The sequence below is a fragment of the Urocitellus parryii genome, chromosome 14, assembly GCF_045843805.1.
Source record: "Urocitellus parryii isolate mUroPar1 chromosome 14, mUroPar1.hap1, whole genome shotgun sequence".
NCBI lineage: Eukaryota > Metazoa > Chordata > Mammalia > Rodentia > Sciuridae > Urocitellus > Urocitellus parryii.
This window is the reverse complement of record NC_135544.1, coordinates 9,367,093-9,489,063: the sequence shown is the minus strand read 5'-3', so window position 1 is coordinate 9,489,063 and position 121,971 is coordinate 9,367,093. Positions and strand designations below refer to the sequence as shown.

The 121,971-nt window shown below is 38.9% G+C and overlaps 4 protein-coding genes and 2 pseudogenes across 5 annotated transcripts; 3 read left to right on the top strand and 3 right to left on the bottom strand.

Moving 5' to 3' along the window:
- Window positions 1-9,292: 9,292 nt before the first annotated feature.
- Window positions 9,293-41,608, bottom strand: Bag4 (BAG cochaperone 4). The gene is made up of 5 exons (XM_026404691.2): window positions 41,006-41,608; window positions 29,924-30,031; window positions 20,577-20,831; window positions 17,893-18,150; window positions 9,293-12,751 (listed from the first exon to the last, which is right to left on the bottom strand). The coding sequence occupies exons 1-5, from the start codon at window positions 41,276-41,278 to the stop codon at window positions 12,269-12,271; spliced, it is 1,377 nt and encodes a 458-aa protein (XP_026260476.2). The 5' UTR covers window positions 41,279-41,608; the 3' UTR covers window positions 9,293-12,268.
- Window positions 41,609-41,661: 53 nt separating this feature from the next.
- Window positions 41,662-53,221, top strand: Lsm1 (LSM1 homolog, mRNA degradation associated). Its single transcript, XM_026404692.2, has 4 exons — window positions 41,662-41,874; window positions 44,803-44,871; window positions 46,905-47,020; window positions 52,803-53,221. The coding sequence occupies exons 1-4, from the start codon at window positions 41,829-41,831 to the stop codon at window positions 52,971-52,973; spliced, it is 402 nt and encodes a 133-aa protein (XP_026260477.1). The 5' UTR covers window positions 41,662-41,828; the 3' UTR covers window positions 52,974-53,221.
- Window positions 53,222-63,376: 10,155 nt separating this feature from the next.
- Window positions 63,377-69,655, top strand: Star (steroidogenic acute regulatory protein). The gene is made up of 7 exons (XM_026404709.1): window positions 63,377-63,440; window positions 65,112-65,222; window positions 65,503-65,624; window positions 67,619-67,777; window positions 67,921-68,105; window positions 68,830-68,923; window positions 69,542-69,655. The coding sequence occupies exons 1-7, from the start codon at window positions 63,377-63,379 to the stop codon at window positions 69,653-69,655; spliced, it is 849 nt and encodes a 282-aa protein (XP_026260494.1).
- A 3,218-nt stretch (window positions 69,656-72,873) lies between these two features.
- Window positions 72,874-103,322, bottom strand: Ash2l (ASH2 like, histone lysine methyltransferase complex subunit). 2 transcript variants are annotated; one of them, XM_026404695.2, is made up of 17 exons: window positions 103,125-103,322; window positions 102,191-102,257; window positions 101,854-101,999; window positions 97,927-98,015; window positions 97,553-97,647; window positions 93,656-93,751; window positions 92,934-93,029; window positions 91,059-91,134; window positions 90,313-90,330; window positions 88,029-88,122; window positions 86,745-86,962; window positions 82,592-82,759; window positions 82,128-82,321; window positions 76,670-76,762; window positions 75,449-75,547; window positions 74,201-74,260; window positions 72,874-74,108 (listed from the first exon to the last, which is right to left on the bottom strand). In XM_026404695.2, the coding sequence occupies exons 1-17, from the start codon at window positions 103,310-103,312 to the stop codon at window positions 74,001-74,003; spliced, it is 1,905 nt and encodes a 634-aa protein (XP_026260480.2). In that variant the 5' UTR covers window positions 103,313-103,322; the 3' UTR covers window positions 72,874-74,000. The 2 variants fall into 2 exon arrangements, with proteins under 2 accessions (XP_026260480.2, XP_026260481.2); XM_026404696.2 differs by lacking the exon at window positions 90,313-90,330.
- Window positions 103,323-108,735: 5,413 nt separating this feature from the next.
- Window positions 108,736-109,261, bottom strand: LOC113193902 (small ribosomal subunit protein eS10 pseudogene; annotated as a pseudogene).
- A 6,292-nt stretch (window positions 109,262-115,553) lies between these two features.
- LOC113193898 (zinc finger protein 706 pseudogene) lies at window positions 115,554-116,073 on the top strand (annotated as a pseudogene).
- The last annotated feature ends 5,898 nt before the right edge of the window (window positions 116,074-121,971 follow it).

Sequence of the window (121,971 nt, the reverse complement as noted above, 5' to 3'; positions counted from 1 at the left end):
TCAGAAGTTCAAAGCTAGCATCAGCAATTTAGCAAGACTCTAAGCAACTCAGGGAAACCCTGCCTCTAAATAAAATATAAAGGGGGGAGGACTGCTGGGGATATGGCTCAGTGGTTAAGTGCCCTAGGCTCAATCCCTGGTACCAAAAAACAAATAACAGAAAAAGGGCTGAGATGTGGCTCAGTGGTTGAGCACCACTGGATTCAATCCATGATGCCAAAAAAAGCTGGAGAAGTAGCTTAACACTATTGTACTTGTCTAGTTTGAGAAGGCCCTGGATTCATTACTGCAAAAAGTGAGTTAGACACCTATAATCTCAACTACTCAGGAGGCAGAAGCTAAGGGAAAGGTTCATTAAGACCAGCCTGCCCCTCTCCATCTCAAAACTAAAACAAAAGAATGAGTTGCACTGTGAAATCTGAAAATACATCAATAAATTTTTCGTATTCTGATACCATTAAAATCTATTGGTCTAGCTAGTGGTGGTCACTTGTAACCCCAATGAATTGGAAGACTGACACAGAAGAATTGCAAGTTCAGCAATTTAACAAGACCCTGTCTCAAAACAAAACAGGACTGGGGATGTAGCTCACTGGTTAAGTGTCTCTGGGTTCAACCTCCAGTACTAAAACAAACAAATAAAATTCACTGGCCTATCATTTTATACTTTGAATGGATCTTTTACTGATACATGATTTATGACAGTATATATTGGTCATTTGGAAAAAATCAATTCACTAAACCATGCAAATCTTCCAAATTCCAAACACATTTAATTATACAATTTTAAAAATCATAATAGCTGGATGTCATCAGAAAAGTCTTTAAGTATTGGGACACTGTCAAGCTCACAGTAGCAGATAAAAGTTTCTTAAAATTCTGTTTTCTTGAAAGGTCAAATTTTATCATTGGAAACAAATAATAACAGTTGTTTTCCATGAAGTGAAAAGATTTCTTTTAAAAAAACTTTTGTTAAACCAGGCATGGTGGTGCACACCTGTAATCCCAGCAACTCTGAAGCTGAGGTAGGAGGGTCTCAGTTTAAGACCAACCTCAGCTTCTTAACAAGGTCCTACGCAACTCAGCCAGACCCTGTCTCTTAAAAAAAGGGGGGCGGGGGTGCTGAGGATGTAGCTCAGTGGTTGAGCACTCCAGTTCAAACCATGCTACCAAAGAAAAAAAGAAAACTTTTGCTAAATACTTAAATCCAAACAGGCATAATTTGTCAAGGTTTTTTGTTATTTTGTTTGTTTTTTTGTGGTACTAGGGATTGAATGCAGAGGTGCTCTACCATTTAACTATGTCTCAAATAATTTTATTCCTCATTTTGAGACAGGGTCTCACTAAATTGCTGAGACTAGCCTTTAACTCGAAATCCTCCTTCTTTCAGCCTCCTGAGTCACTAGAATTACAAGCATGCAGCAGCACAGCACCCCACTTTAGTTTTGTGAATTAAAAATGTTTCATGAAGCTGGGCACAGTGGAATGTGCCTGTAATCCCAGTAACTTGAGAGCCTGAGGCAGGAGGATTGCAAATCTGAGGCAAACATATCAAGAATCTGTCTCAAATTTTAAATAAAACGACTAATACAGCACCCCTGGGTTCTAACCCAGTAAACCATATATATATATATATATATATATATATATATATATATATATATATATATGCAAACCACATATCCATCAAAGAACTAGTGTCTGCAAAACATAACAAACTTAAAACTAGCCAGCGTGGTGGCACACACCTATAATCCCAGTGGCTCGGGAGCCTGAGGCCAGAGGATCGCATGTTCAAAGCCAGCCTCAGCAACTTTAGAAAGGCCCTGAGTAACTCAGTGAGACCCTGTCTCTAAATAAAATACAAAATAGGGCTGGGGATGTGGCTCAGTGATTAAGTGCTCCTGGATTCATTCCCCAGTACAACAAACAAACAAAACCCCTCAAAACTAAATAATGAAAAGGCAAAATATGGAGCCTAAATCTTGGTTTCTAATACTATTCTTCAATAAAAGAAACCAGGACTCTTTGGAGAAATATACAATTTGGACACTAGAAAACAAAACATACAAGATGATGAGCCTGGAGCATCTTGTAGTTCCAGAAAGTGAAAAATAAACTGGGCATGGTGGTGCACACCTATAATCCCAGCAGCTCAGAAGGCTGAGGCAGGAGAATGGTGATTCAAGAATCTGTCTCGGGGCTGGGGATGTAGCTCAAGCGGTAGAGCGCTCGCCTGGCATGCGTGCGGCCCGGGTTCGATCCTCAGCACCACATACCAACAAAGATGTTGTGTCCGCCGAGAACTAAAAAATAAATATTTAAAAAAAAATTCTCTCTCTCTCTCTCTCTCTCTCTGTCTCCTCTCTCTCTCTTAAAAAAAAAAAGAATCTGTCTCAAAATTTAAATAAACAGACTAATACAACACCCCTGGGTTCTAACCCCTATATATATATATATATATATATATACTATATTTCATATATATATATATATATATAAATACATGCACACACCACATATCCATCATATATATATATATATATATATATATATATAAAAATACATGCACACACCACATATCCATCAAAGAGCTAGTATCTGCAAAACATAACAAGCCAGCTTCAGCAACTTAATGAGACACAAGCAACTTAATGAGACCTTGTCTCTATATAAAAAAGAAAAAGGGCTAGGGTGTGGCTCAGTGGTTAAGCACTGCTGGGTTCAATTCCTGGTAAATACCATCCCCTCCATAAAAAAAGAAAGTAAAAAATAAGAAGCAGACAATGTGGGAGTATAGCTCGAGCTCCCTATCTATTCTACATCTGCAGATTCGACCAACTGCAAATTTAAAAGAAAAACAAACAAAAAAAACCCTATGTACTGAACTTATATAGACTTTTTCTTAACATTACTTGACTATGTATGTCATAAGGATATAGGAGCAACTAAAAGAGCTTCCAATGACAAAGCACAAAATAAATAAGGTAGGATTGTGTTATAATTCAAAGTATAAAATAAATACCCATGAGTCCATGTGTACATAAAACATATATATATATAACAAATACTCTTGCAGGGAAATTCCAAGTAATTTATGTATTCTACCTTCAATAAAGCAAAACATAACTTTCTACTCCTTAGGTGTGAGGCTGCATTCAGTGACTTTTCTCCAAAGAATATAGTCCTCAACCTATAATGGTTTGACTTTCAATTTTTCAACTTTGCAATGAAGTGATGTGAAATGCATTCATTAGAAAACCATACTTTTTTTTTTTAAAGAGAGAGTGAGAGTGAGAGAGAGAATTTTTTAATATTTATTTTTTAGTTTTCGGCAGACACAACATCTTTGTTTGTATGTGGTGCTGAGGATTGAACCTGGGCCGCATGCATGCCAGGCGAGCGCGCTACCGCTTGAGCCACATCCCCAGCCCAGAAAACCATACTTTGAATTCTGATCTTTTCCCAGGGTAGTGACATGGTGCACTCTCACGATGCTGGACAGTATTAGAACCTTAGCTGGGTCAGTGGTGGAATGCTTACCTAGCAGCATAAGGCGCTGTTTTGATCCCCAACACTACAAAAAAAGAGTGCCACAGCTCTCAGTAAGTCACATTTCTCCAAGGAGAAACAACTAATACACTACAGTATTTAGTAGGTTAGATATGTATGTATTGTGGGCTTTACACTATTTTCAATTTATGATGGATTTTTCAGGACATGATACCACTGTAAGTCAAGAAGCATCTGTAGTATGAAAAGGGAAGAAAAGTGTAATTTATAGTGGAGAAATATGACAAACACTACCTTAATCAGATGATAATGGTTAACAATAGTCTAACTCATGTTGACAGCATATATCCCTTGAAATGACTGATGAGAAAGGCAAATCAACTCTCTAATCATCCTCTCTGAAACCCAAAGTTCTAGTTTAATAATGAGAAAAATATCAGAAAAATCCCAACAGAGGGACAGTCTACTAATAAATACCTGACTAGTATTCCTCAAAAATGTCAAATGTCATGTTTAAAAAATTAAACATGCAACTTCCAAGCTACCCAAAAACAAGAAAAGCCAGAGAAACTGTCACAGCAAAAATGCCCTAAGGGTCTATGGTGATCAAATGCAATGTATCCTAGAAGGAATCTTGGAAGGAAAAAAAAGGATAGGGGAAAATTAAGGAAATCTAAATAAAGCATAAACTTTAATAAGAGGATGAGGAGTGTATGCAAAACTCTCTGCAATATAGCAATTTTTTTTATAAATATGAACTACTCCAAAACTAAGTTTAGCCAGACATGGTGGCACACCCTTGTAATCCTAAGGACTCAGGAAGCTGAGGCGTGGCTGGAGGACTGCAAGCCTCAGCAACTTGAGACCCTATATAAAAAATAGAAAGGGTTAAGGGGGACAGTTCAGTGGTAGAGCACATATGGGTTCAATCCCCAATACCAAAAAAATAATTAAAAGTTTATTAAAATAAATCCTGTTAGAAAATTGGAAAAGACTTCCACATAGTTCACAGAAGAGAATATGTTGAAGGCAAATGAGCATGTGAAAAGATGTTCAACACCATTAAGGAAATGCAAACTAAATTTCAATGAGCTAGTACTATATGCCTATCAGAATGGCTAAAATAAAAAATAGTGATGCCACCAAATACTGTCAAGGATTTAGAGAAAAACTCATGCATTGCTAGTGGGAATGTAAGATAGTACAGCTAATCTGAAAAAAAATAGCAGTTTTTAAAAAATTAAACATGCAGCTATCATGCTACCCTAAATTGCATTCTTAGCCACTATTTCATTCCATAAGAAAAGGAAGTAACTGGGTATAGAGGCCCACAACTGTAAGCCCAGCATGTCAGGAGGCTGAGGCAGGAGGGTCACAAGTTCGAGGCTAACCTTAGTTACTTAAAAAGATCCTGTTTCTAAATAAAAAATAACAAGAACAAGGTCTGAGGGCTGGGGTTGTGACTCAGTGGTAGAGTGCTCACCTAGCACACGTGAGGCAAAGGATTTGATCCTTAGCAGCACATAAAAATAAACTACAACTAAAAAAAGACATTTTTTAAAAAGAACGAGTTCAGTGGTAGAGCACCCCTAGGTTCAATCCCCAGGTACTACCAAAAAAAAAAAAAAGAGAGAGAAAAAAAGAAAACTTATGTTCACACAAAAACCTGTATGTAAATATACATAGCAGTTTCACTCATAATAGCCCCAAACTAGAAACAACCCAGACACCCTTCAACAGGTGAATGTTTAAACAAACTGTGGTATAATCATTGTTATACACAACTACTATTTAACAATAAAGAATTGACAAAGGAAACAACTTAGACAAATCTCAAGAGAATTATGCTGAGTGAAAAAAAGTCTCTAAATCAATATACTATATGATTCTACTTAGATAACATCCCTGAAATGACAAAATTTAAAGATGGAGAATAGGTTAGTATTTTCCAGAATCTTAGAATTAGAGGGCGGATGGGCAAAGCATGGCTATAAAATGTCAACAGAATGGATAATTGTGGTCACACAATTATCCACATCAGACTCCTGATTGTGACTTTGCAACAAAGTTTTACCACATATTACCAATGGAGAAAACTGGGTAAAGGGTACATAAAAATCTTAGTATTATTTCTTAAAATTACATGAAGTATTTCTAAAAGGTTTTTTTTAAAATAGTTTTTTTAGTTGTAGATGGACACAATTTATTTATTTGGTGCTGAGGATTGAACCCAGTGCCTTACACATGTGAGGCAAGTGCCTACCACTGAGTTACAGCCCCAGCCCTAAATAAAAGTCTTAATTAAAAACAACTACAGTGCTCTTAGTTAAATTTGGATTTTAAAAAACAAGAAAATGATCTTTTAGTACAAATATGTCCCAAACATTGCCTGAGTCATACTAATACTAGAAAACAATTCATTATTTATCTGAAACTCAAATTTTAACTAGAAATCCTGTACTTTGGCAACACTACTCTTGATTTTACCCAACAAGATAAAGTAATTACAAAATAAAGGACATTTAACATAGGTTGAAAGAAATTATATAGCCCCTTAAATTCACACTCTCAGCAGTTTACACTACCACTGAGTCACATCCCAAGCCCTTTTCATGCTTTTTTATATTTTAGTTTAAGATAGGGTCTCTCTAAATTGCTGAGGCTGGCCTGGAATTTTTGATCTTCCTGCCTCAGTCTCCCAATTAGCTGGGATTTCAGGCATTACCACCAGGTGTGGCTGTGCCTCACATTTGATCATGAAAAACATGTACACTATCTCAAATAGAAAAGTCACATAGAATATAAAAGCTTCCTGTTTTCACACAAGTGAAAATCATTCAGGTAATCTCCGCTTCTCTATTTCAGAATTAAAATATCTATCCATCCCTCCCCTACCAATACCCAGGAAAGATTTTTTAAAAATAAAATAATAAGGATGGGGGATGGAGCTCAGTGGTAGACTTCTTGCCTAGCACACATGAAGTCCTGAGTGTGATCCCCAGCACTGCAAAACAATGGAGAAATAAAAAGAAAATGGAAGCCAGGCACAGGGTGCATGCCTGTAATCCCCGCAGCTCAGGAGGCTGAAGCAGGAGGATCGTGAGTTCAAAGCCAGCCTCAGCTACTTAACAAGGCCCTAAGCAACTCAGTGAGACCCTGTCTCTAAATAAAATATTTCAAAAGGGCTGGGGATATGGATCAGTGGTTAAGCACCTCTGGGTTCAATCCTCGATACCCTCCCCCTAAAAAAGGAAAGAAAAATTAATTATACAGAATCTCCCAGAAACAATTTTGGATCTCTAGTGAAATAAAAATCACACTGTTAAAAAATCTAAAAACTAACAGACATCTGAGAAATACTTCTAATATGATAGAGACCTTAAAGTAAAAGGAACTACAGAGGAAATTTGTTACTCAGGAAGAAGAAACATCAAGAAATTATCATTAATATCCTCATAACTATAAAATGCTACTCCACAAACAGGAATAAAATCCCACAAAGGAAAAGAAAAACAAAACTCTCAGGAGTTAAAAATACAATGGAAGAAACTTTAAATTCAATGAAAAACTGGAAGAAAAAAATTGTGAATCTTCTAAAAAGTAAATGGGAGAAAAAAGAAAGGAAGTCTAAGAACCAGTTTTCTATGGTCCACAGTCAAAATAATAGTGAATCTAGAAATGTTAACAGAGAAGATTGGGAAGAAGGGGAGGGGAGGGAAAATTAAAAACAAAATCAAGAAAATGTCATAGAATTTAAGGCATGGATTTCCAGAATGAAACATGCCCAACCAAAATGGATAAAAATAGACCTACACCAAAGCAACATTTTTAGAAATTTCAGAACAGAAGGGACAAAAAGTATGGTACAGGGCTGGAGATGTGGCTCAGCGGTAGCGCGCTCGCCTGGCATGCGTGCGGCCCGGGTTCGATCCTCAGCACCACATACCAACAAAGATGTTGTGTCCGCCGAGAACTAAAAAATAAATATTAAAAAAAAAGTATGGTACAAATTTCCAGACAAAAATTGGGTTTCATAACTGAGCTATATCCCCAGCCCGCTATTTTGTATTTTATTTAGAGACAGGGTCTCACTGAGTTGCTTAGCGCCTCAAGGTTGCTGAGACTGGCTTTAAACTTGCGATCTTCCTGCCTCAGACTCCCCAGCCTCTGGAATTACAGGTGAACACCACCATGCCCATCTTGGGTTTTAAGAGTCTTAACCCAATCAGTATATTAATTCCTGATGGGATTAATTGAAGTGGAAAGGGTGTGGCTATAGGGTATATATTTTGTATATTTATATTTTGTATCTGGAAAGCGGTGATCTGCTTCTTGATCACCATAATGTGAGCTGCTTCCCTCCACACCCTAATCTGCCATGATGTTCAGCCTCACCTCAAGTCCTGAGAAATGGAGCAAGCCTTCTATGGACTAAGACTAAACCATAAGCCCTCAAATAAACTTTTCCTCCTCTAAAATTGTTCTAGTTAGATCCTTTAGTCACAGTGGCAAAAAAGCTGACTAAAAACCCTTCTCAACAGCAATTGTAGAAATCACAAGATATTAGATAATGTCTTTAAAATCCTTAAAATAATCATTTCCTATAATTTTATACCTAGCAGAAATATTAATCCAGGGGCAGGTTAGAACAGAAATCTTCAATTATGTAAGATCTAAAAAAAAAAATTACTTCCCATGCACGCTTTTCCAGAAAGCTACTAGAGAATATGTTCTACCAAAATAAGGAATAAAATAAGAGAGAGAGAGAGAGAGACAAGGGATACAGGAAACCAAAAGAGATGACAAAGAAAATAAGTGAAGATTCCAAGATATCTATATACACCAGGAACATACCAATCCTCCAATCAGAATGCTCCAGGATAGACTTCTTTAGGAATTTAAAATTGCTAAAATGTTTGAGCATCTTGAGAGAAGATTTAGACAACTGATGTAGAATCTGAGGTCAGATCAATCGTAAATACATAAGCAAACAAAATAAAGACGACTAATAAATACAAGGAAAACGAGGAGTTGATCAGGAAAAGAAATCACGGTTTATTATATGAATAAGTTCTGGTTAGCATTTACATAGAAATAGTCAAACTATATTGAGAAGTGGGGAAGACGGAACTAACGTGTGTGTAATAGAGGCAGATACATGAACCTAAATCCTCACCCTCTAAAACAGAAAAATCAGTAGAAAAGACCTAAATTGGTAAAACACAAAAAAAAAGCAATACAATTGTGTTATTTAAAAATATGAACATACATTTTGAAAATGTATTTACATTTTGCATTTGAAAGTGGTTGGTTATTTGAATTGGGCGTGGTGGCACATATCTGTAATCCCAGGGGTTTGGGAGGTTGAGGCAGGATGATTGCTAATTCAAAGCCAGCCTTAACAACATAGTGAGGCCCTTAGGAACTTAGCAAGACCCTGTCTCAAAAAATAAGAGCCAGGGATGTGGCTCATCCCTCGGTTCAATCCCCAGTATTGAAAAAGAAAAAAAAAGTGGTTTTCTTTAGAGAAGGAAAAATAGGGATGCGATCAGGAGAATGATCCTTTTCACAGAAGAACTGACTCATCAAAATCTCAACGTCTATGAACTAAGATAAACTCATAATTAAAAAAAATTTAAAAAGCAAAAGCTCCAACCTTTTTTTAATGCCAATTTTATCTGCATTCTTCAATTTTTAAAAATATTTTTGCTTACCTTTAACAGTATTATTTACAATAACCCACTAAGGAATTACTTTCAAACCCCATTTTTTAAAGCACTTTTAAAAATTCTAAGCAACATACAGAGACAAACATAAACCATGTCCTAGATTCTTCATTTGGCTGATTTGTTTAAATGTTTACATTAACATCTATATTTGGAACAACTGTGGCTTATAATAAAGAAAACAGCTGTGTTTATCATGCCAGCTCTGGGTAACTTTACTCAAGATTTTGACAAAAATGATCCCCAAAGTAATATAAATTTTGACACTTTTAAAAGTCTGAGCATGAAATTAAATAAAAAGATTTCAGTTTGAAGTCAATATTAAAAAAGTTGAACAAATTCTACGAATCATAAATACTATTTTCATCTTAAGTTCACTGTATTTTCTGTGACAGGTAATCAACTTAGTTTTCTTTGATATTGGTATTTATAATCATTTTAACTTGGTTTATATCTTTTAAGTTTGTACCTATCCTGAATATCTTAATTATAATTAAAAATATAAATCCAAAAGTGACAGCTCTTCCTTAAGAATAATTCCAATTATTAAATGTAGAAGAAATAAGTGAAATAGAAAAGCACTGTTAGAACACCACAGTAGTAACTGCCACAAGCAAGATCTGCCAATGAATAGTAAAAGAAGTAGGCAAAAGTTTATGCAGACACAGGTCATTTGCATAGTCTGAAGTATCTCTAGCAAATATTTAGTAATTAAAAAGGAAAATATAGTATACAGTAGGGAATTCTAGCAGACATCACCTTAGCATAGTGATTGAAGTTAACACCACCAGAAATACATTACATCAGGTATCCTGTTAATGTACATTGTCACAGACTGGAAGACACTATGGAGACATGACAATTAAATGCAAGATGGGATCCTGGAATCAATCCTAGAATAAAGGGGCATTAGTAAAAAGACTAATAAAAGTTACTTTTAACTCTCTATTTAATACCATGTAGCAAGGTTAATTTCTTAATTTTGACAAATATTCTATGGTTTTTTAAGATGTCAACATAAGAAGAAGGTGGGTGAAGGGTATACAGGACCTGTAGTATTTTTACAACTCTTCTATAGTCTAAAATCCCATCTCAAAAGTTTAAAAAATAACTTGAAAAGATACACATGCATATGTGTATATTTGTGCATAATGTATGTGTATATATATGTAAAAATCAAGACTTTGTGGAAATTATCATCTTGGGCACTCAGTAATTAAATAGCAATAGCAAAGTTCCCTTTAGAATTAGTCACTGTACCGTTGGTAACTTGGCTTTAAGTTTCTCCACTTTCTAAAGTCTTAAGTAAAATTTTCTAATTTTCACAAAAAAAGTCTGTTTTAAAACATTCCTGTATAAGGCCAAATATAAAAATCCTAGGATATAATTATCATCATATTATCCTGTAGAATCACTCATCCCAATCATAAGCCCCAGCCAATATTCAATATTTTTACTACATTTCATATCATCATTTAACATGTTTTTATTAGTTTACTTAGTTATGAATAGAGGAGTTGGGTGACAGATTTAATATCATTAATAGGCTTGGCAGTCTAGGAAAAATATTATCACTTGGATATCTTATTAAGAAACAGCTGGGGTTGTAGTTCATTGGTAGAGCACTTATCTAGCATGTGCAAGGCCCTACACCCCCTAACACCCACCAAAAAAAAAAAGAAAAAGAAAAAGCTATTTTCCTAAAAGCACTTATAGTATACTAGAACTCAGATGTAAAAGTTACTTACCTAAATCTCTTCTATACAATAGCACATAGGTACCCAAACAAGGCCAGTTGAGACCCTTTCCATATGCTTTCTCTTAAATTGGGCTCTAAAATCAGTTAATAGTTACATCTTTTATGAAACAAACAAACAAAAATCTATGAAATTTATCTAAGAAACAAAAAGAAAATAATTTCCCACTGTATACATGATTTACTCCCTGAGCATCTCCTTTTCCCATCATTATTTTAAATATAAACTGAGCTGAAATCTGCCCACAGGGATCTTATATAGCGAAACTGATAGCTTAGATGGAAAACAATATTATCAAAGGGCCTTGTGTCAAATAATATTTATTACTTTTTGGAGTCATTATTTATATTCATTATGGCATTGATTTTTCATCTGTATCTATCACAGGCTTTCTGTAGAAGCAGCAATAGTAAAAAGATAATTATACTTTTTTTTTTAAAGTAATTTTAAGTGGATCTTTATCCAAATACAATAAAAAAGAAAAATGTCCATAAACATTTAATTCTTGTACCAATGTCATTTCCAAATTCACCTTCCACTACTACTATGAAAAGTAGAAGTGTTAAGAACTCTAACTAAACGTGCTATACAAAAAAGGATGACAATTTACCTCAAGAATTCACTACACATTGCAATATATTCAAGTGATGAAAAGACATAAATCCATTCAGAATTGCCATATTATCTGGCTGTCAATATAGTCTTTTGAATAATTATATTAAACATATTACTACAAAACGTACCAAGTAGAGAATAATACTATATTCGTGAACTGCAAATAATAAAACAGAAGTCCAAGAAGGCTAAAGTCTAAGCTGTAATTTACAATGAAGTGTCTACACTGAAACAGTCACAATGTACAAAAATGTTGACAAGTAATCCAGATGTTTACAAAAACAGATTCTGTTTGTCTCAGATTATATCCAGTTTCATCTGGTAGGTTTCTGATAGCCTGTTACATGAAATGCATTTCTCTCCTGCTGATAAGAAGCTGCTTAAAAATGTCCCCAAATTTCTTAAGAAGTGAGTCTACTTGGCAATATTAGTAATTCCAGTTTCCTATTACATTCATTCGTCTGAGAACTGAAAATCTCATAACTAAAGTGTTCTTCCATTCCTTTACCAACTTTTTAAGTTTTAAATTAAATCAAAGGAAATTTGGAATGTATTGCTTCTTGTCATCAACAGGCATTTCAAAAAGACAGTAACTAACCAAAATCAAGAGTTCTTTGGCCAAGTTATTAACAGGCTTCCACTTTGTTCTAAATCCTTTCATAATCCTTTTTTTTCTAATTTTTCCAGTATGGCCTGGATCTTACAAACAGCCTCTTTCCTGGCCTGCCGGACAGAGTCCTGTCCCCCAGTTTCAACAGAATCCAGTTCCAAAAGTTCCTTTGTTAGCATTTCTTCCAGAAGCCAGTATGCTTTGTCTGTCTTTTTTCCTACAAACTCTTCTACTTCTTGCTCAAGATACTGGACCTTCTCCAATACATGTATGATTTTTTTAATACTTGGAGGAGTACCTTCATCTGAAGATAAACATTCTTCAGGAAGATTATTACTCTGATCTTGATTGCCAGGATGCTCATTGGTGGCATTACCATACAATTGAGGCTCAGCACTATATTGGACTTGGGAATCCAAAAGGTCTGAATTATCAGTGTTCATTGTCCCGGAGGATTCATACTGACGGACACTGCAAGGAAAGTTGTGCCGGTTCATGCCTTGATCTTGGCTATAGGAGTATGAGGAATCCTTAGGATGGGAGAATAAAAAGAGGAAAAAAGCTATTTTAATAAGAATCCATCAATGGTACAATTTTTTAGTGCACATCTTTCACCTGACCCAAAAGTACATTAAAAGAATTCCCTCCAATAAAACTGGACCACCTTTTTCAATCATTTGAGAAAAACACCATTTTAAGAAGATAAAAGGGAATGTCCTGTCACCTAAAAAAAGAATTCCTGAATATAACAGAACAACCTTCCCTGAGGCACATTATCATTATGAACACCTTACAATATATTTTACCACTTCACAATCCATCCAGTGACTTACTAAATAAGAATTAGACAGTTTTTCCCTTTAAGATTTAAAACCTCAAGATCTTAAAAAGGAAGCAGACATAAACATATAATGTTCAAATCTATGGTTTAATTTAAAAGTATTAAACCATAGAAACTAATACTATAGGTATTTCACGTCGGTTTTTATCTTCTATCTATAGATTATTTGTGGTTACAAAATGCAATCTGATTGTATTTAACATTTGGAAAGAATTACAACAAAGAGAAAATGAGCACTTTTATGTCTTTTAAAAATAGGATGTGAGCCTAAAATGTCTTTAAAAAATAAAAGTCTTTGGAAGGCTAAAACAGCAGGATCAACCTTGGCAACTTAGTAAGGCCCTCAGCAACTATTGAGACCCTGTCTTAAAAAATAAGAAAGGTTGTGGCTCAGTGGTAGAGCACTTGCCTAGCTTCAATTCTCAGCACCGCATATAAATAAATGAATAAACTAAAGGTTCATCAACATCTAAATTTTTTTTTAAATAAATAATAAAAAAGGCTGGGATGTGGCTCAGTGGTAAAGCACCTCTGGGTTTAATCCCCAGTACAAAATAAATAAATAAAGTCTTTGAGAGTATAAAAGAGAAAAGAAGAAAGAATAGGCTGCTCAAGGGAACCATACACCAACAAGACATAACAATCATAAATATATATGCCCCAAACAATGGTGCAGCTATGTTCATCAAGCAAACTCTTCTCAAGTTCAAGAGTCTAATAGACCACCATACAATAATCATGGGAGACTTCAACACACCTCTCTCACCACTGGACAGATCTTCCAAACAAAAGTTGAATAAGGAAACTATAGAACTCAATAACACAATTAATAACCTAGATTTAATTGACATATATAGAATATACCACCCAACATCAAGCAGTTACACTTTTTTCTCAGCAGCACATGGATCCTTCTCAAAAATAGATCATATATTATGTCACAGGGCAACTCTTAGACAATATAAAGGAGTAGAGATAATACCATGCATCTTATCTGATCATAATGGAATGAAACTGAAAATCAATGATAAAAGAAGGAAGGAAAAATCATGCATCACTTGGAGAATGAACAATAGGTTACTGAATGATCAATGGGTTTTAGAAGACATCAAGGAGGAAATTAAAAAATTCTTAGAGATAAATGAAAACACAGACACAACATATCGGAATCTATGGGACACATTGAAAGCAGTTCTAAGACGAAAATTCATTGCTTGGAGTTCATTCCTTAAAAAAAAAAAACCAACAAATAAATGATCTCATACTTCATCTCAAAATCCTAGAAAAAGAAGAGCAAAACAACAGCAAAAGAAATAGAAGGCAAGAAATAATTAAAATCAGAGCAGAAATTAATGAAATTGAAACAAAAGAAACAATTGAAAAAATTGACAAAACTAAAAGTTGGTTCTTTGAAAAAATAAATAAAATCAACAGACCCTTAGCCATGCTAACGAAGAGAAGAAGAGAGAGAACTCAAATTACTAGCATACAGGATGAAAAAGGCAACATCACAACAGACACTTCAGAAATACAGAAGATAATCAGAAATTATTTTGAATCCTTATACTCCAATAAAATAGAAGATAGTGAAGGCATCGATAAATTTCTTAAGTCATATGATCTGCCCAGATTGAGTCAGGAGGATATAGACAACCTAAACAGACCAATATCAATTGAGGAAATAGAAGAAACCATCAAAAGACTATCAACTAAGAAAAGCCCAGGTCCGGATGGGTATACAGCAGAGTTTTACAAAACCTTTAAAGAGGAACTAATACTTTTCAAGCTATTTCAGGAAATAGAAAAAGAGGGAGAACTTCCAAATTCATTCTACGAGGCCAACATCACCCTGATTCCTAAACCAGACAAAGACACTTCAAAGAAAGAAAACTACAGACCAATATTTCTAATGAACCTAGATGCAAAAATCCTCAATAAAATTCTGGCGAATCGGATTCAAAAACATATCAAAAAAATTGTACACCATGATCAAGTCGGATTCATCCCTGGGATGCAAGGCTGGTTCAATATACGGAAATCAATAAATGTTATTCACCACATCAATAGACTTAAAAATAAGAACCATATGATCATCTCGATAGATGCAGAAAAAGCATTCGACAAAGTACAGCATCCTTTATGTTCAAAACTCTAGAAAAATTAGAGATAACAGGAACATACCTCAACATTGTAAAAGCAATCTATGCTAAGCCTCAGGCTAGCATCATTCTGAATGGAGAAAAATTGAAGGCATTCCCTCTAAAATCTGGAACAAGACAGGGATGCCCTCTCTCACCACTTCTGTTCAACATAGTTCTCGAAATACTGGCCAGAGCAATTAGACAGACGAAAGAAATTAAAGGCATAAAAATAGGAAAAGAAGAACTTAAATTATCACTATTTGCAGATGACATGATTCTATACCTAGCAGACCCAAAAGGGTCTACAAAGAAACTATTAGAGCTAATAAATGAATTCAAAGTGGCAGGATATAAAATCAACAGCATAAATCAAAGGCATTCCTGTATATCAGCGACAAATCCTCTGAAATGGAAATGAGGACAACTACTCCATTCACAATATCCTCAAAAAAAAAAAAATAAAATACTTGGGAATCAACCTAACAAAAGAGGTGAAAGACTTATACAATGAAAACTACAGAACCCTAAAGAGAGAAATTGAAGAAGATCTTAGAAGATGGAAAAATATACCCTGTTCATGGATAGGCAGAACTAACATCATCAAAATGGCGATGTATTACCAAAAGTTCTCTATAGGTTCAATGCAATACCAATCAAAATCCCAACGGCATTTCTTGTAGAAATAAATAAAGCAATCATGAAATTCATATGGAAAAATAAAAGACCCAGAATAGCAAAAGCAATTCTAAGCAGGAAGTGTGAATCAGGCGGTATAGCGATACCAGACTTCAAACTATACTACAGAGCAATAGTAACAAAAACAGCATGGTACTGGTACCAAAACAGGTGGGTGGACCAATGGTACAGAATAGAGGACACAGAAACCAATCCATAAAACTACAACTATCTTATATTTGATAAAGGGGCTAAAAGCATGCAATGGAGGAAGGATAGCATCTTCAACAAATGGTGCTGGGAAAACTGGAAATCCATTTGCATCAAAATGAAACTGAATCCCTTTCTCTCGCCATGCACAAAAGTTAACTCAAAATGGATCAAGGAGCTTGATATCAAATCAGAGACACGGCGTCTGATAGAAGAAAAAGTTGGCTATGATCTACATACTGTGGGGTCGGCCTCCAAATTCCTCAATAGGACACCCATAGCACAAGAGTTAATAACTAGAATCAACAAATGGGACTTACTCAAACTAAAAAGTTTTTTCTCAGCAAAAGAAACAATAAGAGAGGTAAATAGGGAGCCTACATCCTGGGAACAAATCTTTACTCCTCACACTTCAGATAGAGCCCTAATATCCAGAGTATACAAAGAACTCAAAAAATTAGACAATAAGATAACAAATAACCCAATCAACAAATGGGCCAAGGACCTGAACAGACACTTCTCAGAGGAGGACATATACTTAATCAACAAGTACATGAAAAAATGCTCACCATCGCTAGCAGACAGAGAAATGCAAATCAAAACCACCCTAAGATACCATCTCACTCCAGTAAGAATGGCAGCCATTATGAAGTCAAACAACAACAAGTGCTGGCGAGGATGTGGGGAAAAGGGTACACTTGTTCACTGTTCGTGGGACTGCAAATTTGTGCAGCCAATTTGGAAAGCAGTATGGAGATTTCTTGGAAAGCTGGGAATAGAACCACCATTTGACCCAGCTATTCCCCTTCTCCGTCTATTCCCTAAAGACCTAAAAAGAGCATGCTACAGGGACACTGCTACATCGATGTTCATAGCAGCACAATTCACGATAGCAACACTGTGGAACCAACCTAGATGCCCTTCAATAGACGAATGGATAAAAAAAATGTGGCATTTATACACAATGGAGTATTACTCTGCATTAAAAAATGACAAAATCATAGAATTTGGAGGGAAATGGATGGCATTAGAGCAGATTATGCTAAGTGAAGCTAGCCAATCCCTAAAAAACAAATGCCAAATGTCTTCTTTGATATTAGGGGAGTAACTAAGGACAGAGTAGGGACAAAGAGCATGAGAAGAAGATTAACATTAAACAGGGATGAGAGGTGGGAGGGAAAGGAAGAGAGAAGGGAAATTGCATGGAAATGGAAGGAGACCCTCAGGGTTATACAAAATTACATACAAGAGGGGAAAGGGAAAATAATACAAGGGGGAGAAATGAATTACAGTAGAGGGGGTAGAGAGAGAAGAGGGGAGGGGAGGGGAGGGGAGGGGGGATAGTAGAGGATAGGAAAGGCAGCAGAATACAACAGACACTAGAATGGCAATATGTGAAACAGTGGATGTGTAACTGATGTGATTCTGCAATCTGTATATGGGGTAAAAATGGGAGTTCATAACCCACTTGAATCAAACTGTGAAATATGATGTATCAAGAACTATGTAATGTTTTGAACAACCAACAAAAGCTACAGGAAGTAGTCACCAAATTTTCATAATTAGTCCCCATTTAACACACACCAATGGAGAAAAGTTAAATCTTGAGCTTTTTTTTAAATTTTTTTTAGTCATAGATGGACACAATACCTTCATTTTATTTGTTTATTTTTATGTGGTGCCTGGGATCGAACCCAGTGCCTCACACATGCTAAGCAAGCACTCACCACTGAGCCACAACCTTGGCCCCTTGAGCTTTCTTCATTACCCAGAGAGCAAAAAGAACAACACTTAGGTCTCCTACCTTGGACTGCTGGGGTGGTGGTGAAGGAGGTGGCTGAGGAGAGCCACTGCTAGGCCATGATGAAGTTGATTCAGTCATGTAGAGATTCCCAGGTGGTACTGAGGGCGCAGCTGAAGGCCAGGGGTAGCGGGTGCCTATCCCATAAGCACCAGGAGAAGCAGCCCATGCATCCTCTTGTGGTCGTACAGTTGGTCCTGACTGCTGAACACTACGATTACCATCCCCATAAGGATAATGGGGCAGGGTCATTCCGGGGTTCTAGATTGAGAGGAAAAAATATGCTGGTCATTCTAAAAAAACTAAAAGTAATGAAAATATTATTGGCAAATTCTAGGATGCTAGGAACTCTAATTAGTTGCCATAATTACTACAAGCCTGAAAAAAACCTGTTCCAGTTATACCGAGGAAAGATTTGGTGATGATCAAACTAGAAAGAATAAGGCCTAAAATTCAATTACTGAAGTATAGTATAAATCTGTCCATAGACACTATAATCAAATGATCCCATGTTATAAGGAAGCACAAATAAAGATATATTAGAAATCCTCTTAAACTGAACAGAGAAATAAACATGGTATCATTTTTTTTTAAAGAGAGAGAGAAAGGGAGGGAGAGAGAGAGAGAGAATTGTTTAATATTTATTTATTTTTTACTTTTTAGTTCTCGGCGCACACAACATCCTTGTTTGTATGTGGTGCTGAGGATCGAACCCAGGCCGCACACATGCATGCCAGGCAAGCGCGCTACCGCCTGAGCCACATCCCCAGCCCTAAACATGGTATCATTCATAAAATAAATAAAAATATAAATCTAATAGCACACCAAAAAAAGGTTAAAACTAGGAAACTTTTAAACAATTCTCTAAAAATTTATTTTGCCAGGCACAATGGCACACCTAGAATTCCAGCAACTTGGGAAACTGAAGCAAGAGGGTCACAAATTCGAGGACAGCCTCAGCAATTTACCAAAAGCATGTCTCAAAATTAAAAATAAAGCCGGGTGCGGTGGCACACACATGTATTCTCAGCAACTCAGGAGGCTGAGGCAGGAGGATCTCAAGTTTAAAGTCAGCCTCACCAGATTAGTGAGGCAGTTAGCAACTCCGTGAGATTATGTCTCTAAATTAAAAAAAGGGGGGACTGGGGTTGTGGCTCAGTGGTAAGAGCGCTCGCCTAGCAAGCATAAGGCACTGGGTTCGATCCTCAGCACCACATAAATGTAAAATAAAGATACTGTAGACATTTCTCTCAGAAGAGGATATACAATCAATCAACAAATACACAAAAAAATGCTCACCATCCCTAGCAATCAGAGAAATGCAAATTAAAACTACTCTAAGATACCATCTCACTCCAGTAAGACCAGCAGCCATTACGAAGTCAAACAACAAGGATGGCAAGGATGTGGGGGAAAAAGGTACACTCATACATTGCTGGTGGGACTGCAAACTGGTGCAGCCAATTTGGAAAGCAGTATGGAGATTCCTTGGAAAACTGGGAATGGAACCACCATTTGACCCAGCTATTTCTCTTCTCGGACTATACTCAAAAGACCTAAAAATGGCATAGGGACACAGCCACATCAATGTTTATAGCAGCACAATTCACAGTAGCTGGACTGTGGAGCCAACCTAGATGCCCTTCAATGGATGAATGGATAAAAAAATGTGGCATTTATACACAATGGAATATTACTCAGCACTAAAAAAATAACAAGATCATGGCATTTGCAGGGAAATGAATGGCATTAGAGCAGATTATGCCAAGTGAAGTTAGCCAATCCCAAAAAAACAAATGCCAAATGTCTTCTCTGATATAAGGGAGGTGACTCGAAATGGGGTAGGGAAGAAGAGCATGAGAAGAAAATTACCTCTAGATAGGGAAGAGAGGAATGGGAATTGCATGGAAGAGGGAAGAAGACCCCTTTCATTATACAGAATACAGGTATGAAGATGTGAAGGGGAAAAAAAAGAAGTGGGTCACATTAGATTGGGTAGAGAGAAGTGATGGGAGGAGAAGGGAGGGGGAGGGGGAAATGGAAGGACAGCAGAATAAAATAGACATTATTATTGCTGTGGGTATATACGTGACTGCATGACCAATGTAATTCTACAACCTGTACACTCAGAAAATTGAGAAATTATATCCCATCTGATTCAAATGATGATATGTCCAGATCATTGTACTGTCATGTGTAACTAATTAAAACAATTTTTTAAAAAAAGATACTGTGTCCACCTAAAACTAAAAAATAAATATTTTTAAGTAAATAAAATAAAAAAGGACTGAGGACATGGCTCAGTGGTTGAGCATCCTTGGGTTCAATTCCTGGTACCAAAAAAAATTAATAAGTAAAAAGGGCTGGGGATGTAGCTCAGTGGTAAAGTACCCCTGGGTTCAATACCAGTACCACACCATCACAAAAAAAAAAAAAAAAAAAAATTCTTTCACTTTAAAAATTTTCTGATTATGACATCTTTAAGGTACCTTCAACTATTTATTGAAATAGTTACTACAAGAAAGAAAGGCATCCAATATAAAAGAAGTCCCTGCCTTCACCTCTGGAAAACTTCTGACCACCTTCAGCGTTTTCTTAAATAAGCACTAATATAAATAAACACCCTTCCACTGTTTACAATTCAAGAAGCAAAGACTTTGAAATTTTTCCTACAGAAAACTGCTCACCTGTGAAGCAGGATATCCTGGAACCTGCCCTCTAAGAGGGGGCGCTTCAGTCTGACAGTCCTGTTGGGGATACATCCAACGAGAGGCTGGGGTTGGGCTGTTGCCAGGTGATCGATAAGTGCTTGGAACTTCTGTAGAGTAACTGGTCTGAGAATAGCCAGGTGCATAATAAGCCCCTGAATATGAGGCAGTATTTGCCCCAGGGCCTGGGGGATATGGTGGACCATATGCTCCATTTGTATAAGAATTCAAACTCTGAAAAAAAAGCAAAATTGAGAGAAAAAAGATAAAATGGGTAGAAGAGCTGAAGAACTGAAATGCCCTAACTGAATGCCCAATGTTGAAAATTTTAGGAAGAAATCAATAACTAATGAAAATACAAACTCCCTAACCAATCTGTAACATATTCTTTCTCTCTTCTATTAAAATAATATTCCATAGACTGAACTGTAGAGCCCATGTAACAATGGAATGATACATGTATATTGTGATGACCTTAGAGCAGTGCTTCTTAAACATTGCCTTAAGTATACCTGACAATAACATAACAGCAGAGGAGAACTGACTGACTGACTGAGGAGGGAATTGTGGGAAACTTGAGAGAATTCCAGAGAGAGAAGGAAGACCATGATGTAAGAGGAAGAGAGACTATAGAGAAAGACCCAGCTATACCACAGACTTTATATTTAACTGCTCTTAGTTTCAGTTTCTCCAATAGGAAAAATGAAGACCATAAACTTTTCTTGCAGGGTTAATATGAAAATTAAATGACATGACATAAATTAAGACTTAGTATCTGATACAAAGTATGCTCAATAAATGGAAAATTATTTATCTTATTGTTGTTAGTATTATTATGGCAAGATAAAGAAATAAACCAAATCTGACTCCAAAGTCCATGTTCTTTGATACCATACCATTACTCTATTACCCAGATAATATCAATAACAGATAACAGAGATACATTCCTCATACACTGCTTACTGCCATGGTTTTTGATTTTGTTTGCAGAGCTGGGATTTGAATCTAATGTCATGTGCAAGCACTCTACCACTAAGCTTCATTCCCAGCCTTCCTTAACTGTAGTTTTAAATCACTTATCTAGACTATTACTAGTACAAGAACCCTCAGTTTATAATTCAAATGAGAGTAAAGCTAAAATCTAAATTTAAATGATCACCTTAATGTTTTCTACTAATTTCTACTTTACCTTTTAAAAACAGTAAAAACCCAGAATCAAGTTTTGCTGTGTTCACCTCTGTCTCTAAGACTAATCATTCTTTCTTTAGGTTTGAGAACAGACAAGGAATTTCAAAGAATTCCTCGCAGGGTCAGGAACAAGGGAAGAGCCAGCAATACATTCCCTGACCAGAAGGGCAATGAACCACCTCTTTGTTAAAGCTACTAAGAAGCTCTTAAGCTTTCAGTCTAAACAAAGAACTCCTTAATACACAATATACCTGATTGGATAGGTAAATCGAATCAGGTCAGATCAAGTTAGGCCAATTTTGAGTGAGTCCCCAGAAGTTGGAGACTGCCCCAGAAGAATTAAATGTTAATTTCTTTGGAGTCCTTCCCTCCACCCTTATCTAGAACTTGCCCCTGCTCCAAAATGTTGCTAAGGTAACCTGTCCCAGGAATTGCCCCTCCCTACAGGGAGCTATAAAGAGTGTCCTGGGCTGTACCATCCGGCCCTTCTCCCTTTCACCATACCTGTTTCCCATCTTTAGGCCCTCCCACCAAGTATTGGGGGGCAGGGGGCGGGTAGTCCTGTAACAGGAAGGAGAAAGATAAGGGGGAAAAGGCAGAAAAACAAAGGAGGCCTAAGACATATAAAAAGCACAGAACACCTCACTTCTTGGGATACCAGGATACCAGCCATGGCCCCCTTCACCTTCCTGGGAGAAGTCTCTGTTACCCTTTTTAAATAAACCCTGCTTTATATGCTTGCCTCAGCATGCTTAACTAATGTTCAATCTTCAGCATTTGAGAGAGCAGAACTTGTCACAGGTAACTGGTGGTATTAGCATTGTGGTTATGTTTTCAAAATGTCCTTGGCTGGGGTTGTGGCTCAGCTGCAAAGCATTTGCCTAGCATGTGTGTGGCATTGGGTTCAACTCTCAGCACCACATATAAAGGTCCACTGACAACTTAAAAAAAAATTTAAAAAGTCCTTGCTGGGTGCTGCGGTGCACACCTATAATCCCAGCGACTCAGGAGGCTGAGGCAGAAGGATTCAGAGTTCAAAGCCAGCCTCAGCAAAAATGAAGCGCAAAGAAACTCAGTGAGACCCTGTCTCTAAATAAAATACAAAAAAGGGCTGGGGCTCAGTGGTTGAGTGCCCCTGAATTCGATCCCCAATACCCACCCCAAAAGTCCTTATATTTTAAATAAACATACTTAAGTTTATTTACAAGTTATACAGTTTGACATCTGGAATTTCTTCAAAGTACTCTAAAGAAATGCTCCAAAGATAAATACATGATAGTCAAGGATTAATAATCAAAGCTGAAAGATGGACACACAGGCATTTTTATGCTATTCTTACTACTTCTGTTTGAAAATTACATTAATATTAAAAAGAGAGGGGTTGGGGTTGTGGCTTAATGGTAGAGCACTTGCCTAGCATGTGTGAGGCACTGGGTTGGATTCTCGGCACCACATATAAATATATAAATAAAATAAAGGTCTATCAACGTCTAAAATTTTTTTTTAAATATTAAAAAGAATGTTCTTGATATTGCGCCCTATTATTAACATGGCAAGTGCACAGGGCAACTAAAGTGCTAAATGAAAAAGTGTATAATCATTTAAAGCTGTGTAAACATGATAGGGAAAAAAAGAAATTTTTCAAAATATGAATATATTAAGATGGCACAAGCAGTATTTTTTCTCCTCTCCCTAGTTTCCAATTTTTTTGTTCTTCTTCTTTGTTAAATCCAGGGCCTAATGCTTGGTAGGCATGTGATTTACCACTGAGGTAGATTCCCAGTCCTCTCCTACTTTTTTCCTTTTTCTTTTTTTTTTTTTTTTTTTTTGTGGTAGTGGGGATTGGACTCAGGAGTACTCAACCATTGAGCCACATCCCCAGCCCTTTTTTGTATTTTGTTTAGAGACAGGGTCTGAGTTGCTTGGTGGCGTCTGGCTCCTTCTTTTTTTTTTTTTTTTTTTTTAAAGATTCATTAAATTGCTGGGGATGTGGCTCAAGTGGTAGCGTACTCGCCTGGCATGCGTGCGGCCCGGATTCAATCCTCAGCACCACATACAAACAAAAGATGTTCTGTCCGCCGAAAACTAAAAAAAAATAAATAAATATTGAAAAATTCTCTCTCTCTTTAAAAAAAAAAAAAAGAATCATTAAATTGCTTACTAAACTGCTGAGGCTGTCTTAACTTGTGATCCTCCTACCTCAGCCTCCCAAATTGCTGGGATTACAGGCATGAACCATCATTCCTGGCTTCCAATCATTTTTTAAATTTTAGTGTGAGACAGGGTCTTGCTAATTTGCCAAGGCTGGCCTAAAACTTTTCATCCTCCTGCCTCAGCCTACCAAGGATCTGGGTGGGATGGCACACATGTGCCACCATGCCCAGCCCCAAATTTTAATAATAAAGCTACATTACTTTTTAGAGTAAACAAAGTTTACACTTAAAAATATTATATAAAATCTCAGATATGGCTAAAATCCAGTTGGCTGCTACGACCCTAGCTATTTCCTTGATATCCAAGTAGATTATTTTAATGAAGGCAGTCTGTGTATAAGGACAGAAAGTTTTTTGTTTGTTTTTGTACTGGCACTGAACCCAGAGACATTCACTGAGTTACATTCCCAGAACTTTTCATTTTTAATTTTGAGGCAGGGTCTCACTAAGTTGCTGAGGCTAGCTGCAAACTTGCAATTCTCCTGACTCAGCCTACCGAGTTGCTGGGATTTTAGGCATGTGTCACTCATCCAGCAAGACAATTTTTAATTGGAAACTTGTCAGTTGATATGGTAATATGCAATCTAAAACTGAGCAAATCACAAGAATTAAATAAAATCTTCTTTGATAATTGCCACTCCTGACCCACGGGGACAGCTGAATTTAAGGTCGCTCATGTGAATTTCCAGGAACACCAAATAAAACACAGACACTTTACCTTTAAACAAACTTCAGGACTGCTCCTCTGCTTTCAGCCTCAAGCCCCCCAAAGCGGAGATCGAGGGATAGTCATGACAGTGTGGCGAGAGAGCGCACAAGCACATTTGGAAATGGGCTTTTACTGAGAGGACCCTCATTCTTTTTTTTTTTTTTTTTTTTTTAAGAGAGAACTTTAATATTTATTTTTTAATTTTCGGCAGACATAGCATCTTTGTTTGTATGTGGTGCTGAGGATCGAACCCGGGCCACACGCATGCCAGGCGAGCGCGCTACCACTTGAGCCACATCCCCAGCCCCAACCCTCATTCTTATAAGAAGGGGCGGAGTTACAAAGAGCATGTGAATGTAATTCGACCCAAGGGCTGTAGGGCGACGCCTATGTCTGAACTTGTCCTCAAACTTCCAGGACCAGAGAGGTAGTGATGGTCAAAGCCTCTCTGCTCCAAGATGGAAGACCCGGATCATTCAGAGTGGCTCCCCACAGATAGTTTACTTTGAAGTACCATTCTGGATTCCAAAAGAAATCAAAATCAGCACTCTCAAAATTCTGATAAATTACAACTAATGCTCTTACTCTAGGACAAAATGCAAGACATAATTTTAAGGAAGAGGTAGAAGATCTAGGCAAGACAGTAAGTGAGGAGGTCAGGGCAAGGCCAGAACAAAGGAGCATGGAGAGGGTCTTCTGATGAGGTCAACTTCCTGCTTGACAAAAGTGCTTGTAGACACAAGCAGGGAATCCAATCAGACACTTTGGTACTTGTGCTTTTAAATAGGGGACCCAAGAGAAAAACTAAAAGAGATGCATGGACACAGGAGGCACCAATCAATAATAATGAAGAGCCCATGGACAGGAGAGTAGATAAGGAAAGGAGGAAATTTCATGGACTATAAAAAGAACAGGCCAAAACTCCTCCACCAGATTCCCAGGGTTAGGGCCCCTTCTTTTCAGAGAAGTCTATGGCTGTATCTCTGTCACTTTTGCAATAAACCTACTTCTTGTTTGCTATCTGAAACCTGTTCTTCAATTCTTTACTGAAAGGAGACAAGGAACCCAGACAACAAACCAAGCAACCCCAAATGGTAACAATTTAACAGCCAAAAGACATCTCACTATTTGCCATCTCAATGCAAGCTAAAGATTGTCTGATATAAAATACTTTTTACTAAAGTTGGTTTCCCAGTTGATGGATTATTGTGTAAATATGGAAGAAAAATGGTCAAGTTTCTTGCCCAGAAAAAGGCTGTTGAGATTCCCTTGCTATTTGGTATATGACTATAAAAGTGCAGACAGATGTGAGCTAAGCAAAAAATGATTTCCCCTAGCAGTATCACAATTCTTCCTGTTGTGCTTATCGTGAAAAATACGGAAAATTTTACCACAAAAGTATTCCAAGACTTCATAATTATCAGCAGTTAACATCACCTTGAATTTTCACTAACACTTGTTTTTGGAACTGCCAAATCTACCATCATCCACTGGTTGCTCTCTCAAGTAATATCTCAATTTAAAGAGCTATTCCAATTTTTGTCTTATGGAGCTCCTAACTACAGTACTTAATTTTTTTTTTTTTTTTTTTTTTTTTTTGGCACTGAGGATTGAACCCAGGGATGCTTAACCATTGAGCCATATCCCCAGCCCTTTTTTATATTTTATTTAGAGACAGGATCTCACTGAGTTGCCAAGTGTTGAGGCTGGCTTTGAACTCAAAATCCTCCTGCCACAGCCTCCAGAGTGGCTGGGATTACAGATGCATGCAACCATGCCCAGCCCTTTATGTTCATTATAAAAATTACTTCCTGGTTTTGATCTCTTTGTGAGTTTATAACTACTTTCTCCAAATAACTACTGTGTCCAGGGATCACTACTTGCAACATGCATGTTTAATAACAATACGGAGTCAGAATACCACCTATCAACTTTGCAGTTAACATGTTTGCTAAGGATGAGACAATGACCAATTTCAGAATGTCTCAAAGACAACTCAAAAAACACAAACAAGAAATTATGCATTCTTTTTTTGTAAAGTATATTTATTATTATTAGTAGTAGTTGTTCAAAACATTACAAAGCTCTTGACATATCATATTTCATACATTTGATTCAAGTGGATTATGAACTCCCATTTTCAGCCCGTATACAGATTGCAGAATCACATCGGTTACACATCTACTTTTTTACATACTGCCATACTAGTGTATGTTGTATTCTGCTGCCCTTCCTATCCTCTACTATCCCCCCTCCCCTCCCATCTTCTCTCTCTACCCCATCTATGTAATTCATTTCTCTCTTTTTTTTCCCTTTCCCCTCACTTCCTCTTATATGTAATTTTGTATAACAATGAGGGTCTCCTTCCCTTTCCATGCAATTTCCCTTCTCTCTCCCTTTCCCTCCCCCCTCTCATCCCTGTTTAATGTTGATCTTCTTCTCATGCTCTTCCTCCCTGTTTTGTTCTTAGTTGCCCTCCTTATATCAAAGAAGACATATGGCATTTGTTTTTGAGGGATTGGCTGGCTTCACTTAGCATAATCTGCTCTAATGCCATCCATTTCCCTGCAAATGTCATGATTTTATCATTTTTTAATGCTGATTAATACTCCATTGTGTATAAACGCCACATTTTTTTTATCCATTCATCTATTGAAGGGCATCTAGGTTGGTTCCACAGTCTAGCTATTGTGAATTGTGCTGCTATGAACATCAATGTAGCTGTATTCCTATAATAGGCTCTTTTAAGGTCTTTGGGAAATAGACTAAGAAGGGGGATAGCTGGGTCAAATGGTGGTTCCATTCCCAGCTTTCTGAGGTATCTAAATTATGCATTCTTCTCTAGCAATCAGAGAAATGCAAATCAAAACTACTCTAAGATATCATCTCACTCCAGTCAGAATGGCAGCTATTATGAAGATAAACAACAAGTGTTGACCAGGATGTGAGGAAAAAGGTACACTCATACATTGCTGGTGGGACTACAAATTGGTACAGCCAATTCGGAAAGCAGTATGGAGATTCCTTGGAAATCTGGGAATGGAACCACCATTTGACCCAGCTATTCCTCTTCTAGGACTATACCCAAAGGACTTAAAAACAGCATACTACAGGGACACAGCCACATCAATGTTTATAGCAGCACAATTCACAATAGCTAAACTGTGGAGCCAATCTAGATGTCCTTCAGTGGATGAATGGATAAAAAAAAATGTGGCATTTATACATAATGGAATATTACTCAGCATTAAAAAAGAACAAAATCATGGCATTTGCAGGTAAATGGATGGCGTTGGAGAAGATAATGCTAAGTAAAGTCAGCCAATCCCAAAAAATAAATGCCGAATATTTTCTCTGATATAAGGGGGGTGACTCATAGTGGGGTAGGGAGGGAGAGCATGGGAGGATTAGATTAATTCTAGATAGGGAAGAGGTATGGGAAAGAGGTGGAAGGGGATTAGCAAGGATGGTGGAATGTGATGGTCATCATTATACAAAGTACATGTACGAAGACTTGAACTGGGTATCGACATACCTTATATACAAACAGAAATATGAAAAATTGTGAGATATATATACATATGTGTATTAAGATTGAATGCAAAAAAAAGAGTACATGTATAATGGCATAAATTGACGTGAACATACTTTATATACAGAGATATGAAAAATCGTGCTCTATATGTGTAATAAGGATTGTAATGCATTCTACTGTTGTCGTGTATTTAAAAAAAATAATAAAATCAATAAAAAAATTATACATTCTTGGTTTATTAAAACTATTTTTAATTAGAGATTTTAAGATTTATAAAACACACCAAAAAGAATGATTGTGAGGCAAGATTAATATGAGGAGGCAACCAGAAGGAAAATGAGTGATATGATTTTTCTTTTCTTTTTTTTTTTTTTTTTCTTTTTTGAGGTACCAGTTACCAGGGCCTCATTATACTAGGGGTGTATTCTACCAGATACTAGGGCCTCATCATACTAGGGGTGTGAGCTACATCCCCAGACTTCTTAAATTTTACTTTGAGACAGGGCCTTACTAAGTTGTCCAGGCTGGCCTTGAACGTGGAATTCTCCTGCAGGTTTTTTAAAACTGAATTAATTATTCAGCCCTTTAAAGAAAATGTATTTCCACTATTTCAGCTTCCACTAGTAAATTTAAAGAGACAAACATATATTTGACTACCTAAAAACCCATCAGAAGACTAATTCTGCAGAGAAAGTCAGTTTATAGACAATTCTAATCTGGATCTAAAGTTCTAGGTACTCATTTGAAGGCTGCTTAAATGCAGCTGCTTTAAAACTACATATTGCAATTATATTCCTTAAAAATTACTTACATACAGAAATACGGTATCTAGATAGAAAAAAAACTGACAATTATTGTTAGGACAGCAAGATTATGGATGATACTTAAATTTTTTTCACTGGTACAAACACTATGAAAAGTAATTTGCTATACCTAATAAAGATATACACACCAAAACCCAACAATTCCACACCCTAGAGAAATTCTTGTCTCATATATGTACAATAGAAAAATAAAAATCTGAGCAAAAAGAAGGAAGCTGCAAAAGGTTAATGTGAAACTACTCAAAGTTTAAAAACATGTTAAATAATACTACATAAAGTTTATGGATATAAATACAAGTATAAAAGCATAAAAACAGAAAGAGGATAATAAATATAATTTAAGGAAATGGGAAGAGTGTCATAAGGAGCTTTAATTGTATTTTTTTTAATATGAACTCTGGTAAAATTAAAAATTGATAAAGCAAGGTATTATAGCTAAAAAGATATATATATTTTCTGTACTCTTAGTATAAACTTCAAATATTTATAATGAAATATTTGTCATAAATAAAAATTTTTAAAATATGTACATTTTTTTAAATACATGTACATTTTATATATGTTTTTTCCTGATTCTGAGAAGTAATTTACTCTGCCTCAAGTTACCTTTGCTGTAGATAATATGTGCCTAGATCTGTAGATAATATGTTCCTTATCAACATACATGAGGTACTGGGTAAAACCCCCAGTAACACAAAAATAAATAAATAAATTAAATACTAATGAAACTGATGGAACCCATTAAATTAAAAATTAAAACAAAGCTCACATATTACCACTATGAAATTTCCACAAGTTCTGAAACTAATTGATTCGTTAAGGACAAATTCAGAAAGTTTGTCAATTTTCAACCATACCTGGCCTTGCAAATCTGGTCTGATAGGATATGTACTTGGGTATGGGGCCCTAGGTCGTGCAGGAGAATTCCAGTAGTTAGAACTGTAGCCAGGATATGGTGGCTGCTCCTATGAAAACAAGAAAAATTCACTTTCAATAACATTTTTACATCATTCTGAAATAAATTGACAGAGGCAAGATATAGATATCAAAAAAGAAAACAGACAAAAAGCAATAGAATCCTACCATTATTAATCACTATTAAACTCATGAAGATACATTACATGATTAATTACATGCCCTGGAACAAAACAATTTTTGACTATCTAGTAAAATACTGTTCTTATGCATTATGCCAATTTCACCAAAACAAATGAAGGAAATGAATGTCAATGAAGGAATTCTGCATCAAAATAATTAGCGGAGAGGGGTTGTGGCTCAGTGGTAGAGCACTGGCCTAGCACATGCAAGGTCCTGGGTTCGATCCTCAGCACCACATAAAAATAAATAAATAAAATAAAGGTGTACAAAAATTTTAAAAAAAGATAATTAGCAAAACTAGAGATATTATAATATAAAATTTGTATTTACAAAACATTTATAATGTATTTATAATATTTGCTTTTATTCCTCCTTAGTCACTACCCCTTATCACTAGAGGTTGAACACCCCTAATTTAATAGTGTAAGAATGCTACTGAAAGTGAATTTTTCTTTTTTTCTTAGGAGCAGCCACCATATCCTTTCCACTATGGGTAGGCTTTCTGGTAACAACCTATAACCTCAACATCAGGAATTAATGTAGAAAAAAATTCTACAACTAGGGGCTGGGGATGTGGCTCAAGTGGTAGCGCGCTCGCCTGGCATGCGTGCGGCCCGGGTTCGATCCTCAGCACCACATACCAACAAAGATGTTGTGTCCGCCGAGAATTAAAAAAAAAATAAATATTAAAAATTCTCTCTCCTCCCTCTCTCTCTCTCTCCCCTCTCACTCTCTCTTTAAAAAAAAAAATTCTACAACTAATATAGAACATGGTGTAAATCTAGCCATGACAATAAATCTCCTCAGCCTTTCCAACTCAAAAAGTTAATTCAATTATTTGCAACAATTCAATAAGCTGGGTTTTCTTTTTTTTTTTTTTTAAGATGGATACAATACCTTTATTTATTTGTTTATTTATTTACTGTGGTGCTGGGGATTCGAGGCAGGCACTCTACCAACTGAGCTAAATCCCCAGCCCTCAATAAGCTTTGGTAAGAGACAAGATCAACTCAAAACTTTGCAGAGCATCTATTGTCTGGCTTAATATATGTATACATTTATTATCCTGTAAGTTATTTTCTTTGAACTTTATCATTTAAGTATACTTCTAAGGTTGGACAGAATCTCTGAATTTTTTCCTAAATTTTGAATGTGGTTTCACAAAGAAATTCACTGGCAGTTGTAACCACTAAGAGGTTATTGATATCTTAGTTTAATTGCACTACTTCTAAATTTCATAATACTTTCAAAGCATGTAAAGATTCTATATGACAATATACATACTAGGCAAGTAGTATTACCTTTATAAAAAAAGAGAAACTAGAGAATAGCAGGACTTCTTTTTTTTTTTTTTTTTAACATTACAGGCAAACTTCAAATCCTAACTTCATCTTCCAATCAAGCAAATTCCTCTAATTAATGCCCTCCCTCTTGTCCCCTTGATTTAGGAGTGAGCTTCTGACTAACTGCTTTCTCTACCAAGAATGTGAATCATCAGCAGGTACAGTGGTGCACGCCTGTAATCCCAGCAGCTTAGGAGGCTAAGGCCGGAAGATTTTGAGTTCAAAGCCAGCCTCAACAATGATGAGGTGCTAAGCAACTAAGTGAGACTCTGTCTCTAAATAAAATACAAAATAGGGCTTGGGATGTAGCTTAGTGGTTGAATGCCTTTGAGTTCAATCCTCAGTACCCTCCCTCATCTCTGCAAAAAAGAGAGCATGAATCGTGAATGATACTGGCCAAATTATATTGCTATATTGTGTGCATGTATGAATGTGTAATAACAAATCTCACAATCATGTACTATTATAATGCACCAATTAAAAAGGGGGAAAGAATATAAATCATGAGAAAAGAGATAAAAAGAGAAGGGCTAAAGTTGACTCACCCCAGAGGTAGTGAGTTAATATCTAAATTCTCAGACCTACCCTGGTTTCTGTCCTTTTCCACTGATTGTATAAGGTTCCCATATTTTTACTACCACTCCATCTCTCCTATCTTCTATATCACCTATGTCCTCACTTCCTTCCTGACTCAGCTTCCCAGTATCTTAACCCTAACCCTAACCCAAAACCTCTGTCACTCTGGGTGATATGGGCATAACCAAGGCTGTACTTCTCGAGGAACAATATCATATACTCCAAACTAAAGGGGGTTGGGGGTTATATCATATATTCCAAACTAAAGGGGGTTGGGGGTTATGGAGTATATCAAAATAATCCAGCCAGTCAAGAAACAAACAAACAAAAGCAAATAACAATAAGCTATTGTTGAGGGTGGTTGGACCAATACACTGAGTTGCCAAAATATGATATCTAAAATTTATGGCACATGCAAAGAAATTGGAAAGTATGACCCATAAAAAGAGCAAGTAACAAAAACTGTTCATGAATATGACCAGATGTCAGATTAAAAAAAAACAAAATAAACAAACAAAAAAACTTCAAAGTAGCCATTATATGTATCTGTTTGAAGAACTAAAGAAAACTGATTAAAATAGTAAAGAAAGGTGTGATTACAATGTTGCAAAAAATAGAGAATAGCAACTCCAAATAACAACTTTTAAAAAAAGAATCCATAAGAAATTCTGGGATTGAAAAGTACAATAACTAAAGTAATCCTTTCACTAGAGGGGCTCAACAGGAGATTTGAAATGGCAGAACAAAGAATTAGCAAACTTGAAGGATAGATTGGTATAGATAATGCAATCTGAAGAACAGAAGAAAAAGAAGACTGAACAAAAAGAGTGTCAGAGATATTTTTGACACCACTCAATACACCACCATACCAGAAATGATAAGAAGGTTAAATCAGGCATAGTGGCACATGCTTATAATCCCAGCCACTCAGGAGGATGAAGAATGGGGATCACAAGTTTGAGGCCAGACTGGACAATTTAATGAGAACTTGCCTCAAAATAAAATAAAAAGGGTTGGGGATGTAGCTCTGTGGTAGAATGCCCCCAGATTCAATCTCCAATATAACCCAATATCCCCCAACAAAGAAACGCTAATATATTAAAACATATAGACTTGCTCTCCTTTCTTCTCTCAGATTCTTTAAAAAACATAAAATTATATAAATTAGTAAGTATAATAAGTAACAATGGGTAAGTAACATTTATAGATAGAGTATGGATAACAATTATATCATAAAGGAGAAAAGGATATAAAATTATATAGAAGTAACATTTATTTCTACATATCACTGGAATTAAGTTAGTCTAAATAGGAAGTTGATTCTGGTAACATGCATAGTTAGCCCACAAATAACTACTAAGGAAAGAGAAATACATACAAGTATCCATTAAAGAAATTTAAAAGCTACATTAGAAAATATTCTTGAAAGCTAGTGGTGTGGGTATAGCTCAGTGATAAAGCACTTGTAGCATGGATGAGGTCCTTGGAATTGGCTTCAGTAGAGAAAGGAAAAAAGGCAATTGGTACAACTGGCACCCAATTTAGGTTTCAGCTCCACCAGCCTATTTTCCAAGTTTCCAAGTTCTAATAAGCCTAACAGTTTCCCTTTATTCCCCAGCCCTAGAAGTTGTACTTGCTTCCTACAGTTACTATCTTCTATTACTTCTGTTTTCTCTTTTTCCCTTTTCAGAACTCCAATACCTATTTAACTAATTCCCTAAATCAAAATATCTGTTTCAAAAGAACTAGTGAGGTTTCTGTTTTCCTGCATAGATCCTGACTTACACAGTTAGCTTCTAAATATGAATTTCTATTGAAAAATAATTTTAAAAAAATAATTTAAAAAAAATCAGGGCTGGGGGTGCTGGGATTGTGGCTCAGCGGTAGAGCGCTTGCCTAGCACGTGCGAGGCCCTGGGTTCAATCCTCAGCACCACATAAAATAAATAAATAAAATAAAGACATTGTGTCCAACTACAACTAAAAAATAAATATTTTTTTTAAAAAATCAGGGCTGGGGTTGTAGCTCAATGGTAGAGCACTTGCCTAGTACTTGTGAGGCACTGATTCAATCCCTCAGCACCAGATAAAAAAATAAATAAAAATAAAGGTATTGTATCCATCTACAACTAAAAAAATTCTTTTTAAATCAAGTTCTCTTAAATTAATAACTGATTATATGTCTTAGAATGGGATACCTGCAAAATTGTTGTACCAGAGATCAACAGCTCAGTAATAGAACATGTGTAAGGCCCCAGATTCAATCCTCTCCACCAAATAAAAAAACAAAGAACTATAATTCAGAACTATTCCTAAAAATGGGTGTGATATACTATATGTAAATTATGCTATTTTTTTAAATTAAAAAAATAAGAATATTCTCAACTAAATAATAAAAATCATTAATTTTAGCCAGGCGTGGTAGTAAACACCTATAATCCCAGCAACTCAGAAGGCTGAGGAAAGGAGATTATAAATCTGAGGCCAGCCTCAGCAACTTAGCAAGACCCTAAGCAACTCAGCAAGACCCTGTCTCAAAATAAAAAAAAAAAAAAAAAAAAACAAGGTCTGGGGTGTATCTCAATGGTAAAGCACCCTTAAGTTCAATCCCCCTTAATATATTTTTTCAAAAATATATTGTCAATTTCAAAAGATCATCTTTGTCCCCCCACACACACCTTGTCTCTCTTTTTTTCCCTTCCTTTTGGACAAAAGGGGACAAATATAAAGATATATCCAGTAACATTGAAAGTCTGTGCTTATGCCTGACACAACCTAACACAAATGGCTTCAAAAGATATTGACTAAAGCTAAACTTTATTCTATAAACTAAACTAATAAATAAATAAAACCCTAAGATGCCAATTCTAAACTTTTCGTCAGTGAAAAATGGTCACTTCACTAGATACCAGGATTTAGGGATGAATTTTTAGGATTAGGTGGTTTGAATTTTTTTGTAAGTGGAAGAAAATGAGCTAGTAGATTCAGGAAAAAAGATCAGAACTAAAAAATGGAATATGGTTTGGGCAAAATGGCATAAGGAAGTGAAGAACTAACTCTAAACTTTTCATTTATTGACTGAAATATAAACTAAAACAAAGGTTTAAATAAAAAAGGTAATAAAAGGTTTTCACAAGTGATTATAATATGAATTAAAGCTTTTCTGGCAAAGGAAATTTAATTACAATTTTCTGTGGCAAAATACCATTTATTTACTTTTTTCTGTCTAAGATATACTACTTAAATCTCAGATGAAGGCTAGAGTCAAGTAAATTCCTTCTCATTTTTGTCTTAGAACTAACTAGTTACATAAGAAGTAAAGAGCTGAGATATGACTCAGTGGTAGAGTGCATGCTTAGCATGATCAAGGTCCTGGGTTCAAGACGCAACACACACACACACACACACACACACACACACACACACACACACACACCACAAAGCTGGATATATGATTAAATTTAGTGACTTACCAATATTGCTGCAAAAAACAACTTTGGCCCAAGCAAATCTAATAATGGAGGAATCTGGGTAGTGCCGGTACTATACAAGTTATACTTATAAATTTGCTTATATTTTTAAACAAGATCTTCACAAAAGTTATCTTAAAAATATATAAATAATTTGTACAGCTAAATATCCAAAATCACTTTATCCTCATCACAATTTTCGAAATTTCCAATCTCATTTGAGTTTTCTCCAAGTTTTTCTACAATTTCCACCCTTTCCCTAGCATTGATTATAACATTTATCAGCATATGCTATAATATAAATTTCCCAGCATATCCTATCCTATTTTCCTTACTCTGAAATGACCTGTACTTCTCCTCTCCTCCAACTCTGAATTCTTTCTATCCCCTCTAGTTCACAAGAGGTTTCAATTCTTTTCCTCACTTTATTTATTTACTTATTCATTTTTTAATTTATTTTATTTTTTTCCTTCACTTTTTTTTATTTGTTCTAATTACTTATACACACCAGTAGAATGCATTTTGACATTGGCAATTTCAAAGCCAGCCTCAGCAAAAACTAAGCACTAAGCAACTCAATGAGAACCTGTCTCTAAATAAAATACAAAACAAGACTGGGGACATGGCTCAGTGGTCGAGTACCCCTGAATTCACTCCCCAGGACCCAAAACAAAGAAAAAAAAATTTCTAGAAGTACTTCTTATCAAAACCTCTCATTCAGCCAACCTGGTGGCATACCTCTTTCATCCCAGCTGCTTGGGAGGACAAGGAAGGAGGATCACAAGTTCAAGGCCAAACCCAGCAATTCAGCAAGGCCCTGGGTAACTTAGTAAGATCCTGTCTCAAAAAAAAAAAAAAAAAAAAAAAAAAAAAAACCTGGGCTCAGTGGCACAGGCCTCTATGTAGTCCCAGCAGTTCAGGAGGCTGAGACAGGAGGATCTTGAGTTCAAAGCCAGCCTCAGCAAAAAAAAAAAAAAAAAAAAAAAAGTGAGACACTAAAACAATTCAGTGAGACCCTATCTCTAAATAAAATACAAAATAGGGCTTGGATTGTGGTTCAGTGATCGAGTGCCCCTGAGTTCAATCTCGGGTACAAAAAAAATAATAATTAATTAAATTAAAATAAAAAAGGGTTGGGGATATGGCTCAGTGATTAAGTGCCCTGGGTTCAATCTCCAGTACCAAAAATAAGTAAATATACATAATATACATATATAACATATATGTATATACTACACATATTGTATACGTATACGATATATATATAGATATAGATATATATAAAATACCTGTATATATATTTACATTTGTATAATTATAGGGACTAGAGAAAAGGGAATTAAAATATTATGGGAGGGGGCTGGATTGTAGCTCAATGGTAGACACTTGCCTAGCATGTGTGAGGCACTGGGTTAGCTTCTCAGCACCACATATAGATTAAACAAAGGTCCTTCAACAACTAAAAAAAATACTAAAAAATATATATTATGGGAGAAAATAATTGAAGAATAATAGACTCCAAGAAGTCATGTACAAACCAGGCAAGGACAGTGGTATGAGAACTGAAAAGAAGTTGTTGGATTGGCAATTTGAAGATATTGTTGATTTTAGTGGTGATAGTTTAAAGAAGTATTATTATATATAAACCTTATCATCAACAAATCTTGTTGAAATGCAGTTTCAAAGCCTGGCTGTGGCACATGCCTGAAATCCCAGTGACTCTGGAGGCTGAAGCAGGAGGATTATAAATTCAAAGCCATCCTCAGCAACCCACTGAGGCCCTGAGCAACTTAGTACAATTCTGTCTCAAAATAAAAATACAATAAAAAGGGCTGGGGATGTGACTCAGTGATAAAGCACTCCTAGGTTCAATCCCTACTACCAAAATAAATAAATAAATAAAATGCAGAGTCAATAGATCTGGGGTAGGGCCTGAGACAAAATATTTCCAACCATTTCCAATTGTTATGCAGATGCTGTTAGTTCAAGGATCAAACTACAGTGCTATAAATACTGGATATTTACTGTATACTTTACGGATAGGTAACAAGAAAAGTTTAACTCTTTGAAGTAAATTTTCCTAAAATTACTTTTTTTTTTAAGAGAGAGAGAAAGAATTTTTTAATATTTATTTTTAGTTTTTAGTTTTCAGCGGACACGAACGACATCTTTGTATGTGGTGCTGAGGATGGAACCCGCCGCCTGCATGCCAGGTGAGCGTGCTACCGCTTGAGCCACATCCCCAGCCCCCTAAAATTACTTTTGGGGGGGAAAAATAATGGAGGGCTAGGGATGTAGCTCAGTGGTAAAGCACTTGCCTAATGTATAAAAGGCCCCAAGTTCAAGGGCTGGGGTTGTGGCTCACCTGTAGAGTGCTTGCCTATCATGCATGAGGCACTGGGTTCAATCCCCAGCACCACATAAAAATAAAAAATAAAGATATTGTGTCTACCTATAACTAAAAATAAATATTTTAAAAAGGCCCCTAGTTCAAGCCCCAGCACTACAATAAATAAATAAATAATAAATGGAGAGAGTGGCAGATTTCCAATTTTGCCCTATCATATTTAAATATGTTAATATAGTCAAGTCTTTATTCTGGTTCAATGCAACATCATCTCAATATATCCAATTCTATAGTGCAAAGCTTCTCATAAATAAAAACATAAATGTGTATATGAATCACCTGGGAATCTCAATACATTGCAGTAGTAAGTCTAAAAGAGGGCAAATTCTGCATTTCTAACAGGCTTCCAAGACTTTTTTTAGTAGTAAAATTCTTACTTTCCTATTTTGTTTGATTTTTAGTTTGACAGACTTAACAATATAAAAACATCAAACTTACATAAAAACCAATAAAGACAATGAATTTAAAAAAAAGTTTGCAATATCTATGACAACAGGCACTGTATTCATTTTCTACTGCTATAGAAGAAATTACCAATCTATACTTTTAAAGTTTCAGAATCCTTGACCTGAATGATAGAATACAAACTTTTAAAATGATTTACAAATGCCAATTATACACATACAGTTTTATCTACCAACAATTTCAACACCATCACCCACAATATGTGTACACCTATACTTCAACCACACCTCACAACTCCCTACACAAAGCTAAAATCTTAACTGCTCTGGTTTATCCAAACCCATTGCTAGCTCTACCCCAGAAAATTCACTGTTTTGCTAACACAGCCAAGTCTAACAAAAGTAAATAAGCAGTTTGGAGGTCCTCTTCTCTTTTCCTTCAACTGATCTTTAAATCTGGGCACCTATAAATCAAGCATTTCATCACTAGATCATAGGATTAAAAGTCCCACAATTTACTTATTCCAGATCTTTCTTTTACAGTAAATTCTCACTGCTACACATTTTTTTCTCATACAATTTTATGAGATATAACTAGCATACCATAAACCCATCCTTTTAAAGTGTACAAATTAGGGCTGGGGATGTGGCTCAACTGGTAGCGCGCTCGCCTGGAGTGCGTGCGGCCCGGGTTCGATCCTCAGCACCACATACCAACAAAGATGTTGTGTCCGCCGAGAACTAAAAAATAAATATTAAAAAAAAAAAAGTGTACAAATTACCTCAAAAAGAAACACCAAGGGATTGAGGTTGTGGCTCAGTGCTAGAGCACTTGCCTAGCATTCATGAGCATGCGCTGTGTTCGAGCCTCAGCACCACATAAAAAAATAAACAAAGGTATTATGTCCATCTACAACTAAAAAAGAAACTCTTAAAAAAAGAAAGAAAGTAAGAAAGAAAGAAACACCAAGTCTGATGTGGTGGTATGGTACATGCAAATAAGCCCAGCAACCCAGAAGTCCAAGGCAGGAGAATTGCAAGTTCAAGGCCAACTTAGCCAGACTTTGTCTCAAAAACTCAAAAAAGGGCTGGGGAATATAGCTCAGTAGTAGAGCAGCCCCCACTCCCAACCGTATTATACCCAGAAAAAGATAAAAAAGCCAGAGGCAGTGGCACTAGCCTATAATCTCAACTCCCTGCCACTGGAGAGGCCAAGGCAACATCACAAGCTCCAGGACTACCTGGACAACTTAGTGAGATGCCAACTCAAAATAGAATTTTAAAATGAGCTGGGTATGTAACTCAGAGGCAGAATGCTCCTGGGTTCAACCTGATTGTACCACAGGAAGAAAAAAAAAAATAAGGAAGAAAAAGAAATCCATAAACTCATCAATAGCTCTTGTTCTTCAACCCCTGGCAATCACTAATCTTTTTGTCTCTTTGAATTTGCCTACTCTGGATATTTTACATAAATGGATCAATACAATATGCAATCTTTTTGACTGGCTTTACCCAAGATGCCTGATCTTTTAAAGGTTCATTCCTGTTGCAGCATGCATCAGTACTTCAATCCTTTCTATATCCAAATAATATTTCACTGTATGAATATACCATATCTTGTTAACCCATTCATCAGTTGATGGACGTATGGGTTACTTCCATTTTTCGTTATGAATAACGGTGCTACCAACATATGTGCAAAAGTTTTTATATGGACATGTTTTCAGTTCTCTAGGAATGAACTTGTTGTCTCATATACTAATTCTATGCTTAATGTTTTGAGAAACTGTCCAACAATCTTCCAAAGCATTACATCATTTTACAATCCCACCAACAATGTATGGGAATTTCGCTAATAACACTTTCAACAAATGATTTTGCCATACTTCCTAACTGAAAAGAGAGGTGTGCCACCACTCTATAAAGATAGCCCCTTACTAAAAATACTACATTAATAAAACGGAAACACATTTCTGGCAGGAATACAGAGAATAAAATGTTACAAGTTCAAATACATTAAGCAAATGCGTTAACTTCTCAAATCTGCCTTTGTTATTTGAAAATAGGGATGCCGTAATGACATTTAACTTGTAGTTGCTGTGAACATTAAATAAAACAAAGATGTTTACGATATTGATTATTCGTGATTCGATCCAGGGCAAAGCTTTAGGAGCAAAGGGCTAAATGCTCAGATTCCCTCCCCCTCGTTCAGGTTCCTTCCCCCCAGCGGGAGGGGTTGCTGAGCGACAACGGGGGCTGCAGTCACTCTAGCCACGCAGGATAAATTGTCAGAGCTCAAGCAGAGCCCTGCCATTCCATCCCAACATCGCTCCGTGGTGACAGATCCCCAGCCTGCTACTGAGCTTAGAAGTCAGCGCATATTGTTTTTTCCTTTCTTAATGAAACAGATACACTTATTGCAGCCGAAGCAGAAACGGAGGGGCAAAATGAAAACAAGCATATTCTCCCACCCATGTTCCCAGTCTGTCTCTCGTCTGTCTCTCCAATCCACTCCCCATAAGGAAAACAAATATGAAACCCGAGCCATTGCAAACAGAGGTACAAAAAGCGCAAGGACCCTCGCCTACTCCCCCACCAAACACCCCTATCGGATCCCCCAAGCCACATGTTTCAAAGCTTACCTGGTGGCTTCCTGCAGCTCGACCCGGCTCCGGCCAGGCGCCCCCGGAGGGATAGTAGCCATCTCCACCTCCGCCTTCTCCGGGCCAGGTGGTCTCAGGCGGGCCGCCCCCGCGCACCCGCCAGGAAATGGGAGGCTGGGGAGGTTCGGGGCGAAGGGGAGGATATATGGGCGGGGGGAGGTGCACTGGCACATCTCCACCCCCAGGCCCGTAGTAGCGACCATAAGACGGACCGTCACTGGGGCCGTAGCCCGAACGCCTCAAGGCCGACATGGGCTCTACTGCCCCGAAGCGCTTCCCGCCCCCCACGGCCAACCCATTGCGCAGGCGCCTGCAGGAGAGAAAGAGTGGAGAGCAGTAAGAGGGGTCGGACGATAACAGCCAATCCCAGGCGCTGACCCGCCCCTTTTGCCGAGTCCCGAACGTAGAGGACGGCAGTGACTCCCTGGTCTCGAAGCAGGAAAGCAAGAGGAGGCACCATGCTCCTTATACGAAAGGAAACATTTTTCCACCCTCTATCCAATCTAGATCCTTCATCCTAATTTCTCCAGGATGGGGAAACGGTACCCCGAACTCCACCGTCCCGAACCGCACGACTGCCCCACCTCTTCCGGGGGGCAGGCACGTGATACCGGAAGTGGGTGGGGTAATATGAAGGTGCTTCCGGCAGACCCCGGCGGCTGAAAGCCGGGGCAGAAGTGGTGGTCTGGAAAGAGGCTTTCCTGTCCCGGTCCCGCCGAGGCGGCGACTGCGGTGGGAAAAAAGAGCTATTGGACACGCTGGCCTATCGCCGCTGTACATTATAGCCTCATCTCAGCTCAAAATGAACTATATGCCCGGCACCGCCAGCCTCATCGAGGACATCGACAGTGAGTAGCTCATTTCCTCCCGGTGAAGCCTGGAGTGAGACCCTTTCTCTCCGGAACACGGCCCTCTTTGGAGGGAACTTGTAGAATGAGTCCAGAGCTGGGGGCAGTATGTTTTGAGCTCATTTCTGAGTGTTCTGCCTTGAAATTCTCCACAGCCACGGGACCCCACCGCTTGCCACCTCCTTGCCTGCTACCTCAGTTCTGCCCCTCGCAACCTTCACCAGACCTAGGGCTGGTGAGCCTCAAACTGTTGAATTTATTTTTAGTTCCGAGGGTCGTGGCAGCCTAGGCCCGAGTACCAAAGTGGCCTAGCCGACTTGTCCCGCATCCACTGTTTCCCGCGGTAATTTCTCTAAGTACCAGGTTGTTACTAGTGGGTACATGAGAATATTTAGAGGAAGGATGCATCAAAAAATGAAAATATTAAGACAACAGCAGTCGGTTTAAATTAGCAGTAAATGTAGGCTTTCTGTTCTGTAGCCATTTGCAATATTCTTTTACTATGAGGGTCATTAGCATTTTCAGGTTATGTTAGTAGAGACCACTGCCAGACAACCTGTATTTATCAAAATTTTTATCTGTGCATTATTCTTCAAGAAGTAACATTTTTATCATTTTAATCATATTATCTGCCTCATTAACTTGTAATTGCTGCAAAATGATTTACACATTTTCAAACAAGTTACAGTGATCTCTGTATTTACTGTGCGAGTATGAAAATTAGATTGTTTGATTACATTCTCATTTTATGGTTATCTGAGATCGTTTTTTAAACCCAAATTACTAATTTTGCTAATGAAAGGAAATGTAGTATAAATTGAACCAAATATGTATACAAACATTACTCTGTAAGTAGTCTACCTGTAAGGTGTAATGAAATATTCTATTTTACTGGCTTGAGGATGCTCTTCCCTTTTGCCTTCACCTCTTCTTGTATATATGAATTATTGAAACCACTAACACACCCTTCCATTTTCCTAAAAATTATGTTTTGTTTTCAAGCCTTCTAATCTGTGCCTCTTTGTAGATTTCAGGACCCTCTTAAAAAGTTTGAAACCACTTGATATACAGACTGTACATCACCACCCCACAGAATATACCCTCTTCTCCTCTCCATAGTCTTTTTGTATTTTCACCCATTCTCTCATTTGAGTAGGAAGTATTCCTCCCTTTCTGTTATTACTGTTTCCTTCCACTGCTTTTGGAATCTTCTTACATTATACGTTTTCTTTCATGTCTTCTGCCTCTTTGTCCTTGCCACATCCTTTCCTTTATATATGTTATTGTCTGTCCATCTCAAATATTTCCTCAGTTGTATCTCCCCATCAAACTTCCATCTCTTTATCGGTATCTTGAATCGTCTCTGTTTTACTCTACTTCCTGACCACCTTCTTTTACCTCTGCAATCTTAATTTTTTGCTATCAACACACTACTGAAACTACTTCCTAAGTAATCATTCTAAGGCTCTCCTCTGAGTTCTCTCCAGCAGCATTTGTGATACTATCATCCCTGAATTCTTAATTCTGTTCTCTTGGTTTCTCTAACTCTGGTTTTTGCAAATTTTTTCGTCTCTTCTGCTCTTTACTATTCCCCAGAAGAGATGATCTGAGTAGCATATTTGGACTGCTTCTTTCTCGAAATCTCTTAAGAGATCTCCCAGATAGGCATTAGCTTTATAACTTCTCTTGCTTTTCTGTTAGTTTAGTCTTCAGTGTTTTTGTGTTTCTTATGAAGTCAAATCAAAATGGGGGGGGAGGGGTTTACTGGAGATTGAATTTAGGGACACTCAACCACAGAGCCACATCCCCAGCCCTATTTTGTATTTTATTTAGAGACAGAGTCTCATTGAGTTGCTTAGCACCTTGCCATTGCTGAGGCCAGTTTTGAACTCACAATCCTCCTGCCTCAGCTTCCCAAGCTGCTGGGATTACAGGCATGTGCCACCACGTCCGATTTCAAATCCAAATTTAAACCTGCCCCTAATACTATTCTGACTTTAACTACTGCTCTTTCCCTTCACATCCTTAGCCTTTAGCCAATAATAGGGGTATATAGTCCTTTTGTCCCTTTTGCTTAATTTACAGTTTTCTCTCCCTTTCTCTTTCCTTTCCCATGACCAAAAATTACTTACCTTTCAAGATCCAACTTGAATACCTCCTCCAGGTAAATTATATTTTCTCTGAAATCTCATATAATTACAATTTGCTTGATTACGGCAAGAACAGTCCAAGGAATAAGACAAGTTCCTTCAAGGCAAAAATCACTGCCCCTCTTTTCTGCATCTACAAAGTATTTTATGCATGGCATTAAAGAAACGACTGGCTGAAATTTTGTTATCTTTTATCTATGTTCCCTTACAATGAATATTAATTCATAAGGTTGGTGTTCAGACCCCAGAATAGCTTGTATCTCTTAATAAATATTGAATTATGCTGTAGCTTATTAGGTCCTCATTGTAAATATCTGAGGTGTTGCTTTTGCTTTTGTTTTGGTGCTACGGATTTAACCCAGGGCCTCCCACATACTTAGTGCTTGCTCTATTACTAAGCTATACCCCCAACCCAAGGCATTGTATTTATTGAAAACCTTTCTAAATTTTTCAATTTACAGACAGAAACTGAAATAACAGTGTGAAGGTTTAAGGGCCAAACATCAGGGTATGAAGCCAGTTAGGCTTCCTGGCTCCATACCCTGCACATTTTTACCTCTTTAGCCACTACTGTGTTTCTCTTTTTACCACCAATCTTCAAATTTAAGTCCTAGGCTGTCCTGGCCATCCCTCTGTTTTTTCCCAGTGAATTCCATCTTAAGTCCATTAAAGAGGAAGTAGTATACTTAAACTGCTATTAACTTTATTTTCTTTTTTATCGTATAAACTCACTGAAGCTGACATCTTTCATTTTAAAGATCCTTTTCCCTCTCTCCAGAAAAGCACTTGGTTCTGCTTCGAGATGGAAGGACACTTATAGGCTTTTTAAGAAGCATTGATCAATTTGGTATGTATTGATTATGGACTCCTTTAATTCTCTGTATAATAACAGCCACCCATTGCATTTTTGGTGTTATTTTATGTTGAACTTTATTTCTGTGCAACTTTTTCATATGTGTCTGGCATATTGGAACTGTTTTAAGTAAGTATGATTAGGTGATTCAAATGCTTGTATATTTACAAGCATATATACCTGCAACTGGTTTTCACAGTAGTATTTTGGACTTTTTTTTTATTTCCCCCATTAGAGGGAGCCAAATGATAGAAATAAACTCAGTTCACTGAAAAGGCTGCTCATTTGTACATTGGCTTGGGTGCCACTCTCTTCAAAGCACTTCCTGCACTGAAGGTAATCTCTCCTTGTTCAATGAAAATTGGGGAGAAGGCATTCCGTGAAGATTTTGATGGAACATTAAGCTCGATGTTTTACCTATAGGGATACATTAGACTCAGGATTCTCAATCTTTGTTTTACAGAGTGCATTTTTCTAAAATAAGAGATATGTGTTTCCTTCCATTTCAAGAAACTTTTCAGTTCACATCAACTTTTGTTGAACCAAAGGGATAAGGGGTATAGATCAGTGGCAGAGCTTTTGCCTGGCATGTGTGAGGCCCTGAGTCAATCCTCAGTGTGCCAAAAAAAAAAAAAAGAATTCTAGAAGGTATGGAGGCTGGCCAGGCACAGTGGCACATGCTTGTAATCCCAGCAGCTCAGGAGTCTGGGGCACGAGGGTCGTGAGTTCAAAGTCAGCCTTCGCAACTTAGTGAGGCCCTTAGCAACTCAGTAAGACCCCATCTCTAAATAACATAAAAAGGACTGGGGATGTGGCTCAATGGATAAGCACCTCTGGGTTCAATCCCAATACTAGAAATAAATAAAGAAAGAGGTGGGGGGAACAAAGGGAAAGAAAGAAAAGAATGAATACCTGGGCATGGTGGCACACACCTTTAGTCCCAGCCATTTGGGAGACTGATGCAGGAGAATCACTTGGGCCCAGGAGTTCAAAGCCAGTCTGGGCCACACAGTGAGACTCTAAAGAAAAATGTATGAACGTAGATTTCTGCTTTGCTTCAAATATGACAAATATTACTACTTCAAAGAAGAAAAATAATTAATCAGAGTACTTTAAGGATAAGTAGTGAATATTGAGTTTACTCTTGAATTACCAACTATAATTTTCTCCCAAGGTGAAAAATAGGTTTTTGCTATATCATAATTTATGGATACTTGCATTGGTTTAAACGAATCCTAAGTACTGAAACAAAGTTAAATCTTCAGTAAGGCATCATATACACATATCCACACCACAAAGAAACACTGTCTCATTTCAAAACCTAAGTTTTAATCTGAATGGTTGTTACCATTATTCAAGTTTTCCAAATTTCTTTTTTTTTTTTTTTTTAAAGACACAACAGCAGTGGAAAGCATTACAATTATTATTACACATTTAGGGCACAATTTTTCATATCTGTATATCAAGTATGTTCACGCCAATTTATGCCTTTATACATGTACTATATTTTCCCTTCCTTCCTTTCTTTCTTTTTCTTTCTTTTTTTTTTTTTTTTTTAAATACTGGGGATTGAACCCAGAGGCACTAAGCCACATCTCAACCTTTTTATTTTTATTTTGAGACAGTGTCTCACTAGTTGCTGAGGCTAGCCTAGAACTTCTTCCTCCCTCAGCCTCCCAAATTGCTGGGATTATAGGCATGCACCACCATACCTGGCTCACTTATTTTTTTCATAACTGTGTTGATACAAGCAGTTAACCATTAAAGGAATTTATTTTTCATAACTTATTTCTGCTGCCATTCATGGATTAGTGCAACATAATCCCAACTAATCTACTTGCAATTGTTTAAATTCTTCTCAGTGAAAGAGAAGATTATTTGAAATTTTTGTTCTTCCTAGAATTAAAAAGTTTGGAAATCATGTTTAGCTGAATCTTTTCTACTCAAAATCACTGAATAGTTGAGTTATGGACCTTTATCCAATCATGTGTACTAAATATCTTTGTTTTTTTCCTATACACTTATAGCTAACTTAGTGCTACATCAGACTGTGGAGCGTATTCATGTGGGCAAAAAATACGGTGATATTCCTCGAGGAATTTTTGTGGTCAGAGGAGAAAATGTGGTCCTACTAGGAGAAATAGTAAGTGAAAACTGTTAAGCTACTATGGATCTTGATATTCATACTAGTTAGGTTTCTTTTGTCTTTTCAAGAGGAAAAAAATATTTTCCACATATCACTGAGTTTGTTTATCACAGGCACCCACCAAATTAGGAAAGCTACCCAGAAAAATTAACTTTGTTTCAGTGCCTTTGGGCATTTAAATATTTTGATCCCATGAACAAAATATCAGTGATTTTACCTGATATAAAAATATTGCTCTGGACTGGTGTTGTGGCTCAGTGGTAGATCACTTGCCTCGAATGTGTGAGGCACTGGATTCAATTCTCAGTACCACATGTAAAGGTCCATCAATAACTAAAATAAATAAATAAAATTTTTTTAAAAATATATTGTCCTATATAAATATGTTTGTTAATATAGAATTTCTGTGTATATCTAATAGCAGAAAATCAAAAAGACTTTCGATGAATGTTGTTGGTTTATAGGTTACCTATGTTAGAATATTTTGCAGTCATTTAATTGATTAAAGTGGTTTTCCATAACAAAAATTAATTAGCAGAGTTTGAGGGAAGAACACATTGCATATATAACATTGTCCATATTTTTCAAGGGGGAAAGAGAAAAAAAGGCTGTACGAAAAGCCCTTCTTTTGTCTATCCTGAAAAATGGAGCTCAGCTGTGATCCTTGGATCATAGCCAGGAAGGAAGTACCTGTGCCAGAAAGAACAATTGGCAAGTGAAAAGTTAAATCAGCTGGGTGCAGTGGCACATGCCTGTAATCCCAAGGACTTGGGAGGCTGAAGCAGGACCATTGCAAGTTAGTGACCAACCTCAGCAAAGGCAAGATCTGTCTCAAAATAAAAAATTTTTAAAAAGGGCCAGAGGTGTGGTTCAATGGTAAAGCACCCCTGGGTTTAATCCCCAGTGTGAAAAATACCAACAACAAAAAGTTAATCTTCCAAAGTGATATTGCTGTGGATCTGTGTGTATTTATACTATCGGAAAACTATTTTATAAATATAAAACTGTTTAGCCAGGCATGGTGGTACATACCTGTCATGCCAGCTTCTCTGGAGGCTGAGGCAGGAGGATCACAAGTTTGAGTGCAGCCTTAACAACTTAGTGAGACCCTGTCTCAAAAACCAGAGTCAGGCGTGGTGGTGCATGCCTGCGATCCCAGCGGCTTGGGAGGCTGAGGCAGGAAGATTGTGAGTTCAAAGCCAGCCTCATCAAAAGAGAGGCATTTAAGCAAGTCAGTGAGATCCTGTCTCTAAATAAAATACAAAATAAGGCTGAGGATGTGACTCAGTGGTTGAGTGCCACTGAGTTCAATCTGGTACACCCCTCAACCCAAATAAATGGGCTGGTGATTTGGCTTAGTTGTAAAACACCCCTGGGTTCAATCCCTGTTACCAAAAATTAATAAATAAAGAGGAGGGTGGTACTGGGAATGTAGTTCAGTGGTACAACACCCATGGGTTCAATCCCCAGTACTGCAAAAATTGTGTGCATGTGAAAAGTACTTGGACCCTTTTTTTTTTTAATATCTTCTTAAAACCTTTTATCAAGTTAAGTCTTGTTGATTCTGATGATCCCTACAAGACTAGTTGAGCTAGGGGTACAGCCCAGTGGTTGAGTTTGCCTATTATGTGTAAGACCCTGGATTTGATTCCCAGCACCACAAAAAAAAAAAAGAAAGAAATTAAAGTCTGGTAACCAGCCCTGTTTTCTGTTCTTTACCAAAGACATTGGTGTTTATTTTTTCCATTTTTATTTTGTTTTATTCAATAAAGTTTCCCAATACCTAGCCACATCTTAATTCAGTTTACAGAAGTCTTTTGAGTAGAGTGGTTTGGTTCAGAGCTAATTTTTAGCAATTGATCATTTGAGAGAGAATTTTGCCAGGGTCAATCAGATTGGTTCAGAGATATGGTGGAAATAACTAGAAATAACTAATCAAAACTATCAGTACTGCCCAAGTGCTGCAGTAAAATGTTTAAAATGCCTTTTTTCTTACTTATGAATTTTTTTTGTGGTTGGCATATGTGGTTTGGTTTATCATTCCTGGCATGTTTAAGCAGCAGAAATGATCACCATATTTTATGTACAGGTTGAAATAAAGCACCTAGTACTCCAGGAGAGGGGGTCTAGTAAAGAACTATAAAGTAGTCTGCTAGTATATTAGAAGAGCTATATTAGATAGGTAGGATTGAGGGTGATTAAGGGTGATTGGAGTTGGGAGGGACTAAGAATGCTTTACCACTGAATTACATTGGCATGGGGGTTGTTTTGTTTTTTGTTGTTGTTGTTTTTTGTTTTTGGTACTAGGGATTGAACCCAGGGGCTCTTAACCACTGAGCCTCATCTCTAGCCCTTTTAAAATATTTTATTTAGAGATAGAGTCTCTCTAACTTAGGGCCTCACTAAGTTGCTGAGGTTGGTTTTCAACTTGTGATCCTCCTGCCTCAGACTCCCCAGCCGCTGGGATTACAAGCATGTGCTACCACTCCTGGCCCAGTTTCTCTGTTTGTTTTAATTTTGAGACAAGGCCTTCCTAAATTGCCCATACTAGCCTGGAACTTATGGTCCTCCTGTCTCAGCCTCTTGAGTCACTGAGATTACTATCATGAGCCACTACACCCAGTTATAGAGGAAAGGTATTACTTTGACACCAGAGAGAAAGACTTTAATTTAAAATATTTACACATACTCTGCTTCAGTTTTATAGTGTTTAGCACTATAGACACACTTTCCGTACCAGTTATGTTGGTACAAAAATGTGTCTGTGGTAGATGTATATATATTTGAAAACAAGCCAAAAATGTACTTGAAGATTCATTGTTTCCTGGGATCCATTTTGTAGGGAAGAGTTTTTTTTGTTTTTTTTGTTTTTTTTGTTTTTAACATGTTATGGTTTGGATTGAGAAGTTTTACACTAACCACTAGAGAAACATGGTTGAGGAATGCTTACATGATTATATAAATCAACAATCAGTTTAAAGAAATTTCCAGCCCCAAGGAAACTCATGTCCAGAAACCATTTAGATTCTATAAACATTACATTGCTTAAGAAGTCCCTGGATTTTGCCTCAAGGATGATGCCACACACAGCCTTAAGTAATAAAACTGATTATTGGGAAGTAGCAGCTTCTTAACCACATGAATGACATTGAAAACCTCAAGAGGCTGTATGCCAAGAACACTGCCCTCCAGTTGCTACCCACAGATTGTGAGGAAAGGTATAATTGATAATATATATTTTGTTGGGTGCCATTAACTTTGACCCAGGGCACCAGTGGCTTATATGTATGTGACTTACCCTAACTTCTCTGGTGAAAGTGCTCTGACAGTATTATTGCCTGTGAGCTTTAAGACCTTGGCAGCATGTGACAGTTAACTTGTATCCACACTAGAACAGCTATGGAGTTTGTGTATGTGTCAGTGCCTTCCCAAACCTTATCATTGAGAGTGATAGAGGAAAATAAATACGAAATGAGTGCTTTGTATAGGCTTTCCATGTTATAAACACAGTAATCCCTGTATGTTAATTCTAATTCACTATTCACAGTGAGATACATTTGTAGCAAAGTTCTTCTGCATTTTGAAATTGTGTATCAAATATTTATAAGATATTCAAAAATAAAAATATAAAACATGCTATATTCAATGAAAAAAGTCAATATTTGCATTATTTTGTGTGTGTGTGTGAGTGTGTGTGTGTTTTCATCTTCTAAAATACAGATGCTATGGCACACGCCTATAATCCCAGCAACTTTCCGAGTCTGAGGCAGAAAGATCACAAGTAGTTCAAAGCCAGCCTTAGCAATTTAGCCAAACTTTAAACAACTTAGTGAGACCCTGACTACAAAAAAATAGTAGGGGAGGGGGCCTGGGTGTGGCTCAGTGGTTAAACGCCCCTGGGCTCAATCCCTAAAGGAAAATAAATAATTTTTTTTTAAAATATTTATTTATTTATTTATTAGTTATTGGTGGACACAACATCTTTGTTGGTATGTGGTGCTGAGGATCGAACCCGGGCCGCCGCATGCCAGGCGAGCGCGCTACCGCTTGAGCCACATCCCCAGCCCAATAAATAATTTTTTTTTAAAGGATATTCACCGAAGTATTAATCCTTCATACTGGAAATATGGGTAATTTTTAAATTTTTTTCTGCTTCTCTGCCTATTTTTTAAATTTCCTACAATGAGGAATTATTTTTGAAATAAGGAAAAATAATTTTTTTATTAAGCAAAGTATTTTAAAATTAAAATAGTAAAGAAATACATTGGGACCAACCTGGTTTAGTAATTCAGCTGGTCTTCTAAAGTATTCTATAGACTTGTCATAAAAGAGGAAAGAGTCTTGTGTTGTATTTTTTTTTTTCTTTTTTTCTTTTTGTGGTGCTAGAAATCAAACCCAGTGACTTATACATGCTAGGCAAGTGCTCTGCCACTGACCTACATACTTTCTTGGTCCTTTGTATTATAATTTAGAAACTCCTAAAGGAAGAACCATTTATTGTTTATAAAGAAGGGTGGGAAACCAGGGTCACTGGTGCAGACCCATAACAGCTACTTAGGCTATTGAGGCAGGAGAATCACAAGGTGAGACCCTGTCTCAGAATAAAAAAATTTAAAAAGGCTGAAGATGTAGCTCAGTGTTTAAATGCTCCTAGGTTTGATCTACAATACCAAAAAAGAAAAATAAAAGTGGGAAGGGTGGTGCTGACTTGAATCAGTGTTCTCTACTTTTTTTTTTTGGCAAGGGATACTGGGATGAACCCAGAGGTGTTTTACCACTGAACTGTGTCCCCAGATCTTTTTAGTTTTTGAGACAGGGTCTCAGTAAATTGCTGAGGCTGGCCTTGAACTTGTGATCCTCCTACCTCAGCCTCCCAGGTCTCTGAGATTGTAGGTGCATACCACCATACCCAGCATTCTATACTTTTTACTGAGCAACAACCTCCACCTAATTAAGCTGACTTTGGAAATGAAAAATACAATGTAAAGCCTCTTGGGCTGGGAATGTGATAGACTCTGGATTCTATCCCTTGCACCACAAAAAATAAATAAAGCCATTTTGGCCTTAGTAACTTTCTTGGATTCTGTACAGTTGAAGAGATAGCTGTTTATAAGCAGCCCAAATAATTTTGTTTTAAAGAAAAGTTTCCAGGCACAGTGGCACACACCTGCAATCCCCGCAGCTGGGAAGCTGAGGCAGGAGGATTGCAAGTTCAAAATCAGCCTGGACATCTTAGCAAGACCCTGTCTCAAAAAGGGACTGGATATAGTGGCGTACACCTGCAATCCAAGCAACTTGGGAATCTGAGGTAGGAGGGTCATAAGTTTGGGGCCAGCCTCAGCAACTTTATGAGACTCTGATTCTGGAGGGAAGTAGCTTGGTGGTAAAACACCCCTAGGTTCAATCCCCAATACCAGAAATAAAATAGGAAGGTGATGTAGCTCAGTGGTAGAGTACTCACTTGGTTTAGTCCCTAATACTGCAAAAAAGAAAAGTTAATTCTTTAATAAATAAAGTTAATCCTGACTAATATGGGATTTTGGCTAACTTAAAACTTTGCTATATACACCGATACTGATCTGTTACCATGTTCTGGTTATATATTCTGTAGTAATGTTATCAGCCTTTTTTGTTTCTTTCTGTACTAGAAGGATATTTTAGCCATGTCACAGTAATGAAAAGTAATCTGCCATAGGAATCAAATCCATTTGCTTTAGATCTGTAAGGTTCTTTATTCTCAGTCTTTAAGGGAAGTTTTTCAAACCTGCCTCTTTTGCAGGACTTGGAAAAGGAAAGTGATACACCCCTCCAGCAAGTGTCTATTGAAGAAATCTTAGAAGAACAGAGGGTGGAACAGCAGACCAAGCTAGAAGCAGAGAAGCTGAAAGTTCAAGCTCTTAAAGATCGGGGTCTATCCATTCCTCGAGCAGATACTCTTGATGAATATTAAGTCATTGCTCAGAGGCTATGCTTTGGAGAGTAGGGACTGTCACTGAATGAAAGTGACATCTTGATCACCTGATACATTTGAACAGACTGTAGAGTTTTGAAAAGTCAGCTTTATTTTTCATTCTTTCACATGCAACATGAAGAAATCATGTGGGATTTTGTTTTTGTTTTTTTCTTTGTTTTAAATAACAGAATCATTGTTTGAATAAATAGTGGCATGGACTCCTTTCACACACGTCACTGTGGAGCCAGCAACCGTGTCTTTATATTGCTTTTCATATCTTAAATTAGAGTTTACAGAGGACATTTTTCATTGACTTGTAAATAAAATATGAATCTCAGGACTGTCATGTTATTTTCCAAGTTGGAATTGCCTCCAGTGATAGACAAAAATTGTTTCTACTCAGAAAGGTATAAGCAGTCCACTCACTGGGATTCCCCTTGTCATCACAATTTCAAGTAGCTGGTTACTTATGAAGGAGAATTTTCACACTGATTATCTTGGGGGTCCTCCTCATATCCTTTTTCATGTTTGTATTTGATAAGAAATAAGTGTTCAAGGTTGAAAAAAGAGCTTTCATTTAAGTTTTCCAGTATCTGATTACAAATGAAGCCTCATGTTTGAGAAACAACTTCATTCTTACTTCACCCACAGCTATACCAAACCATGTTTCCATGAGATCCAACATTTTCCTGAGATGGCTTGTTCTCTGAGTTGTCTACTAATTTAGTTAGGTTTCCTAATCCTTTGGATTGAATCTTGAGCTTGTTTGTGCTCTGATCTTTTTTTTTTTTTGTAAGTAGAAATGAGGCTGGGGTTGTAGCTCAGTTGTACAGTGCTTACCTAGCATGTGTGAAGCCCTGGGTTCGATCCCCAGTACCACATCAAAAAAAGGTAAACTAAAACTATTAAAAAAATAAGTACAAATGAAATGTGTTTTAGTAACTTTTAGACCATAATAGCAATACCACTTTGTCAGTATGATTGTTGAAGAGTGATCATTATGCTGTAAGTATAACAAAGTGTACTTTTAAAGTAATGTGGTTTAGTAAACAGTGGACTGAATGAGTCGTGCAGAGACACAATGTAAAATTGCTTATTGGGATGTTGGGTGTGAGATAGTTATCCTCTCATTCTTAGTAATCTTAGCTATATATTTCAGATATTTGTTGCCAAAAAAAAATTTGTATAAGATATTTATATCTCGTCCACATGTGTATGAATTAGTTTATACTGCAGTACTAAGTATGCATAATGTATTGCTTTAGCCCTCTGTCGTGCAGCTCATAACAGTTCATTAGCTCAAATGTTTTTAGAACTACCCTGAGGACTAGGGTTGTGGCTCAGTGGCAGAGCGCTTGCCTAGCATGTGTGAGGCACTGGGTTCGATTCTCAGCACCACATATAAATAAATAAAGGTCCATTGACAACTAAAAAATTAAAAAAAAAAAAAAACCTACCCCTGAACTCAATTATTGGGTTGGTTTTACAGTTGAAATTTTAGGAAGAAATGGTTGTACTTAATGATTTATCTAGTGTTTTAACTGTAATCTTGAAAAAACTCTTTTTTTTGGTACCAGGAATTGAATCCAGGGGCACTTAACCACTGAGCTACATCCCCAGCCCTTTTATTTATTTATTTGAGACAGGGTCTCACTAAGTTACTGAGTCTGGCCTTGAACTTTGAATCCTCCTTTCTCAGCCTCTCAGACTTCTGGGATTATAGGCATCACCCACTGTGCCCAGCTAATTCTTCACAAATTCTAATAGCCAGAATTTGTTATTAACTACTTAAACAAAGGGGAAAAACCCATCACCAACTTTTGAAAAAACGTGCCTGACTACAGTAACATACTCTGAGGGTCAGCAGAATGACAACATTTAATGTTCTGAGCCCCACTCTTTCAGAACATGTGACATCTTAGTGTGATGTGAATTTACTGCAGTTAAATCTCTTTTCAACATCCATCAAACAATTTAAATGTAATAAGGATACTTGGAATTTTAAGAAGAAAAGAGAACTAATTGCCACAGCAGGTGGAAATCAGTTAAATTTGTTGACTTTCCAAGCCATAACAAGGTTTCAGTCATGCATAATGTGTTGCTTTAGAGCTCTATCATGGAGCAACCAAGAATTAGACACAAAGATTGAAACTCCCCAGGCTGCTCGGCACAGTGATTTTTTTCCCTGAGCTCTGCCCAGCCTAGTCTGCAGATACTGAAATCTGATGCTTTTTCTGGAATGACTGCTGGTATTCTCTCCTGCTGTTAGACTTAAGGATAAATCCTAGTTCATACCAAAAGTGTCTTCTTGGGCTGGGGTTGTGACTCAGTGGTAGAGTGCTTGCCTAGCACACATGAGACACTGGGTTCAATCTCCAGCACCATAGTAAAACAAAACAAAACAAAAAAGTTAAATAAACAAAATAAAGGTATTGTGTCCACCTACAACTAAACATTTAAAAAAAAAATGTCATCTTACTGGCTCCTATGACACTGCTTTCAAGGGAGAAAAGTACCACAGGCCCATTTCTGACCTATCCTTATTCTGAAATAATTAAGTGTACCACTGTATCTCTTATTCTTCCATCTGTTCTTTTTTCTCCCTCCCTTGGCCCTTGACCTTAGATTTCATACTCTCAGCTGTTTAAACCACAATATCTCTTCCATGCCTGTACTCTGATTAACTCCCAATAGACCTTGGATACTTATTAAAGTCAAGTGCCCACATATTATTCATTGTGGAGGCTTCTCAGGGAAGCCCAGTTAGGGTGAATCACAATGATTCTGCATGGGTGAAGAGGACTGGAAGATCATATTTTCATACAATGTAAAGGTCAGGCAGAGCATAGGGCAGAGCATAGGGTAGACCGCAGGTGTGGACCTGCAGTCAAAGCAGGCACACCAGGCAAAAGATGTCATTCAATGGTAACTTATGGACAGTTCCCCAACTCTTGTCTCAGTTCCATAGGTGAGATTCACATCAGCACTACACAGCTCAAAAATGTGCCCCAGGAATTGCAGCTGAAACAAAAATAGTTAATGGAACAGTTTCCCACCCCTAACAAAGAAATGTATGTATAATATGTACATGAGTAGGTGTGCATCTGTGGGGTTATTCCAAAAAGCATACTTAAAGGAGAGTTCCATGCAATTTCCTTTTGCGTTTACGAGCCAGAATTTCCCATGACGTATAAAGACGGCATTCTGATTGTAGGTACTGCAGATTGATGTTCTAATGCTGAAATAACCCTCCAGTTTTAAGCTTGAGGGAAACTAAAACCAACTGCACTCAAAATCAAAGGAAGAATAGAAGATGTCTAGTATGGGTTGTCACCTTGGAGTATTACCTGGTACACACAAACTTAAATGCACACGTGCTCTCCCACTGCAATTGACGTTTGAAGACAACACACAACCTGTTAGGACTGTGGTAAACCCAGGAAAGGGAAGGTTTTTGCCAGAGTCTGAACATGCTCAACCTAGTTTAAACCCAGATTGCAAACTACTAGGTCATAAAATGAATTTATAACCAGATTTTTTTTAGTTGCAAGAGAATGTAAAATAGAATATATAATATGTAATAAAGTTAGGCTGTGTGTGAAACTTACTCATGGACACAGAAAATGGCAATATAAAATACATTTCTGTGAATGGCAGAAACATTTGAAAAACACCAGCTCAGTTTATAATAAATTTTATATGCTTATTATATTTAGGAAAGAAAAAAGTGCATGTTCACTTTTTGTCTTTCATTTCAATCCCTGCGAATCACCTGTGCCCTGGATGGAGCTGAATTGTCATTCTCTGCTCAGAACACATTTCCCTCAGATAATTGCATGAATCCTATTTGCAGATCTCCTCTTCCTTGAATACCTCTTTAAAATAGTACCCATAAAGCTGGGGGTGAAGCCAAGTAGCAGAGCACTTGCTGTACCATAAGGAAGGCCTTAGGTTTGATCCCCTAACCTTAAAGGCCTCTGAGCTGGGCATGGTGACACATGTATATAATCTCATCAATTTGGGAGACAGGCAGGAGGATCACAAGTTCAAAGCCAGCCTCAGCAAGTTAGCAAGGCCCTAAGCAATTTAGTAAGACCCTGATTTAAAATTAAATAAATAAAAAGGGCTGGGGATGTGGTTCAGTGGTTATGCACCCCTGGGTTCAATCCCCATTACTTCTCCCCCCAATTTTTTTTACTTGATTATTATCTGCTTCCAGTCATCTAGAATGATGCCTGGCATCATATTAGATCTCAGTGTATATTTCTTGAATTGAAGAATGGATGGATAGATGGATGGGCAGACAGATGAAGGGGAACATTTAGAAAGTTCAGGCTGGCCAACTAGGATGTTTCAGTGACCAGTAGGGAACCAAAAGGTGAGGACACCTGGACCATTGAGCAACCAGAAGTTGAGTTATTAGTAGAGATTCTAACAACGAATGTGGAGATGTTTCCATGCTGTAGGGGGCTGCCTTTACTGAAGGCCACTTCCCTCAAGTGTGAAGAGCTTGGAGATAATTGGTGTAGAAATGTCAGGAAAAGCATCCCAGAGAAACATGGAGTTAGGGTTGGGAGCACTCCTCAGAGCTACTGAAAGTAGAGATGCTCTTCTGCCTGTTTTCCTCCTAACTGCCTTTCAGGTGGAACTGGACTGCACTACCCACCCCAATCTTACATGTCGTCCCTCCAAAGGTCTCCCTGGATATTGACAGCAAAAGACTGCTTCATGGGTACTTGCTTTGCCCAATTAAGCAAATCTTGTATCCACTATGTGGCTCAAGATCAAAAGTAATTTTTATTTTGTTTTGGGTTTTTTTTTTTTTTTTGGGGGGGGGGGGTACTGGTGATTGAACCCATAGGGTACTTTACCACTGAGCTATATCCCCTGTCCTTTTTTAAATTTTGAAACAGAGTCTTGCTAAGTTGCTAAAGCTGGCCTCAAGGTTGCAGTCCTGCTGCCTCAGCCTCTCCAGTTGCTGGGATTATAGGCAAGTGCCACTATACCTGACTCAAAAGTAAATTTTAAACTAGGTGTGGTGTAATGTGCTTATAGTCCCAGTTACTCAGCAGGCTGAGGTGGGAGGATCAGCTGAGCCTAGAAGCTCCAGATCAGCCTGGGCAACATGGCAAGACCACCATCTCAAAAACAAAAAAACAAGGGCTGAAGAATGTAACTCAGTGGTAAAGTGCTTAGCTAGCATGTGCAAGGCCCAGGGTTTGATTTCCCAACATCACAAAAAGGGAAGAAGAAGGTGGAAAAAAAAAAAAAAAAGCTTGTGATAGATTTCATTATCCTCTCTTCATGAAGGAACTGGAAAACCAACCCTAGAAAATGGAGCACATCTGCTGCTCTCAAAGCTCATGTCAGTCTACTGTGGAGAGGATTCCCTGCCTGTATAACCCCCAGGTTCTGCCAGAGTTACTGGGAAACAATAAAACCAAGTACTTCTTTTCTCTTCTCCCATCTCACTTCATTATTTTGCCTCTCTTCTTCCCATAGTCCTTCTACAGTTGTTCTTACCCATGACCATCCCCCACTACCACCAAAGGCCTAACTCCAGCCACTCAGCAGTGGTTGCTGCCATTTGACCAAAACCAGGGAGGAAAGTAGCCCCAAATATTCTTGCTTTGAAAATATTGAGAACTGAGTGGTGTGTCAAGGCCTAAGCAACCAGTAGCTGGGGCCAAGTGGAAGAAAGAGAGCCGTAAGCTGGGCAGATCTCAAGGTCAAGAATCCAGATGGTCTGTGAAACTAATTCTAAGACCCAACTTTTTTTCCTGGTCGGGGATAAAAATTATTGTTATAATTTACATACAGTAAAATTCACTCTTCGTATTTTTTTAGCTATTGATGGGCCTTTATTTTATTCATTTATTTATATGTGGTGCTAAGAATCGAACCCAGTGCCTCACACATGCTAGGCAAGCGCTCTACCACTGAGCCTCAACCCCAGCCCAAATTCACTCTTTTTAGTGTATAGTTCCAACACCAAAAAAGTTTAACTGACTGCAGCTATGTAACCACTATCATCATCCAGAGAATATTTTCACACATCCTTGCCCACTGTACTTAACTCCTTCCTTCCTTTTCTAGCCCCTAGAAAAGCACTGCTCTGTTTTCTGTGTCTGTGGTGTATGTTGGCAGCTAATTCAAATTTTTCTTAGGTCACAAGTTTGCTCTTCTGGTCTAGGCCATTACAAAAGACCGAAATCTTCTACCAAAATCCCTGGAAAAGGAAATCTGAAGTCTAGCTTATCTGCTTGAAATGGTCTATGAAGTGGGAAACAGGGGACTCTAACATAAATTAATAGTTGAGTGAGTCCCCCACCATTTTAAAATTAGCTGAGAGACCATTATATGCTAGCCAGGCATATGCCATGAGAAGCTACTATTAGCCCTACTTTTTAGAGACAGAAACATGATTTCAAAAAGTTAAACAGTATAACCAAGAACACAGACTAGAGCCTGGTTCTGCATCCTAGTTCCTTCTCTTTTAGCTCTTTGAACTTGGCCAAGTTGTATAGCCTCTCAGTGCCTTGCTTTCATCATCTATAAAGTAGGAGTAATAAGCCAAGGGTGGTGCAACATTCCTATAATCCCAGTGACTTGGAGGCTGAGGTAGAAGGATCATGAGTTCAAAGCCAACCTTGCAACCTAGTGAGTCCCTAAGCAATTTAGCAAGACCTCATCTCCAAAATAAAAAAGGGCTGGGGCTATATAGCTCAGTGGTAAAGTGCCCCTGGGTTCAATCCCCAGTACCCCCCAAAACGTAATAATAGTACCAACTTCCTGGGTTTTTGCAAGGATCAAATGAGTTTATATATGTGTGTGAAGAGCTTAGAATAGAGCCTGACATGGCTGGGTGTGGCTCAGTGGTGGAGCATGCTCAAGGACCTGGGTTCAATCACCAGCACTCCCATCCCTCAACATAGTGCCTCAGTCAGAAAGAGTGTTCAGCGTTCACTTTCATGATCTGCATAGTCCCCAGGTCTTGCCAGACTCCTAGGATGTACTGGGACATTCCCTGCTTTCAGTGAACTTGCAGCCTCCTTTCTGCACATAAGGATGATACCTGTGAAATACTGGAGACCAACTTAAATTAAGGAATGTAAAAGCTGAAATGCAGGAAAATATACTATATGGGGGCAGGTAACCCTTAATTATCTCAAGCCTGAAGTAACATTCCTTATTGATTTGCCTGAACTCTGCTGCCTTTTCGAAGTGACTCCTTTGGGAAGCCCTCCATTCTTCTAATATTAAATAGGCATGGAGCCTGCATATAGTCCAGGATTCACTCTTATCTCCAAGCTGGCCACCCTTTAAAAATAAAAGAATACCAGGATCTCTTGAAAATCCACAAAGTGTCAGTTTCATTGCTTTTCAAACATTTACTAAACATGTATATAGTAGCTATTAATTAAACTGCATTATGCTAAGCACTAGGGATTTAAAAACTGGTAGGAAATGATCCCCACCCTCACAGAGTTTAAAGATCCATGTAGGGGCTAGGGTTGTGGCTCAGAGGTAAAGTGCTCGCCTACCATGTGTGAGGCACTGGGTTCAATCCTTAGCACCACATAAAAATATAAAAAAATAAAGATATTATGTTCACCTATAACAAAAAATAAATATTAAAAAAAGATCCATATAAAGTTCACATTTGTACCCTCTATCTCCAACCCACAGCATAAACCTGGCTATTAATCATACTTTCCAGACTCAACTCAAACGTCATTTCTTCCCAGAAACCTTCCATTGTACTTCTCCCTTCCTCCTGGAATTAGGTACTTCACAAACAGCTTATCTGCAGGACAATTATTCATGCTGGATCATAAGGTCCAATTCATAGGGTCCTCATTGTAGAGCTACATTGTGGACGTTCAATATAGGATCATTGACTGACTGAATGAGGGAATCCCATTTTTTGTTCCAAAGCCCTGCCTCTCCCCCTTGGCCCTGGTGTCTTCCACCTGGGCACTTTACATTAAGCCAGGTCTCTGGCTGTCCTCCTTTCTGATCTGCTGTGTTGCTCTGAGCTTCCTGGGAAGCTCTGCCCTCATCCAAAGGCAGAACTGGATTCAAGTGATTTCCAGAAGCAGAGGAGATTCCTAGGCCTCCCTCCCCATCTTACTGTTTGGAGGGACAGCAAGAGTTAACTAGTCATTTGGCTTGGAAAGGATGAAGAGAGGAAGAGGGCCTTGGCACTGGGGGAGGTCACTCAGCCCGCCCTCCCTGAGTCAATGGCAACCTCTGACATCAGCAACAGTTATAGGCCTCAGTGCTCCAGCCTCCCCACACCACCTCCTCCTTCCTCAGAATGACCATAATTCTTCAGAGGATGGCAACAGCAGGGCCTTGAACATTATCTGCGTGGCCTATTCCATAACCCCCTTCCCACTCCCCACCACCTCCCCTGACGGAAGGCAAACGTGTGCATGAGGCTGCACGTGTACTGAGTGGTGAATAGAGAGAAGCTGGGGGTATTGGCCCTCCAGCCTGCCCAGCACACTCTCTGCATCTTTCCTTCGAAAGGCAGACAGCCTGAGACCAAGATGGAGACAAACAGCTTCCCTGAAACTTTTCAAAGAAACAATGCCTCCAAGGCAGGTTTCCTAAATCAAAAGATGCACTTGGGGCTGGGGCTATAGCTCAGTTGGCAGAGTGTTTGCCACCCACGCAGGACAGATGCACCTGTGCTGCTAGCTGCTTCCCCAATTGGTCACTTAACAGAGAAGCAATAATCCACTCTTTGTCTACCCTGGAGCTGAGTGCTAGGACCAGGGGCAGGATCTGAATGGGGAAGTGGACATGGTGCCTGCCTCTGGGATAACAATTCCACAGAGAAAACAAGCGAACTATGATGTCTCAGTCATTCCCTCCTGTGGTGTGCACCACAGGAATGAACCATTCTTGAAGGTTAGGATGCTTAAAGGAGGCTTAGCAGAGAAGGAGGGGCTGCAATGGGCCTTGAGAAATGGGGTGGGTGCTGCCAGCCAGCCACCGCTCATAGGACCTCTCCTACCACTTCATCACAGTTGAAATCTGGGCAGATCTTGCCTTATCATTCTCTGTAGTAAGGCAGATGGGGAGAGTGGATCTACTGGAGCTGCTGCTTCTGCTTTTAGGCTCCCTCCTGCCTCTAAGCAGTGGTGACAGGATATAGAACTCTCTCAAGGGAGGTAGGGCCTAAGCCAGGGGCAAATCTAGTGTGAGTCTTTCTATTCACAGTATTCTTACCAGGTGAATCTGGCTTAATAGCAGCCCTTATGGTCACCCTTGAAGGGAAAAGATTTTATCAGCAGCATACAGGCTTGGAGGGAATCTCCCTCACTGTGCTGAGTGATGGTGTGTGGCCCAGCAGAGGCAACTTGGAGGTCCCGTGAGTCCTTGCTTAGCATCACAGTCCCCCAAAAAATGTTTATGAAAACTGGGACAAACATCCCATCTTTCTGCACATTCCACATTCCATGCCACACAGCACAGCTTGCCCAGCCTCAGCTGCTCAGGGGAAGCATGAGAAAGGGGGCAGGGTGTGGCCCAGGTGCAGGTTACTCTCTGCTTTGGGAACTTACACGCTGAAACCCCCACTCAGCCCAAGGTGTCATCCTTGCTCTAGCATAACTCAGAATAGGGATTGCAGAGGTGGGAACTATCAATGGATAAACAAAAAAATGAACAGCTGAATGCAGGAGGGGGCCACAGGAGGAAGCATGTACAGATGTTCAAAGGCCAGAGGACTTGGGTTATGCTCTCAGTCCTGCTGCTGGCCAGCTGTTTGACCTTGCACAAGTCATTTCCGCCCTCTGGACTCAAACTTCTCATCTGTTAAGAACAGGAGTCTAGTCTCCAGCAGCTTTGACTTGTGCTGTTCTCTTGGAAGATTCCCAGGTCCACTCTCTCAGTGTTTCTCAAAGTGCAGTGGGCAGTCCACCAAATACCTGTACTACAATCACCAGGGCACATTTTTTTGCCTCAATTCCAGACCTATTGAATTGCGAGTCAGAAGGGCTTCACAGCACTTTTAAAAACTTTTGAGCACTGTGTGTCCTGTTGTAAGTTGCCCCATCTCAACCACCTGTTTTCCCTTCCATCCACTGAATCTGGCACCAATCTCTCCACTCCCTTTTGCGTACTCTACTCCCCCCCAACGCTCCCCAGCAATGACCAGAGCAGCAGCATGAGGCAATCGCTGTATCCTTGACCCTGTCCTCTGCACAGTGAGTGATGGCTTTTTCTTATCTCCTGATGATGAAGCACAGCCTTCAGCCAGAGGCATTTAAGGCACAGAACAAATGGTCCAGGCTGCAGCTGCAGGACCCAGAGGTGGAGGAACAAAAAGCCACCTTTGAGAGCAGAGGTGGCAGCAGCATCAGCACTGCTACATCTGCCAGAAAACAATGCTACTAGCAACTTTCAAGCTGTGTGCTGGAAGCTCCTACAGATACATGCGCAACATGAAGGGTGAGTCCCCAGGGGCGGAAGGCATAAGGAGCCTACCAAAAGCTCAGGCAACCTGGTTTAGTTAGAAAAATAATGGGGCATGGAGAGGGAAAAAGACCACCAAGGCTCTGATCCCAGTTGTGCCTCTTACTGAGTGAGCCTGGGCAAATTTCTTCCCCCTCTAGACCTGTTGTCCCACCTGAAGAATTGGACTAGATGTCCTGCCCAGATTCTGTAATTTCTAGTTTTCCCTCCAGGGCTCTCATTGTTCTTGAACTACTTTTGATTTTTCCTTGCTGGTACTAGGCATTGAAGCCAGGGCCTCAAACATGCTAAGCAGTATACTGAACTACATCCTCAGCACCACCCCACCCCACCCCCCACTTTTTAATTGAAACTAGGTCTTGCTAAATTGCCCAAGCCAGCCTCAAACTCACAATTCTTCTGCCTCAGCCTTCCAAACAGCGGGGATTATTGGTGTGCACTTATGCAACTAGCTTCGACTATTCCTGACTATGCCTTCCTTCTGGCTTATATCAAGGGTACCAGAAAAGTCTTGGCCACAGTGGTAGAGGCAGAAAAAAATCTTGACTCCAGAAAGCAATGTTGGTAAGCCTGAGACTCTATCAGGGAAGGGGCATGAGAAGAAAAAGGGGAGTAAGACAGCAGAAGAGTGAGGTAAAGAGAGAAGTTAGAAGGGATGGGGGAGGTCATGTCAGTCTTGTTATCATTATACAGCCAGGAAGAACCAAATAAACAAAATTAAAAATCCCCTGCTGTCACGGAAGGTCACACAAGCCTATGTAGAGGAGATCTTTCAACTTATCCTGGGTTGAATTAGGTTGGAAACTGCTTAAAAGCCCTGCAGCCCGAAGTGGGGCTGCCCTCACTAAATTGACTGGATTTACCTGGCTCACAATCTGGTGGCACCCAAAGCAGCATCCTCATGAAAAGGGTCCTATCTGCTAGTAAGTACACAGACATCAGATATCAAGGGATGAGGTTTTTTTTTTTTTTTCCCAAGTACCAGGGATTGAACTCAGGGGCACTCAACCACTGAGCCACATCCCTAGCCCTATTTTGTATTTTGAGACAGGGTCTCACTGCGTTGCTTAGTGCCTTGCTTTTTTTTTTTAATTTTTTAGTTGTAGATGGACAGAATACATTTATTTATGTGGTGCTGAGGAGCGAACCTAAGACCTCACACATGCTAGGTTGAGTGCTCTACCACTGAGCCACAACCCCAGCCCCATTAGTGCCTTGCTTTTTGCTGAGGCTGGCTTTGAACTCCAGATCCTCCTGTCTCAGCCTCCTGAGCCACTGGGATTATAGGCGGGAATCACCACACCTGGCCAGGGGATGGGTTTCTTGTATTCTCCTGTAGCTGGATTTTTCTGATTAAACAAATATTCTCCAGATGCTCTGGTATATAGCCAGCCCGTCTTGACAAGGCCACGCTTGACTACCCCAGATGGAAAGTAGATTTCTGGGCCCTGAAGGATAATTACTGAATTATGCATTGAAGACCTGGCCCTAGTTCAGTTCTCTACTAGGAATCTGTGTTTCTGATCAAGTCACCGGATCTCCAAGACAATTTCATTGTCTGTGAAAAATGGAGGGTCGGGGTGGAATGGTACACCTCCCTAAGGGGCTTTCCAGCTCCTTGGCAACAATTTCCTTCCCTCCCTGTAGGGCTGAGACACCAAGCTGCTCTGGCCATTGGCCAAGAACTGAGGAGAACACTGGGGAGCCCTACCCCCAATGTGTGGATTGACCAAGTTCGGCGTCGGAGTTCTCTGCTTGGTAAGTGTTGAGGCTCCTGGGCTTCTGTCAGTGGAAGAGGCCCCCAAGGTGAAAATGTGCATGGGGCTCTGATGCCCTCCTACCCTTTCCCACTATGAGAGAATATTCCCATCCTGGAGTTCCTCAAGACCAGATCCCCTGCTGGTCACCAGATGGGACCCTCTGGCTTTAGTCTTGGTTCTTCAAGAAAAAAGCACATCCAGAAATCAAAAGGATGCTAACTTGGTGGGAGGCTGGGACACTGAAAGGATTCTCTCTCCCCCCTTGGCTGTATATCCAGGTTCTTGTTTGGAAGAGATAAGTGACCAAGAGCTGGCCTATATCCAGCAGGGAGAGGAAGCCATGCAGAAGGCCCTGGGCATTCTCAGCAACCAGGAGGGTTGGAAGAAGGAAACCCAGCAGGTATGGGTGGTTTTGCAGTTCCTTATTGTTTCACTACCATCCTTGAAACGAGCTGGGGCCACTGCTCCCAGGTTTCCTGTTTCATGCAATAGTTACTGGGCAGTAAGTAGTTTTGAGATTTCTCCTTTTCCAAGAATGTCCTTAGATAACCTTCTCTCCTCATAATACTCATTTTTTGAAACATTATCCTTATATTCTTAGCTACCCTCCAAATACATATACACCCATTTAGAAAAACCATGCAGCAGGGACTGGCTGTGCATTAGAGGACATATCACCCAGCACCAGAATCTTTAATGTTAATGAGCTTGCAGGGATAATGTGGGCTGGACTAGTTGTCTGGAGTTCTCTGAGCACAGCACCCTAACTGGCAGCCAATCAGTAACAAGGCTTGTGTTAAAGTCCAGTGGCTCTATCACTGGAGACCTTGGTGGCTTTATCTTCAGCAAAAGCTGACATGCTGCCCATTACTCAAGGTTCAGGTGAAACCTCTCCTTGCTCAAGTTCTCAGAATAATGTAGATAAGAGGCTAATAGATTGGGAGTCAAGAAACCTGGGATCTGGATGGAGTTGTGGCCTAGTGGTAGAGCACTTGCCTGGCATGTGTGAGGCCCTGGGTTTGATCCTCAGCACCGTATATGAATAAATAAACAAAATACAAGATCCACTTAACTTTAAAAAAAAAAAAAGAAACCTGGGATCTGCTGGACCCTATGGTACATGCCTATAAGCTCAGCAATTCAAGAGGTCAAAGCAGGAGTATTTCAAGTTTGCAGCCAGCCTCAGTAGCTTAGCAAGACCCCCAGCAATTTAGCAAGACCCGCTCTCAAAATGAGAAGGATTGGGAATGCAACTCAGTGGTGAAGAATTCCTGGGTTCAACACCTGGTACAAGAGGAAAAAAAAAAAAGAAACCTGGGGTCTGGGATCTAGGCTTAACACTACTCTTAGCTAGGGGTTCTCTGACCTCTGGCCCCACATCGTTCTGGTGTGAAAACAATATACTTAACTAAGTAATGAAAAATTGACCACTACAGTTTCCACCAGGGTTGGTAGATTCAAATATTGGGAAGTCACACTGTCATTGTAAGGACTGAACCATTAGACCACTGAATTTGGTTTTAAATATTTTGAGATTCAAATCTCAGGTATATAATTTGCTATTTAACCATGGGCAACTTTCTTAATCTGTTTTGATATTTACATTGTGTAATGACTGAACCAAGCTAACATCTAAAACAAGATATTGAACTAAAAAATCTGAAAACCCCACTCAAAATTGCATATATATGGCTGGCCATAGACTTTTTCCACTCCTAGGTCTTTCAGGATCTTTGAGCTTCTGAAGTCAATTGGACCTAGCCAACATTCACTTCCATCTCAAAAAAAAAAAAAAAAAAAAAAAAAAAAAAAAAAAAAAAAAAAGGTGGGGGGTCAACTAATCACTGTGGTGCATACTTATAATTCCAGCAACTAGGGAGGAGAATCACAAGTTTGAAGCCTGCCTCAGAAACTTAGCGAGGCCCTAAGCAACTTAACAAGACCCTGTCTCAAGGAAAAAAAAAAAAAGATTGGGGGGGTGGGTGCTGAGGTGTGGCTCAACAGTAGAACATTAGCCTAGCACGTGCAAGGCCCTGGGTTTGATCCTTAGTGCTACATAAAAATAAATAAAGGTATTGCGTCCAACTCCGACTTAAAAAAAAAAAAAAAAAAACACAGATGAGGGTGTAGCTCAGTGGTACAGTCCTGGGTTCAGTTCCCAGTACCAAAAAAGAAGAGGGAAGAGGGCTGCAGGCAGGCAAGCAGGCAACCTGTTCCAGCCTTCGGCAGTTGTGTAGTTTGTGGAACCAGGGATTATATCTTTATCCAGGCCTGATAGCAGTCCAGGTAGGTATCCTTGCGCTTAGCTTGGACTTCCTTTTGCTGATCCCCTCCCTTCCTTGCCTGATATAATTTGCGACTTAGGCTCTAACCTCTACCTACTTTCTCTGGCAGGCAAATGGAGACAAAGTGTTGAGTAAGGTGGTTCCAGATGTAGGCAAGGTGTTCCGGCTGGAGGTGGTAGTAGACCAACCCATGGAGAGGCTCTATGAAGAACTTGTGGAACGCATGGAGGCAACGGGAGAGTGGAACCCAAATGTCAAGGAGATCAAGGTGAGGGAAACCCAGGTATGGGTGGCAGGGACCTAATAGGGCCCAGTCTGAAATGCGGGCCAAAAAAAGGTTTCCAAGCTGTGGGTGGTGCTTAGCCTCAGCTCTAGCTAATTAATGATTCTGGTTCCCTTATGGATTGGTAGGTCTTGCAGAAGATTGGAAAAGATACAGTTATTACCCATGAGTTGGCAGCAGAAGCAGCAGGAAACCTCGTGGGGCCCCGTGACTTTGTGAATGTGCGTTGTGCCAAACGCAGAGGCTCTACCTGTGTTCTAGCTGGCATAGCCACACACTTTGGGGAGATGCCTGAGCAGAAAGGTGTTATCAGGTAATACCAGCAGTAGCCTCAAAATCCTTTCCTCTGGCTGGGGATATAGCTTAGTGGGTAGAGTGCTCATCTGGCAAGCATAAGGCCTTGGGTTAAATCCCCAGCACTGCAAAACCAAACACATTCAAAATTCCTTTCCCTCTTACACAGGCTGATGGGCATTCACTTTAATATGTGATGGTCTGAATCCCCACAATTCCAAGAAATTAATCCTTGGTCCCCAACCTCAATTTCCTTTTATAAGATTCTCAAAGAGAGGGAAAAAGACAAGATTGGCCCTATGTCAACAGCTAACCAGTTTGTTTGATCTTTCCAGTCTCTGAACCTTAATATAATATTTTCCAAAGCAAGGGGTAAGACTGAGGTTCAGCTGGTATTCTAAAGTACGTAGGTACTGGAGGTTAAAATATTGAAATAATTCACACCCCAAAGAACACCATAGACACCTGAATTTCTTAATGATACTACCACCCTGCGATCTTTCCTTGACCTCCCTGCAGTCTAGCCACCAAAGGGTACAATAGGAGGCCTCCAGGTTCTGCTTCAGCTAAACCAACTTGTTCTAAAGAGTTAGTAACCACGTCAACTGTTAAGTCAGTACCCTTGAAGAAGGGTATTTCCTGCTGAGAATTAGAAAAAAAGACAAGGTACTCCAGAAATGGGACTAGTATAGTCAGCATAAGAAAGAACTGATTCATCTCCTGGTTGACTTTTCATTTACCAGAGCTGAACAAGGTCCCACTTGCATGGTGCTTCATCCGCTGGCTGGAAGTCCCTCCAAGACCAAACTCACCTGGCTGCTCAGTATTGACCTCAAGGTGAGGGGTATGGGAGTTGATTCAGAGCTAGAGATAGTAAGGAAAGTGAGCTCTTCCCAATCATATAATAACAGAAAGAAGCCTCTTCCATTTTTGATAGTACAGTTGCTTAGGAAGGGACTTGAGTGATGGCCCATATGCTATCCTACCATCTCAAAATCTGCAGTGGCTGACGCTTATCAAATTTCAATTGTATAGTAACATCATTTTAGAGAGAAGGAAACTTAGGCAGGGCATAGGGCATAGTGACACACACCTATTATCCCAGCAACTCAGGAGGCTGACGTAAGAGGATTGCAAGTTCAAGGCCAGCCTCAGCTACTTAGTGAGGTCCTAAGCAACTTAGCAAGACCCTGTATCAAAAAATAAATAAATAAATAAAACTGTTGGGAAGACAGAACTTAATATCTGTCTTGACAGCAAATCCTGTGCTTCTGACACTGTGATGACAATAAGGCACCAAAGTAGTCCATCCTTTGACCCTGGTCATTTCCAAGGTTGCACCTATAGACAGAGTTGGAAGATGAAGTTCCAGGCAGCCCATGTGTGTGACAGAGTGCGAGGTGTCTGGAATAGCACACCACCCAGAAGATGACCAAATTCTCTTATCTTCTCCAGGGGTGGCTGCCAAAGAGTATCATCAACCAAGTCTTATCACAGACCCAGATGGATTTTGCCTATCACCTGCGCAAACGACTGGAGTCCAACTCTGCCTCTGAAGCCCGCTGTTAAATACCAGCCTGCTATTCCAGTATGTGTTTCTGCCTTGGCTTGCACACGGATCAGGAAAATTCCTGCTGCAAGTCTGTTTAAGATCTTCATCTGGCAATAACAGAGGGGGTGGAAGAGTATAATACGACGACTCAGACTGGTAAAAGTCTTACAAAGCAGTCAGGCACAGTGACACTTGTCTGTAATCCCAGGGATTCGAGAGGCTGAGGCAGGAGTTTGAGCAAGCCTCTGCAATTTAGTGAGATCTTATCTCAAAATAAAAAATAAAAGGGTTGGGGGATGTAGCTCAGTGGTTGAGAGCCCATGGGTTTAATGCCCAGGACCACCACCACCAAAAAAAAAAAAAAAAATTTAGAAATCATATGAGTCTCTATGATAAAGAAGAAACTTCTAACTCTATTTACTGACTAGCTGTGAAAAAAGAAGGTTCCCAAGAAAGATACTTGGGCCCTTATACACACACCTAAAAATATCTTTGAATCCTACTGGCTGCTCAGTATTGATGTGGGAGCTGCTAAATTAGGGACTGGTTTTATGGGCTCAAGAACTCCATTCCCTGCAGGAGTGTGTGAACAATGCAGAGCCCTACACATGGGCTCTTTGCTCTTCCACCAACAAGGCACAGGGATACACCAAGGAATAAGCAATTCACCACAGAAGGTATCTTCCAGAAGTATATTCCCAGTTTCCTCAATGGAAAAATATAAAACTAATAATGAGACTGGTTTCCCTACTTATTTCATATGCACCAGTCAGAATAAAGAATCACAACTAACATGAAAACTTCAGTCTGTACTCGTTTTAAAGTTCTATTCTATAAAAAGTAGATTACAACTTGATATTATAAGAGTCCAGGACAAAGACTTTTAATTAAACTAAATCTCATTAAAAGGAAAGAAACTACAGGAGATTTAGATAATTTGATAATTTTGTTACCAGAATCTTTCATAAAAATTTAATTTTCATGGAAGAAGGGGTAACATGGTGATAGAAAATTCCCTTTTCCAGGATTTAGAGAAATTACTTTTTTTAATAAATATTTTATTAGTTGTTGGTGGACCTTTATTTATTTTTATGTGGTGCTGAGAATCAAGCCCAGTGCCTCACATATGCCAGGCAAGCACTCTACCACTGAGCCACAACCCAGCCCCAAAGAGAGAAATTATAAACTGAGGGGTTGGGGGTGTAGCTCAGTGGTAGTGTGTTCGCCTAGCATGTGTGAGGCACTGGGTTTGAGGGTTTGATCCTCAGCACCACATAAAAATAAATTAAATAAAGGCATTGTGTCCATCTACAAAAAAACAAACAAAACAAAAAAACTGAAATAGGACTATCTTACTACATATAAATAGAATGAAAAATCAACCATTACCACCTGAAGCATTTCCATTCTAGGTTTAATAGCATGGATGACTTGCACCATCTGGAAATAGAGATTTAATTTATTTATTAAACAAAATAGCAGCAGTGGGAACACTAGTATTTATTGAGGTATTAAAATTTAACAACTGATATTTATTATAATTTATTCTGATTGTTTCTTAGTCCATTTTTGGCATAGATGAAATTGCTGTTTATCCAGGAGCTTTAGAGAGGGAGGACAATTGTAGAGGAGTATTTCTACAATACAATCTCTCACCACCAACCAAGAGAAAACAGTTACTTGCTTAAAGATATGCTGAAACAATATGGGCACTGGTTTCAAGAGAATAGATGGACAGTAAAGAAAGGAGCTTTCAACAAACACCATGGTTTTAAAATGGATTATAGTTTGTTCTTTCAAACAATGTAACTATGTCTTTGTGATGTCTAGGGAAAGATTTTCCCACTTAAATTTACATTTAAATAAAATAAGTTGTCACTGATATGATTGTGAACTATGTGAAACAAAACAGATGAGTAGTAGTCATTGAAGCCTTCAAATGAACTCCTGTTAATTTGAAGACAGGGCCAGTGGTGGTGGTACATGTCAGTAATCCCAGCTACTCAAGAGGCTGAGATGAGAGGATCACAATTCTATCACAAAATAAAAAATGCAAAAGGCTGGGGATGTAATTCAGTGGTAAAGTGCCCGAGCAATCTCAAACCCCAGTACCAAAAAATAAAAAAATAAAAAAAGCAAAAAAGCATGCACACACACACACACACACACACCACAAACTCTTTTGAATATGAAGTATTAATAAGAAATTCACTATTTCTATAATCTCCAATTTATGAAAGTCAAATATACAAAAACCTAATCTTATAATTTAGAAGACCATATATATATGGTCATATATTACAAAAACTTTACCTCTAGCTTCCTCTAAATAATATCACCCTCAGTTTCTTAGAGTCCTTCAAACTCTGATGATCTAAAAACTTTATAACCAGGTCTGTCTTTTAAGACCAAACTGATAGAATCTGATAGACTGAGACCCCAGCCTATATCCATACTGACTCTGTGTTAGGTTTCCTGTTAAGATACAGAATGGACAAAACAAAAAACCTGGGTGACTCATTAGAAGACAAATATGTTTAGTCAAGGTCACTGTGTTAAGATATCAATACTCATTTGAAACTTAGGGAATTTCTTATTTATTTATTTATTTATGGAACCAGGGATTGAACCCAGGGACACTTAGCCACTGAGCCACATCCCCAGACCTTTTTATTTTTTATTTTGAGACAAAGTCTAATTTGCTTAGGGTCTCATCAATTTGCTAAGGCTGGCTTTGAACTTGCCATCCTCCTTCCTCAGCCTCCGGAGTTGCTAGGATCATAGGCGTGCACCACTGTGCCTGGCAACTTGGGGAATTTCTTAACAGGGAAATAAAAAGATATTCAGAAAAGCAAGAGTCATGATACATGGTGATGCTGTGGCAACATATCACCTATGTCCTAGTGAACAGCTCTATTTGTTAATCTAGGTGGAAATTCACATGCATCAGTCTTTGGGAAATCCTGGGAACTACATTTGCCACAACACTGACATGTTCAAAAAGACGGGTCAGTTGTGGTGGTACATGTCAGTAATCCCAGCTACTCAAGAGGCTGAAATGAGAGGATCACAACTTAAAGGTCAGCCTTAGCAGTTCAGACTCTGTCACAAAATAAGAAATGTAAAAGGCTGGGGATGTAACTCAGTGATAAAGTGCCCTTGCATTCAAACATTCAAACCCTGGTACTACCACCACCACCACCAAAAAAAAAAAAAAAATACACACACACACACACACACACACACACATACACACACACACACGGATCCCCAAAGGAAGACTCATTCTTATCTTTTAGCTTTAAGGAGTTTAAAAACTGCACTTTTTTAGGAATGAATATAAGGCAGGAAAAGAACTTGCACATATCAACATCATGTTCAAAAAGTTTGTTTTATGATGGTGCTGGGGACTGAACCCAGGGCCTTGTGCATGTGAGGCAAGCACTCTACCACGTGAGTCATATCCCCAGCCCCCAACATCATGTTCAAAAAGAAGAGCTGGAGGGGGGGACTATTACAGACCTTGTAAACTCCTGTTCATTCCAAGATTGTAATTTTAGTAGGACAAAGGGGAGACTTGATTTGGCTGTTGAGAATAGGAGCAGCAATAGAAGAGGGGTTAAGATATAAATCAGAAACCTAACTCTTCCTTCCAGTGCTGGCTCCCCTTCCTCATATTACCCACATTTCTGACATTGTCACTGAGAGGAACCCAACCTGAAGGGAAGCCAAGTACCTCACAAACCTGGAAACAAGTTTTATTGGGGAATAGTTCTAATTGTGTTAAAGCTGCAGGCAAGTTTATTTCAACATTACAGTTCTAGAGACCCAGGAGTTTCAGAGATCCCAGTATTGAAAAAGTTATTTCAAAATTAATAACCAAACCCACACCAAAAGGAAATAGCTTTTAGATTGGTTTGACATGTACAGCCACTGATTTAAGCTCCTCTCATAAACAGGTTCAACATCTCCATGGAAATCAAGTGGGATGGAGTCAATGCCCACAGGAGGAAATGTCTTAAATAAGTTAGCTACTTGGACAAGATTATTTACTCCTTAGAAAAAACAGTAAGGTAGTAAGTCCCAGCTGGCAGGGATGTGGAAGAGCACCAGTTTTACAGGGAGCTTGTGGGATCCTGGGGTCACAAGTTGTTTATGGCACACAAAACAAGAAGAGTCACTGGAAGTGGGCAGGGAATGTTGAAGGACAGGGGTCTCCCGCAGCCTACTCAGCCTTTTAACTTGCTGAAAATAGAGGCTGTGTTCTGTAGCATCTTTGGGAGAATATCTGACAGTTAGAAAACAAAAATAAAAACCCTGGTCTTATTCCCCACAAAGTCTGTGTCTGGAAAAAAAGAATGGTCAAGGTTCCCAGGGGGGACTGCGCCTCCCATCCACTTCTGTCTCCACATGATATAAGACATCAGCCAGAGTGTGTTCTACCACAGCACCCCAGCCCATGTCACTCATCTGCAGGAGAAATAAGAAAAAGGATGATTAAAAGAGCCACAGAAAGAAATAAAGATGTTGAGGATGCATGCAGACATTTTACTGTTACTTACAGGGTGGTAAGTGAGATCCTTTGGAGGATACTTGAAACATGGTCCAAAGTTAATGGAAACCTGAAGTGAATTTAATTCAATCAGGCATGGAAAATATAAATAAAATATTGGAAAGTTAATATGACATGGCAAAATTTTCACTTTAAATGTATATACTCAGGGTATTAAAGGAACAAATGAGATGCATTAGCATTGCTAAAAGTTATCAATATCCAAATTACATAAAAAATTAGGTGAAAACAGCTGGGTGCAGTGGAACACATCCATAATCCCAGACACTGGGAGGCTGAGGCAGGAGGATTGCAAATTTATCTGAGCAACTCTCAGGAACTTGGCAAGGCTCTGTCTCAAAATAAAAAAATGAAAAGGGCAAGAGATGCAGCTCAGGGGTAAAGTGTCTCTGGATTCAATCTCTAGGACAAAACAAAACAAAACCTAAGATTTCTTTATTTTATCTTCTTCAAGGATAGCTACCCACAAACAACCAAAAAAAGTAGAAATTTCCATGTTAACTTTTAAAACAAACTAGTGCTAATGATCTAATGATAATCTCTTCATGCTGGATCATCTTTTTTTTTTTTTTTAAGTATAATAGCTACTCTAAACTGATTTATGCATGTATAATGGTTTTTGTTTTATTGGGTGAGTACTGGGGTTTTAACCCTGGAGTGCTCTACCAGTAAGCGACATGCCCTGCCCTTTTAATATTTTGTTTAGAGATAGGGTTCTCACTAAATTGCTGAAGCTGGCTTTGAACTCAACAATCCTCTTGCCTTAGCCTCCCAAGCTGGGGGGACTACAGACCACAGTGCCTGGCAACTTGTATTCTTTACAATGAAAAAGGATCCCACACAGTGTATTCAAAGGAAAAGTAAAGTACACACTAATTGCATGATGTTTATCTAACAAGCAAATACTTCCTAAAACCTCAAGTGTTTTTGGAACAGTTTTTTAATTTTTGTTTTTTGGTGCTGGGGAATGAAACAAGGGCCTCACATATGCTGGGGAAGTGCTCTATCACTGAAAGCTACATCCCCAGTCCTTTTTATTTTCGTTTTGAGACAGGGTCTTGCTAAGTTGCTTGTAACCTCACTAAGTTGCTGAGGCTGGCCTCGAATTTATGATCCTCCTTCCTCAGCCTCCTGAGTAACTGGGATTATATGCATCCAGCTCAATGACTCTATCATCACAACCTATTGAAAATACTTCCCTCAAATTCTGATCAGAGGATGAACATATAATACATACCGTGCAGCTCTTGTACAGTGAAATGGCTGGAAAGTAAACTCCTTCAAAAATATCTTTGTAAGCCACACCTTGATTGACACCGTTTTTATAAAATATTATCTGAAATAAGAATCATGGTTTTACTTCAGAACTTAAAAAAAGAACAAACAAAAAAGAACTCACTTGAAGAAAACTTAAGAAGTACTGTTACTGGACTGCCAATAATCTATTCTAAGAATAATATATAGCTTGTATAACAACAATATTTTATATTTATAGAATATTTTAAAACTCAATGTACGCATGTGCTACACTTCAGTGGACTTCAGGTTTCTTACTTTTCTGAATTCCTATGCTACACATACCAAACTGTTGTACTTCCTATTCCTCATTATATTGTGCCTGTAAGTAATCTATCTTCCATGTAAGTCGTTATTTCTCTGAAATATTTTAAGTTTTTTTTTTTTTAAATTTGAAGTTCTCTTAGAAATCTGTTATAGTCTTCAAATATTCATTTTCTTTGTTCTCTCCTACAATTATCTTGAATATGCTCTCTTAACCACCAGGTATATCTCATTGTCCTTAGATCTCTTAATGGTTTCCTGTGTGTGTGTGTGTACACATATATACCTCCACCCCCACCCCCAAAATAAGTGGAACTGTACCCCTTTCTACTACTGTCCAAGGTGGCTTCACAGCATTTTTAATGGAAAAATGTTTGTAGCCCAGAACTTTCTTCCACCTGCTCCCCTTACCCTTTTGATTTTTGGCCCTGAAGGCTGGCCCAGGACTGTGCTAGGACTATGAGTAATCATGTCCCCAATCTGTTACCTAGGAAGGGGAGGCAGAGAGAGTTCTAGAGCATTAGCCTGTAGTGCCTCTGTGTCCCACAGGGAGGTCTCCCCCTCCCCTAGCCCATGTTCCTCTGTACATGATATCTCTGATAAAGAATAAGGACATCTCACTTGCTTCCTTAATTTCCTGTCCTTATCACACTTCTCTTTTCTCTACAGAGTGTTCCTGACAGAATGCTATCACCCCTCTAATAGCTACACCATGGTACCACAGCAAGAGCACAAAGTCAGTAGGCAGGATTGGGCACTTGCTGTGCTACTGCCTAGATATGTTACCCCCAAATCCCTGTATTCTCCTTTGGGCTTCATCTTTTCATTTTTATCACTAAGGGACAGGTCTCAATCTTCAAGGCCTTATAATTCTGATGTTTTTATGACCATGACTCACCTCACTGTGGGGTGTCTGCTTTAGGCTCTTCTCTGCTTTATCCACAAAGTCTTTTTCCTCAAAATACAAATAACTTTTGAACTTTATCAAGGCCTTGAAAACCGAGGGGGGGAAAAAAGGCACATTGAAGCATCAGATGCATCATCATGGAGAAAATAAAGTCAGACTCACACAAATAGCACCAAGTCCTTGTGCTCTACAACAAAAATTAGAAACATTTGCCATTGAGTTTTTTTTTTTTTTAATAAAAAGAGACAGAGGAGAGAGAAAGAGAATTTTTTTTTTAATATTTATTTTTTAGTTCTCAGCGGACACAACATCCTTGTTGGCATGTGGTGCTGAGGATCGAACCCGGGCCGCACGCATGCCAGGCGAGCGTGCTACTGCTTGAGCCACATCCCCAGCCCCTGCCATTGAGTTTTGCTAGATACTGAACTACTATGCGTTCATCCATTGAACTACTTGAACTACTATACCAGCCATCCATTTAAAAAAAAAAATTTTTTTTTAGATGTTGATGGACCTTTATTTTATTCATTTATTTATATGCAGTGCTGAGAATCGAACCCAGTGCCTCACACATGCTGGGTAAGTGCTCTACCATTGAGCCACACCCCTAGCCCCTCCCATCCATCAATTTTTTGTTAAATATTTTCAAAAGAGGCCACTACTAAGGGCTGGGGATGTGGCTCATGTGGTAGCGCACTCGCCTGGCATGCGTGCGGCCCGGGTTAGATCCTCAGCACCACATACAAACAAAGATGTTGTGTCCGCCGAAAACTAAAAAATAAATATTAAAAATTCTGTCTCTCTCTCTCTCTCTCACCTCTCTCTTTAAAAAGAAAAAAAAGAAAATCTCTCTCCTAACCTTCTCAGAAAAATAATTTTAAAAAAAAAAGAGGCCACTCTTAAGAAAATTTGTGAAGAAACAAATACATTTAAGTACACATTCTCACCACAACAAAAATGCCCATAAAAGAGCAAGCCTAAATTAATTTATACTGTTTTCCCCAACAATCTCAGTGAAAGAAATAACAATTTTACAGAGCCTGAACTCCTTATTCTATAACATTTTAAGGACCACTTTCTTGCTCCTAGTTTCCTGTTTCTCCCACAGGTGGCCTCTGGGTCACCTCTTTCCAATAGCTGATTTAACTATTCACTCCCAAATATATACATTATTTATTTAATAATTTCTTAGCACATACATGTATTAAGCATGATAAAAAGACTTCATAAACGAGCTGGTGTATATTATTGGGAATATAATATAATATAGGTGGTGCACACCTATAATCCCAGCAACTCAGGAGGCTGAGGCAGGATGATCACAAGTTCAAGACCAGCCTCAACAACTTAGCAAGACTCTGTTTCAAAATAAAAAATAAAAAGGACTGGGATATAGCTCAGTGGTAGAGTACCCCAGGGGGTTCAATGCCCAGTACCAAATAATTAAAAAAAACAAAAATCAAAGCTATATAAGCATATAAAATGAAGAGTATCTCTCTCTCACTATGCCTCACTTGAGTTTCCCATGCAAAAAATGTACAACTCCAACTGGGTGTGGTGGCACATGCCTGTAATCCTAGCAGCTTGGGAGGCTGAGACAGGAGAATCCGGAGTTAAGCCAGCCTTAGCAGTGGATAGGTGCTAAGCAACTCAGAGAGATACTGTCCCTAAATGAAATACAAAATAGGGCTGAGATGTGGTTCAGTGGTTGAGTACTAAAAAAAAAATCACTACTCCAGTGTCCTGGTATTACTCTTTCAGAGACTCTAAAGTATATGAGTATCTCCAAAATTAAAAAATACAAACAATAAAAATATACACAAGAAAAACACGCAAAGAAACAAGTCATAAAATGCAACAATACTGTAAATTTTGTTTTGTTTCTTGAGTTTTTCACACTCAATAATATACACCAGAGAGCATTTGTCCCTTAGAACATATGTTGCTTTTAAACAGATCTATAGTATTCTATTGTACAGACATATTACAAATTATTTATTCATTAAAATCAAATGTTCATAATATAAATAAAAAAGTGAATAATTTTAACGATTCCTATAGAATCCACCGAGGCTGTTAACTACAGACCAGGAATTAGTGTGGTGGTATACCTTCCAGGGTTCCAGATGGTAAGATGGGAGATGAGAGTCAGTGGTGTAATGCAATTAATAAAATGATATATTGGGCTGCTCATTTTTAGAACAAAGTTAGAGGGCATCTACTACCAAATTTAAAGACTTACTCTAAAGCCATAGTAATTTGGACACTGCAGTACCAGCATAAAATACAATAAATAGATTACTGTAATACAGAGTCTAGAAATAAACCTCTAGTTAATTTCCACTAAAAACACCAAAGAATGGTGCTGGGGTTGTGGGTCAGAGGTAGAGCAGTCGCCTAGCATGTGTGAGGTACTAGGTTCGATCCTCAGTACCATATAAAAAATAAAATATTGTGTGTCTATCTATAACTAAAAAATAAATATTAAAAAAACCCACACACCACAGAAATCCAATGAAGAAAGGAAAGAGATTAACAAATGGTGCTGGAATAACTGGATATTCCTATTGGGGGAAAGAAATAACCTTGACTTTCACATTATACATAAAAATGAACTCAAGATAGATTGGTGACCTAAACATAAAAGCATAATGTTTTCAAAGGGTAATATGGGAGAATATTTTCGTGACTTGATGGTATCCAAAGATTTGTAGGTCACAGAAAGAAATAGAACTATAAAAGAAAAATCTGAGAAATTAATCTTCATAAAAACAAAAACTTCAGATACCAGTATAAAAATGAAGATACAGACTAGTAAAAAAAATTTTTTTAAATATCACAGCTAGGGGCTGCGGATATGGCTCAAGTGGTAGCGCACTCGCCTGGCATGCGTGTGGCCCTGGTTCGATCCTCAGCACCACATACAAACAAAGATGTTGTGTCTGCCAAAAACTAAAAAAAAATAAATACTAAAATATCACATCTAGGGCTGGGGTTGTGGCTCAGTGGTAGAATGGTCGCCTAATACATGTGAGGCCCTGACTTTGATCCTCAGCACCACATAAAAATAAATAAAATAAATGTATTTGTCCAACTACAATTAAAAAATAAATATTTAAAAAATTAAAAATAAATATTATATCTAGCCAGGCATAGTAGGATATGCCTATAATCCCAATTACTTAGATGGTCAAGGCAAGAGGATCACAAATTTGGAGCCAGCCTCAGAAACTTAGTGAGACGTTGTCTTAAAGGGCTGGACACGTGGCTTGGTGCTGGGCTCAATCCTCTAGTAATACAAAACAAAAAATATCTGACAAATGACTTCAAACAAATGACTAGATAAATGAATTCAAAAATAGGCAAAATATTTAAAAAGAAACTTCATGAAAGATAAATGGCCAAGAAGCAAAAGAAAAATGCTAAATATCATTAGTCATCAATGAAATGGTAATTTAAGCACAAGAAGAGGACTGAGGTTGTGGCTCAGAGGTAGAGCACTTGCCTAGCTTGAGGCACTGGGTTCAATCCTCAGCACCACCTAAAATAAAATAAAGGTATTGTATCCACCTACAACTAAAAAAATAATAATAAAAAAAAGACACAAGAAGATATATATCCATCAAATTGCTAAAATTAAGATGACAGACAATAATAAATGTCACCACCTAAAATTCTGGGGTTGTGGCTTAGTGCAAAGGGCTTGCCTCGCATGTGTGAGGTTTGGTCCCCAGCACCACGTTAAAAAATAAACAAAATAAAGTTATTAAAAGAACACACTACATAACTACATTTACATAAACTCAATAGGCAAAAACTAAAGTATGATAGAAAAAAAATTAAAATATTCATTGGATCTATGGGGTTAGGGATGGGAACTAGAAAGGGCAAGATAAAACTTCCTGGAATAATGTTAGGAGTATATATTCTTTTCAGCCAGGTGTGGTGGCACACGCCTGTAATCCCAGCAGCTTGGGAGACTGAGATAGGAGGATCTTGAGTTCAAAGCCAACCTCAGCAAAAGTTAGGTGTTAAGCAACTCAGTGAGACCTTGTGTCTAAATAAAATATAAAATAGGGCTAGGGAGACAGCTGCGTGGTCCAGTGCCCTGGAGTTCAATCCCCGGTACTAAAAAAAAAAAAAAAAAAAAAGAGTATATATCTTTTCTTTGTTGTTTGGTTCTAGGGACTGAACCCAGGGTGCTTACCTTTGAGCCACATTCTGGCCCTTTTGATTTTTTTTATCTTGAAATAGGACCTAGTTAAATTGATGAGAATGGCCTCAAACTTGGGATCCTTCTTCCTCAGGCTTCTGAGTTGCTCTGATTACATGCATGCATCACCACAACTGATTTATTTTCAGGTACTGAGAATTAAACCCAGGGATGCTTTTCCATTGACTTACATCCCCAGTCTTTTTTTTTTTTTTAATTATAGATGGACATAATATCTTTATTTTGTTTATTTATTTTATGTGGTGGATCAAATTTAATTATTTTATTTGGTGGATTTTATATGAGGATCGAACCCAGTGCCTCATATGTGAGAGGCAAGCGCTCTGCCACTGAGCCACAATCTCAGCTCCCCAGTCCTTTTTACTCGAGAGAGGTTCTTGCTAAAATGCCCAGGCCAGCCTCAAATATACAATCTTCCTGCTTCAGCCTCCCAAATTGGTGGGATTATAGGTTTATACCACCACACCCAGCCAAGAGTTTAAATCTTGATAGGAATTTAGGTCAGACTCAAAACTTAATGAGTGTTCACAATGAAATTGTATATTTCGTTTCATATAAATTTTATATGTAATTATATGCATCCTGAAGTACTGAGAGGCAAGTGTACTGATGTTTGCAATTTTCCCTGTCATACACATAAATAAATAGATAAATAAATAAATAAATAAATAGACAGGGCTGGGTCTGTAGCTCATTATCAGAGCGCTTGCCTAGTATGTGTGTGGCCTGGGTTCAATCCTCAGCACTGCATACCAGTAAAATAAAGGCATGCTGTCCATACACAACTATTAAAAAAAAAAAAAAAATACTGGATGGATAGATGGGTGGAAGAATGAACAGATACATCCTAACTGGTAACACCTTTTTTTTTAAATTTATTTTTTAGTTATAGGTAAATACAATATCTTTATTTTATTTTTAATATCTTTATTTTATTTTTATGTGGTGCTAAGGATCGAATTCAGTGCCTCACGCATGGTAGGAGTGCGTTCTATCTCTGAGCCACAACCCAGCCCCTAACTAGAAACATCTGATAGAATGTAGATGATGATATTCAGGTACTGACTCTCAAATTCTTTCAACTTTGTTATTATGTCTGAAAATGCTTATAATAAAATGTGTAGGAAAAATATGAAAGTGGTCAGTCACAAGAAAACAGTCACCACTGACACAGATCCTCAAAGCCAGAAATCCATTGCAGGTGGGCAAACTCACCTTATCCTTATAAGTATCAGGCAGTGACTTGGCTGTCTCTGTGTCTTCAGGAAGATTGATATAAAATCCTAGGACATCCCCCTGTCCATAGCCAGAAGAGTAGTGTTTTCCAATAGACTGGTGAAATTTGGTTCCTTTTTTGCTTCTCCAAGAATAACTAAATTTATCATAACCCAGGGGAGCTTGAAGGTTACCTGTCTCAATAAAAAGATATATAGGAAATCAGAGGACTACAAGTGAACTCTGGTTTGCAAAAGGAAAAGATTCTACTCCTTTTTATTTTATATTATTTGTCAATTCTGTAAACTGCTTATAAACTATTTTTCAAAAGTATTCCAGAACTTGCAAATCAGCTAACCCTTCAGAAACTGAATTTTATGATAAACACAGCAGTCTTAAAACTAAGCCAGATAGGTCTAAATCTGTCTATCTGCTGTGATGTCCACAATATGGCCCCAGCTTACCTAGAGGCTGGGACCAACCCAGTCTGGCAGCAGTGTCTGGTGGCATCTCATCCACAGTGATTTCAAAGTACCAGGAACCTTTCCGCACTCCATGAGAAGCCCGAACCATGGAGTAGCCCTTTTCTCCAATCACAGTCAGACGGTCGTCAGAGATTTTTAATTGTGGAGCTGCAGTGATGAACATTAAAACAGAAGCCTTCAACTTATTTTTTGAGGAATTTAGAGACATAGTCCCTTACACTCAAGATAAGACAATAAAAGTCAGGAAAATCAGGTCAGATGTTCAAAATGTTAGTTCAGGAGTCTAAAATCTCAACACAAGATCCAGACAAAAGAGAAAGGAAGAAAATGTTAGGTTGTCTGTCTCTTTTCTTCTTTTTTTGTACAGGGCTGGGGATCAAACCCAGGGCCTCTTGCATGCCAGGCAAGTGCTCTAACTGTGGGGAGCCATATCCCTAGCCTTTGGTCTTCTAGTTTTTATTAAATATAATTATATTTAAGATAACAGGTTAAAATTACATTGCATATCCCCTAAAATATAACAAACCAATTGTAATGTGTTTGGACCCTGATTTGAATAACCATCCTTTAGAAAACTTAATCTTTTTTTAGGTATTGGGAATTGAATCCAGGAATGCTTTCCCCTGAGCCACATCCCAGCCCTTTTTATTTTTTGAGACAAGGTCTTGCTAAATTGCTTAATGCTTTTCTAAGTTGCTGAGGTTGGTCTCAAACTTGTGATCTTCCTACCTCAACCTCCTGAGACATTGGGATTTACAGGTGTGTGTCACCACACCCAGGAAGATTTAACTTTCTAAGGTTTGATGTAGCTCAGTGGCAGAGTATTTGTCTAGCAAAATAAGAAAAAATATAACGTTTTATCTTAAAACAATTTCGGATATTTTTAAAATAGCAGCAGCCAATTGTGATGGTGTATGTCTCTTATTTTGAGCTATCCAGAAGGCTGAGGCAGGATGATAGAAAGTTCAAGGCCATACTCAAGCAACTTAGCAAGGCCCTGAGCAACTTCTAAAACCTGTCTCAAAATAAAAATAAAAAGGCAGCTGGGGTTGTGGCTCTGTGGTACAGTGTTTGCCTAGCATGAGTGAGGCACTGAATTCGATTCTCAGCACCACATATAAATAAATGAATAAAATAAAGGGCCATCAATATATTTAAAATATATTAAAAAATAATAAAAGGACTAGGGATATAGCTCAGTGGTAAAGTGCCCCTGGGTTCCATCCTCAATAACAAAAACAAACAAATAAATAAAATTAAAAAGAGCTAGAAATGTAGCTCAATGGTAAAGTGCCCCTAGGTTCAATCCCTGACTGCAAAAACAAAAACAAAACAAGGTTATAAGGAAATAAAGTCTTTCTCTACATGGCTGGTGGGAATGCAAATCAATAAAACTTTCTCTCTCTCTCTCTCTTTTTTTTTTTGCATTACTGGTGATTGATGCCAGGGCCTCAGGCATGCTAGGCAAGCACTCTTTCATGGAGCTACAGTCTCAGCCCTTTTAAAAATTTTATTTTGATAAAGGGTTTTGTTGGGTTGCCCAGGTTGGCCTTGAACTTGGGGTCCTCTTGCCTTATCCTTCCTAGTAGCTGGACTTACAAACATGTACCAACACATCAGCCAAGTTTTTTTTTTTTTTTAAGTACTTCCTTACTTTCCAACATCACAAGATGTTCCTGTTTAATCTTGTTATTTTCTGAAACTATTCATATGCATAGAAGAAATAATATAGGTAATTACCTATAACTATTCATCTAAGTCAGTTTTCTATTGTTAGAGAAAGAAGTTACCAACAACTGAAGGGGAAAGGCTGGAATGACCCTCCTCTGTTGACTGAAATTTCAAGCATCAATATAAATTCAGTACAGCCATTTGTTATGTGCAGATAAGTATTCATACACATTATTTCCCAATTCTGACCACTGAGGGTGTCTAGAAGCAACAACACCCAATAACAGTGAGCATGCTCAGGTATTTGTTACAGCAACATAAAACAGATGAAGATAATAGCTAACACTGAGATATTAATTTGTAAACGTTGTTTTCCAATTAAAGAAAACAAGGCTCTGGGCTGGGGTTGTGGCTCAGAGGAAGTGCGTTTGCCTAGCATGTGTGAGGCACTGGGTTGAGTTTCAGCACCACATAAAAATAAAATAAAGGTATTGTGTCCACCTATACTAAAAATATATATATATATTTTTTTTTTTAAAGAAAAAAGAAAACAAGGCTCCACGAAGAAGTAGTGATTACTAGGCCTGGGAATAGAAAACACAGATTAGTCAGGAAAATATTGTGAAGTCAGAAAGTAAGCAAGTACTTAAAAACAAACAAACAAAAAAAAACACGCTTATCTAAAGAACACAAGAAGCTGAATGTTGGTGGCTCATCTAAAGAACACAAGAAGCTGAATGTTGGTGGCTCACGCCTATAATCCCAGCAGGAGAGGTTGAGGCAAGAAGAGCCAGCCTCAGCAATTTATCGAGGTCCTAAAGCAACTCAGCAATATCATCTCTAAATAAAATATAAAAAAGGGCTGGGGATATGGCTTACTGGTTAAGTACCACTGGGTTCTAAAAAATCCCTGGTACTAAAAAAAAGAACACAAGAATCAACCTGAAGAAACTAAGCTGGAATAATGTAAGCAACAAAATAATCAAAGTATTGGATTATACCCCACAATAAAATATCTGAGTACATGCTTATATAACCAATTAAATAAATAAAATGAAGAAGGAAAAGAAGAAACAGAAAATCATATGGCAGATATCCACAGAAATAATTATTACAGACAAGATCCATGGAAAAGTATTAAATTAGTGAAGAAAACTTTATGGAGAAATAGGATATTTGCATAGTCTCAAATTTTCCCCAAGGTATTTATTAATAATAAAAGGAAAGACAGTAAATTTACAGTGGAGAAGCCAACAGAATTATCTTAAGTAAATCACCATAGTCAATATAATCAATAAAAAATCAACATCATGAACCACATGAGATAATGCAATGAACAGTAATAATTTCTTTACTCTTCCTCAAATTGCATAACCTCAGTCTCATCATGAGAAAACATCAGACAAACCATCATTGAGGAACACTTGATAAAATAACCAATAAAAAGTATCATGGTCATGAAATGTAAGCAAAAGACATTAATGGAAAAACTGGTAAAACTTAAATAAGGTCTTTAATTTGGTTAATTAGGTTAAGTATCTCTTATTATCTAAAATGCCTAGGACCAGAATTGTTTCAGATTTGGGAGATTTTCAGATTTGAGAATATTTGCAAGGACTTTATTTGGTTGAGCATCTGTACTACAAAAATCCTAAATCTAAAATCCAAAACTTGGGCTGGGGATGTGGCTCAACTGGTAGCGCACTCGCCTGGAGTGCGTGCGACCCGGGTTCGATCCCCAGCACCACATACCAACAAAGATGTTGTGTCCTCCGCCGAGAACTAAAAAATAAATATTAAAAAAGTAAAATTCTCTTCTCTATCTTTAAAAAAAAAAAAAGTTGTGGGTACCTCCACCACTTGCACTAAGTAGTGGGTATCTCCTTTAAAATCCAAAACTTTTTTTTTTTTTTTGGTATGCGGTAGTGCTGGGAATTAAACCCAGGGCCTTGTGCATGCAAGGTAAGCACTCTACCAAGTGAGCTACATCCCTAGCCCCTGAAATCCAAAACTTTTTGAGCTTCATGTTGGCAATCAAAAGGTTCCAGATTTCAGAGAATTTGGGGTTTTGGGATAAGGGAAGATCAATTTGTAGTATTTACAAATGTTAATTTCCTATTTTGATTAACTGTGCTAGGATTGAATGTTACCATTAGGAGACAGTTGAAAGAGAAATTCTCTGTGTCATTTTTTCGCAACTTTAAGTTTAAAAATCAGTTAAAAAATAATTTTTTAAAAAAAAAGATGTATAAAAAGGCTAGAACTTATTTAAAAAAAAAAAAAAAAAAGAAAAGGACAGAGATGGAAATTATTCCTGTACATCCTGGCTGAGTCTAGTTAAAGATGAGGGGTAGGGTACTGGTAACAAACTGAGATGTGTATTTAATCCTAGACTGGGCAAAGCAGGTGACAGCAGTTCATAGCAGCCCTGAGTTTATATGATCATTAATACCTTACATACCTCGATCATGTAGGGCTAACAAAACCCGTTCATACAAGCAGGCTCTGTAAAGATCTCCAGGAATAGGTTTTCCTGCCCAGCAGTCAAGTTCGAGTTTCTCAGGGTCAGGAGCATGGGGATCAGGCTCAGCTAGAATATACCGATAGCCATCTTTGTTGAAGGGGTGCTCCAGAGGGTAGCCATGAGGGGGAAGGCGCTGAGCAGAAAACAAAGGGTCACTGTAGAAAGGAAAAATAAAATTTGATGTCACATGCCTGTAATCTCAGGTACTTGTGAGGCTGAGGTAGGAGAACTGAAAGTTCCACACCAGCCTGGGCAACATAGTTACACACCGTATCAAAAAAGAAACAAAGTAAAACTGCTATAGTTCAACAGCATTCTACTCTGTAATAAAGGCCTCTGATTTTTTTAGATCTCAGCTGGAACACACGAATCAAAATTAATTTTCAGGGGCTAGGGATGTGGCTCAAGCGGTAGTGCGCTCGCCTGGCATGCATGTGGCCCGGGTTTGATCCTTAGCACCACATACAAAGAAAGATGTTGTGTCCACCGAAAATTAAAAATTCTCTCTCTCAAAAAAAAATTAATTTTCATAACTCAGACCATCCTGCCCTCTGGAGGCAAAATAGGGAAATTAAAGGGATTAGCTTTATTTGGCAAAATGGTTTTGGTCACATTACTTATAGTCTATAGGGAATGGCAAGTGATTTGTCAGGGACTGACCACTCCTGGTGATTCTTAACCATAAACTCTTTGTTGTTTACAAAAATTTGGCCAGTACATATTATTAGGGGAGAAAGGGGGAGTGATTTAGTGTGGGTTCCTTCAGTTATTATTACAAACTAATGAACAGAAGCTCAGATAGGAGCACTTATTATCTATTGCCAGTCTAAATAAGAAGTGATCTGGATTCTACTGCTTCAACATTAGACAAAGGGAAGGGAAGAGACATGAGAGGAAAGAGGCATAAAGTTAAGGAGTTTGCATTTAGTTGTTTTCATTCCCTCTCCTCCATCCAAGCTTTCTCAAGGTGCCATAAGGGAATGTGATTTCCCAGGCTTATCACCAGAAGATGTTGCCTGGGCTCCCTTTCTGTAGAAACAAGTTCATAAAATAGCATACCTAGTCTGGGATTATTTTGCCCTTCCAAAGTATTCAAGGCTTAAAAAAAAGGACAGGTTTTCAGCATTAGACACTTGAGCAATGGAAAATATGGTTCCCTATGGTGGACTCTGCCAGCACCAAATATTCAAAAGGTGGTGGGTGGGGCAGTGATCTCCCCACCTCCGGGCCTTCTTGGTAGTCCCTGTAGTCCCTCCATCCTGCTGTTTGCGCTTAGCTCCTCTTCCTTTTCCACTGCTTCCTGCTGCAATTCCCCCTTTGAATAGAAGGCAAGATCACTTTCAACAGAGCTGCAATGGAAGTAGCAATGTGGATAGGGACTGACACACCCAATGTGCTTTTGTGTAACACCACAGGAGGATTTCCTTCCTGAAAGCATATTAGCTTTCACGCTCCTTCTGAAACAATCTGCTGAGGTGTCTCACAGCCCAGAACACTGGGTTTTGTCAGTAATCTCAAATGAACCTAGCACTAATGATACCTGTGTTACATCTTCAACCTTCCTTTCTTAAAAAACTGAAAATACTAGTATACTTTGAGGATGTAACACAAATGTATTTGCACTCATTCAGATTCCAAGCACCTACGGCTAAAAAGAATGAAAACAATTGCATGGATGTTTCCCTCCCCCCTCCCAAATCAATACAAATATCTATAATGAAAATATCCTCACTTTAGGTCAATGTTCACTTGCTTGAACTGCACAATATATTTCATAAACATAATAAAAGCACAATATTTGCTAAAGCACTTAACTTGAATATCTAAGAAAACAAAAGTACATCAAACATGGAAAACAGAAACAGAAGTACTAAAAAGGTGTTTCTCTCCAGTGCTGCTAGACATTATTATGATTGTACATGACACAATACAGAGGCTTTAAATTCAGTAGGCAATTTTAGTTACATACTCATTTGTCAATGTTTCAGATTGCACAAGTACATGGATAAAATTCAGGCTAAACAACTCTGGCTTGTGATGTTATGGGCAAATAATATTAACAGATAATTTATTTTATACATATATACACACACACATATGGTTTTGTTTTGTTTTGGTGGTATTGGGGATTAAAAACAGTAAATCTAGTGAGGGCTCTACCACTGGGCCACACCACCAGCTCTGATACATTTATATATTTTAAACAAAAAAAATCAGCTCTATACTGAGGGCACAAGGAATATTACCTTGTGTATTTCTGAAACAGGTACTTTGGAATTTTGTCCAGTTCTGTAATTTTTGTCCAGTTCTATTATTCCTCTCAATTAGTTTGTTCCCTCTTGCAAAAACTGTCCTTGAACTGCAGGAAAACACCTTTACGTAAACAACTGCATAGAGTACTATATGTAAATTTGGGGCAAGCTTGGAAATTATCAGCAGTTCTGCTGCAATAAAAAGAATCAAGACATTGAGGGTAGGTCATATTCTACATACACAGGACCAGACTTAATGCAGAATTTCCTTTTATGAACAAAGTAGATGTTATTCCTATTTCTCATAAAAGGTTAAATGTTAACTGTTAAAATGTCATTATCATCAATCAAAAAAGCCATTACGGTTTCTTCCCCTCCTCCTAGTACTGGGGAGTGAACCCAGGGCCTCATGTATGCTAGGCAAGTGCTGGACCACTGAGCTACACTCCTAGCCCTTTTCCTTTAAATTTTTATTTTGAGACAGGGTCTGTTGCCCAGGTTGGCCTTGAGCTTGTGATCTTCTTGCCTCAGTCTGCCAAGTAGCTGGGATTACCAACATACACCATGACACCTGGTTTAAGTTTTTAAAATTGTCATTTCCAGGACTGGGGCTGGGTGTCAGTGGCAGAGTACTTGCCTAGCATGTGTGAGGCACTGGGTTCGATTCTCAGCACCACATATAAATAAATAAAATAAAGGTTCATTAACAACTAAAAAATAAAAAAGTAAATAAAATTTAAAACATTGTCATTTCCATTTTTTTGGGGGGGGGTGGGGGTACTGGGGATTGAACTCAGGGGTACTTGGCCACTGAGCCACATTCCCAGCCCTATTTTGTATTTTATTTAGAGACAAAGTCTCACTGAGTTGCTTAGCACCTCACTTTTGCTGAGGCTGGCTTTGAACTCATGATTCTCCTGCCTCAGCCTCCTGAGCCTCTGGGATTATAGGTGTGCATCACACCCAGCCCATTTCAATTATTTTAAGAAAGAAGTTTTAGATCTATTCTGAACAGAAAGTGTAATACTAAGGGAACTTCTGGCCATGTTATGCAGAATATGACAGCATACAAGCTTTTAATTACTAACATTAAACTGGAACTACTATTTCATATTAAAGTGCTATTGCCACCACTTTCACAATGCTTTAAAATTATTTAGTTTTAGCTTCTACCACAACTCAGCAAAAAGCATTTTCCAAACCACAAAATACTTAAGTCTGAGAGGCTGAAAGAAGACAGAGGAGGAATTCACCTCCAAAAGTGGCTCCACCTGTAAGAACAGAAGTGGCACCATGTATTTGTCAAATTTTAACAAGTAAACAGGAAAACATGGTGTAAAAAGATAAACAACATGCCTGGATATTTCCAACCCATCTAATAATTGCAGAAAGGACTAGATATTTAAGATTTCCCATTCCAGAAGACAAGTTATGACACCAAGTGTCAGAGAATAGTCTAGCTACCTTCCAGCCACCCTAATTCTCACTTAATACCATTAGTAATAAACAGCATTTCCCATTAGATGGGTTACCAAACAAAAAAACCATGCTGAAGCAGGTGATCCATACAGTAGCATTGATATATGAATATGTTCATGTTTCAGGCAAGAAAAATTAGAAGACTGACACAGGAAGCTTGTTAAGTAATAGTTAAATTGCAGAAAAAAGGGTGGAGAGCAACTGAATCCTTCTAAATTAAGTGTTAGTTATGAAGATACAGATGGGAAGTCTACTAAAATACAGTAAATCTGACCTTTAAATTGCACTTTGTTATATACTAAATTTGCTTCACATAAGATCAAACAGAGGTAAATTGAAAAAAGTTCTCCTCTATTACCATTTGCAAAATTCTTGTCTAGCTCCTAAAAATTGAGTTTTAGATTTTAAGGGTCTTAGTAAATACACAGGTTAAGAGAAAACCCAAAGAATGCCCAACTCTAGACACATGTAAATTCAACAGCTTAAAAATATTTCAACAGTAAGACATTTAAACACTTACCATTTAGATTCCCACTGGTAGACACAGTACTACTTTGTTTCTGGTTGTCATAAGCAGGACCAATGTTACTAAGATCCTGAAAGGAAAAATATCTAAATTTAAAAAGGAGGCTACATTCAGTAGTAGAGCACCTGTCTAGCATATGTAAGACTCTGGGTTCAATTTCCAGAACAAAAAGAGAATAAAAAGAGGGGCTGGGGATGTGGCTCAAGCGGTAGCGCGCTCGCCTGGCATGCGTGCGGCCCGGGTTCGATCCTCAGCACCACATACAAACAAAGACGTTGTGTCCGCCAAATACTAAAAATAAATAAATAAATAAATAGATAAATAAATGAATAAATAAGAGAATAAAAAGAAAAAGGAGAGGCCAGGCATGGTGGCACACATGCCTGTAATTCCAGCAACTTGGGAAGATGGGGCAGGAGGATTGTCAAGTTTGAGGGCAGCCTCAGCAGTTTATTGAGATCCTGTCACAAAATGAAAAATAAAAAAGGACTAGAGATATAGCTCAGTACTAAAGCACCCCTGGGTTCACCCCCTCACCCCGCAAAAAAAAAAAAAAAAAGAAAAAAAAAAAAAGGAATGGTGATGAATGGCAATTAACCAATCAACTGGAGTAGAGGTAGAGGGTACATGGCAAATTGGAAAGCCTCCGACTGACTCAGATTGAAATCAGGCCTAGTATGCTCAGATCTCATTTTACAAGAGACAAAACTTGAATTTATGTGAAAACTCAAACTTTCAAAGATAGCAAATAAGTCTTTAGTTACAGCTACTAAGAAAATTGAGGTAGAAGGATTACCTGGGCCCATGAGTGCCAGGCCAACCTGGACTACATAGCAAAATCCCACTTCAAATCAGACACTTGAAAGTACAGCCCAAAGATCTGACTTACTTATGAACAAAGAGTTAAAATTCTCTTTTTACTGCTATGCTAAACAAACAATATAAATTCTTTTTCACAATAATTTTTTCTTTACAGCATTGTTTTCAAGAGCAAAATCTCAGATAGCAGGAAGATCAGAATAATTTGGAACCATGCATTTATGCAATACATGTGAAGAAATCAAAACATTAAAAAAGAAAAATGATGCTGCATGTGATGGCACATGCCTGTAATCCCAGTAGCTCAGGAGGCTGAGCAGCAATGGGCACAGTGCTAAGCAACTCAGTGAGACCCTGTCTCAAAATAATATACAAAAGAAGGCTGGGGATGTGGCTCAGTTGTTGTTGAGTGCCTCTGAGTTCAATACCCGGTACCAAAAAAAGAAAAAGATGTATCAACAAAGTTTATTTGGCTGGAAATAGTGGCGCATGCCAGTAATCCCCAAAACTTGGGAGGCTGAGGCAGGAGGATCAGGAGTTCAAAGCCAGCCTCAGTAATTTAGCGAGCAACTCAGTTACATCCTATCTCTAAATAAAATACAAAATAGGGCTGGAGATGTGGCTCAGTTGTTGAGTGCCCCTGAGTTCAATTCCTGGTACTCCCCGGAAAAAAAAAAGAAAGAAAGAAAACAAAAAGGGTGGTGGTTATAGTTCTGTAGTAGAGCACTCCTGAGTTCAATCCCTAGTACCACACATACACACACACAAAATCCCATTTATTTGGAGTCCACGTGTTATAGGCACATACTAGCAATGTTATGTGGCAAATAAATAAATAAAATCTGATTCCCTACCTATGTGGCTTAAAATTAAAAAGAGAATAAGAAGCATATTTTTTAAAATATTTTTTAGTTATACATGGGCACAATATCTTCATTTTGTTTATTTATTTTTATGTGGTGCTGAGGATGAACCCAGGGTCTCATTCGTGAGAGTCAAGTGCTCTATTGCTGAGCCACTTCCCCAGCCCCAAGAAGCATATTAATGTACCTGATCCAAAAGTCCAAATTTGGGGTAATCTTCTTCCGGGTCTTTACTTCCTGGATCAGGGTGTTCTTTCACCAAGAATACATCTCTTTCTTTACTCTAAAAGAAAACAGGACAGTAGTATTATCAATGGAAACTTTATATTTAAAGTATGGCAGAGGTGACCAATCACCAACTCCAAAAGAAAATAGGTATAGTTCCAAAAGATAATATTGTTTTTCCCTCTCATTAGAAAATACATGACCATCAAAAAATTCAAACAAAAGAGAAACTTAAAGAGAGCCAATCTTCCCTCTGCCTCACCTATCCTTCCACTCCCCAGGGATAAGCACTATCAACAGCTTGCTACTTGCTACTGATTTCTCCCCAGGAGTTCTCTTTAATTCTAAGGACAATGTTTAGAACAAAGTTTTTTGTTTTGTTTCAAATCAAAGAACAAAAATGGTCTCCGATTTTAATATAAAATTATTTATAAAAATACAGTGAACAAAAGGTCTCAGTATATGAAACTATTGTCGATATGAATGATATTCACTTAAGACAAAACAGGCAACTCACAAAGTTTACATGAAAAAATTACTAACATTTACAATTACCTGCATCTCATAATTTCAAAAATTTAATATAAAATTACTCACATTATTTCACAGTGAGACTAAACAGAATTTGTTACAAAGAACAGTGGTTTTCTAAATGTCAAGTCTAATCAACTTTAGTCTACTTACCATTGTTTTGACAATGTTATTTGGCCAAGTCATTTTCCCAGGTCTCTGTCTGGTTGTCATGCACTCCCAATATTTATCAATAAATGGTATAATATCCTAATTTTTAAAATAAAATATATTAAGACTTTTATAATTGCTTTCAAAGTTTTACTCACAAAACAGAGAAAACAGCATTTTCAAGACCTTCTTAGAATCAAAAGAAACATTCATGTTCAACTTTTTAATCAGCAAACAAATATTTAATTGCTTGGAAACAAGGTATAGATTATGAAATTTCAAACAAGTATACACAAATCTTAGTTATTAAGGCTTACAATCCAGTTGGAGGGGAAAATTCTGTCATATTATCTTGATTATCAAAAGGAAAATGCCTCCCAAATTATTGTCTCCTGAGCTCTATTTGGCACTGGGATTGAGCCCAGGGGTGCTTAACCATTGAGCCACATCCCCAGCCCCTTTTTTTTTTAAATTTTTTTTTTTTTAAAGAGAGAGTGAGAGAGGGGGGAGAGAGAGAGAGAGAGAGAGAGAGAGAGAGAGAGAGAGAATTTTTAATATTTATTTTTTAGTTCTCGGCGGACACAACATCTTTGTTGGTATATGGTGCTGAGGATTGAACCTGGGCCGCACGCATGCCAGGCGAGCGCGCTACCGCTTGAGCCACATCCCCAGCCCCCCAGCCCCTTTTATATTTTGAGATAGGGTCTCCCCAAGTTGCTCAGAACCTTGCTAAATTGCTGAGGCTGACTTTGAACTCATAATTCTACTATCTCAGCCTCCCGAGTCACTGGGATTATAGGTGTGCACCCTCCCACCCAGCTTGAGCTCCTATTTCTTCTACTTACTTGAGACATCTTCTGGACATCAAAACTTTTTGGAACTAAAATATGCAACTCTGTATATTACCTCACAAATATACAAAGCAGAATCTATCTTTGCTCTTAATACCTATCATAGATAACTCAGAAAAAAATTTTTGACAACCTAAAGATATCCTTGTCTCTTCTTTCACATCCCCCACCATCTAAAGTCACCAAATAAAATTTTAAATTTCAGAAACTTCACACCAATCAGGCCTCCCTCCTTTCCATCCCTAGTAAAAGTACAGTATAAAGATCTGATTCTCTTATTCTTTGTGGTACTAATGATTGAACTCAGTTCAATTACAATTACAAGATGGATCAGGTGATCCATCACTGAACTACATCTCCAGCCTCTCTTATTTTTTATTGAGACAGGGTCTCACCAAGTTGCTTAGGGTCTTGATAAATTGTCAAGGCTAGCCTTGAACTTGCAATCCTCTTGCTTCAGTCCCCAGAGTCTCTGGGTTACAGGAATGCACAATCACACCCAGTTCTAGATTTGATTTTCTCAGTTGCTAAATGTGATCTTACTTATGTGGCGCCAAACAACAACTGACCTTAATCTGCTACCAAATTTTCCCCATATTAGAGTACCTTCAAAGTCTCACACTACCAGCTAACACCATGAAAACATATCTTCAAAGGCTGAATCAGAGAAAGTCCAAGGGAAGCCTGAAATAGTATATATATTGCTCCCAAATGTAAGAGTTCAAAAGTTGATTAGGAGGGGCTGGGTTTGAGGCTCAGTGGTAGAGCACTTGCCTAGCATGTGTGAGGCACTGGGTTCAATCCTTAGCACCTATAATCCCAGTGGCCTGGGAGGATGAGGCTGGAGGATCACAAGTTCAAAGCCGCCCTCAACAATTTAGCTTGACTATCACAAAATTAAAAAAAAAAAAAAGGTCTGGTACTGTTAAGTACCCCTGGGTTCAATCCCTTGTAGAAAGAAAAAGAAACAAACAAACCAACCAACCGACCAACCAATCTGATGGGGATATGTCAAAAAGTTTCAGTAGTCAGTGTGATAAAGCTGGGATAATGTATAAGAAATCTAATAACAGAGTACAATACAGTCCTGTGTTATTGTTCCTAACAACTGTGCCATGAACAAAACAATATAAGATTAAGTCAAGCATAAGAGAAAATGATGCAATTAATGGGCTAGGGCAGGCATCAGAAGCATGAGGCTGCTGTCAGTTTAACACAACATACTGTTTTACAATCCACTTTTTGAGGAGGCTGGGGGCAGTACTAGGGATTAAACCCAGGACTTTGTGCATGTTAGGCAAGCACTCTCTACTTGAGCTACATCTCCATCACAAAGTAGAGGTATACTCTAAAATAATGATAAAATCTGGGCATGGTGGCTATAATCTCAGCTACTCGGAAAGCTGAGCAAAGAGGATTGCAAGTTCAAGGCCAAACTTGACAATGTAGCAAAACCTTATCTCAAAAAGGGTTGGGGATGCACCCCTGGGTTCAATCCTCAGTGTCATAATAAATCAATGAATTAAGATAAATTATGATAAAAACTATAATACATAAATCAGTAACAGTGATTTATTATCAAGTATTATGTACTGTACATAACTGTGCTATACTTCTATATAACTGGCAACATGGTTATATATGATATATCTATCTTTTTTTTTACTATGATCACTATATTTGTTTACACGAGCATCACCACAAACAATTGTCTAGATGCTTCAAAATTTTAAATGTCAAAGTAGATACTTTTCATTGTTCATCAAAAGTAAAATAAATGGGTAAAGAACTTGTTTTAGATAAAAGACAAATATATTACAAATAAATATTTATTTATTTTTTAATTTATTTTTTAGCTTTAGGTGGACACAATATCTTTATTTTATTTTTATGTGGTGCTGAGGATCCAACCCAGTGCCTCACACATGCCAGGTGAGTACTACTTGAGCCATATCCCCAGCCCCAAGGTGTGATCTTAATTGGATCCTGGATAGAGGAAACTGTGAAGGATATTAAGCAACAATAATATAGAGACATTCACATAATCACCTCCTGATTTGATATACTGAAAAACACATTTCCTCTGTAACATTCTGGTCTAAAATATTTAACCTGGTGGGCCTGGTGGCACACGTCAATAATCCTAGCAGCTCAGGAGGCTGAGACAGGAGGATTGTGAGTTCAAAGCCAGCCTCAGCAAAAGCAAGGTGCTAAACAACTCAGTGAAACACTGTCATTATTAAAAATACAAAATTGGGCTGGGGTTGTGGCTCAGTGGTTGAGTGCTCCTGAGTTCAATCCCTGGTACCAAAAATAATAATAATAATAATAATAACCTGAAGCCAACCATGAGGAAATATCAGATAAATGTAGACTGAGGAATATCATACCAAATAATTATCTAGACCCTTCAAAATTTTAAATGTCAGAGCAGACACCTCCCCATTGTCTGTCAAAAATTAAATAAACTGGTAAAGGATCTATTCTTAGATTAAAGATAAAAAATAATTATAACTAAATGGAAGGTGAGATCCCTGGAGAGAGGAAACAAAGAGGAATATTAAGAAAACAATAATGTTGAGAAACATGAATAAGATTACATAATATTACTGCATCATCAACATTATTATTTTTTTACTATGATCACTAAATTATACTTTTACAACGGAATACTGGGTTAAGCATAATAGCTATAATTTTGCCTCATATAGCTTAGGGGGAAAATATAGATATGGAGAGAAAAAGCAATGTGGCAAAATATTAACAAAGGTTAATGTCCCCGAGTTCAATCTCCAGTACCAAAAATCCCCACAAAAGCCAAATTAGGCCGAGAAGATTTACCTCAGACATGATTATTAGACAGCTGTTTGTTTCTGTAAGGCAACCAAAAGTTTTTAAGTATTCACAATACTAATAGTCAAGCCAAGTAGCATATACTAGGAAATTAGTAAATGATATAAAACTGGCTAGAAAGTACTTGTTGTTAAAGAGTGTTAGAAGTCCCATCTGAGTCTATGGCATAATTGCAATTATGTTAATCCATTTCTACCTTATCTTTGGAGAACATTGTTTTTGGATGTTCATCCTGTGTTCGAGACTGCCATGTTAGGTTGGCCAAAGCACTAAGGCACATTTCCTTTAAATCTATAAAAAACAAAAAGGAAAAAAAGCTATCTATAAAATTACAGTTCTGTCACCAAGGGAATACTCAACAAAATGGTTCACAAGATACAATTAGAGTTAGAGCAGCTTTAAAAAGCAGAGTTATTATTTGATCTAAAATGGGTGACAGCAATTATTCAGACCTATACCGCAACTGGATTCTACCAGCTATGATGTAAAGGTCTTCTGAGTCTGCTAAGCCCAGATCCCTTTTCTTTTACAGTGAACAATCATTTTGAAATACTCCAGAGTTGTTCTTACTTGCTTGCTTCCGGAGGAAATAAGTATTTCCACTATGATGGCACACGTTGCAATGGAAACTGTAGTTGGTCATGAAAGGGAGACAGGATCTGTGGATTAGCCAAATTATACAAATCAGTGAACTTCTGAACACACATTTCTTTATGATACGTAAATCAATATGAATTCTTTCTCCTTGGTGCAGTTATATAAAAATATTAATATAGGGCTGGGGATGTGGCTCAAGCGGTAGCGCGCTCGCCTGGCATGCGTGTGGCCCGGGTTCGATCCTCAGCACCACATACAAACAAAGATATTGTGTCTGCCAAAAACTAAAAAAATAAAATAATATTAAAATTCTCTCTATCTCTCTCTCTCTTAAAAAATATTAATATATTAATTGCTCTTAAAAATGTAAAATGGCCAGGTGAGGTGATACACAATTGTAATCCCAGAACTTGGAAGGCTGAGCAGAAAGATTAAAAGTTCAGGGCCAGCCTCAGCCACTTAGCAAGATCCTGCCTCAAAATTTAAAAAATATAAAAAGGACTGGGGAAGTACCTCAGTGATAAAGTGTCCCTGGGTTACATCCCCAGTCCCAACAAACAAATAGCAATAAAAAAAAAAAATGCAAAGTAATAATCGACAAAGAAATGAGGATTGTATTTTCTACAAATATCAGGATTCTTCTTCATAGAAAAATAAATAAAACATTATCTACCACAGTGGACAATGCAGCACCTAAAAGTTCTAACTGGCACCTTGTCCATGTTAGATATCTTTTTTTGAGCACATAAACAGTTCACCAGACCAGCTGCAGAAGACAAAGTAGTCTAAGACATAGTTCTTTAAAGTGTCAATAACATCACTGGAAAGGGCAGACAGAATTATAAAAAGATTATTCAGGCAGACAATAATCACAAAACATCTGCTTAATTACCAGATGAATTCTACAAATGATAATATTAGTCCATAAGAGTTCGAAGGACCCAAGTAGTAAACTCAGGTTTAGGAATTAGAAAAATTTGTCAAGGACGGTTTAAGATCTGAATTTGAAAAGATGAGTGATTTTTGGACAGATGAACTACAGGCAGGGATGAGGAAATTCAAGTTAGGAGGAGTTGGCAAAGTGGCATAAAGAAGTCTGTTTAGGACAGGATGTGTCCAGGATATGATTTAAAAAAAAAAAAAAAAAGGCATGAGCAATTCTCAAAAACAAAACTCTGGCACCAGCCTAGGTGTCCATCAAAGGATAATGGAAAAAGAAAATGTGGTATGTGTATATAATGGAGCTTTATTCAGCCATAAATAAAAACTAAATTGCTGGGCATGGTTGATACATGCCTGTCATCCCAGTGGCTCTGGCAGCTGAGGCAGGAGGATTGTAAATTCAAAACCAGCTTTAGCAATTTAGTTGAGACCTTTTCTCAAAAAATTAAAAAGGACTGAGCATGTGTCTCAGTGGGCAAGTGCCCCTGGATTCAATCACTAGTACCCAAAATTTTAAACATTAAAAAAGAAAGGAAGGAAGGAAGGAAGGAAGGAGAAAGAAGAAAGAAAGAAAGAAAGAAAGAAAGAAAGAAAGAAAGAAAGAAAGAAAGAAAGAAAGAGAGAGAGAGAGAAACTAGATCATTTGCAGAAAAACAGATGGAACTTGAGGAAAATGTTATGTTAAGTGAAATAAACCAAAACTTGCCAGGTGATACCACACCTATAATCCCATGTAAATGCACACACATAATCCCAGCAGCTCTGGAGGCTAAAGCAGGAGGATCCAGAACTCAAAGCCAACCTCAGCAATTTAGGGAGGCACTAAGCAACTCAGTGAGACCCAGTTTCTAAATAAAATATAAAAAAGGGCTGGGGATGTGGCTCAGTGGTTGAGGGCACCTGGGTTTAATCCCAGGTACAAAAAAAAAAAAAAAAAAAAAAATTCCTAAAAGCTGAGTTTGCTGGCAGAAGGCCCGCCTCTTTGAAGGCAGAGAATAAGAAGGCAGTGGGAGGAGAAAGACTGAATGTGGTAGAGATGTTGGTTTTGGAGATTACAGTGGGACAATGGGAAGGAAAGACTGAATATGACAGAGATATAGGAGATAACAGGGGAAACAGATGCACTAAAGAAAGGAAGTGAGTGGTAATTGTACTGGATGATTGGAAAAGCATGAGAGAGCTGGGTGGTTGTTTTTGCAGTACCAGGAATTAAACCTAGGGCCTTGGGTATGCTATGCAAGTGCTCTACCATTTCGCTATATCGGGAGCCCCTAGAAGCTTAGTCTTACAAAGTAAATGGAACAAAACAAAAGACCTTTAGTAAAAATGGTTTAAGTTGAAACATAATGCCACATTTACCTTGAACTCAAGCTAACTTAGGGTTTCCCCTAAAAAAAGAAGATTCCCAAATATGTGCTATTTACTAGATACCACTCAAGAAATTTAAGATTTTTTTTTTTTTTTTGTACTGAAGACCAAAACCAGAGTACTCTACCACTGAGCTATGTCCCCACCTCTTTTTATTTTTTGAGACTGATTCTCACTAAATTGCTCAGGCCATCTCAAACTTCTGATCCTCCCACCGTAGCCTCGTGAGTCACTGGGATTACAGGCCTAGAACTTCAGTTAAGCATTATGATAAACTCAATTATGGAAGGCAAAGCTTCACACTAAAGATACATAGTTATTTTAAAACAAAAACAATTAGGTTTCAGAGAAGCTTTTTTTTTCATATCCTGTTAGCTTATATTCTCTCTGGCATAAAGATTATCCATCCCATGTAGTTGGCTTTAGGTGTAATTTCTCAAATTCAGGTACAAAGTAGTCTCTCCAAAGTTACCAGAACTTTGAACTGTGGTTTGATTCATTCTTGGTTTGCTCCTACTTATCTCTCCAGTAAATTTCCATTACTAGGCTCTGAGGCCTTTCTAACTAGCCAGCCTTGCTGAGCAGTGTGTTTTCCCTAGTGATCTTTTAACTAAGATCAACTCTTCCTGATCCCTCAGTATTTTTCTTTTTTAAACACTATCTTAGGTCACCACTCACATGTTAATTGTACATTAGCATTTCTAAAACTCACTTTAACTTTTTTAACAGTCAAGCATACAATAAATTATAAAAGAAGGTATTTTTCAGAACATTTAAGGGGAATCAACTAAAGAAAAATGTAGCCTTCTTATTTTGAGATAGAATTATTTAAATTTATTAGCAATAATATGGGCCCATAAAAAATATTACTGAGGGCTGGGAAAGTGACTCAGGGTGCTTGCCTGGCACATGTGAGGTCCTGGGTTCAATCCCCAGTGCAGCAAAATACAAAACAAAACAAAAAAATTTTTACTGAGAGCCAGTAACAGTGAGTCAGTAATGCTCACCTGCTAGCTGTTGATCAAGTCACCAGAATAAGAAGCCTTTCATTCTCCCCCTTTTATATCAATCATAATATGATTTTAATTCATTAGAAGAGGTGCATGTCTAGAAACAGGTTTTGCTGAGGGGACAGCACAAGATACCCAAAGGAATGAGTTAGAAGTAAAGGTCCTGTGCATTTTAAGCAAGCATTCTTCCACTGAGGTACATTCCCAGTTCCTCAATTTTTTGACAATGGGCTTTATCCAACATATACACCAAATTCTTTCTAAAAAATCCAAAACACCCAATACAAGGCTTAAATGATACTGTCTCATATTTGCTTATATAATACTTTCCAACTGCAAAGTTTTATTTCTCAATCAAATTGTAAGCCCAAAATCAAGAGACAAAATCCACTGGCATGCCCTCAATAAGTAGAAGACATGCTAAGGGAATCAAAACAATTCCTTATTCAATATCCTATTCACTATATAGGGGTTAGGAGACAGGAAATATATGCATTTATTTTGCCTAAAAACTATCCAACTATTGAACATGCTGAGATTTACTTTAGAAATAAATTCTTACAAGAGTAAAAGTACTCACGAAGTATCTATGCCAAAGGTGTCTGCTGTGAACCATTTTGTACATATCCCACACTGCAATTCCACCTCTCCCAACTGTCGGCCGTTTTCTTCATCCACAGAGCCTGCCTGAGTATCCATCACCTCTGAAGTATCCCCAGTACCTTCCTGTGAACACAGAACAATTAGAATCAAATTAAGTTGGCTTGACTGCATTTTTGGTTCACTTAAAAATTTAAAAGTGGATGTAGTCCAGTGGCACAGTACTCGTGTTGTAAGCACAAAGCCCTGGGTTCAACCCTCAGCACCACAAAACAAAATTTATTTTGCCTCGCAAACATCCAGAAAGAAATACTTACTAGTGTATCTTTTCCATTAGAGGATTCTGTCTCCAAACCACCACTTACATCAACCAAGTTTGCATCCCTGTAAGATAATGAACGCACTCAAGTAAGAATTTTCAAGAGAAACAAACCTCACAATGCCAAGTCCCAAAGATAATCATCAAAACATGGCTGAGCTGGGCGCGGTGGCGCACGCCTGTAACCCCAGCGGCTAGAGGCTGAAACTGAAGGATCGCGAGTTCAAAGCCAGCCTCAGCAACTTAGCGAGGAGCTAAGCAACTCTGCGAGACCTCATCTCTAAATAAAATACAAAAAAGGGCTGGGGATGTGATTCAGTTAAAGCGCCTCTGAGTTCAATCCCCGTTACAAAATGAAAGAAAATACAGCTGAACTTATTCACTCTTATAGTTTTTCCAGCTAAACTGGATCTGGACTAGATGCCCAGGATTACTATTAGGATACTAGGAAGAATGTGGTCAAGACAGACGAAGGTTCTTAGAATACTGAGACGTCTACTCCGACAACCCAATTAGACAAGTCTGGATGAGCTGGTCCTAGGTGAGATTCACAGAGATGCAATTCTCCCACTCTGCTGCCGAAAGGACCGTTACTTTTCCCAGTCGGGCACTGCAAAGTGATTTCCTTCCTGGAGTATTTGAGGATCTCATGCAGGAAAAGAGAGCTAACAGCCTCCTATGGGGTACGGAGCCAAAGACAGGACAAGGTGCTCGGCTCTTACCTAACGAGAAAGGTGAGCAAAGGGGCGTGGCCTTAAATAGAGTTCGGAAGGGAAGCGCCAAGCCAAGGGCGGGATTAACCTCGTAGAGGGGGCAGGGAAAGTCGAGCCGTTGGCCTCAGGGTCCAAGTTCTGAGAGCGCGGGTAGGAGAGTTCCCGGGAGCCGCGGGATTGCGAGAGAATTCTATGTCCTCAGGCCGCAGGACGTCTTACCCGCTTTCAGCCTCTCCAGAACTAGGCTCAGTCGCCGGAGCAGCAGACGTCCCCTCTCCGGCCGGAGTGGCTGCTACCGCTGTCGCCGGTTTCGTTTCTCCCTCTTCTGCCGTTATTGCATTTGCTGCCGCTACAGGGCCAGGTCCGGAACCCGCTCCCGGGCCGGGTCCGGTTCCCGCCGCCGCCATCACTGCCGCCTCCCAGTCTTCTCGCGAGAACACTTCCGCCGTATCGCGCGAGCTGCTCCCTGGTTCTGCACTCTTCAAGTAGTAAAGCCCACTGGTAGGCCCACCACTTGCCAGAGAACTGTGCAGTCCAGACCTAGCCGCTTTAAGGACAGGCGGGCGGGGCCGCGGCCCCTGCGGTTGTTGTTGTTAGCGCCAAGTGAAGGCGGAGGAGGCTCGTTAGTGTGGTTTATAATAATATTTACTGCATTTCAGGGATGAATGCTGCGTGGCTAAGACTGGACGTCACAATGCAGACGAGGTGCTAGCTTGTAAACGCTGCTCGCCATTTAATGTGTGAGGATGAGCGCTCACTGCCCGGGCCTGGTGTACTTTGTTGTACTGCCTAGTGGTCTGCCACTTTGAGCACGTTTCCAGATGACCTTTAGAGCTGGAAATATAGAGACTAATTGCAGAGCCCAAGCGAGAGTGAGTGTAGTGTCCAGGCGGGAGAGACCAGGCGTAATGTGTGCACTAGAGGCTCCAAGCAGCTTATTGTGAGAAGAGAAAAACGAAGGCCCGGACTCAGGGAGCCCTGTAGTAGAGGTCTTCGTTTAGAAAAGTTTGGTGTTTAGCGGGGAGTGGGTGGGGGACGGACTCAAGAATTTGATAAATCATTGTCAGTAGCTGGTAGTTGAGATCACTGGAGTGAATAGAAGCGCATTCGGAGTCAAGTCTACAAACTCGAGGTTATAGACCTCTAGGAATATTGGGGCCAGAGTTTTCAGGAAATCAGTGTTTAGATAGATCCCATTTTCTAAAAAAGTTGCCAAAGGACACACTGTCCTCTCACTTTACAGAAAAAGACCTGCTGGGCACGGTGGTACACACCTGTAATCACAACTACTCAAGAGACTGAAGTAGGAGCATAGCAAGTTCAAGGGCAGCCTGGGAACTTTACTAGACCCTTTCTCAAAAAGGGGGTGGCGGGGCTAGGGAGGGAATTCAGTGGTTGAGTGGGTAGAATGCTCTTGGGTTCAATCCCCAGTACAAGGGAGGCTCCAAGGCAGACCCAGTTAGTAGTCTACACTGGAGATAGTAAAGTGGTCTTAATGTCTTTACCAAGACTTCTCAGTGTGTCCAGAATAGGTTGTTCTCCAGCCAGGCACGGTGGCAACGCCTGTAATCCCAGTGGCTCCAGAGGCTGAGGGAGGAGGATCGGGAGTTCAAAGCCAGCCTCAGCAAAAAGCAAGGCATTAAGCAACTCAGTGAGACCTTGTCTCTAAAATACAAAATAGGGCTGGGGATGTGGCTCAGTGGTTGAGTGTCCCAGAGTTCAATTTCTCAGTACCAAAAACAAAAAACAAAACAAAAACAGAATAGATTGTTCCTGGAATAGGTTGTGCCCCAAAGGAAGATGCCTGCCTTGCATTCTTGCCCATCTGTTCCCCTACAATGCCAGCATTCTGCTGCTGGGTGTGACTTATGTAAACTGAGCCCATCTCCTCTCCTTACCAGCAGGGTGTCCAGTTGCCACCCAGATCCTTGGTGTCCTGAACAAAGAATTCAGCAGGCACACAAGTAACAAGCAAAGTACAGATTTATTGATGGTGAAAATGGAAGTTGCCCTCAGCCAAGTCAGAGAGAGGCTCAAGGCGTGGATGTCTGGAAATTAGTGTTTTGAGTACTGACCTGTGAGGCAGTCCCTTCACTTTGTGGACCTGATTGAAGACTTTACCCCATTTGCCCCCATTGGTTACTTTATGCTACCTGATTAGAATATTGTCCAGTCCACCCCACCATTGGTTACTTTAGAAAACCTAGTTAGAATAATGCCCAATTTACTTCCATTGGTCATTTTAAAATACCAAACCTATGGCAGTTGTTGTTATGGTGATAAGCAGTCAATGGTAGGAGTTGTCATGGTAATGGGACTTACTCTAAACAAGGATATGACTTTTCTCCCTGTCTTGTCATCCAGTGGCATCCTTCTTATATCTGCCTCCACCATCTTGGTGTCCCTGAACTCCTACCTAATATAACACCCTCACTTTCCCTTGGGCCTCTCCTGACTCAAGCATACTTCTCCTAGAAGGGGGCATGCAAACGTTAGCAAAGCACAAGGATGAAATTTCTAAAATTGCTGTTCCCATTCCAAAGAAAGGGAAAGCATTTCACAATAGAATTGGGGGACGTTTGAATGCTTGTACACAGGCACATGTCAGCAGTTTGTGAACTAATACTAGAGATGATTGTTTTTCTTTCTTTACTTTTTTTTTTTGGTACTGGGGATTGAATCCACAGGCTTTTTACCATTGAGCTATTATTCTTGCCCCCCTTTTTTTGGGGGGGTACTGGGGATTGAACTCAGGGGTACTCAACAACTGAGCCACATCCCCAAATGTTAGGACAAACAACAGGAGACGGGAAGCAAACCTTGAATCAGCACGCTTTTCTTTATTCAGTATTTAGCAGTGTAGTCAATTGGCAGAACACTGGTGTAGGTCATTTTGGGGGCAAAAAATGGCAGCAGGTTGAAGCAAGGGTCTAGGTTTTATAGGCTTTATTTAGGGTACAACAGGAAGACAGTTCCTGGTGTTCATTGTATTGGGGTCCATTGGTTCATTAGGGTGCAACAGGAATGTGGATAAGGAATTTCCTGGGGCTTATTTTATTGTTGGTCAGGTGACTCATTAGGGTGAGGGGTCAGGTGCCAGCCAGATGAAAGTTCTTTGTGTTTCTTCCCTCTGGCTGCCACCTGGGATTTTAAATGACAAAAGCTTAGGGAAAATGTCCTTGGACTTTTTTCCATACCATTCTTCAGCCCTGTTTTGTACTTTATTTAGAGACAGGGTCACACCATGTTGCTACCACCTTCGATATTGCCTAGGCTGGCTTTGAACCCCGGAACCCCCACCTCAGCCTCCCCAGCTGCTGGGATTACAGGTGTGCTCCACCGTGCCCAAAGCCCCTTTTTTATTTTGAGACAGGGACTCACCAAGTTGCTGAGGCTGGTCTCAGCTTGTGATCCTGTTGCCTCATCCTCCAGAGACTCTGGGATTACAGGTGTGTGCCACCAGCTGACTACTCTAGATGATTTTAAATCCAGCTCTGAGCAGTGGCTCAATATCAACCTGGAGGCAAATAACATAGACATCTTAGGGTCTACTTGGGCCTTTGTCTTTCTCATCCTTCCCTCTCTCCACAGGTACCAGGCAGGAAGAGTGGCGTTTGCTTGCTGGACAGTCTCTTCAGCAAGGCATTCCTGTCTCCAGTGCTCAAACTCATAGTATGGTGATGCACTTGCCACAGGGTGTAAGAGCCTCTAGGGCAACTGACACAACAGCTGAAATATGTAGTTATTTTAATTTCTCAATTGGTTCCCAATGATTTGTTTTCAACCAAATGGAAGGAGGATCTAATTAAATTACCAGCTAATTACTTAAAAATTAATATTGAAAAATGCTAAAATCAGTAGGCGATACTTCAAGGAGGAACATAATAATTGCTCAAAGCATCTTCCTAATTTAGTAGTTATTGTAGTAATTTTAAAACGGCCACAAGTTTTTTTTTTTTAATAAATACCATATTTGAACATTTTCATGGGGTACATTCTGACAATTTGATATATATAAGCAATACATAATAGTCAGGGGCTGGGGATGTGGCTCAAGCAGTAGCGCGCTCGCCTGGCATGTGTGCGGCCTGGGTTCGATCCTCAGCACCACATACAAATAAAGATGTTGTGTCCGCCAAAAACTAAAATATAAATATTAACATTCTAAAAAAAATACATAATGATCAAGTCAGGGTACTTAACACATCTCTTCAAACTTTAATAATTGGGGCTGAGGGTGTGGCTCAGCGGTAGAGCACTTGCCTAGCATGTGTGAGGCCCTGGGTTCTATCTTCAGCACCACATAAAAATAAATAAACAAAATAAAGGTATTGTGTCCAACTACAACTAAAAGATGTTTTAAAAAAAACTTTAATAATTTTATGTATTGGGAATTTCGTACTCATCAAGTCATTTTGAGATATATCATAGGTTGTTTTAACCAATAGTTACTCTAGTGTGCTCCAGAAAACCACAACTAATTTCTCCTCTTTACCTATTCTGCTGCCTCTTATCTAACTTCTTTCTTTCCCCCTTCCACCTACCCTTCCCATTCTCTAATGACCACTTTTACCCTCTGTTCAATGAAGCCAACTCTTGCATTTCCACAAATGAGTGAGAACATGTGGTATTTGTCTTTTCTGTCTGGCTTATTTCACTTAATATAATGACCTAGACTTCCATTCAGTTGCTACAAATGACAGGATTTCATTCTTTTTAATGACTGAATAATAGTCTGTTGTGTATATTATTTATACCATTTTCTTTATCCAGTCATCATTGATGGATATCTTGGTTGATGCCACAGCTTTGTTATTGTAAATAGTGCTGCAATAAATGTGGGCGTGCAAGTATGTCTTTGGAATGATGATATCATTTACTTTGGAAATTTTCTCAGTCGTGGAATTGCTGGATCATATAGTAGTTCCACCGGGGCCCTCTGCATGTTAGGAAGATGTTCTACTGTAAGGGTCCGGCGAACGTCGGAGGAAGAGACCACCAAGAGACCGACTCATGCAACAGCAAAAGGAGTTTATTGCAGATCCAGCATGCTGGGGCTCCGCGCTCACTCAAGAAGGGAGAGCAGCCCAGAGCCCCGAGCAGGGGTTGAGCAGTGCTTAAGTATACTTTTTTAGGGAGGGCAGGGACTTTGCATACATCAGAGCAAATCATGATGAGGCACGGGAAAATTGAACAACAACTCTCAAACATGATTAGTCCATTCATTGGCGGGAACAGGTCGGGCAGGGGGTGATAGGTCACTCCTAAGGGGGGGGTACATTCAAACTGATTGGTTTGGGCCCTGAATACCTACGTGCCAAGCTGCACAGGGTCCTAAGTTATTAAACAACTAAATGGTCAGGGGGAATATCTACTGGGCAGTCCCGGGAATTGTCTTAACAGCTACAGGAATTTCAGGTTTTGAGTGTAGCATAGGAACTTAACAATACCTGATCCTTTACATTTTAACTCAGGCTTTGCAGCTTTACAATGCCTGGTCCTGTACATTTTAACTCAGGCTTTGAAGCTTAGAAACTTTACCCTTTCACTACCACTGCCTCTAATTTTAGTTTTTTAAGGAATCTCCATACTGTTTACTATAATGGCCATAATAATTTATTTTCCCACCAACAATGTATAAGAGTTCCCCTTTCTCTGCATCCTTAACAGAATGTTTAAATTTTTGTCTTTTTAATAGTAGGCTTTTTATCAGTGAGGTGATATCTCACTGTGGTTTGATATTTTTCACCCCCTGGCTACAAGTTTATTTGACACAGAATAATACCTTACAAGTTCATTGAGGTGGCTGACCATGTTCATTGTATATTGCTTATATATACCTGCCTCTAAACTGGAATTTTATTGCTGACCCAGCCCCAGACTTTCTTGTCAGCATCAGGGGGGCACAGCACTTCCGTAGGTGGCTCTGTCAGCTTCCTCTCTTGTGGTCTTGCAGGCCATATACTCCCCAGACCTTTGGGCTGAGGTCTGTCAGTCTCTGGTCGGCTACTACATAGAGTGGCAGGTACAATCTCAGGTGGCAGGTGGAGGTAATCATGGAGATACTGAATGCCCTCATTGGTAAGGAACCAGTAGAAATATCTCCAGGCAAACTATTCCTTCACATAGCCTCTAGACTTGAGAGACTGACTGTATGGCCTTTATGACATGAAGGTTGGGCACATTCTTATCTTCCAGCTCCAAGTGCATGGGTATGTGGACATCCTTCTTGGCCACGATCAGTCTCTCCTTAAAAAGGAATTCATTAATGCAATTTGATTCTTTTGGGGCATCAATATCACAGAGGCTTCAGGGGCCAAGGTGGAGGCTAGAAAGGCCGGTGGTTTGATTTGCATTTCCCTAATGATTAGTCATTTTGATCATTTTTTTTCTTATATGTTTTGGTCATTTGTATGTCTTCTAACCAGTGTCTAACTAGATCTTTATCCCATTTTAAAATTTGATGATGATTATTTTTTTGGTGTTCATTTCTTTAAATTCCTTATATATTCCTTGTTAGATGAATAGTCTGAACATATTTTCTCCCGTTCTCTAGGTTATCTCTTTACTGTTTCGCCATCCATGAAATGAGGGTCTTAAAGGGAGAAAGGAAAGAGTGACCTTCCAAGGTTTTAGGACTTGATTTTGGAGGAGAGAAGTTCTAGCTTCTATGACTCATCTTGGGGGGAAGAGGAATTCTGGTTTTAATGACTCATTTTGCAAGACAAAGAGTGAGTTAAGAGACAGTTGGGCGGGATAAGTCAGAGAGACACTGTGTTGTAGGGAGCAGTGATACCACCAGTTATAGGTGGTAAGTCCTTCCGGCTTCCCCACGTGTTGAAGTTTGAACATTAGAGAAGCACATGAGGCAAGCATATAAAGCAGGATTTATTTAAAAAGGGTTAATATAGACTTCTCCCGTGAGGGAGAAGGGGGCCGTAATTGTATCCTGGTATCCCAAGAAGCAAGTGTTCTGCCCTTTTTATATATCCTAGGCTTCCTTTGTTCTCCTGATTTCCCCCCTTAGCTTTCTCCTTCCTGCTTAAGTGACTAGGCCCAGGAATGCTCAGTGGGAGGCCAAAGGGTGGGAAACAGGTGGGCTGAAGGGGTAAGGGCAGGATGGAGTAGCCAAGGACATATTAACAACCTTATAGCTCCCTATTGGGAGGGGAAATTCCTGGGATGGTTACCTTGGCAACAGGTTGGAGTGGGGGCAGGTTCTTGTTCTTGATCCCTCAGGGAACAGTCTCTACTTCCCAGACTTACTCAAAATTGGCCTCCTTGACACAACCTGATTGGATTTACCTATCTACAATGACTGCCCGTCTAATTCTGGCTGCAGCTGGAGTGTATTCCTATAATCCTAGAGATTTGGGAGGCTGAAGTGGGAAAATCCCAAATTCAAAGCCAGTCTCGGCAATTTAGTATGGCCTTAAGCAATTTAGCAGAACCCTGTCTTAGAAACAAAAAGCTGAAAATGTGGCTCAGTGGTTTAGCACCCCTGGTGGAGTGGGGGGGGGGAGTCACTATTTCTGAGGCTTTACAGTCTCCTTTAGTTCCTTTTAAGTACTGGGTGTGCCAAAGTGCCATGTTTAAGGTATCATCTTCTGAGCCACAACAGGGAGAAGAGCTCTTTGAGCTGTCATTGTGACTCTTCCGCAAATCTACATCATCATCATCATCATTACTGGTAGTGAGGATTGAACCCAAAGGCACTTTAACACTGAACCATATCCCCAATCCTTTTTTTTTTTTTTCTTGGGTACTGGGGATTGAACTCAGGGACACTTGACCACTGAGCCACATCCACAGACCTCTTCTGTATTTTATTAGAGATAGGGTCTCACTGAGTTCCTTAGCACCTCTCCATTGCTGAGGATGGCTTTGAACTCTCATCCTCCTGCCTCTGCCTCCCCAGCTGCTGGGGTGCTCAGCCTCAAGCGATTTTGTAAGTTAGATGGATATCATACTTTATTCTTGTAGGAGAATCTTCCCCCGCTCCCTTTGGTACTGGGGATCAGATCCTGAGTCGTGCAGATGCCAAATAAGCATTCTACCTCTGAGCTGCCTCAGTCTCCCGAGCTGCTGGTGTTACCGCTGTTGACCGGTGACGAGTTCTTGCTCCCCGATGTTGAAGAATAACACCAAAGAAGCACGCCGAGGCAAGGCCAGAGTAGAAATTAGAAATTTATTAAAGGGCAGAAGAAAAGACTTCTCCCAAGGCCAGAGTAGAAATTAGAAATTTATTAAAGGGCAGAAGAAAAGACTTCTCCCGGAGGAAGAAGGGGACCCAAAAGGTGGAATCCAGTTAGCGGGCAATGTGTTCCCCTTTTATAGGTTTGGTGAGGGAATGTAGGTGGGAAGGGTTTGGGACAAAGGAGTAATCTGGTCATTTCCGAGCCAAGTTTGCTGTTCATTAACATTTCTTTGGGATGGGCTATCTCCAAATCTGTTGGGGGCTGTATCCTGGGCTTCATTAACACTTCTTTGGGATGGGCTGTCTTCAAATCTGTTGGGGGATGTTCATTAACATTTCTTCCAGGTGGACTTTGGCTTAGGGCCTTTATTAACATTCCATGAGTTGTCCTGTTTTCCCTGAGTCATTCCCAGCATGGCCTCCATTTTAGATTTCACTCGGTATTAGACCCGATTTACCTAACTACACTGACTACCTAACTTTAAATCTGGCTTCACTGGGATTACAGGTGTGTGTTACTGTGCCTGGCTATACCCAGCCCTTTTTATTTTTTTTATTTTGAGGCAGGATTGCTTAGGGCCTCACTTTGTTGCTGAGCCTGGCATCAAACTTTTTTGGGGGGTGGGTACCAGGGATTTAACTCAGGAGCACTTGACATCCCCAGGCTTTTTTGTTGTTGTTGTTGTATTTTATTAGAGACAGGGTCTCACTGAGTTGCTTAGCACCTCGCTTTTTGCTGAGGCTGGCTTTGAACTCTGGATCCTCCTATCTCAGCCTCCAGAGCACTGGGATCACAGGTTTATGCCGCCACCAAGCCTGGCTGGCAAAGAACTTTGAAGTTCAAAGAATTGAGTTCCATTGCTCCAGTAAATCCTAGATGAGAATCTCCTTATTTATGTAAATAGAGATTTTTTTTCTATAAGAATGAAAAATAGGGCTGGGGCTGGGGCTGGGGATATAGCTCAGTCAGTAGAATCCTTGCCTTGAATGTACAATGCCCTGGGTTCAATCCCCAGCACCACAAAAAGGGAGGGAGGAAAAAAGGAAGGAAGGAAAAATAGGGCTGACTGGAGGTTGCCTAGGTCAGCATGTCAGGAAAAGCTTAAATTTTAGATTGTAAGAAAATAAAATAGGGGCTGGGGATTTGGCTCAGGCGGTGGCGAGCTTGCCTGGCATGCGTGCGGCCCGGGTTCGATCCTCAGCACCACATACCAACAAAGATGTTGTGTCTGCTGAGAACTAAAAAATAAATATTAAAAATTCTCTCTCTCTCTCTCTCCTCTCTCACTCTCTCTTTAAAAAAAAAATCATTAAAAAAAAAAAAAAGAAAAGAAAATAGAAGTCATGTTTTGAAGACCTGTATTACAGGTACTTCACCAGTTTGTAAGAGCCAAGTCTCAAATAGCCAGCAGTTTGGTTCCTTTTTTTTTTTTTTTTTTTTCCTTTTTTAAAAATATTTACTTTTGGGCTGGGGATGTGGCTCAAGAGGTATCGTGCTTGCCTGGCATGCGTGCGGCCCAGGTTCGATCCTCAGCACCACATACAAACAAAGATGTTGTGTCTGCCGATAACTAAAAAATAAAATATTAAAATTCTCTCTCTCTCTCTCTCTCTCTCTCTCTCTCTCTCTCTCTCTCTCTCCCTCTCTCACTCTCTGTTTAAAAAAAATATTTACTTTTTAGTTCTAAGTGGACATAATATCTTTATTTCATTTTTTTTAAATGTGGCACTGAGGTTTGAACCCAGTACCTCATGTGTGGTAGGCAAGCACTCTACCACTGAGCCTCAACCCATGTCCAGTAGTTTGGCTCTTGAAAGATGTGATATCAGCCAAAAGACAACATGGCACAGAATATCAGAGTTCCAGCCATGCCTTAGAGATACGATATATCAGTAGTAAAAAGGGGGCCTCAAATTTGTGTGAAAGGGACAGTAGACTATGGTATACACACACATATTGTGTTTTATAAATACAAGGTGAAAAGCAACAACAATCATAGTGATAACATTATATTTTTGAGTGACAAAAGAAAAGGCATAGAATGAATGATTCTCCTTTGTCCATTGTTTGGTACAATCCATTTCTGAATCATTTATATAGTTTCTAAGGACAAGAATTATAAAAAAGAATGAAAAATAGGAATAGAATTGATGTTAAACCTGTCTTGGGCTGGGATATAGTTCAGTGGTAGGGTATATGCCTAACATGCAAAGCCCTGCACCTCGCCACCAAAATTGTTAAAACCTGTCTCGTTTTAGCAGCAATGATATTCATTCATGGGCATATGAATTAATAGAAAAAAAGTTCGGTCTCATTAAGTCACATCGCAATAAAAATTTAGTTTTTATGTTTAATTATCAAAATGTGAAGTATATTTCATCAATTGTATATTTGTAAACATTGATAATGCAATGAAGAAAATTTTAACACTAGTGCCTTCTGGTCACAGGAAGTTATTAAAACTTCAATTTCAACTTTTATTTTTATTGCAGAGATGTATATAGGTTTTCTAGTATAAAAATATATATTAAGTTTTATCTTGGGTAGAATGGAATTCTAAGTTTGTTCATTTTGCAGTACTGGAGATTGAACACAGCCATTCTTTACCACTGAGATACATCCCCATCCCTTTTTATTTTATTTTGAGACAGGGTCTAAGTTGCTGAGACTAGCCTTGAACTTGTGATCCTCTTGCCTCAGCCTCCTGTGTCACTGAGATTATAGGTGTTTGCCACAGCACCCATCTGGAATTCTGAGTTTAAAGGGCAAATGAGATGCTCTTCATCTCATAAAAGTTACAACTGTTAAAGAAAACTTGTTCCTGTGTCTTTCACATGGATGATGGCAGGTGTCTAATCACTACAATGGAAAATAAGTTTTATTTAATAATGGTAATGTTTATAATTGACTTGAAATCTTTTTTTGCCTAAATTTATGTTTTTTGTTTTGTACTAGGAATTAAATGCAGGGACAATTAACCACTCACTGAACCACACCCCCAGTCCTATATATGTATGTGTGTGTGTGTGTGTGTGTTTTGGTGGGGGGAGAATACCAGGGATTAAACTCAGGGGGTACTCAACCACTGAGCCACATCTCCTACCCTATTTTGTGTTTTCTTTAGAGACAGGGTCTCATTGAATTGCTTAGTGCCTCGCTTTGCTGAAGCTGGCTTTGAACTTGTGATCTTCCTGCCTCAGCCTCCCAAGCTGCTGCAATTGCAGGTGTGGGCTACTGAGCTCAGCTCCTTTTTATATTTTATTTTGAGGCAGGATCTCGCTAAGATGCAGAGGCTGGCTTTGAACTAGGGATCCTCCTGCCACTGGGATCACAGGTGTTCACCACGGAGTCCAGCTTAACTACAGTGATTTATTCATGCAAACAGGATTTTGAAGACTACAGTTATGGTTTAGATATGACTTGTCCCACCAAATCTCCTGTGTGAATGCAGAAATTCATAGGTGAAATGATTACTTTATGAAAGCTGTAACCTAATTAGTCCATCCTAGTTTGGGCTAACCAGGTGATAACTGTAAGCAGATGGGCATGGATGGAGGTGTATCACTGGTCTGCCCTGGAAGGGTTCATGTTCATTGTGCACCCCCCTCCACGTTACTCCCCCGCTTCCTGCGCACAGTTCTTGCTCTCTTTCTCACTCTTTCTCTTTCCTTCCTGGCTGCCATGAACAGAGCAGTGTTCCTTTGCCATGATATTCTGCCTTACCTTGGGCCCCAAACAATGCAGTTAGCCCACCGTGGACTAAAACTTCTAGAAAGATGAGCCCCCCCAAAACTTTTCCTTTTAAAAAATATTTTTTTTTAGTTGTTGATAAACCTTTATTTTATTTATTTACATGCAGTGCTTAGAATCAAACCCAGTGCCTCACTCATACCAGTCAAGTGCGCTACTGCTGAACCACAGCCTCAGCCCCAAGTTTTCTTCCTTTAAGATAGTCTTGTGCGCTGGGATTGTGGCTCAGCGGTAGAGCCCCCCCCCTAGCATGGGCGGGACCCGGGTTCGATTCTCAGCACCACATAAAAATAAAGACATTGTGTTGTGTCTATCTACAAAAAAGACTCATTCTCATTCTTACTCTCTCTCTCTCTCTCTCTCTCCTTTAAAAAGAAAAAAAAAAAAGATAGCCTTGTCAGGTATTTTGGACACCATAATGAAAAACTAACACAACTACTAATTTAGAACAGTGTCCTTCACATGTTTGACCACAACTCAGGTAAGAAATAAATTTTATAGGGTGATCCAATACACCTATATTACTTAAAATTGAAATAAAAAGATTTATGGAACAATCTACACTTTGTATTTTACCATCTTAAAAAAAAATGCCACCCTCTTTGGCGGGTGGAGGAGGCCAAAGCGATGCTGGGCGCTGGGCACGCTCCCCCTTCTTTCCCTCCATGACTTTCCCCAGCAAGACTGTCCCCGCCCAGATATGGCTCGTGGACAGTAGAAGATTCAGTTTCAGTGAAAAAATGCCCAAAAGCAGGCTGGACAAAAGAAGAAACAAGGCCATAACCAAAAGGCTGCTGCCAAAGCTGCCTTAACGTGTACCTGCACTGTCTGTAGGACACAAATGCCAGACCCTAAGACCTTCAAGCAGCACTTTGAGAGCAAGCACCCTAAGACTCCACTTCCTCCAGAATTGGCTGATGTTCAGGCATAAAGTTGTTTATAGGTGAATTCATGACACCTTTGACTCTTCTACTGTCTCAGACCTTATGTAACAAACCTACAGCTGCTTTTCTAACAAACTGTTGATCAGCAAAAATCAAGGGGCTACAGAAACACTCATTTTTATGCTGTTCCCTTTTGGGCTTCATGCAAAGACAATTCTGTGTAAATGTACAGTTGACTCTGATTTGGAAATCTGAAAATCAGTCTGTTCTTGTTATAATTTTTTTTTTTTACAATTGCAATTGTTCATGTTGTGTAAAATAACTCATTTAATAAAGTAGTACTTTAATTTAAAAAAAATGCCAGTAGTGATACACTAAATTGACTTGCTGTCAGTCTAGTATAATTTCCTGCAGTGGTTAAGTGCTCCTGGGTCAATCTCTAGTACAAAAAAAAAAAAAAAAAAAAAGATTTAAAATAGAGAAGTGATTTTGTCTCTTTCATGACTCAGATTCACCCCTTCTTGTTCTTTTGACTTCCACCAACAATTTGTAGTCTTGTATCCTTTCCCTAGATTATTACCATTGAGTTATCCTAATTCGGGCATTCTTATTCCAGTTTATCCTGATTAATCCTTCCACACCTCTGCATCACTTCCTCTTAGCTTGCTAAACACCTTTTAGATGAATCTCAGACTCCTTCTCAGCTGGATACGAAAATTTGGGGGGGCGGGGGTCATGGATTTAGACTGGGCAACCACACTGAGCCTAACAGAGCAAACCAATGTAGAGTTTAATCGTAATAATAGATGGTTGGAGCAACTTTTAGTTGGAGGCCTGATACCCAATTAACAAAGCTGAGTAACAAGTTTAGTGTAACCAGTTGAATGGTTGAGTGACCATCCTGTAGTTAATTTATTTTCTATGCCTCACATCTGTTATTTCTGTAAATACTATCAGATCATCTTCTTGTTTGGCATTCTCAGAATCTGTTCCAGTTTCTGGAAGCTGTCCCATCTATGACTTATTTTTTATTTTGACCTAATTGGCCTAATTTAATTTTCCCTATCAATATCAGTGTTTAAAAGTGTCTAGCAGCCAGCCGGGTGCTGTGGCGCACACCTGTAATCCCAGCAGCAAAGGAGGCTGAGGCAGAAGGATCTCAGATTCAAAGCCAGCATTCAGAGCCACAATATGAATAGTTTAATGAGGTCGTAAGCAATTTAGCAAGACCCTGGTTCAGAAAACAAAAAAGGGCAAGGGATGTGGCTCAGGGGTTAAGCACTCCTGGGTTCAATCCCTGGTACAAAAAAAAAAAAAAAAAGTGTCCAGTAAAGAATCTTCTTCAGTTTGGTTGGCATCCACCATGTCCAGCTAAAACCCAGCCAGTAGTTATTTTGGTTTGGTCCAGCTTTGCCTCTATTTCCGGCCCCCCTCTGCATCCCCCACCTCTGCCTCTTATGTCCATGGATACCCATGTCAAAGTTATCTCCACCAGAAACCTTGCTTCATGCCATTTTTGTGTGGCTGTATATAATCAAATAGTCCTCAGTTAAGTCAGATCCTTTTCTTGTGGATCCACAGTTCATAGTCCCATTTGGCTCATTGGTATGAAGTCCAACTCAAGTAATCATTTAATATAAGTGATGTTTTCATTCATACTGAACTATATCTTACTCATGATAAACTTCTCTAAATAGTCTAAAGCAACCACTTCCTACTCCATAATTGGCTTATTTAGCTTCCATTTCTTTGCTTGGGGTTAGCCTCTTGGCCATTAATGGCAACTGTGAAAAAGCAAATTACAAAGCAATATCATGATTATGGTCTCACCCAAAGGATTTAATTATTTTGGATGAAATAAGTAAATATTTTTTTGAATTTTAACATTTTTATTTTTTAGTTTTCAGGGGACACAACATCTTTGTTTGTATGAGGTGCTGAGGATCGAACCCGGGCCCCACGCATGCCAGGCAAGCGCGCTACCGCTTGAGCCACATCCCCAGCCCGAAATAAGTAAATTTTATAATTTTTTTTCAGTATTAGAGATTGAACCCAGGAGCACTCTACCACTGAACAGCAGCCTTTTCTAATTTTGATTACTAATAATTAATTTAGGTACTCGGGCTTTTAACCACGGAGCCACATCCCTAACCCTTTTTATTTTATATTTTGAGACAGGTCTTGGTGAGTTGCTTAGAGCCTTAGTAAATTGCAGAGGCTGGCTTTGAACTTGTGATCCTTCTGTCTCAGCCTCCTGAGCCACTGGGAAAACAGGCATGCACCAATGCGCCCGGCTCTATTTTTTATTTTGAGGCAAGTTCTCACTAAGTTGCTTAGGCTGGCCTTAAACTTATGATTCTCCTGCCTTGGCCTCCAAAGTAGCTAGGATTATAAATACCCTCCACTTTTTAGAAGTAATTATTTTCTTTTAATATTTCTTTTAGTTGTAGTTGGACACAATACCTTTATTTTATTTATTTTTTTTAAGTGGTGACGTTAATCAAACCCAGCTACTCATATGTGCTAGGTGAGCGCTCTACTGATGTACCTCAACACCAGCCCCAGAAATAATTATTTTGACTGATGGATGTTCTGGAATAAAGAAAGAAAAAGGAGCATGCTGTTGTATATTAGTACAGTTGGCTCACTGTATCTGAGGGTTCCATATCCAACTAACTACAGATCAAAATATTTGAAAAAAGTTATATCTGTACTAAACATGTACAGACTTTTTTCTCATGATTATTCTATAAACAATATAGTATAGCAGTGGCTTTTCATAGCATTTACATTGTGTGAGGTATTATAAGTAATCTAGAGATGATATAAAGTATAGTATATGCATAGGTTATATCCAGATATGGTGCAATTTTATATAAGGGACTTGTGTATTCTCAGGTTCTGGTATCCTGGGACCATGGTCTTGGAATTAGTCCCTTGCCTATAGGAAAAAAAAAAAAAAAAAGTCTGGAGGAACACTCTCTAGACTTTTACCAGAGGTTATCACCAAAATTGAGATGATTACAAGGACTTTCTAGTCTCTTTCTTTGTGCAGTACTGGGGATTAAACCCAAGAGTGTTTGTTCTATAAGTGAGGTACATCCCCATCCTTTAAAAATATTTTTATTTTGAGATGGTCTCACTAAGTTACCTCGGCTGGCCTTGAATTTGAGATCTTCCTGCCTCAGTCTTCCAGTCCCTAGGATTAAGGATGTGCCACAGTGCCCAGCCTCACTTTTTACATTATATAATCTTGCGGTAGTTTATATTTTTCTGTGAATTAGGTTTATAATCAAAAAAAGAGTAAACATATTTTGCAAAAGCTTTACACATAAGTGGATTAAACCAGAATAATTTCCCTAGGAGAACTGTTAATTAAACTAACCTATTTTATCATCTTTTGAGCAAGGAAAAAAATGTTCTAGACCCTTAAGAATTGAGTTTTTTTTTTTTTTCCCTTCATTTACAAAGAAAATAGAGACCATTCAACCTGGGTTCTAATTACTGCTTCACTCCTTCTTAGTCTGGAAACACCCAAACTGTCAATTTTTTTTTTCTCTTCCACTGGCAGGAGCCACTCCCAGTGGCTCAGGAGGCTGAGACAGGAGAATCGCAGGTTCAAAGTTAGCCTCAGCAACAGCAAGGTGCTAAGCAACTCAGTGAGACCCTGTCTATACAGAATAGGACTGGGGATGTGGCTCAGTGGTCAAGTGCCCCTGAGTTCAATCCCGGTACCAAAAACAAAAAACAAAAACTGGTTTCTGACTGTCTTCCTCCTCCTAGGAACTTGCTTTTAGCAAAATGGCAGAGTAGGGCAGTACTTAGAAGATCAATGCTATATGTTTGGGGTAGAGTCTGAGATTTTTGCATTTCTAACAATTCCAAGGTGATGCCTCGGATGCTAGTCTGAGAATCATGCTTTGAGTAGCTGGGAATAGAATATTTCTAACTCTAATTCACCTCCCCACTAGTTGCTCCAATGTCATTCCTTTCAGTGGATTTTGTGTACAGCTAGCTATTAGCTAATGTAATGGAATACTTCTGAAATTGTAATGGATTTCCATTCTTTCCTTAGCCTTCTTGCCACACCCAGCTCTTCTATCTCCCACACGTGTTCAACACTGGTTATACATTAGAATCATCTGTGGAGCTTTTCACATCCACAGCCCAGTTGTGCCAGGGCAGTGAAGGTTGCTGAAAGACCAGAGAAAGTGCCCAGAGGCAGCAGGCAAGACATATGATTTATGGGGCAAAACTTACAAGAGATCAGCAACTGCTCCAAGAAGAGGCCAATGGCCATAGGCTAAACAGATAGCAAGCACATCTGTCCTCTCTGATTTGCCAAACAGTACCTCCTCTCCTTCACAGCTTTTTGTCCAGTGGCAGCCAACTAGATGAATGACACAAATTCTTTCCATAGTGCTCTCAGTTCTGTGCCAGTTACTACTGAAAGGGGTTTTATAAGTTAGGCTACAGAAGCAGTGACATCGCATAAGCTTGCTTAGTTTGCTTGTATGACCAGCATCCTAAGGAGCAAACTGTTCTGGTGTATATGTAAGAAAGTAGCTTTCTTTTTTTCTTTTTTTTTTTTTTTTCAGTTCTTTTTTTCCTTTTCTTCTTCTAAGAAAGTAGCTTTCTAATCCAGGCATGGTGGTGCACTCCTCTAATCCCAGTGACTCGGAAGACTGAGGCAGGAGGATCACAAGTTGGAGGCAAGCTTCGGCAACTTAGTGAGACCCTGTCTCAAAATAAAATAGTAAATAAAAAAGGGTAGGAATGTAGCTCAGTAGTAAAGCTCCCCTGGGTTCAATCCCCAGTACCAATCCTACTTCCTGAAAAAAAAAAAAAAAAAAAAAAGAAAGTAGCTTTCTACAGATAACACTAATATGCCCTATTCCCAGCGTGCATAAGAGGAAGATGGTGTCCTTCAAGATAATATATGTCTGCACTTTATGGCTTAGGTTGCTCTCATTATTCTCAACTTGCCTAAGTTTTTGGTGTTTTACTGCCTCTCTTTTCTTAAAAATTATACATAGCTGAATCTCTGCCTATAAATTATTAAACAAAAATACATAGGAAGAGAGAAACCTCAAATGGAGACCAGATATACCCCCCAAACAAGAACAAAGTTTCAAGAGAAATTATGATGGATTATAAAAAGATAGGTATACTCCTTGGCCACTTGAATTGTGGACCAAGATTCACAAGTTAGTCCTTCAGAAATATTGTAGTTGTATTTTAAATGCAGAGTTTATTTTTTTGGGGGGGGGGCGGGGTACCGGGGAATGAACTCAAGGGCACTTTTCCCAGCCTTTTTAATTTTTTACTTTGAGACAGAGTCTCATTTGCCTCAGCTTTCCAAGTCACTGGGATTACAGGTGTGCAACCTGTGCTTGGCTCTAAATTCAGGATCTATATTAAGACCAGTGGGTCCTCACTATCCAAGGCAGAGAACTTGTATGGATTCAAGTATATCCCATCCTTGTACCAGCCTTTGTTAAATACTTGAACAGTGGGGCAGGCGCAGTGCAAGATGCTGTAATGCCAACATCTTGGAGGCTGAGGCAGGAAGATCACAAATTTGAGGCCAGCCTCAGCAATTTAGTGAGGCCTTCAACAACTTAGCAAGACTCTAAAATAAAAAGTAAAAAGGGCTAGGCATGTAGCTCAGTGGTTGAGAAGCCCTGGATTCAATCCCCAATGACTAATAAACAAAACAGTGGGGCAGGGCTTGCCCAGACTGCACAAAGCCCTGGGTTTCCAGAACTGGCGAGGATGGGATGGGGGTGGGGGGGTTAGATGCCCTGGACTCAGGACTCCTGCATTCCCCTATCCCCTGCTCTGTCCCCATACCCCCATGTTTTTTATTATCTGCAAGCAAAGCAAAGCACTCTGTGTTCATTATAATTGTGAAACACAAAGGTATTAGGTGGTAGTTCTTCTCAATGGAGCATTCATTCAGTCTCTGACTGAGCTCTTGGTCCTTGTATCTAGCAAGTATAAACTGAGTCACTTAAATACTTCTGAGAACTTCTAGTAATCAATTATCTGAGTCCTACTAAGCACAGTAAAGAGCCTTGTTTTTACTTATATTAGAAAAAGGTAAAGTCCCGTCTGTGATTTTTGTCTGTTTTATTAAAAGGATGTATAAATCCCAGGCTCCTAGCAGAGAGGGCACTCAATATTTGTTGAATGAATGAGATTGCTTTTCTCCATTATTAATAAGCATTATTC

What these genes read in the sequence shown, in the direction of transcription:
- Bag4 (XM_026404691.2), bottom strand. Translation starts at nt 41,278, where the DNA reads ATGTCGGCCTTGAGGCGTTCGGGCTACGGCCCCAGTGACGGTCCGTCT. An exon ending in GACCAGATTTGCAAGGCCAG is followed by an intron (nt 20,832 to 29,923) that starts GTATGGTTGAAA and finishes CTTTTTTTTCAG; the next exon opens with AGTTTGAATTCTTATACAAA. An exon ending in CACCACCCCAGCAGTCCAAG is followed by an intron (nt 12,752 to 17,892) that starts GTAGGAGACCTA and finishes TCCCATCCTAAG; the next exon opens with GATTCCTCATACTCCTATAG.
- Lsm1 (XM_026404692.2), top strand. Translation starts at nt 41,829, where the DNA reads ATGAACTATATGCCCGGCACCGCCAGCCTCATCGAGGACATCGACA. An exon ending in CCTCATCGAGGACATCGACA is followed by an intron (nt 41,875 to 44,802) that starts GTGAGTAGCTCA and finishes CCCTCTCTCCAG; the next exon opens with AAAAGCACTTGGTTCTGCTT. An exon ending in AAGAAGCATTGATCAATTTG is followed by an intron (nt 44,872 to 46,904) that starts GTATGTATTGAT and finishes ATACACTTATAG; the next exon opens with CTAACTTAGTGCTACATCAG.
- Star (XM_026404709.1), top strand. Translation starts at nt 63,377, where the DNA reads ATGCTACTAGCAACTTTCAAGCTGTGTGCTGGAAGCTCCTACAGATAC. An exon ending in ATACATGCGCAACATGAAGG is followed by an intron (nt 63,441 to 65,111) that starts GTGAGTCCCCAG and finishes CCCTCCCTGTAG; the next exon opens with GGCTGAGACACCAAGCTGCT. An exon ending in CAAATGTCAAGGAGATCAAG is followed by an intron (nt 67,778 to 67,920) that starts GTGAGGGAAACC and finishes ATGGATTGGTAG; the next exon opens with GTCTTGCAGAAGATTGGAAA.
- Ash2l (XM_026404695.2), bottom strand. Translation starts at nt 103,312, where the DNA reads ATGGCGGCGGCGGGAACCGGACCCGGCCCGGGAGCGGGTTCCGGACCT. An exon ending in ATAACATTGTCAAAACAATG is followed by an intron (nt 93,030 to 93,655) that starts GTAAGTAGACTA and finishes GTTTTCTTTTAG; the next exon opens with AGTAAAGAAAGAGATGTATT. An exon ending in CTGATACTTATAAGGATAAG is followed by an intron (nt 76,763 to 82,127) that starts GTGAGTTTGCCC and finishes TCGGTTTTCAAG; the next exon opens with GCCTTGATAAAGTTCAAAAG.